Source organism: Peromyscus californicus, unplaced genomic scaffold (assembly GCF_007827085.1).
Source record: "Peromyscus californicus insignis strain IS unplaced genomic scaffold, ASM782708v3 Scaffold_3__1_contigs__length_106647218, whole genome shotgun sequence".
In the NCBI taxonomy this organism is placed as follows: domain Eukaryota; kingdom Metazoa; phylum Chordata; class Mammalia; order Rodentia; family Cricetidae; genus Peromyscus; species Peromyscus californicus.
The window spans coordinates 17,224,340-17,332,280 of NW_026294551.1; the positions used below are offsets into that span (position 1 = coordinate 17,224,340).

At 46.9% G+C, this 107,941-nt stretch overlaps 1 protein-coding gene across 2 annotated transcripts; it reads left to right on the forward strand.

Moving 5' to 3' along the window:
• The first annotated feature begins 1,261 nt into the window (after positions 1-1,261).
• Positions 1,262-107,565, forward strand: Marchf10 (membrane associated ring-CH-type finger 10). Of its 2 annotated transcripts, XM_052757881.1 has the most exons (12): positions 1,262-1,446; positions 10,886-10,962; positions 15,712-15,818; positions 32,117-32,233; positions 60,050-60,221; positions 72,039-72,191; positions 78,975-80,328; positions 84,675-84,844; positions 88,041-88,150; positions 97,322-97,435; positions 104,110-104,152; positions 107,397-107,565. In XM_052757881.1, the coding sequence occupies exons 3-12, from the start codon at positions 15,729-15,731 to the stop codon at positions 107,450-107,452; spliced, it is 2,379 nt and encodes a 792-aa protein (XP_052613841.1). In that variant the 5' UTR covers positions 1,262-1,446; positions 10,886-10,962; positions 15,712-15,728; the 3' UTR covers positions 107,453-107,565. The 2 variants fall into 2 exon arrangements, with proteins under 2 accessions (XP_052613841.1, XP_052613842.1); XM_052757882.1 differs by lacking the exons at positions 72,039-72,191; positions 78,975-80,328; positions 84,675-84,844; ... (2 more) ...; positions 104,110-104,152; positions 107,397-107,565 and adding an exon at positions 66,530-67,096 and having other exon boundaries at positions 1,263-1,446.
• Positions 107,566-107,941: the final 376 nt, after the last annotated feature.

A 107,941-nucleotide genomic window follows, 5' to 3' on the forward strand; every position in this document is an offset into this window, starting at 1 on the left:
ACGGAAAGTGAGGCCCAATACTCGAGGTTGTCCTTTGATCTCCACACACGAGCCATGGCACATGTGTCTTACACACACACACACACACACACACACACACACACACACACACACGACTATGCATTACATACACACACACACATACATCATGAAATAATAATGATAACAAAAAGACAGGAGGGCAAGCGTAAAAGACGCTTTATGTCAGGGATGAATGTCCATCTGTGTGTTTGGTCCCCACTCCATCCCTAGGAGAGTGGAGGGCATGCCACAGAGCCAAAGCTTCATGAAGCAAACCTTTCAGGATAGATGCTTGGAAAGAAGGCTACCCACCCCATTCCTCTACGCTGCCTGCTTTTTGCAGCTCTGGTCTTCCTCGCTTGCTCTGCACTTTGGCCTGAATAAAATGACATAGTATAGTTCAGTAAAACCCACGACGTACTTGGCGCTTGTGTTTCCTGCCTTCTTGAGAAGGGTCTCTTTTGTTTGCTTGTTTCAGCCTGAGTACTATTTGTATAGAAACAGATTTGGCAGTGGTGGTGGTGGCGCACGCCTTTAATCCCAGCACTCGGGAGGCAGAGCCAGGTGGATCTCTGTGAGTTCCAGGAAAGGCTCAAAGCTACACAGAGAAACCCTGTCTCGAAAAACCAAAAAAAAGAAAAGAAAAGAAACAGATTTGATGCTCATGTGATATTCTTTCTCCCCACCCCCCACCCCTCCAACCCCCCCACCCCCGCCACAGTTCTGGAGATTAAACCCAGGACCTTGCACACACTAGGCAAGCTCTCTACTGCTGATCTCCATCGATATTTCCCATGTGGGATCTTGATGCTCTCTCAGCTTCTGAAGGGAAGGCTGAGCCTTATGCAGTCAGGGATTGAGGATCAGTCCACAACTTGCACTCTTGGCTAAACATGTACGACCTAGGTTTATCCAAAGTCCAAACAAACCTGATACTCCTTCTGGACAGAAGTCAAATTCTTTCCTTTGGTAACCATTTTTCAGAAATGAAAAAAAAAAAACAATATATTCTCTTAGAGTTCACATAATCACATCTAATCTTACATCAGAGGCATTAATTGCCATAATGAAAGGTTCTAAATACTCCAAATCTTCCAAAATAGATAAAGCAATAAAAGCTTCTGAGAAGCATTTTGGTGCTGGGGGATCTAAACCCTCTAATGAATTTGTCCCCTCTTTGGAAAACAGTATGACAGGCCAGCTACGATTCCAAAGGAGGAAAACTCTAAGAGCCCTCCTAAAGGGCATGCTTTGTCAAGAAATTAATTGTAGGGAGTCTGCCAATCTCTAACAGAGTCTACTTTATTCCACAGAAGAATTGGATCTGGAACATCTGATCTTTGACAACCCAGCCGGCATTACTAAATTTCATATCGTTCATGGCTGGCTGCAAGCTTCAAACAAGATCCACCCTCAACAGTAGAGGTGAGGTCATAATAAAAGGGGTCTCTGAAATGCAGCCTAAAAATTAGCCACAAAGATAATGTTTTAAAGACATAATAAGCCTTTGAAGACATTCTTTGAAGTTGTGGGTGATGTACCTTTGGGTGTCCTCAGACTTCAAGGAGAATGAAATGTACACATTGTTATTTATTAAGCAGCGCACTATTATTTATTAAGTGGCGCTGTTTTCCATGTGAGAGAAACCACAAGGCACAACGAAGCCCACTATAAGAGTTTAGAAGGGGAGGGAATAGACAGGGTGTACATAGGCCTATGGAATGATCGTGCAGGAAGAGAGGAGGGGGAACGGGTGGAACCCACTTTTATAGGTTGCCCCGCACAAGCACACATGGGCTTATGTAGCTACGTCACACATATACATAGATTATGTGATCACGCTGCTAGCAAATTACATGATCACATAGCACACAGATTACACAGGATGGAAGGCCCTGGGATGACTAAGCATCTTGCCTGGCTACTGGACAGTGCACACGCGATCATGTAGCTGGGGGAGTGGCTAGGAATTCTAACGCATGTGAAATGTAATCAATGGTGGTAGGTTCCATGTGTTAAGCAGTAACTGCTTTTGAGAAACTTTGCCTTCATTGTTTCATTCATCCTCACAGCGTGCTGTTGAGAAGGCTCTGATTATTCTCCTTCTAACTTTGGGGATCTGGAGGTCTGAAAAGAGATAAGAAGCTGTTTGTTATCACATAGCAAATGCCACTGCTGGAATTTAACCTAAGTCTTCTTGAAGCCATACTATGCTGCTAATAGAATAAATGGAAGAGGAATGGCCCCATGAGGCTGAGCAAGAGGGAACCTAACTGAAGTATGATGTTGTAAAGTCTCCAGAAGCTCTGAGGGGGATCACCCAGATCAGTCACTGATGGAGATGTCCCTGGACTGAAGGAAGGTCATTCTTCAAGGTCTCCTTGAGCTGCTGGGTAAATCCCTTAAGAACACACAATTCCCTTAAACCTCTTTCAATATGCACCAAGCCTTCTGATCTTTAATTCAGTCTCCTGGGGGATGCCTTTCCACAGGAGAGTGCCTTGCATGCCTAACAAGGGTCAGCCTACCAGCTTTATACTGGGGGGGGGGGGGCAATAAGTTGAGAGTAAAATTACTGAGAATCAATTCCTAAAATGATTGATTCTGAGGTAACAAAAATGGATCCCTGGGAGTAGGGAGACAGACGGCTCTGTCAATAAAGGCTAGCTTCATGCTTGTGGAGATCTGAGTTCCGATCTCCAGACTCCATATTGAAAAGGAGAGCACAGTGGTCCATGCTTGTCATCCCAATGATGGTTGAGATGGGAGAGGACTGGCGAAGCCCCGGAGCTTGCTGACCAGCCAGCCTTGCCTACTTGGCAAAGTTCTAGGCCGGTAAGAGACGTGGTCTCAAATAAAAGGTGATGGCCCCTGAGGAATGACACCTCAAGTTATTTTCTGACATAATGCACACTATTGTATATATATTCACACATGTGTATGTGTGTGCACATGCATACACACACATCTGTAGAGAGCACACATGAGGTCTTTATGCCCACAGATAAGCACTAAGGAAAGCAGGAATGTTAAACATGAAGGCTTGTCTCTTCAACAGAAGGGGTGGATACCTGTTTTTCTACCCAGAGGCTGGGAGAAGATGTGGTTAATAGTCTGATGTCTTAGTTGGGGTTTCTGTTACTGTGAAGAGACACCATGACCATGGCAAGTCTTATAAAGGAAAACATTTAACTGGGGCTGGCTTACAGTTTCAGTGGTCTAGTCCATTATCTTCATGGTGGGAGACATAGTGTGCAGGCAGACGTGGTGCTGGAGAGGTAGCTGGGAATTCTACATCTTGACCCACAACAACAGGAAGTGGTCTGGGACACTGGCTTGAGCATATATGAAACCTCAAAACCCACCCCCACAGTGACACACTTCCTCCAGCAAGGCCATACCTACTGAAATAAAGCCACACCTCCTAAGAGTGCCACTCCCTATGAGCTTATGGAGGCCAATTACATTCAAACTACCACACTTGGTGACCTGTGCTCTCTGTAGGGCCAGGCCACACCTGAATCCTCCAGACTATTACGTTTATTCTAGGATCTTCCTCTTTTATTTTGAGCATTGCTTCTCAGTCAATAGAATCCACCCATCTTTAGGGGAGATGTCACATACACTTTGTAGCTTGGTGACCTCTGAGACCACATCTGATCTTCTCCTAGGCACTTAAGCCATATAGAACCAATCTTTATGGAAGAGGTCACATATACTCTGCAAAAGTGTTTTGATGTAGTCACACCTGAAGCTTTGTTGTGCACCTGGGATTGAGATCATTGTCACCAGGAAACCTTTTCCCCAAACCTGTAGTGTACTTAAGTGCCTAGGAAGTAAACTTCCCCATGTCAGACTCCAGAAGTTGGAACCAACACCGGCTACGAGGTCGTGTTGACCCTGACTTCCTTCTTGTCTCCCTCAGACCATTACTCTGCCGCTCTTGGAGTTAGCAGGGACCCCACGCACAAAAGTTTCCTCATCCTATAAAACCCAGAAGCAAATCCTGAGTCTTCAATGACCTACTAAGCACTCTACTCATATGTTTGTGTATGTGTGTGGTGTATGTATGTGTGTGTGCATGCATGTGTGAGTGCCGGTATACATGCTCACAAATGTCACGGTCTGAGGTGGATCCCTGCATCTTCCTTGGTCACTCTATCACCTTATATTTCGAGACAGGATGTTTCACTGAACCAGGAGTTCAGAGATTGGCTAGACTGGCCGGCCAGTGAGTTCTGGGGATCTACTTGTCCCCACACCGTACCCCCAGCCTCCCACCTTCCAATCATGCTAGGTTACAGATGCATGTGACCACACCTAGCTTTGCACACGAGGGCTCCGAACTCAGGCCTCACATTTGCACAGAAGGCAGTTTACCACCTGAGCCGTCTCTCCATCCAGCCTCCTCTACCCTCTGAATGACATTAATATGTCTACTCTCAATGGGCGACGTTAACAGATTGCCACAAAGGCACCCTGTCTAATGAAACATGGCTACAGGGCAAATGCAGAATATCACAACAGCCTACAACATACTTAGTCATTATCTAGTTCTAAAAACTATTTGGGGACTGGTAAGATGTTCAGCTGACAAAGCCACCAAACTTGATGACCAAAGTTGGATCCCTGGGACCCAAGTTGTCCTCCAACCCTCATACACGCACCATGGCACCTGCTCCCCACCACACACAAAATAAAAAAATGTAAAAAAAAATTTTTTTAATTAATTCTATGAATTCTCAAGGAATTCTAAAAGTCTAACATGCCCACAGCCCCTTCTTGGGAAAGCATCTCCCTAAAGACATTTTTCTTTGCTTAGGTTTGTAATTAATTATTTTTATTTATCTGTATCTGTGTTTATGTTTATGTTATGTTTATGGGTGCCCTTACAGGCAGATGGTGTCAGATCCCCAGAACTGGAGTTAGAGGGAGTTGTGAGCTGCCTGATGAGAGTATTGGGAAGTGATATGGAGTCCTCTGGAAGAGCGGCAAGTGCTCTTAACCATTGAGCCATCTCTCCGGGCCTCTGTCTGCTTATTTTTTGAGACAGGGTCTCATTATGTAGCCCAGGCTGGCCAGGAGTCTCACAAGCTTCCTGCTTCCACCTCCAGAGTGTGGGGATCACAAGGGTGGTGCACTGCCACACCCAGGCTAGAGGGCTTTTTTTGTTTTTTAACAAACAGGCATAGTTCCTGCCAGGCTTGAATGAAGGCAGCTCCAGCACAGTGACCTCAGCTGATGAGAACAGGAACTCATTAGTCATGGGAGGCTCAAGGCAGAATGACCCTGTCTAAGCTGCTGCGGGGGAGGCCACTTGGCGCAAGCTCTGTGGCCTGTAGGAGCTCCTGATTGTATGCTGACAAGGACCTAATTAGTCAGTAGTCTGTGTGTGTGTGTGTGTGTGTGTGTGTGTGTGTGTGTGTGTGTCTGTGTGTGTGTGTGTGTGTGTGTGTGTGTGTGTGTGTCTGTGTGTGTCTGTGTGAGGGTTGGCTATTTCAACACCATTGAGTACCTGGACCAGGTGTTCATGGGAACCCTGAGTCTTAGAAGAACCACACCCCTCCCAATAGTTTACATTTTGCTCTGAATTAAATACTTTTATCTTGTTTTTAAATCATCAAAGGACCTGAAACATTACACTTGAAGTTGCCCTTAGCAGAACTCTTAAAGAATTTCTTGGGGCTCATTTTCCAACACAAGTCATCTCAACCCAGGCCTATTTAAGCCTTTTTCTTCTTTACTCATCATTTACCAGGGACGTCATGTAAAAAAATAATGGAGAATAGGGTGCTTCCTTCAGCGGAAGTTGTTTTTTCTTCCCCGCTTTCATGTTTCCTTTGGTAGCTACCACTTTGCTGTTCAGTGCTGGGAATGACCCGCTTTGTGATGGACATGTCAAGGTTAAGTTTACTCACCAAACGCTGATGTCAGAATTGCTTTGTAGCTTTTTTATGAGCTGACCTTGGGCGCTGTCACTTTCTTTCAAGGGCATAGTGCTTTCTGATCATGGAACTGAACTTTCAAAAACCACAACAGAAGGGACCAGGCACGTGGGCGCCTGTAACCCCAGCTTTGGAGAGGCCGAGGTGGAATGATCATGAATTTAGAGTTAGCCTGAGCTTTGCGGTGATCTCAACACACCCCGGAAAAGCACAAAATAACAACATAGAGTACTCGAAATATAGAAAAGTTTCAGACTGAGATAAGTGACTTCTCTAAACCTTGTTATTGTAACATTTTAAAGTACTAATAATCTATGCTACTTTGTGTTATAGTAGTAAACTATGCCCTGGAAAACAAAACTACCAATTGATAACTTGTCTTCTCTCATTTAAACCCTACAACAGTCTTTTGAAGCACAAAGTACTTTTTTTCTATAACTCTTAAAACAGAAAATCAAAGATCCACATCTAATATGTGCCAATATGTTTTTTCTTGCTGGTGGGCAACATTAAGTTGTTGGGGATGGGCGTCTTGTTCTGAGCTCTGGTCTGTCCCTTGTCAGGTGTCCTTGGCTGTGTCGTTTCTCTTCAACGATCTCACTCAGTCTTGGTATCTTTCCCTGTTAATCAGTAATAATAGTTATCACTAATTACCTTACCATCTTTGAGGTAAGTCCTCAAGCTCCCTAACTATCATTTTATTGCTACAGATTCAACCCCCCACCCTGCCCCACCCCCCCCCACCCCCCCCCACCCCCCCCCCCACACACACACACGGTGAGAAGGTTTCACTAGTCTCAGGCCTCCATTTCCTCTAAGTACTGGCATTTCGGGCATGTGCCATCACACCCACTTTATGTGGTGCTAGGGATAAAACCCAGAACCTAGTACATGCCAGGCAAGCACTGAGCTACGTCTCTAGAAAGTGTCTCAAACTTGGCATCCTTAATCATATATATCCCTTTGAAAGGCCAAGACCACAGAGTAGTTCCATGCTACATCCTTAGAGTTAATGGTTTAGTAGAGAATATTTGATAGGCAGCTGAGAAGAAGAATAGAATGTGGTATTGCCAGATGGCTCAGCAGGTAAAGTACCTGCCACCACACCTGACAACCTGAGTTTGGTCACCGGGACCCACAGGGTAGGAGAGAACAGACTCCCGCAAACTGTCCTCTGACCTCCACGTGCACGTATTTTGTATGGCAAACCCAATAAAAATACAATGCAGTAAAAATATTTAAAAAAAAATAGAATATGGGTGGAAAAGGCAGAGTACTGAAGGTCAGATGAGAAAGAGCCCCAAACAAAGATTCCCCCAAAGCATATTTTGTCTAGATGCCGTGCTGCTCAAGATATCTCAGAAATTGGTGAAGATGAGTGGGATTCAGCGTGTAATAGAGCCCCACTGGCGAGGGATGACTCAAGGGCAAACAAACAAACAAACAAACAACAACAAAACCAAGAAAGCAAGTCCTGGGGAACAATAGGGACAGTCACAGTCGAGAGTCTGGGGCTCACTTCTCAGACTGTGAGGAGTCTCTGTGAGCATGTTGTTGGTGACTGAAGACATTTGGACCTATGCTGCTTATGTGCGGGGGAAGAGGTTGGGCGAGGGAGTGGCTGACGGGCTCAGAGTGTGGTTGCAAGGTACATACCTTAATCCAGCTCAGAGACCATGGAGGGTGGCGATAATAGAAAGCTAGGGTGCCATACTGCCAAGGAATAGCCACCTGAATGTGGGGGCTACATAGGAGACACCTGGACCCCCCCCCCCCCAGACATATGGAGACTCTGGGACACTGGTGAAAGTTCCAAGAATTTCTATTGTCTATCTTTTTTGCTCTTCTCCACCCAGGCTAAAACGCCTTTAAGTGACATCAGTCAGCAAGTTACTGAGTACTAAATATACCAAAAAAACAACAAAAACAAAACAAACAAACAAACAAAAAACCCGGAAGAGCCAAGGTTGTCTATCAGAATCTCACAGAGAAATAAACCCAGCCCAGGGACAATGAAGTGAGCCAAGGACCTGGTGAGCACTGGCCTAACCCTCCCAAGCACCTCCTTCGTGGAGAAGCCGGTAATGACCACTGCTAAGAGGTGGGCTTCAGGTCTCCCTTCTGAAGCGGATCGGTACCTCCCTTAACCGTAGGATTGGTACATTTTACTTGAAGATCCCTGTACAGCAACCATCTCAAGAAGGGCAGTATCTTTTCTTCTTTCCATGTACTGCCTTTAATATTTTATTCAACTGAATTTTTTTCCTCTCCCATTCTCTAATCTCCTTATAAGAAACAGCACTGCCTCTGGGCGTGAACACGGACAAAATCAGCGTGCCGCTTCCAAGACAGCCGCCATCACGGCTTTCCTTTCCCAACTGCATCCCTTCTCGTTCCCACGGCAACCAGCGGGGCCGCCCACGTGTGGACTCAGGACCCCCGGGGGCAGCAGTCCTGCCCCACCCCCACGATCCACGCTCGCGGCTAGCGGCCCAGGCTCCGCGCGAGGAAGGAGGCCCGGTTGCCAAGGGAACGGGAAGACGCCAGGTAGCCGCCCCCACCGTCTCCGCCCCGAGAAAGGCCGGCGGCAACGGCGGGCAGCTGCCTCCGGGAGGAGAAGGAAGAGGGGCCGCAAGAGGGAGGGAAGACGTGTGGCGTGGGGGAGGAAGAGGAGCCCAGGACCGGCCCCACGCACGATTGATGGGCGGCTCCTCTGCTGTGGGCCTGCCCACCCGCTCCACCCCGCGGCCCCTTTAGCCTCTGACAAGGGGGCAAAAAAGTGCTGATCCCCAAGGTAACGGAAGACGCCCCAGCCTTCCCAGAACTGAGGATCGACTTTCCCTTTTAAACTTAAAAGATTCTAGAGGGGAATCAGGCCTGGAGCTTGGTGGCCGCCCTTCTCTTCCTCTGGCTGACCCCAGCCAGCTCCAGTTAGTTTCTGCCTCAAAGGGAGAGATTGAAGGGTCTGGTCATGTTTTGCACATTGGCTGCCCCTCACACAGCTGTATACCTTCTCTGTTTATGCCATTGGTCTCCAAGTCCAGGAAACGGCTTTTGAGTGTGAAAAGATGGTATTATTAATGCTAGAACCCAATGGCTTGTCATATTTGGGTGCCCCTTCTCACTTTTCCAGTTACAGTCTCTCCTCTGGGCTTAATGGTCAGTATTTGTTAGTTAGCTCTCTCCGGCCCTCGACCTGCATTTCCCAAATTAAATTGGAAGAGTCAGTCCCCCCACCCAAGTCCTCAGCCTCTGAAGTATAAAATGGGCCTAGTCACTAAACTTATACTCAACACAAGTTTATAAAGTGAGATTTTTAAAAATCTCTATAAGTTTTTTTCCCCCACAAGCTAAAATGGAAACAAATCCTGTAATCCTTGTCATTACAAATTAATTCATTGTGGAAAGGGTTGAATTAAAGTTTTCTCAAATCCTTCTTCCAAGCACCCAATCTTGGGAAAGGAGGAATTTATAAACCTGATTGCCAGGCAGTAACACAGCTACTTAAAATTTTGTTTCAAATGAAGCGTCATTCTAAAGAGGTTAAATTTACATTTTGCTTATTTGCCAAAACCAAGACAGTATCGCTTTAGTGATATTTCACAGAGAGAGCAGAGCGAGAAAATGGTAAGATAGCTTAAGGCACTCCTTTCAGATCAGGGTTTTTTTTTTGGGGGGGGGTACAATTATAGACACAGAAAAGGAGACAGCATGTACACATGAATGTAATATGCATTTATATATACACATGTGTGATCTTTTTAGAGAATGGGAAGAAATGTATTCTGCCATCAAGTCCTGTTCTTCTTAGGGTACCTCACTCTGAATTCCCTGGAAATTTACCTCAAGAGGAATTCATGTCGTAGAGTTCTTAGAATATTCCTCATTGAAATTTCACAGATGTATAGAATTCTGAGGCCTGGCAGAACCCCTCACTTCCTCTCTTCCTCTCACACATCCCCTCATCCCTGGCCCTTTCCCTCTGCTTAACATGACTTCCTACACTGATTTCTAAAACACAAACTTGGGGCCAGTGCTTTCTCACCCAAGGCTTACAACAGAAGCATGCATGACCATGTGTGAATTTCAGACCGGGAAGCGGTTCAAAGGTGAGAACAGAAGACAGTACAGGTTGCTATTTTAGAATCATGCCTTGCCCACGTTTTATTATCCACCCCCACGAAGCACTCTGTCAACTGCCTATATCTGCTGGGGGCGGGGGGGGGGGGGGGGGGGGGGGGGAACAGCCTTGGCTTCAAATGGCCATCTGGTCGAGTAGGCTCACGAAATGGAACTCTGAGAATCAAGCATTAGCTCTTGTGGATTTATTTCCCGTACAGTTATTTCTATTTCTTGTTCATTCTGGTCAGCTCCTCAAACTTGCAGCACAGTCTAAAATTCAAGTTGATGTGGAGAATATTTCTCTAACCCGAGATAATTGACTGTCTCCTTGCTCTGTCTCTAATAGGACAGACACCAAGAAAGCAGATTGTTTCATCTCATAAGGTTTTGATATATTTAAATAAGAAAGTCCAGGTGGCACTTCAGTGCTTCAAATATTTATTTTACAGTGAAATGTAATGGAGAGCTTCTGGTGGGTGGGGAGAGTCTCTTGTGGGCACAGTCCTTTGTTGTGTAGACGATTATGAAGTCAGAGGTATCTAGCAAGTCTTACAGTGGTGTTGGTTCCTACCTCTTCAGGCCAGGTTATTTCAGGCCTCCTGACTAAGAACCTTCCTTAATTATATCACCCCAAAGCCATGCTAGATTCACTGGCTTTCTGTATTAACTTTGCACCTACAATGTTTCATCCCACTGGACTATGGGCTGTGCCCTTTTGCGGCCATTAACATAGTCTGGTTATGAATCCTGGTGTTCTCTGCCCGATTAATATTCAGCCAGGCTTCTCTTCCCAACAGGAGCAGCAGGGGTCCATCTTTCTGTTTTTAACCCCACCGTTTTCTGAAAAAGGGGGAACAGACGTCATTCTATGCAGGTACAAATTTATATGAAAAGTTACAAGTGGTATTTTTAAATATAGTCCATAAATGTCTGAAATGATCACACACACACACACAATCTTTATGCTGACTTGCCTCAGGTATTCGTTATAGTCATAGAAAACTAACACAGTTGCTGAGAAATACAGGAAGAAAAAACAGGTAATGAGGGTAAAGCCATATCCCTGCGGAAGTGCATGATGGGAAAGTGCTCACCCAACCATCCTGGGCCAAATGATAGCAAGTCCAAACTGTCCCGAAGCATTCAAGAGAACAAGGTGTGGTGTGTGAGGTGGGGGAAGGGCTCCATAGATCTGGATCAAGTTGGTCTTACAGGACACAGGTTGATGTGGAACTCGATTCTTATCACAGGGAGAATTATTGGGTAGTTTTAAGAGGGGAGAAGCATGATCCTATTTAGGTGTTTTACAAACTATAGAACTACATATTGTAGCTTCAGACCCTAACTCTCCAAAGACCCTCTGTCTATCTTGAGAGAAAACAGTCCCCCCAGGGACCAGGAAGCTCTCCATGCTGCTCAATGGTAGATGATAAACCTTGCAAGATTTAATAATTCCTAGACCAGACGCTGGGTCACCTTGAGTCAGGGACAAGCTGACTGTCGATATCTACACAAACTGATAGGCGGAGGAGAGAAGGAAAGCCACGGAGCGCACACACCTGAGGGTTGGGTTGGCGACTGTCCCCCTGCTCTTTGAGGAGTTGAGAGCACACTGTGGTCATTAAGAATGTATGCGGCAATCTATGAAAGAGCTTCGGTGACCGAGGAGCTGGAACCAACTGTAGGGGCTTCGATGATCTGCTGATGAAGTCTGGCAGTCTCAGTACGAACAGTGCCATTTGATAACTTTGTGAGCTATAATATTGTGGTCATAAATTAGACCACACCAACCAAAGCCTAATTTCTTGAAGTCAAGACACGTCTTTACCACCTGTTTACAACTAGTTAAAAGGAACTTCAGCCTTGTTGATGCAGCAACTGCCCTTGCTAGGGGTATTAACAGCCTCCTCTTGGAAAACGTCTCTTCAGCAGCTGTGGAACAGCACCCACTGGGCGTTCCTCCTGCCTCTGGGGTCCTTTCCTGAGCTCCTCTTCAACTGCCTCTTCCTTACATTTTATTTGTTGATGATTTTGTCCCACGTCCATTTTCTCTGTTCAGTACCCATTCTGCTTCAGCTTCAGTTGTTACCAGTATGCCAGCAGTGGCCAAATCTTTTCCTGTCCAGTCAGCTCAGAGCCTTGCATCTCTAGCTCCCGGCTTGACCTCTCCATTTGCAGTACTGTAGACACTGCAAACTTCGCATTCTTTTCTCACAAAGCTGCCCTTCCTGATTCCAGGCAGGCAAAGGGTTAGATGGGAGGTGTAATGGCTGGTTTTGTGTGTCAACTTGATACAAGCAGACAGGAAAGCGCCTCAGTTGAGGAAATGCCTCCATGAGACCCAGCTGTAAGAGCCATTGAGTGTTAAGAGCTCTATGGGATGTTCTGTGGGAGCTTGGAAGATAAGAATGTTGAGAGCAGTGCAGAGGATGGAGGCCTGGCTTGTGAAGTTTCAGAGGGAAGATAAAGACTCTGTGGGGGGCCATTTGTTACTAAGATTCTGTGGTTCTGGTTAGCTGGGACTGAAGAATCAGCTGTGATAAACAAGATACCAGAACTACCAAAGTGAAACTTTGCTTTACTGGGATACTTGATGCTGGTTGGCTAGAGCTAAGAAATCAGTGGTGATTAAGAAGAGACCAGCAGCCTGGTTATGGTGGCACATGCCTTTAATCCCAGCACTTGGGAGGTAGTGGATCTCTAAGTTCGAAGCCAGCCTAAAACAGAGAGAGAGAGAGAGAGAGAGAGAGAGAGAGAGAGAGAGAGAGAGAGAGAGAGAGAGAGAGAGAGACTAGCATGACTGGGAAAACTTCTGGAAAGTGTTTCCTGAGAGCACAGAGAAGCTGTATTCCAGAGGTGGTCAAGGTTGTACTTTGTGCTGGCAGCTGGACTTGGTAATGTGTAAGAGTCACCCAGGTGGTACTGGTTTTGAAGGTATGAAGGGAGAGCAGCTGAGGCTTGGCACTGAAGAGGCCAGGAGAGGCCATTGGTGAAGGTGCAGCCTCAGTTGAAGGCCCAGGACCGAAGGGGTCATGCAAAGAAGCTGAGGCTGGGCACCGTGAAGAGAGTCTAGGAGAGGCTATTGGTGAAAGCGCAGCCCGGTTGCTGCAGAAGACCCCAGCATTTCGGAGATGCCAGTGCCATGGGATGACCACCAGGAGCAGCAGCAGCAGTGGAGTGGAGCCGGCTGGAGCCCAGAAGACAGCTGTGTGTGCTGCAGAGGGCGGAGCTGGAGAAGTGACCCAAGCCCAAGTCTAGATCATGAGTAGAACCCAGACATTGGACGTTTGGGATTTTGGTTTGCTTTGAATTGTTTGTGACTGTGCCCTGATTTTTTTCCCTCTGAAGTAAAAGGGTTTTTTTGTTTGTTTGTTTTTTCGAGACAAGGTTTCTCTGTGTAGCTTTGCGACTTTCCTGGAACTCACTCTGTAGCCCAGGCTGGCCTCGAACTCATAGAGATCCGCCTGCCTCTGCCTCCCTAGAGCTGGGATTAAAGGCATGTGCCACCACCGCCCAGCTGAAGTAAAAGTATTTTATTGGAGCCCACAATCGAGAGACTTTGAATTTGGAAAGACTTTGGATTCTAACGAGATTGGTTATTTTAAAGGGACTGAAATTTAATGTATTTGAATTTTGTAAAAAGACTGTGAGACTTTTAAAGTTCTCTATGTTTCTAATGTAAGATCTTGGGGATGAATAAAAAAGGAAGGGTTGTAGCTTAATAGTGATGTGTTTGTGTGTCAAGTTGATAAGGGGTCAGTTGTACTGGCTGGTTTGTGTGTCAACACAAGCAGAGATCCAGCTGGAGGGCATTTTCTCAATTAGTGATCAATGGGGGAGGGCCCAGCCCATGGTGAGTGGTGCCATCCCTGGGCTGGTGGTCCTGGGCTCTATAAGAAAGCAGGCTGAGCAAGCCATGAGGAGCAAGCCAGTAAGCAGCACCCCTCCGTGGCCTCTGCAAGAGCTCCTGCTTCCAGGATCCTGCCTTGCTTGCGTTCCTGTCCTGACTTCCTTTGGTGAGGAACAGCAATGTGGAAGTGTGAACTGAATAAACCCTTTCCTCCCCAACTTGCTTTATGGCCACGGTGTCTTGTCAGACCAATAGAAACCTTAACTAAGGGAGGAGATAACTGAGAAAACCCTCAGTCATGTCTTAGCTGTGTGTCTCCGGATGGTCAGAATGCCTCCTTTTTCAGTAAACACTCTTGAGGCTGCAGCTTGGCTCTTTTTCTGGATCAGAAACTCTGGGGTCTGCCTTGCAGCATTTTGCTGTGAAGATGCAATGAGTTAATATAGGCGGATGCTCAGAGTGGCACCTGGCACTCCACAGGTTGGTCCATGGGAGCTCTGACCCTCCCCCACTCCCACTGTCCTCTTCTTCCTCCTCACACATTTGCTACCTCAGCCTTGTTACTACCTCATCTCATGTCCCAGCAGTGGTCACAACTCGATGTTTTACCCCACCCTATCCTTCATACTACAACTTCAGGAGCCTTTTAAATAAAACACAAATGTGCAGGGTTGGGAGACGGCTCAGTCAGTGAAACGTTGCTGGAGGAAGCATTAGGACTTGAATTCAGGACCAACCCTCTCCTCGCCATCCCCATCACCTGTCTAAAAACCTGGGCAAGCAGAGATGGGAGGATCCCTGAGACTTTCTGGTTAGTTATTCTTGTAAAATCAGTGAGCTCTAGGCTCAGTAAGAGATCCTGTCTGGACAAAATAAAATAGAGTGACTGAGGAGAAATGACAACTGATGTCAGACTCTGGCTTGCACGCACACATGCACACACGCACGCACGCACATGCACCATGCACCATTTATTCCCTGGGTTAGAACCTATCAGTAGGTCCATGTGACTTCTCATTATCACCTGCAGGGTCCCATATGAGCTGATCCCTGCCAGCCCCCCATCATTCTGGTGCTGGTCCCCACCATCTGCCCCAGATGCCCTGCCCTCACTCCGTTCCTCACTCTCCTTCGAGCCCTGAGGCACCTGCTGGCCTCTCCCAACTCTTGCCTGACTCGTGATTTATCAAACCCAGTATTGTGGGCTGACTCCTTCCAGTCAGACTCTGCTCTTCTGCAACACCATTCTTTCAAAGAGGCCACACCCGGCTCTGTACTGGCAGAGTCGAATTGTCTAGTGTTGGTTTTCCACCCTAGACTGTCGGCAACACAAAGGCGGGACCTTGTCTGCCTGACTGGCTGCTGTAGCAAGCAGCTGGCAGTGTCTGGGTTGGATTAGGGACAACGGTCACATAGGAGAATTTAAGCAACCCAGGACTTCAAAGTTTGGTCACTACAGATCTGTCAGGGTTCTTGTTTCCATCTCTGCCATGTGGTAGAGCTGCTACCCAGTCAGGTGTCTCTGTCAAGCCAACTCCCTGAGAGTAACCAGGGATCACTGAAGTCCTCCGATGAATGTGACAGTGTTATTTATGGGTGGGACAGAAAAGGCTATCAGGACTTGGACACAAATACAAAAATGGAACGTCTGTACCTTCCAAACAGTGGGGCAATAGATTAATAAAAGAATACATGCACTCATACTCAAAGAAATCCAAATATGGTGACTCACAAAAGCATTTGTCACAGTACGCTTATTTCTCTCTTCTGTAGATCGGAAACTAAGAACCATGTTGCATGAAGCAAGGGACAGGCAGAAGTTCGTCAATGATGTTCAGTATCTGCGGGACATGCAACATAAGGTGGACTCTGAATATCAGGTAATTGCGGCAAGCAAGCCTTGTCTTTGGGGGGGGTAACAGAATTTCAAGGCAGCATCGGTGTAAGCCCACCCCCAACCTGTCACTCACTAACTGACTACAAAAAGCCACTCATCTTTCTAGCCTGTAAAATGGTTAGTACCAACTTCGTAATACTGTGAAATGAGCATTTTATCCCAGTGGTGGGTCCCAGTTTTCGTGTTTTGCCTCATGCTATCCTCCATGCTACAATGTCAGGGGCCTTTTAAAAACCCAAATGTAGGGGCTGGGAGATGGCTCAGGCCGTGAAATGTTGCTGAATAAACATGAGGACTTGAGAACATATTTAGTGCAGGAGCTGGGGCTGGGGCTCAGTGGACAAGAGCATTTGTGGCATTAACATAAGGACCTGAGTTCAAAGCTCCTGCAACCACACTATAAGTTAAGCATGGCCATGTGCATCTATAACCCCAGTGCTCTTCAGGGCAGAGAAGGGATCACTGGGGTCTGCTAGCCACCAGCCTAGCTCCAGATTGAGAGACCCTGTCTCAAAGGAGTAAGGTAAAGAGTGGTACAGCAGGACACCCAACATCTTCCACTGGCCCCCACACATGTGTCTGTGCACACATACACCACACACACACACACACACACACACACACACACACACACACACACTCACATCCATGCATCCAACAAATATTTAATGCAGTGTTTGGCCCACAACCCTTGACAATAAGTGATATTAGAGTTCATATTTTGCTAACTGAGAAGCAAAAAGGCCTCAAGGGGTTAACTGACTTGCCCTACCATTTACAAAACAGCATGCCCTTGTGTTGTCCTGGGTGCCGGAAGAAAGGTGATGAGCACACCCTACCAGCAAACTTCTGGTCTCCGTGGCTACAGTGTTTGCATGCGAAAACAAAACTGATGGGGGGCCTGAAGGGTCATGATGCAATTACCTGGGGCTGGCAAGGGACGGACTTGCTGGACTCCTGTGGGATTCTTAGAGCATTTAGGAGATGTCACTCAGCTCCCCGCTGTGAGAAGCAGCCCTTACCAATCAAAGAGACACATCCTCAGCCTCCATGGAGCTTGGAAAGCAGTCCCTCCCTAAGGAAAACACAGCTCAGCTATCAGGTTTTTCTGCTCCTTAGCAATTTCAGATAGAACTGAGCCTTCTGGATCACCAAGGAAACCAGACCCGGCTCAGTAGCCTGACTTCACCTGAACAGTGGCACTCTGCTCTGGGGTTGGAAAGAATCGGCAGTTTCCACACCCAAGAGGACTACAAAAGGGGGGATTTCCAGAAATTGAGTTAAGAATGTCAACACACGGACGGGTTTCTCAGGGAATCATCCGTTTTTCACAAAGATGCCTCTACTACCTGACTGGCATGTAGAAATACTTGTTTAATACTGTGTCTACAATGAATGTATGAGGCAATTGTCTTGTTGTCACTGGTCCCAGGTGAAGAAAATCATACAACCATGTGTTCTGGATCCATTGCAGCTTTATTTTCTAAGATCACTTAGGCTTTCAACATTGCCAGTTGTGTTGGATTTAGTTTGCTTTGGTTTGGTCATTCAACCAATATTTAATCCATGCCGTGCCCACTTCGAACAAGGTCCTTTTCTTCCAGCATTCTTTTTGTTTGTTTGTTTAGTTTTTTTGTTTTTTTCGAGAGACAGTGTTTCTCTGTGTAGCTTTGTGCCTTTCCTGGAACTCACTCTGTAGCCCAGGCTGACCTTGAACTCACAGAGATCCACCTTTCTCTGCCTCCCAAGTGCTGGGATTAAAGGCGTGCGCCACCACTGCCCGGCCTCTTCCAGCATTCTTATTCTAGGTTTAGGAAATAGAAAATGTGCACACAGTGTAAGTTTTTTTAGTTACTTCTGCAGTGTGCTCTAGAATGTCCCCTCATAAGCCCCTGTGTTAGAGGCTTGGCTCCCTACTTGGCACTATGTGAAGAGGGAAACTTTAAGGGGCAGGACCTAAGGAAAGATCTTAGAGTTGTGGAGGTGTGCTGCGGAAGGGAGCCATGGGAATCCAGCCCCTTCCTCCCTTTCACTTCTTGGCCTCTCTGAGGTGAGTGGATGCTGCTGCCATGATGATAGCCCAAAGCAACAGGCCCATTTCATCATAGCATCTGTCATGATCAAACTTGCAAGGCTGGGAGCCAAAACAGACCTTGCCTGTCCTTAAGCTGACTTACCTCAGATATTCATTAGAGTCGTGGAAAACTGACTAAGACAGCTGCTGATAACTATATGAAAAGACAAAAACCAAACAAACAAACACAGCATCATACAGGGAGGGGGCTACGACCCTTGAGAACCAAAGGAAAGTGTCTAACACGAGGACATAGAAGAGCTCTGCAGAACCGGATCAGGCTGGCTCTTACAAGGAAAAGCCGGACACGTCATACATGTGAATCTCCCCACAGTGAGAAGTACTGGATAGTTTTGGAGGGGAGAGACATGATCTGGTTTAGCTTTTTTCCCTTCTTTTTTTAAATCACTTTGGCTTCTGTGAGGGGAAAGGGCTGGAAGGGGCAAGAGAAAAAGCAAAAGATTTTGCAAGTATGATTGACATTTAAGAAAGACGATGTGGTGAAATGGACCAAGTTCACAGGCATGGAGATGGCAGAAAGTGGTCCAGCCCGGGAGCTGGAAGCAGAGCAGGTGATGGATGGAGATGAGCATTGGCGGACGGACAAGAATAACTCCCCTCAGCGCATTTACTGTCCACCAGCCCTTCTGGTTATACTCTTGATTTAAAGCTTTCCACTCTTCACATCTGATGCCACACTTCCAATTTCCTTTCAAACAAAAACTCAAGCCAGCAGCAGGGGAGCCCTCTCAACCTCCTCCCTGTCATCCTAGGCTTCACAACCTTCCAGACCTCCAATCTCAGAGAGCAAAGTGACCACTGTCCTGCTAGGGACCAACTGAGACCTTGGCCCAGTCCAGCCTCTGCCATCCATGGGACTCTGCTGTCTATATTTTGATGTCCCTTTCTCTTTCTCTCTCTCTCTCTCTCTCTCTCTCTCTCTCTCTCTCTCTCTCTCTCTCTCTCTCTCTCTCTCTCATTTTATTTACTTGTGTATATTTTTTTATATATTGGCTTATCTGTTTATTGTTGTGCTGGAGAGAGGATCCAAGGCCTCCTGCACAAAAAGCAAGCCCTCTACCAACTGAGCTGTACCCTCAGCCCAACCTTCTGCCCTTACTGGCTTAGGCTACAAGTACACTGAAGTTCCCATCCAAAGAACCAAGGCACGAAGCCTTCCCCCTCCAGCAGCCTCCCTGGCTTCCTCCTGTCTGTCTCAGACATCTCCAGCCAGTCAGCTCATTTCTGTCTCCACTTCCTTCTCCGTGCATGTGTTTGTTTTTAAATCCACACTTCCTTCTCCTTAACCACTGCTGAGGTCAGCAGCCCAATGCTGTGAGTGACACCTCCCAGGCTTTGTTTCCTGGCGACTACTTCTCCTGCCCTCCCCTCTCTCCTGCCCTCCCCTCTCTCCTGTCATGGTCTCCTGACATACTGCCCCCTTCACATTAATCGCCATTTTTCTTTCCTACTTCCTCCTCTTCTCTCTGCCCTTCATTGCTGATGCCCCAGGGTCCCATCCTCAGCCTCCACCACACACACACACACACACACACACACACACACACACACACACACACACACACGCGCGCGCGCGCTTCTGATATACAAGGCCCTCATCACTTGTTGGCTCTTCCTGTTTTTAACCACTACTTCATACAAATGGCTCATAACCAGAGTCTCCCAGAACGCCAGAATCATGGGTGCACCTGCGTATTGGTTATTTTCACCTGGATGGCACTCGGGTATCACTAATCCAACATGTCCACAGATAGGCATCACGGGTAGGTCCCTCTCCCACCACCACTCCTCCGATCAAACCCTTCCCTGACTCCTCATCTCTCACCCACAAAGCTTTGGCTGTCAAACTCTGCCAGGCTCACCTAAGGGCACATGACCCTGTGCCAGCCTTTATCCTGTGGCCACCACCATGGTTCTAAATATCGTCATTTCTACCCGAGACTACCACAGTCTCCTTCAGTGTTTAGCTCGTCTCCTGTCGCTTTGCCATCTTTCTGACTTGTGTCTTATTCTAAACTTGACATCGGCCTGTGCCGCTGGACCACTTGAAGACCTTTAGTAGCTTCCCAGCAAAGTCAGGCTCCAGACCCCCGGGACCTAAGCAAGACTCACTTTAGCAGGAACTACTACTTAGCCCCGCTCCCACCCCTCTCCCCCCCCCTCGCCCCCCACCCCTGCTTTGCTTTTACTGTGTTCTCTCTATAAAGATAGTAAAGATCACAGTTTTAATTTAGAACTAAAAATCTCTGGACTCACATAGTATCCGGGTTCAGGTTTTGTTTGTTTTTAAGAAATTACTGAGTGGCAATTTATATGGCATGAAATTCAACCCATTTTAAGTATACTGTCAATGATTTGTGATAGATCTGCAGCCAGAACCAGCATCCAGCTTTCGGGGGGCATTTTCCTCACCCCAGCTTCTCAGCACCCTTTGAACACTGACATCTGTCATCTGTGTCGCTCCCTCTCCATAAGGCCACGGAGTGAGGAGCCTCCCTGTCTGTGCTGAGCCACACGCTGTGGATCCTGAAAGCCAGTGTTACTGTCTTGACCACCGGCCTGCCAGACATAGTCCAGCTAGCTTGTGACTATTCCTAGAACCAAATGCATCGTTGCTGACCATTTTCAAAACCACTTCTCAATGGGGGCTGCACGAAATAAAATACAGTTAGTTACCTTTAAGATAGAATGCTGTTGGTAGGTGAACGTAGACCCACAGTAACAACTTCGAAGGAAACAACAATGACTGTTTTAGTCAGGGTCTCACTCTGTAGCCATGGCTGGCCTGGAGCTCACTATGTAGAGTAGGCCAACCTCAAACTCACAGAGGTCCACCTACCTCTGTCTACTGAGTGCTGGGCTAAAGGTGTATGCCACCATGCCCAGCCCTGAAACTGTTTTTAAGTGATGTTATGTAATCTGTTCTTTGCCTTATTCCAGAAAGACTTTAAAGTTGTGGCCTAAAAATCACTTGCAGTTGGGCATGGAGGTATACCTCAATATCTTCAGCATTTGAGAAGCAGAGGAAGGAGGACCATGAGGTCAAGGCTTCCCTGGGCTGGGCAGAAGACTGTCTTAGAAAAGAATCAATTTCGTGGCTTGAGTCACTGTTCACTAAGTCTCATACAGCCAACGTGTATCTCGATCATTTACTGAGGGTAGTTGTGGTGGATATCCTAATGTGGTATGTCCAACCCGTCTCATGTGTCTGAGTATAGCTATGGATGCAGCCCGGCACAAATCCGTAAACCTATTTAAACATTATGAGATTGTTTCAATGATTTCGTTTTGTGACTGGACCGAGTGGTTCTTGCGTGTAAATTTTGCAGTGACAGCCTGTGACACTGTCAGAAGGTTGGAAGTGCCTGCTGCAGGTTTGGCCCATTCAGCCTGTGGGAATCCAGGCATTCTCTCTTGGGCAGCCATCTGCTCAGGGCACCTGGGATTTCCCACCGCAGGATACAGGAACAGTGTAAGACCTAATCACGACATGCAACTCCCAAATCATATACGCTCACCACACATTCCTTCCCACGCTCGACTTGCCTTTAATGAACTGGCTCAAATTGAAGCCCTCAGGGACCTCCTCATTTTTTTCTAGAGTTGGGTTATTCCTGCTCTGTCCTAAAATACACTGAAGGTTGGTATGCAGCAAATTAACAGTGCCTTCACAGGTCTGTGGGCTAGCTCTGAGAGGAGGTTAAACCCACCCTAGGTTGTTTTGCATCTACTCTTTTCAGTGGCTGGGTGGGGCTCTTGTAAGAAAAAAGAGGAAATAAACATCTATTTGGCATATTACATGCTATTTCAGAATCTGGTAACTAGTATATAATTATATTCTATCTTAGAATTTGGCTCTGTTCCTTCTAGAGTGTTCATATTTCTCTCTCTCTCTCTCTCTCTCTCTCTCTCTCTCTCTCTCTCTCTCTCTCTCTCTCTCTTTCCCCCCCCCCCCACCTCTTACTCTCCCTCCCCAAATGTATTTATGTAACCGGAGGCAGAATTTAGCCTTAGCCATTAATGCCCACTGGAAAGCTAGAAAGGAAGATTACACTTGGCATTTCAGGACAATTTTCTACTATCTCTCAAATGTGTTCAAATTGGCTTCATTTCATGTCACTTACTCATCTCAATTCTTTCAAGTGCAGATCAAACAACTAAACATGGCGATATAAATGTGTTGAAGGACATGATGGTGGCTTTTATACCAGGTAGCAGTGGGTGGGAGGGAGATACAGGTTGAGCAGCCCTAATCTGAAATCCCAAATCTCAAATCCTCAAAAGACTGTGAAGGGTTTTCAGCACCAGGATACTGCCACACCAGGAAAATGTCTCACGCACAAAAATATTTAAAACATTACATAACATACCCTCAAAGTAAGGGCTTACGGTACATAGATTTTGTGGTTAGACTTGGGACTCATCTGCCAGACATCTCCTTGTGTGATATATGCAAATATCTTAATATCTGAAAAAAAACCTCCAAATCCAAAACACATCTGATCCCAAAGCAATTCAGATAAGGGATTCTCAACTGCCACTCAACTCCTCTGCCTACAGGAGTCTGAGTCTTATTTATTAATTTATTTTGCAGTGCTGGGGATTGAACCTGGGTCCTTGCCCAGGACAGGCATACACAGAGCTGTATTCCCAGCCTCCTAATATATCTACACTGTCTTACTAAGTTACCCAGGCTGTGCTTGGACTCACTCTGTAGCTCCAAAAGGCCTTGGGATTACCAGCCTCCTGCCTCAGCCTCTCGGGTAGCTGAGATTACAGGCCAGTACCATGAGGCCCAGCTTTGAGGTACATGCTTCTCTAGTGTTCTCAGCCAGAGGGAAATATCATGTCGAATTTTTTTAAGTGAACTTTAATAATGTCACCAATGATCATTAAAACCCCCAGCTCTAAGTTATGCACGTTAGACCAGAGTAAGAACAGCAGGCAGGGCCAGCTCCTTCCTCTCAGTGCTGACAGGGTCAGAGCAACCGCAACCGGACAGGTGCCATTAGTAATTGAGATGTAAAGCTGGGGGGTGGGGATACTACTGTTCAGTCTGTAGAATGAAGGTCTAGTCTTCTAGCTTGCTTTCTATCACCTGATAAACACCATGGTCAGAAGCAACCAGGGAGGGACCGGTTTGTTTCAGTTTACATTTTATAGTCCATCATGGGAGAGCCAGGGCAGGAATGGAAACAGAGGCCATAGGAGAATGCTGCTTACTGGGTCACTTTCCATGGCTCACTCAGTCTACTTTTTTATACCATCCAGGACCACCTGCCCAGGGGTAGCACTGCCAGTGATGGGCAGAGCCCTCCCACAGCAACCATTAATCAAGGAAATACCCCACAGTCCTGCCCAGAAGCCAGTCTGATGGAGGCAATTCCTTCCTTGAGGTTCTCTCTTGACAGATGACTCTAGCTTGTGTCAAGTTGAAAAAAAAACAAAGAATTGGCCAACAACACAGCTAAGATGCATGGAGCCCTGGGCTCAGGCCCCAACACTGCATCAAACCAGATGTGGTAGCAGCACCTGTAATGTCAGCACTCAGGCAATAGAGGCAGAAGTTGTCAAGATCATTCTGGGTTACATAGCAAATTCAAAGCCAGCCTGGGCCACATGAGACCTTGTGTCAAAAACAAACAAACAAAAAGAGTAAATAAAATAGTAATGGCCACATTCATTTGTTGTGGGATGTTTCTACACTGTGTGACAATATATTGCTGTGATTATTGTAATAAAAAGCTGAATGGCCAATAGCTATGCGGAGATATAGGGTAGAGAGAGAACTCTGGGAGGAATCTAGGTGTGCGGCAGATGCCAGGAGACAGAGAGAGGAACCAGGAGGTGCAAGATGGAAGAGAGGTAATTCCACGTGATAAAATGTAGATTAATATAAATGGGTTAGTTTAAGTTATAAGAGCTAACAGGACAAGTCTAAGCTAAGGCTTAGCTTTCATAATTGATAAGTCTCCGTGTCATTATTGGGGAGCTGGTGGTACAAAGAAAGGCTTACTACATTCATTTTTTTTTTAAATTTGGGTTATTTTTATGGTAGTTGTTTTTACAGCAGAAGTGGAAGCTGATCGTATGACACATGGCTTCTTAGGTCATCAGGAGCCCAGACGATGACAGATAATAAAGACTCTCTGAGCCTAACTATGGGCTTGGACAGCTGTAATGTTAAAGACAAAGTGGGGTACAGTGTGCCCCAGAATGCCATAGCACAGGAGGCCCTCAGCTGCCTGCCTGCCTTCTGTGGGTTGAGAGACAAGACCTTTCCTTCAGGGTATGAGTGTGCCTCAGACCCACACAGGAGGACTCTTTCTTCTGTGACCAAGATCACAGTCACATGCTTTGGCAAGGGCTGAGTTTAGAAATAAGTACACCAGGAAGTGGGCTGGAAGACAAAAGCTCGCTGGTGGTGGTGGTGCTGATGGGAAGGGAACATGGAACCCTCCCCACAGGCCAGTCCCAGCTAGGATCCTGAGAGAATCCCTGCTCTCCTGGCAATCTCGTGACACCACGACATCTCTCTCTCTCTCTCTCTCTCTCTCTCTCTCTCTCTCTCTCTCTCTCTCTCTCTCTCTCTCTCTCTCTCACACACACACACACACACACACACACACACACACACACACACACACACACACACAGCTGAGGGAAGTGTAATCGATGGAGTCAGCCTGCCCAAGGTCTCTGCTAGGAAGTGGCAGAGCTGGGGTTGGGTTTGTTTACCGGGATTGAGTTACAGTGAGTCACAAAACCCACGCCACCCCCCACAGGCAGATTCTGTGACTTGCTCCCACAGTGGAAGCTTCTGCACAGAAGGCAGCCTGGCTGCATGTGCTGTCGTCAGAGGGCCAAGAGGTGGGGGAAGAGAAGAGAAGAAGAGAAGGAAGACATAGAAGTCACCTGACTTTAACTTCAAGACTGCCCTCTGATGGCCTGACCACACATCCGAGACACCAGACACACAGACATTTAATCCTGACAGGTGGGACACCAAGGGACTAATTGAGAAGTCCAGAAGGACGATCAATTATAAGTGGATTTCTCCTCTCCACCCAGGGATTCCACCTTCTCTGGCCAGCTGGTCACTTTAGGATCCCCACCATAGAACCATCACCATCAAGGAGCAGACAAACAAACAAGCCATTCACGTCCACAAATAGAAAGAAAACTCATCCTGGGGCGGGATGCCAGGTTTTTGCCTCTTCTAGGACTGGACTTCTGGTAGCTGCATTTCTGCGTTCCTTTACAGCAAAACTGTGACTCTGAGAGGATTGGTGTTTGATTTGCACAGAAAGATTGCTCAGCCGTCTCAGGCTGGAAATTATTAAGTATCTGCCCTGTCATGGTTTATCTTCCCTCCCAGTAATCTGAGAGAGAAAGGGAACCAGAGAGAAATTGTTTTCAACATTGTAAAAAAAAAAAAAAAAATCTATCCATCCTCTCCTTTTAGTAAAGAAATATTTAAAGCCGGGCTAGTGGTGGCACATGCCTTTCATCCCAGCACTCGGGAGGCAGAGGCAGGTGAATCTCCCCGAGTTTGAGGCCAGCTTGGTCTACAGAGTGAGTTCCAGGACAGCCAGGACTACACAGAGAAACCCTGTCTTGAAAAACAAAGTACAAAACAAAAAAAATCAGAAAGAAAGAAAAAGAAAAGAAATAGTTAACTCATAGTCATATGCATACTTGAAGAGAATTTCAAAAAAATAAAACCACCAGCCAACAAGAATTCTGTTCAGAATCTGCCTTGGTTCTGCCTGTGTTTGCTCACGCTGACTCCTCCACTTTCTGACCTAAATACAGGTTAGGGGAGGTCACCACTTAACCTGTGGCTTTAGGAAGCTGACTTCCTCACCTACAGTCCCCACAAGAGCAGGTGGTCTGATTTGAAGTCACTGTGGGAAAAGCGCACACAAACAGCTCAGGACAGGATTGGCTTAACTGGTGAAGTCTCTTGCTATCCAGTGTGGCAATCTGAGTTTGAGCCCTGGGACCCACACAGTGGAAGGAGAGCACTCACTTGTCCGAGTTGTCCTGTGACCTCTACATGTGTGTCATGGTACCTCCTGTGTATACATACATACATACATACATACATACACACATACACACACATACATACATACACACGCATACACACACACATATACATGCATACACACATACATACACACACATACATACATACACACATACATACATACACATACATACATACACACACATAAATACATACATATACATACACACATACACACATACACACACACATACACACACACATACACACACATACATACATACACATACATACACACATACACACATACACACACATATATATACATACACACATACATACATACATACACACATACATACATACATACACATACACACATACATACATACACACATACATACATACACACATACATACATACGCACATACATACATACACACATACACACACATATACATACATACATACATACACATACATATACACACATACATACATACATACATACATACATACATACATACATAAAATATTTTAATGTTTTTGGGGGCCTGGAGAGATGGCTCTGAGGTTAAGAGCACTGGCTGCTCTCCCAGAGGTCCTGAGTTCAATTCCCAGCACCCACATGTGGCTCACAACCATCTGTAGTGAGATCCAGTGCCCTCTTCTGGTGTGCAGGCATGCAGGCAGAACACTGCATACATAATAAATAAATCTTTTAAAAATATATTTTAATGTTTTTTTTTAAGCAGCTCATATTTACTCAAGTTTCCTGGCTTATTTTTTTGTTGAACTTATTTTTTGATAGGTACTCTCTTGTAGCCAGAAGTTTCTCCAGTCCCACCTGGCCCCTTGACCTGGACAAATCTCTCCCATCCGTGGTCCCACAGCCATATATAAAATAATCACTCAGAGGCTTAATATTAATTACAAACTGTATGGCCTATGGCTCAAGCTTCTTGCTAGCTAGCTCTTATAACTTAACCCATTTCTATTAATCTATAAGTTGCCACATGTTCTGTGACCTTACCTGTGTCCCATTGCATATTGCTCCTTGGATGGCATCTTTTCTGACTCTGCCCTTCTCCTCTCTGTATCTCTGCTTGGATTTCCCACCTGCCTCTAAGCTGCCTTGCCATAGGCCAAAGCAGCTTATTTATTAGCCAATGGGAGCAACACGTATATTCACAGTATACAGAAAGATACCCCACAGCACTTCCCCTTTTCTGTCTAATCAAAAAGGAAGGTTTTAACTTTAACATAGTAAAATTATATATAATAAAACAGTTATCAAACAAGAATTACAGTTACAATATCTAGTCTATTTGTATTTGGTAAAATTAAAACAAATATTTTATCATCTATCCTATTTTTGTGAGTCTAAACTTTCATATCTAATTTACCCTTTATCATGATGAAGAAAAAGCATAACTATCCAGTCTTCAATTCCATCAAAAACCCCAGAAGGATGTAGTATTACCTAAGTAAACTAAGGAAGTGCTTTGTAAGCAAGTTTCAGAATTCTAGAAATGACAGAGACATCTGGCTGCCTGGACAGTCATCCAAAGTTCCTCTGCAACATTGGGGCATCCATCTTCAGCCTACAGGTCTAGAGTCTCTGGCTGACTTTTTTGTGAAGCAAGAAATGTGAAGGATTGTCTTGCCTACTGGCGAAGTTCATCAGTCGCTTCTCCCTGTGTCCTGCAGAATGTCTGGCAATCTCCTCTGCGAAGCAGGAACCTGAAGGACCATCTCGCCTTGCAAAGTTCAGTGGTCACCTAATGGGTCCTGCATGTCTAATTTATACACCATCCTGTCGAGCAGTTGAGTCTAGGGAATTTTTTTTTTTCCCAGTGACTAACTTTTGCCACAAAGAAAGCAAACACCATAATCAGTTTCTTCGATGCCCATCATCCTCTTTGAAGTAATTGATGAAGTCTCTTGCTATCCAGTGTGGCAATCTGAGTTTGAGCCCTGGGACCCACACAGTGGAAGGAGAGAACTGACTTGTTTCTGTTGTCCTGTGACCTCCACATGTGTGTCATGGTACCTCCTGTGTATACATACATACATACATACATACATACATACATACATACACACACACATACACACACGTACATACATACATACACACACGTACATACATACATACATACACACATAAAATACTTTAGTGTTTTGGGGGGCCCTGGAGAGATGGCTTTGAGGTTAAGAGCACTGGCTGCTCTTCCACAGGTCCTGAGTTCAATTCCCAGCACCCACATGGTGGCTCACAACCATCTGTAATAAGATCTGGTGCCCTCTTCTGGCCTGCAGTCATACATGCTGTATACATAATAAATAAATCTTTTAAAAATATATTTTAATGTTTTTTTTAAAGCAGCTCATATTTACTCAAGTTTCCTGGCTTATTTTTATTGTTGTTGTTGTTGAACTTATTCTTGATAGGTACTGTCTAGTATTCTTTAGCTCTCTCTCTCTCTCTCTCTCTCTCTCTCTCTCTCTCTCTCTCTCTCTCGTGTGTGTGTGTGTGTGTGTGTGTGTGTGTGTGTGTGTGTGTACCTGCCTTCAGAGGTCAGAAGAGGTCATCATCCGGGAACTATTCCCATCCTCTGCAAGAGAAGCAGGTGCACTTAAGCCCTGAGCCATCTCTCCAGCCCCTTCTTTGGGTTTTCTTGCTTACATTATGCAACACAAGGATCCTGGCAGCACTTCCCTGTGTCCATTTCAATGATTTAATGTGACAGAGTTGTTCAAAATAAAAGATGGACCAGGGACAGCAGTAAAAACCAAAGCAATCATTCTGGAGTGTTCTCACTGTCCAAGCCTGGTGGGGTGAGACCATCTTCCTCTTAGAATCCGGGAGTCCACCTGCTATAGGTGACCCGCTGGTGAGCTGGGGTGGGGGTCACTCCACCTGCTATAGGTGACCCGCTGGTGAGCTGGGGTGAGGGGCACTTCATCTGCTACAGGTGACCAGCTGGTGAGCTGGGGTGGGGGTCACTCCACCTGCTATAGGTGACCCGCTGGTGAGCTGGGGTGGGGGTCACTCCACCTGCTGCAGGTGACCCGCTGGTGAGCTGGGGTGGGGGTCACTCCACCTGCTATAGGTGACCCGCTGGTGAGCTGGGGTGGGGGTCACTCCACCTGCTGCAGGTGACCCGCTGGTGAGCTGGGGTGAGGGGCACTCCATCTGCTACAGGTGACCAGCTGGTGAGTTAGGGTGGGGGGGCACTCTACCTGCAACTCATTTTCGAGGCTCAGTGTGACCAGCTTCCCAGGGGGTCCAGGCAGCTTTTTCCACTGCCAGGTCATTTCTATTCTTAACCTTGTAGCTCAACCTCCCAGGCTTTCCCTGAGGCAGGAAACTCTGAATCCTAGTGTTAAAAAAGGAAATGCTTGTTTTAATGGAAATGGAGGGGAAATGTGAAAGAGATCTCTTTTCTCAACCCAGTCCGGAAGTGGGGAAATGGCAGGTCTACTTTAGTAACAGCGATGCTCACCTTTACACCAGACTTCTTTAGTGAATACTTTGACCCTGATAGGTCACAGATGAGTGAGGGGCTATGAGTATAGAAATATAGAAATGTTCCAAGTGCATTTGCTGTTCGGGCGAGGGGAAGGTTAAAATATCAGTTGAAATCCCTGGTGTCCTTGGGTTGCTTCAGTCCTAGGGAAAGTGTTTGGCGCTGGATTTTATTTTAATTTTGCTAAGAAAAATGGTGATGGGGTGGGGGCTAGTTATTTTATTTTTATTACATTGCATTTAGGTACTGGTACTTTCTGAAGCAAAAATATGATTCAAGCCAGACTCAGCTCCGGCGAGTTTTCTCTCATCTGCAGAGTTTAAATTAAAATACACGTATACAAGACCTGCTCAGTGACCATACTAGTTGACATGGCAACATGGATGGGGGAAAGCCACAAGACTTCATCCCTAGATGAAGAGCTACAGACAATCAATGACCGCAAGGAAGGGAGTCCCATTTTCTCCACTGATGAATTCCCTGCTAGGTTATCCAGTCCCTAAACACAAACAGCACTAAATGTACTCAGTAGGATATACATAATACAAATACTATATATATAACTATAGAAGAAGAGGTCATTAACTTGAGAAGGGGTGGGAGGGACTTGGGAGGAAGTAGAATGAGGAGGAAGCAGGTATAAGTGATGCATATACAGTACTAAGTGTGAAGTTCTCAAAAATATTAAAAATATTTTTATATTTTATTAAATTATTTAAAATTATAAATATGAAGGGAATGGCAAAAGTAATACGGTAAATATGAGCAAATTACAACGCTATATACATGTATGAAAATGCCATGATGAAATCCATTATTTTGTATGCCAACTTTAAAACTGATAAAAGAAATGATAAATGCAGTTCAAGATGCTAGAAAATTCAAAAGGTGAGAAGTGGTTCTTACTCCTCAAATTCTTAGTGGCCAGCTGGGGAAATGAGCTGTAAAACAAAACCAATTACAGTGAACTAGGAAAATTGTACAATCCAAACTACATGTGTTAGCTGTGTGTTAATACATAGCAGTCCCCATCTTTACTCACAGGGATACCCCCCAAGACCACACACCCCTCCAATAGTTTTAAAGGTCAACTTGTCACAACCTAGAATCACCTGAGAAGGGACCTCAACTGAGGAAGTACCTAGATCAGATGGCAGGCACAGCTGTGGAGGACTGTCCTGATTATTAACTGAGGGAGGAAGAGCTGCACTAAATCTGGGTGGCACCTTTGCACGGGCTGGGCCCTGGGTGAGAGTGAGGGCAGGCTAAGTGGAAGCAGTCAGCAAGCAGGCGTACATGCATCTATTCTCCCTGCTTTTGATTGGCTGTGATCTAAGTGCTTGAGTTCCTGCCTGGACTTTCCCTTTCTAATGGACTGGAACCTGGAATTGTAAGCACAATTAAACCTTGCCTCTCCCATTAGGCACAGTAAAAGGTCAGCAATGCTGCCTAATTGTGAAAAGGGCAGGTCTGATGACACACTGCAATACATTTGCCAGCATCACCGCTCTGGTCCTTGAGGCCATCATTAAAAGCATGAGGACTGCTTCAGCCACAGTGTTTTGATATGCCACGGCAGAGCTGATAAATGGACAGCTATGAAGTGAGTAATGGGAGTGTGGTTTGAAGAGTGTGCATATGCTGGACAAAGAGATAAGTCATGTCCAGGCCAGGAAAGAGTGGGATGAAGTGAGATTTTATCACATTATTCAGAATGGTGCAAGATTCAAAACTTATGAATTATTTATTCTTGGAACCTTCCACTTGATGTTTGTGGACCAAAGATGACTATGGGTAACTGTTGAAACTGCAGCTGGAGACAGGCTACCGTCCACTGCTTCATTAGCTATTAATTCAGCCCAGAGAAGAGTGGGCAGACAGGGAAAGAGGAGATGTCACACGGCAGATCTTAGTGATCAGCAGGCTGAGCCAAGGAATCGCAGGGAGGTTATTCCGAGCAGAGGGAATAGCATGTGGCAGATGCATGAAGAGTCTTCTAGAACTAAGGAATGACCCAGGAGTCGGTCAACCCAAGAGGTGGTAAGAGGGGGTGCTACAGAGGGGAATAAGACTGGAAGAAGTTAATATGGCATTTGAGGTACAACCTTCCTAAAAAGGAACTATTCTAGGTGCTAGAGAGATGGATAGCTCGGCTGTCAGGAGCACTTGCCGCTCAGTCATGGGCATGAGAATTTGGCTTCTCCAACCACATAGGGTGGCTCACCAATGCCTGTGACCCCAGCTCCAAAGGATCTGGTGGGATCTTCTGGCCTCTGAGGGCACCTGTGCATACATGTGCACGTATGGATATGTACACAGAGACATAAACAAGATATTTTAAAAAGAAAGAAAAAAACTACTCTTCATAAAGTCCCATGGTGTGTTTATTGTTTGTATTTATTAAAGCAGTGATTGATGGTTTTGATCTGGCATTTTGGGCAAAGGGAGAAAAGAGTGATGCCTGGTCTTTGAACCTGGTGACAGATATTTCATGAACAGCTGGAGATAAATAACATTTTCCCTGTGCCTCTCACATTAGTATGAAGCCTGAATCTGCCTAAACTAGTCACAGACCCAAGAGAAAGAAGCCGTTTTCTCATCTCTGTTGTGTGTTCTCTAGGCTTGTTTGAAACGACAGGAATACAAAAAAGACCCAAGTGAGAAGACACAGGATCAGCTATGGGGGAAAGACACAAGTGACAGATCCCGGTTTTCAAGCGGGTCATCGTCCAAACAGGTATGGAGAATTTGTCTCTTGCTTCCACGTGTGTGTGTGTGTGTGTGTGTGTGTGTGTGTGTGTGTGTGTGTGTGTGTGTTCGTGCATACATACACGAATGTGTTAGAAAAAAAGCCAACTCCAAAAGGAATGTATTGGCGCTATCACTTGGTCAACTACTTGTTTCATAAACATGAGAACCTGAGTTCAGTTTCTAGAACCCACACTGAAAAAAAACAAAAAACAAAAAAGCCAAGTGTGGCGGTGTGCACTTGGGATCCCAGAGCTGGGAAGACAGAAAGAGGAGGATTCCTGGAGCTCGCTGGACAGACAGACTGCTAGAACTGGGAAAACCCCAAGCCAGTGGAAGACTGCATCTCAAAAGAAAAAGAAAGAGAAAACCTGGGTGTGTGATGCCCAAGGTACCACACACCTGCGATGTCTGGACAACTGGCCACCACATGCATGCACACACACGGACCCATACGGGCACAAAAAATGAATAAAACAGACGATGTCTGTTGCGAATCCTAAAGGGCAAGGCAAGAGAGACTTGAGCCAGGTGCTCCTGGCCTGAACACCACCCGTCACACCCAAGCCATGGCCTTCCTTGCTGGGCCTTACTCTTGTGCCCTGGTGGTGAAGGACCTGATATTCATGGTCTCTAAGACCTGCGTTGAGCCGGGCGGTGGTGGCGCACGCCTTTAATCCCAGCACTCGGGAGGCAGAGGCAGGCGGATCTCTGTGAGTTCGAGGCCAGCCTGGGCTACCAAGTGAGTTCCAGGAAAGGCGCAAAGCTACACAGAGAAACCCTGTCTCGAAAAACCAAAAAAAAAAAAAAAAAAAAAAAAAAAGACCTGCGTTGATGCTAGAGTTGGAGGCACTGGACCTCCTCAAATCCAGCAACCATGCTTGTGGCTTCTGAGCTAATCCTTGGTACTGTTGTCTCTGGTTTTCATTTCAATGCAGGAATAAAGTAAAATGCAATGATAACAACATCTACAGTAACTGGCAGTTGTTTAAATACTTTTGTGTAACTTGATAACAAATAGTTAAGAACAATATATGATAATGTTCACAATAGCCACTATCTGGGTGTTTATACCATTGCAAACACTGTACTCAGCTTTTTATATCTATTAACCCATTTAATTCTCACAGATACATATATGTCTATCTATCTATCATCTGTATATTGTTTTGTTTTTGAGACAGAGTCTGCTGTTTCTTAGCCTAGCCTCAAACTGGCTATGTATCCAAGGCTGGTCTTGAACTTCCAATCATCCTGCCTTTACCTCACAAATGCTAGGATTAGTATACATATTAAGTTATATAAACAGTACATGGTGGTACATGCCCATAATCCCAGCACTTAAGAGGCAAGAGGATCAGGGGTTTGAGGCCAGCCTAAGCTAACAACACCCCTATCCCACCCCAGTTTACTTTCTATTGGTTTGATAACACCATGGGAAGCAACCTGGGAAGGGAAAGGTTTACTTCATCTTACAGTCCAACATGAAGGGAAGTCAGGGCATGAACTAAAGCAGAGACTATGGAAGGATGCTGCTTACTAGCTTGGTCTCTACATAGTTCATTCAACTTGCTTTTTTTATACCATCCAGGACCACCTGCTCAGGGGTGGCACCATGCAAAATGGACTGGGCCCTCAAACATCAGCCATTAATCAAGAAAATATGTTCCCCCCACACACACACATACACACAGACTTGCCTACAGACCAGTTGAGGGAAGCATTTTCTCAATTGAAGTTCCCTCTTGACAGATGACTCTGGCTTCTATCAGGTTGAGAAAACACTAACCAGTATTCTCTATGAGCCCACAAGTGCGCGCGAACACACACACACACACACACACACACACACACACACACACACACACATACGCCTTGGCCACATTGCAGATGACAACTTGCTTCAAGTAGTCCTAAGGAGTCTTAGCTACAATTTCACAGGCACTTTGCAGTGGAATGTGCATTCCATCCCAGATGTGCTGACCCCAGAGCAGAGCTCTCTCTCCCTTCATGTTTCATGTTGAAGGTCTTCTCTATCTAAGAATTTCACTTGTTCTGTGTAAGAGCTAAAGACCACAGACTACATCTAACCCTGGCTGTTAGCAAGGCGAATTGATTTAAGGTGAGTAAAATGCCCCTTATGAATTCTTATTTAATATTTTATGCCTGAAACAGACTCCAGAGGAGCGACTGTCTTTCCTATCAGTAGTATGGATCTCTGAGACAGATCTTGGATGCCTGATATCAATCAAGCTCTTGATTTCTTCTTTAATCTACAACGTTCACACAGTGGTTATTTAATGTTCAAAGGACACCTTAAAAACATCAGTGATTGATGTTTATGGATGGAGCTGTTTCTCTGGGAGAGATATATACTCCCTATTAAGGGATATAAAAGCACACGATAAACTATCCCACCTAGACTTTGAAGGTGAAAGAGAACCATCTCACCACATCAGCAGCTGCCAGAACGCTTCGTCTGGGCCTCTTCCTGCTGGTCAAGGAGTAAATATAAGGCCTGCTGTGCTGACACCAAGGGAGTGAGGTAAATCCAAAAATTAAAGCTGGTTTGGCTGGAACAACTTATTTTGAGCACTAAGATAAATTCTGTCATTTTTACACTTTGAATAAAAAAATCTAGGACAAATAACAAAAATGAGATATAATTTTAAGTCAGATAGCAGCATGTAGCAATTCCTAGATTTCGATATCGGAACAAATGGACACCTGGTCCCGCTGTTTTCGTACAGAGGCTCACACACCAGGTCACAGCCATGCTTTCACAGCAGGAGTCACACACACCTCTGGGACACTCCAGACTTGTCTGATGCTCCTCTGTCAGCACTGCAGGACAAGCTGCTGTCACATTCCTATAGCTTTTTCTTCCCACTATAAAAATTGCCCTTTCAAGTCCTCAGACTACTTCCAAACAAGGACATGGCTGTCCATTTAAAAGTGATTGTGTGCAAAAGCTCCTGCGATCATAGATGACTTGGATCTGATTTTGTAACTCAATCTTATACTTACTTGTACCCAACACAAAGTAACAACAGACTGCATAAAATTGACCATTTCTATCAAAAGACAAGTCCGGAAGCCAGGCATGGTGGCACACACCTTTAATCCCCGCACTTGGGAGGCAGAGCCAGGCGGATCTCTGTGAGTTCGAGGCCAGCCTGGTCTACAGAGCGAGATCCAGGACAGGCATCAAAACTACACAGAGAAACCCTGTCTCGAAAAAAAAAAAAAAAAAAAAGACAAGTAGATCTTTGAGCTGGAGGCCTGCTTGGTCTACGGAGCAAGTTCAAGGCCAGCCAAGGGTCCCTGTGTCAAGGAAAAGGAGGAGGAGGAATAGGGGGAAAAGAAGATGATGGCAAGAACAGGGATTTTCATGTTGCATTGTGCCATCACGCCTATGAAACAGTACTTGCAAATCCACTTTAATTCTTCATATACCATACCAAAGGCCCGAGTCTTACTTGTGTAGTATCCTCAAGATCCCACCTTCTCACTGAGAAAAGAGACAGAATCTTAACTTTCCACAGTGGATTTCCACAGTGGTTTGCACCTCTGCTTTATCACTTGAGACGCTGGGGATGCTGGGATGTTTGATTCTGGACACAAAAGCAGAGGAAGAGCTTGATGAGACATGATAGTACTGAATGCATGGTATGTGTGTATGTGCGTGCATGTCCGCCCTGCTTGCACCCTGCTTGGCTCAGTACTTAAGCTTGGTACAAAAAAATAAAAAATAAATTTAAAAAAAAAGCCCAAGGTCCCTTAGGAGACTTAAAACAGATACAAGAAAAATCCAAACCCTGTATCGTGTGTCAGTTTGGATGTGCCCCTCCCAGGTTTGAGCTGTTCCTCAGATTTCTACAGCAGTCGAGTTGTTAACTCCTTGGCCTGCTCCACAGTATCTCCAATCCCTGAGGGAATGCATGACTTATTAAATAAACCTCCTTCTAAAGGGTACACAATGCCAGGGGATGCTGGACCTATTCTCCCAGAGACTCTAAGAAAGAAGAAAGTTGGCATCTCCCAAAGGAGAACCAGGCCAGACAGATCCAATTTCCAGAGCCCCGTGTATTAAATGTCATACCAGGTAAAACATCCTTGGTCAATCAGAAAAGGGCTGGAAAAAGATACAGACTCATGAGATACTGTAAACCAAACAGCCCCTCCCAGGGTGAGGGAGGTATGCCCCACCAATTCCTTCCCAGAGATTGCTGGGACCTAGAACTCTGGGTAATGTTTTACATCTGATTTGTGAAGGCAAGTTTATCCTCTGATGGAGTGGCTGGTATGAAAGTCAATTGCTGAATTCATGGAAAATTTTCCAATGTCCTGTCATCCTTTGAAGCATGCCATGACCAAATTTTGACAGTTGTATTGCAATTTTCATCACTTGTTCATTTCTTAACCCGGACTCCAATTGTCACAATTCTGATGAGCTTGGAACAAACCATCAAGTAATAGCTCCGGTGTCAAACTATCATTTCCAGACCCCTGCCTTGAGGTGGGCAGATCTCCTCCAAACACACAGTTAACCCTGTGACTGCTCCCTGGCACACCTCCTCTCTGTAACCAGAGGCTTTCCTAGGCCTGCAAAGGTTGTGTTTAAGTCCAAAATGAGGCAATCTCCATCAAGCCCTTTACTGAGATGTTCTTCACTATGGTACATCTAAGTTTGTGGCTTGCCATCTTAAAAAACATAACTGAAGACTGCTCTGACCCTTGTCACCTTGTGAGTTTAGGCAAAATGTTTCAGTGCTCCAAGGGAACACTTACTAGGTTATGCTTATCTTGCAAGATCATCGTGAGAATGAGGGAACTTGTTAAGTGATAAGCTGACATTATATCATGTCTATAAACTGCCTTGTTAGCCAATTTGACCACAAGTGATGCCCCAACAGGTATCAATGAAGAAACAGGTTCTGTGACTTCTTGAACATTTTCCTTTGCCTCTGCCCCATGCCAGGCCGCATTTCTAAAAGCCAACCTAATGTAGCCACGTATCATAAACCTTTCTAGAAGGTTGGAGGACAACATGGTGAACTGTTTCATCCAATTAGAATTTACCAGGGAAATGGACAGTAGCTCCACATGTCCATTTAGAAATTGGATAATTATAAAGCAGTGTCCATGGAAGAAGATAGTAGCATTTATCTTCCCTGGCCCATCACCACCGCTGGGATTGATAGGGGCACTGTCTTAGGGTTTCTATTGCTGTAAAGATACACCCTGACCACGGCAACTCTTATAAAGGAAAACATTTAATGGGGTAGCTCGCTTACGTTCAGAGGTTCAGTGCATTATCTTCATGGTGGGACATGGCAGTGTGCAAGCAGATGTGGTGCTGAAGAGGTAGCTGAGAGTCGTACATCTTGTGCAGGCAACAGAAAGTGAACTAAGACACTGGGTGGTATCTTGAGCATTGGAGAGCTCAAAGCCCCCCCCCCCCACAGTGACACACTTCCTCCAACAAAGCCCCACCTACTCTAACAAGGCCACACCTCCCAATAGTGTCATCCCCTATGAGCTTATGGGGGCCAATTGCATTCAAACTGCCACAGGCACCAAGATATTTTATCCTCTCTAACCTTAACAGACAATAGACATGACCTGATTTCCCCATAGAAGATGAGAGAAATAATTGACTGACTAGCCTAGGATGCGGGGAGGGGGCAGAGCAGAGGGAGGCAGCAAGCTTGTATGAAAAGACTCAACCTGAGCCTTCCTCGTGTTCTGGATCCTGGATCCTTGCTGGAAGGGACACTGTTCCAAAGGTACTAACCTCAAGGGCTGAAGACAAGCGGTCTCCGTGTATCCTACCCTAAGAAGGAAGATGGAGAGGCTGGAGAGACGGTTCCGCGCTTAAGTGCTCTTCCAGAGGACCAGAGTTTTGTTCCCAGCACCTGCATTGGGTGGCTTATAACCACCTGTAATTCCAACTCCCTGGTCACATGTACATTCATGGTATACACACACACACACACACACACACACACACACACACACACACACACACACATAAATAAATAAATAAACAAACAAATAAATAAAAATAAAGAGGATTCAGCTCAGCTTTTCAAGGGCATCTGTCACTTTGCTGATAGGAAGGAGGTTGTGAGCCTTCAACTCTTGGCAGCCGAGCAACTAAAGATTTAGACTGCAGGTTACAAAGACCCAAAATTACACTGGAAAATGGTGTAGGCAGTTTACCTGATACCAAGAAGCATCTGGCCATGGCCTGGGCCTGCTCACTGTGCTGTTTACTGCAGTGAGGTTACCCAAACCTCCCAGCAAGCAAAGCAAGCTTCCTAAGGAAGGCTGTTACCCAACATAAACACCGTAATCGTTTTTGTCCATGAGAATCCACACAGACTCAGGAGATTAAAAAACAAAGCCTCCTAAAGTAACCTGCAGTGTCTCAAAAAAAAAAAAAAAAAGTGTGTCGAGGCTGGCTCAGTGCCAGCTGGGCAAACATTCAGATCAGCACTCGGACCCCAGGCACCCAGTAAAAGCCAGGCATGATGACACAGGCCTGTGGGGAAGGTGGCTCTCCATCGCTCCCTAGCCAGCCAGTCTAGCTAATCGGTGATCTACAGACTGAGAGACCCTGTCTCCATATAGAAGGTGGATGGGCCCTGGCATGATGATACACACCTTTAATCCCAGCACTTAAGAAGCAGAGGCATGTGGATCTCTGTGAGTTCCAGGCCAGCCTGGTCTATAGAGGTGGTTCCAGCCCAGTGAGGGCTAGACAATGAGACATTATATTGAAATAAATAAATAAGATGGAAAACCAATTGAACATGATACCTAATGTGGGCCTCTGGTCTGCACACACACACACACACACACACACACACACACACACACAAAAACACACACACAGTGTCCCATCCCTGAATGAGGGTAGCAGAGATCCAAAACTATACTGAGCACTACAGCAGTGGTCATGGCACACACTTGTAATCTCAGCATTTAGGAGAGAATCAAGAGTTCAAGGTCCCCCTCAACTACATAGTGAGTTCAAGGCCAGTCTAGGCTACCTGAAACACTGACTAAAAAAAATTTAAAAAGTAGGGCCAGAGAGACGGCTCAGTGGGTAAAGGCACTTCCTGCGCATGCCTGGCAACCTGAGTTCTAGCCCTGGCATCTACATGCATAAAGGTGAAAGGAGAGAACAGACTCCACAACTGTCCCCCGACTTCCACATTTGGGGGACAGCATGTCCACCCACGCATATGTGCACACAATAATAAATAAAAATTTTACCTTTAATTTTACATGTATGAGAGCCTCCATGTATGCATGTACACTACATGTCTACATGTAACTAGAGTTACAAAGGGTTATAAGTTGCCATGTGGGTGCTGGGAACCGAACCTGGGTCCTCCTAACCACTGAGCCATCTCTTCAGCCTCTAAATTATATATAATTTTAAAAAATAAATTTCAAATTTACTTCCACATGCCTGCCCTGCAGCCACTCAGCAAATGGGAGGCACAGTGGACCATGGAAATAAATAGCATTTCCACTGTGACAGAGTTGTACAGAAGCAACTATTCCAGATGATGTTCAAGTCCAAAATAAGACTCCATGGACCGGGAGAGAGTTCTGTTTCCCAGAAGCTGGGCCCACATAAGCCACACTATGGAGGTGGCAGTCCAGGGAAGCTGGCATTTTTTTGCAGTGTGTATGTGAGGGGTGTTTGGGGGTGTGTGTGGTATGTGTGGTGTGGGGTGGGGTGTGTGTGTCCCGGGTACATTGCGTACCTCCTTCCCTCACCTGCTTATTTATCATCCTACCCTTCCTGTGAGACTCTCACTTCTCCCCTTTCAAAGGGCTCCTGGGTGGTGGTTCTCATTAATCTGTCAGTCAGCCTACTGACACCCTGAGCAGTCATGAAAGCAGCCCCAGCCTGGGATGTGACATCTGTGTTCCATGAGTCACACTTCTAATTTTCTCTGAGTTCTGCTTGTCCATTGTGGGGTTCCTCGAGGGCCAGGCCTTTCACCTTTCTTCCTCCTGGCCTCAGGCTAGTGTGCTGATGAGGCAGGACACACTCACACTCACACTCACACACACACACACACACACACACACACACACACACACACACACACACGGTGCTTTTAAATGCCCCGAAGGGCCCCACCCCAGGAGGCCGTGAGTCATCTCTCACACCTGGTGTGGTCTTTGTCTCAGCTGCCCTTTTAACTCAGGCTCAGATGCTGGCACCCTGGAAGCGCACCTGGGTAAGGAGTGGCTGTGCACACAGCTTCCGCAGCCGACCCCACCTCCCCCAAAGAGTGCCCCCTGGAGACGGAGTCTGCACCCCACAGTCTGACAAGCATGGATCTGTGGGAATTTTCCTCTGAGCTTGTTTACCAGAGTGCCCCCTGAGCCCCTGGGTCTCACGTGGCTGAATGCATCATCTCCCCTCAAGCTGGTTCCTCTTCCTGTGTTTTTATTTCTACATCGGCCAGAATTCCGGAAGTTGTGTTAGACTCTTCCTCCTCGGCTAGTCCCTCCTCCTTGCACTTCACAGTAGACCCTGAAGTCTTGTCTCTTCTGTAGACTCTGCCCACGGACTTTCCCTTGCTGGGCTCTGTCTTTCCTTCTGTCTGAATTATTGTAGTAATTGATTCCCCAGCCATTTCAGCTTTACCTCACCCTTCCCAGTCAGTCTAACAGGCTGCTGTAAGAGTCACCCTTCTGGAAGCAAATTGAATGGCAATCTTTTTTTTTTTTTTTAAAGATTTACTTATTTATTATGTATCCTGTTCTGCCTGCATGTATGCTTGCAGGCCAGAAGAGGGCACCAGATCTCATTACAGATGGTTGTGAGCCACCATGTGGGTGCTGGGAATTGAACTCAGGACCTGTGGAAGAGCAGCCAGTGCTCTTAACCTCTGAGTCATCTCTCCAGGCAGACAATCATTTATTTAAAATTCCTCTTTCATGTCCCCACTCCTTGGGGTCATCTAGGAAGGTGTTTACCGGCCTCACCTATAGACATCGCTGTATCAACTCTTTGGGGCGCCTGGTCTGGCACCTAGGTCTTTCTGGAGGTCCAGCGACTGCTCTTTCTCTTGTGAAGTCTCAGAACACCCTCTGGGTTCAGACTCACCATGGGGTAAGGCCTCCTTCCCTTAGACCACAGTTCTCAACTGAGACCCCTTGGGGAGTCCAATGACCCTTTCACAGGGGTTGCCTAAGACCATCAGAAAACACAGATAGTTACATTACAATTCATAACAGTAGCAAAATTACAGTTAGGACATAGCAATGAAAATAATTTTTTGGTTGGGGGCCAGCACAACATGAGGAGCTGTATTAAAGGGTCACAGCATTAGGAAGGTTGAAAACCACTGAGCTAGACAAAAAGAGAAGACACTGTTTATGGATGTATTTCCAGTGGCCATCATGCATTCAGTAGAAACCTAGGGCTCATTTCATGGCTAATGTGTTAGAAATAACTGTATACTAATGTCAGCCATGCAGCTAGAAGGGCCAGAATGTGGACCCTCAGTGCGCTTGGACAGGAGACTACCCTGTGCACTGGTTTGAAATTAGTGACAGAAGGGTGATGCTGCCCGTCTCCAATTCTTTTCCTGGCATACCACTTGCAAAGGACCAGGTAGCTTCATTACAAGGCTGGGTAAATCCCCTTTTCCACAGGTAGGCAGGCCAGCGTACAGACACAAGAATAGCAGCAGGCTACAGACCTCAGAGGATGGAGAAACCTCAGAACAGCCCCCAAGTGACTCCTCAGGGCTTGGACTGTGCAGCCAAGGGTAGCTAGCTCTTTGTGGCTGAACTGTGGTTATCTGGTCCTTCCAAGAAACCCACCAGGCTGAAGTGGATGGTCCTTCTGTGCTTAGGTTAGAGACTTGTCCCTTTCTGCATGCAAACCCGAGGGCTGGAGGTCTCCCTCAGCAGCCGTGTGGGAGGGAGTAGCAGTGACTGTACGTCAGGAATGCCGGCAGGGCATCCTTCATCCCTCACTGAGGCGTTTTGTTGGAGTTCCACCAGGTGATTTAAAAATAGGGCATGACATTAAAATGGGGCAACTGTCATGTTAAATTGGGATGCTTCCCCAAAGCCGCCCTGCCTCTCTCAGAAGATAAGCAAGTCAGCCTCGTCCTTTGGCAGGCGAGGGCCAGCTTGCGACCAACACCAATAGTGTTCTCAGCTCGGGGAAATTGTTGGTACCAAGAACTGGCGGCCTCTGACCCAAATAGTTCTCTGTGTTAATTGGACTTAGCAGCTCAGAAACTGAAGAGGAGATTATAATAAAATGTCTTTCTTTCCCCATTTGTAATGCTATGTATCTCACTGTACTTTGTTTTATTAAAATTACCTGCTTTTAAAAATGGTTCCAATTAATTCCTGCAACAACAACAAAAAAAAACTTATTAGAAACCAATTAAAATTAAGATATCAAAATCTTAAATTTTTTCAGTTGCAAGAGACTAGTATTCAGATGGTGCCTGCATTAAGTAGATTCTATAACACAGCATTTCATCCTAAAATAGCCTTTCATTTTGTCTTCATAATGTTTCACTCATTAAAAAAATTAAAATACAATTATTTGTCAATTAAAAATAAAACGAATTTAAATTTTAAAATAATAAGCTAAAATGCAGAAATTATAAAATCACGTCTGTGCAGCACAGTGTGTTTAGGTGCAGTACCAGGAGTGCAGGGAGATGAGTAAGCTGTGTTCCTCCTGCAAGTCGTCCACAGTGTGGTTAAGCTAAGGCATTCTATAGAAACCTGCAGTTCAAGACAGTCCTCTGTCTGACAGAAAAAAAAAATCCAGGGGCGTTGGCTGTGGTGGCACACACCTGTAATCCCCGGTGCTCAATAGGCAAGAGGAGGATCGTGAGTTCACGGTCAGCCTAAGCTACATAATGGGCCCACAAATGATTGAATGAATGAAACAAAGACAAGGAGAAAGGTTCACAGAGAGTGAGACTTTTAGATTTTAGGTCAGATCCTGCCGTGAGGTGGTGGAAGTAGAAGTGAGGAGCTAGCCATCAGGTTACAGGAAGTGTGTATCAGTCCCTCCCAAGAACTTCTTTCCCCCATTTTAGGAAGATGGCCTGTTACCTGACACTGCGCTTGCAGGACTGTCCTGCAGGGGGCGCTGTCTGTATCCCTTCTACACCACCCTCCCAGGACCAGGAAGAAGGAGGGCGCTCTCTTGGCCGCTGCTCCTAGAGCCTGGCTCCTGCAGTTCCTTGGCCTGTGCGCTTTGATTCCACCATCTTCTCCCCTTACACAACTGTTGGTTTCCTGATCACACTCCCTTATTCAGTGTGGCTCTAGCAGGCAGCTCATCCTCTACCTTCCCCCTCCTAATCTCCAGACACATTATCTAATGACTTCAGCATCCACTAAGATAGCCCAGCCACACCCTGGCTTCCCAGTTCCTAATGCATCTCAAGTGCCCTCCTCCTTTCCACTTACACACACACCACACCCATCCCAAGGGCACAGCCCGCATCTTATTGTCACCCCCAAAGGATTCCATCCTAAGTGACTACTGTTCTATAGGCCTCTCCCCGTTCTGCCCTTGGTCACTTCTGCTGTGGTATGCCCTCAACCGCCGGGGGGGCCCTGCTCAGATTCAGCCCCCCTCTCTCTGAACTGACATTTCCTTCCTCAGCAGCCCAGATTCTTTGTTAAGTCCTTTGTCTTTTCATCTTTCTCAAAACTGTCATGAAGTCCTGTCCATTCCTGGTCTCTGCGCCACTTCCGGGCCACTAATTACGGCTAAAGGAAATGTCACCCTCACTTTGCTCGGGGTCACAGCCAGCGACCTCCAGGCTTTTCTCAGAACTGCCCAGTTTTGCTATTTTTTACCCCCCCCCCCCCCCCCCCCCCCCCCCCGGTGTTCAGCCCATCTCCCTGTCTACCTCATTCCCACCCTCCTTCCAACATTCCCAACCTGTGCTTAGGATCCCCACGTCTCCCTTCCCAGAACCCTCAGTCCACCCCTGCCCTGCTTGCATCAGCCACCTCTGCACGAGGGCTTTCCCATCAGCATTTAATCATGATCTAAAAAGAGACCCCAGCCTCCCCTCCCCTGCACTCCTCTCCCCCTCCCCTCCCCTGCACTCCCCTCCACTCAGTTCTTCTCCTTCACACCCCAAGTTCCCAAGGGAATTATTTACACTACCTGACTCCACTTCCCCACCTCCCACTCACTCTTCAGCCCACTCCAATCTGGTTTCCACACACATCGGTCCCCAGAAATGCTCTTTGTCATGTGACTTCCACATCTCTCGGTGGAGCTGCCACACTGCCTCCCAGGCATCTACCAAGCCATCCTCCCCTGGCTCCCTCCCCATCTCTGGAGCCCTTAATCTTTCTCATCCTCTTCTACCTTATTCCTGAATCCTGGGGTTCCTCAGGGCATGGTTCCAGTCTCACTCTCTACCTGGGGTTGGGGGAGAAGGGGGTTCTTTTTAGCTTGTATTTGTGCCACAAACCTCTTGGGCCACAAGGTGGACTCCCTAGATCTCTTCTCTTAGAATTGCTTTCACACGCATAAAATAAGACATAGGCTTTCAAAGGAAACCACTTTTATCGAAATAGTCCTCAAAATATTTTTAGAAAATTGTGATTCAGTAATGTATGTGCTTCCTTATTAACACATTAAATAACAAGCCATGGGCAGAAAGGGTATTTTGAGACATCTGCAACAAATTTACTGAGATGTGAAAGTGTCTGTGATCGTCATTGGTGACAAAATTCACAGGTCCTGCTAATGCTGCTGAGGCCGGGGGCCTGCGGCCCTAGATGAACACAGCTTGGGTTTCGGGTGGAGAGGAGTGGAATTTTATTGTAAAGATGTCACTTGTCACTGTCCAAGTTTATGCGTCTCTCTGTGTGCTGCTCCAAGTTATCTCAGGAGCATCTGAACTGCCGAAATTGAGGAGTTCACTACCAGTGACTCCCAAACCTCCACCTCTAGCTCCAACCCCACTCTGGTCCCCAGATTTTACCCTCACTCTTTTCTCACTCCCTCTACTTGGACACACCTCATGCTGATCCCAGGCCCCAGGCTAAAGCCCCCAGCTCGACCCTTTAGTCTCCCTTCAGTGTCGAATCATCAGAACCCGACAGTGTCTCCACCTCCCTCGCCCTGTGTTCAGTTCATGTCGTCCCACACATCTTACCGCCCTACTATAATTTTGGTGGTGGTGGAGGTGGTTTGGTTTCTGTGACCCAAACTATCCTCAAACTCCTCATTCTCCTGCCTCAGCCTCCTGAGTGCTGGAATTACAGATGTGTGCCAGCGCACCCTGGACCCGATATCATTTTGATCCATCTGTCTAGCCGCCTCCAGGGCAAAGTTGCCTCAGTGGTCTCCTAACTCACCCTCCTCCTCTTGCCCCTGCCCCCAAATCCCATTTTCCATCCCTTAATAAAGGAGAGTGTTGTTGACAGGCGAAACAATCTGTATACCTGCTGAAGCCGTTTCTGTGGCTTTTAAAATGGGGACCAAACTTGGTCATGAAACTAACCTGGAGCTGTTTGCTGTTCTGGCCCTGGCCCACACTGGCCTCAGGCCCTCAGCCTTTATGGTTTCTCTCGTCTTGCCACACCGTCCACCGGCCCTCTTTTGGCCAACAACGCTAACATGCCTAAACAAGCCCTTTCTCTCTTAAGTTGCCCTTGTCGACAGGGTGTTTTACCACAGCAGCAGGAAAGAGAAGTAAGACACTCACTGTAGCATTCTCAACCGGTGGGTCATGACCCCTTTGAGGGTCGCAGGATCCTTTCACAGGGATTGCCTAGGCCATCAGAAAACATAGATATTTACATTTGTAACAGTAGCAAAATTACGGTTATGAAGTAGCAACAAAAAGAATTTTATGGTTGGGCGCCAGCACAACATGAGGAACTGTATGAAAGGATCACAGCATTAGGAAGGTTGGGAACCATGGCCTACGCCATCCCTCCACCGGCTGGTGCATCTTGCATGTTGGTATGCTCTGGTTAGCTCCGAGGTCGGAAAACTGCACACTTACACCCTTGAACACCTAGAGATGATTGCTTGAGTTGTGTATTTACTCAAGGTTTTTTTTTGTTGTTTTGTTTTTAGTTTTAGAGAGGTTAAAAACTATTTGCAGCCGGGCGGTGGTGGCTCACGCCTTTAATCCCAGCACTCGGGAGGCAGAGCCAGGCGGATCTCTGTGAGTTCGAGGCCAGCCTGGACTACCAAGTGAGTTCCAGGAAAGGCGCAAAGCTACACAGAGAAACCCTGTCTCGAAAAACCAAAAAAAAAAAAAAAAAAAACAAAAAACTATTTGCAGTGAATTCTACAATTTTTAGAGTGAGATTTGGTAAGTCCCGACAGATTCACAGATCTGTGTCACCCAGACCCCCCACTGAGTCTCTGCCACCCTGTGACATTCCCTCCGCTCCTTCCTAGACAGCCCCTGCCCCAAGGGCCACCCCTCTCTTGACATCAGAGAGCACCTGGCATGTTCCATCTTTTAAATCTATTTCTGGAGGTTTTTTTTTTTTTTAAGATTTATTTATTTATTATGTATACAGCATATATGACTGCAGGCCAGAAGAGGGCACCAGATCTCATTACAGGTGGTTGTGAGCCACCATGTGGGTGCTGGGAATTGAACTCAGGACCTCTGGAAGAGCAGTCAGTGCTCTTAACCTCTGAGCCATCTCTCCAGCCCTATTTCTGGAGTTTTGTTTTTGAAGTTTTTGAGAGAGGGTCTTACTGTGTAACTCTCAATCCTCCTGCCTCAGCCCTCCAAATACTGGGATTACAAATATGTACTCCACAACTGATAAACAACTGTTTTCTCTGAATTCCATCTTTTTGACCATCTCAGATCCTGTATTGAAACAGGTAGACAGTGGGCCTGCTCACTGAGATGGCTCCGTGGCCAAAGGCACTTGCTGAGTTGGATCCCTAGGACCCACGTGGTGGAAGGACAGAACCCAGTCCTGCAAGGTGTCCTCTGACCTCCACAAGAGGCCCATGGCACACCCCACCCCCACTCACATGCACACAAAATAAATAAGTAAAATGGAAAATAAAAACTAAAAAGGAAAATGGGTCAAGTGTATATTTGAAATAAATTAGATAAATGAACCTGTGTGATAATAGTAAAATTACATAAAAGTTACAGATTAAAATTAAAAACTTATCCCAAAGTGAAAAAGTTTTGTTGTTATTTTTAAAGATGGTTGTAAAAGTTACACAAAAAGTATAGTTTTCATATACATCTTTAAATATAAGTTGCTGCAATGTTTCTCCAGGATGATTTAGGAATAAAAAGAATTTTAAATCTTTGTGCTATTTTTAATCTAGTGAGATAAATTCCCACTTTCAGGAACTTAAGGACTTAACTAAAAAGCTACTCAAATGCTCGTCACAGCGCTGTTCCTCTTAGGAAAAGTTGGAAGCACTCAACACAGCCAACGAAAGAGTTATGACACGCATACACGGAGCAATAGATTCTAAAGACAAAGAACCAAGGAGAACCCGTAAGTTTTATCTTACAGATTTATTCTTAGAGTCAGATGTGTATCATAGTCTTGGAAATATGTCATGTTTATTGCAGCGGGAACCAAATGAATCAACATAGTAATATAATTAAAGAGCAAAGATTTTAAATAGACAAGATAGAAATATAAAAGAAAACCTATAGTGTTAATATTGCTATGAACTCATGATTTTTAAAAAACCTACACTTCTGATTGATTCCAAAGAAAGAACTAATAAACAATGTCACTCCAGCAGCCATGGATTACACATGGTCCTCCTTCATCTCCCGCCCCTTTCTTCTCTTTTATTCTTTACCTCTTTTGACACAGTCTCAGTACCTTGCCAAGGCTGGTTTTGAACTTCTGATCCTCGGCCTCAGCCTCCCAAGTGCGAGAACATCTATCACTTCCTAATAGCTCCTCAAGCCAGGTGCCATGGGTGGTGGTGGTGGGGGGAGGCCTGTGATTACAGCACTCGGCAGTCAAAGCAAGCGTTGGAGTTGTGGCCAGCCAGGACTAGGTGAAACCCTGTCTCAAAAACAGCAAAGACTTAAATAGTGTTCTCAGACAAAAGGGATTAGTGTTTCTTGAGAAACACCACAAAGGTGGGTAAGGTATGTTAGGTCTCAAACCCAAGACAAATGGCTGAGATGCCCTTAACATACCAAAGGCAACTCAGGCCATCAGGTTCTCCCAGCATCCCTCAGTCCCTACCTGATACAGAGTCCTCCAGTAACTGGCATACCCTGCCCCCTTACCTTAAACTCTCCAGCCCTGGACTCTCTGGGCTTTCCCTTGCCCCAGCTCTTCTGGAGCCTGTATAACTCAGCCATTTTGGCTACACCAGTCTCTTGGCCCAGGCCGCCCTCCTTGGTCAGCGGCTCCTCTCTTGCTCAGTCTGGCCATGTTCACTCTGGACTCTCCCAGATGTCTGTCTCTGTCCCTTTCTGTGTTCTTCATATCTACAATAAACCATCTCCTCCATGAGAACTAGGAGTAGTCATGTCCTTCCTTTTATTTCTTTTATTTTCATTCAAGATCTAAGAAGGACTATAGTGTTTTATTGTACTAGAAAGCAAAAGAACGTGTCAAAGGCTGTAAAAACACAGCTTCAGTGGGTTCTCACCATTTCAAATTTCACTTTTTCTATTCTGTGGTTGGGGGCGTGCCAGAGCACGCATGACGAGGTCAGAGGACAACTTTGGGGAGGTGGCTCTCTCCTTCTACCATGTGGGTCTCAGGGAATGAACTCAGTTCATCAGGTTTGGGGCCCTGACCCAAAGAGTCATCTGCTGGCCTCACTTCCCATTTTAGATACAAATTTAAGTGTCAAAATTTTGATAGAATTGAATGAGACATAGAGACCACATTGTAAGTAAGCAAATAGACAAGAGAAAAAGAAGGGTATGTGTGCACGTGCACATGTCTGCTCATGGAGGTAGGTGGAGGTCAGAGGTCATAGCAGCTAGCGCCCTTAACTGTTTCCCCACCTTATCTTTTGAGTCTTTCACTGAACCTGGAGTTCAAAGATTGGCTAGACTGGGTGGCCAGCACATTCCAGGGACCCCCCTAGTTCCAGCTCCCTAGCATGTGCCATGCCTGGCTTTTTATGGGGTGCTGGGGATCTGAACTCAGGTCCTCATGCTTGTTTTAACACTCATTTTGTTGACTAAGCCATCTGCTCAGCCCCAAGAGAGAACCTTGTGTGTGGGTGTAAATGGTGTGTGTGTGGGTGTGTATGGTGTGGGTGTGTGTGTAAATGGTGTGTGAGGTGTGTATGGTGTGGGGGGTGTGTGTGAATGGTGTGTGAGGTGTGTATGGTGTGGGGGGTGTGTGTGAATGGGTGTGTGAGGTGTGTATGGTGTGTGGGGGTGTGAATGGTGTGTATGGGTATGTATGGTGTGTATGGTGTATGTGGGGTGGGGTTGGGGTGTGAATAGTGTGTATGGGTGTGAATGGTGTATGTGGGTGTGTATGGTGTGGCGGGGGAGGCTGTGTGTTTGGATCCAGAAGTCAGTGTCAGCAATCTTCATCAGCCCTCCTCCATTATTTAGAGTCAAGGTTTCTCATTGTACCTGGAATCACTGACTGCCTGGGCTGCTTAGCCAGCAAATTCTGGGGAGCCACTTGTCTGCCCCCAGTTCTTGGGTTACACAGTACACTATCATGCATAGCTTTTTATGTGGTGCTCGGATTTCCATTCAACTTGAATTAGAATTCAAGTCTTCATATTTGCAAGCAAGCTTTTGGCCAACTGGTCCATCTCCCCAGTCCCCAGAAAATACTTTTTTTAAGAAAAAGAATGGTAACTAATAATTGGGGAAGAAAAGTAAAATTTTGAAGTCATTTTGCAACCTTAATATAAGTATAAATCTAGGCAGATCACATCAAAAGGGGCTAAAATCCTTGGAGAGATGCAGTTTAGGAAGAGGCTAGCCTATTCGACAAGTGTCAATGAATCATTCCATGGTCGACTGCCAACTACAAAGCAGCAAACCTGGGCCTTTCCCTTGGGGAGTTCCGATAGTCCAGCTCTTGCTGGACATCAAGCAGGGTTGGCCGTATGAGGACAACCTAACAATGTGAGTGCTGGTCTGGCATTCCAGAGAAGGACATCACATAACCTATAAATATTTATACCCCAAAAGATAGAGTTGGATTTGGTTATGAGGAAACATCCAGAAGATGCTCTATGAGGCAGCTGGCTATATCTCTTCAAAATGATCAAAACTGAAAAAGCACAAAAGGTCAGAAGAACACACTAAGGGACAAAGGGATATAACTTGCCATGAGCTTGGACCATCAGTCCCAACAAGTAGCTGGAAAGACAGCATGGGCACACGTAGATTTGAATATGCTCTTTATATTTGATAGTATTATTATTATGGAGCTATTTTTTTTAGGTCATAAGTAGTGTTGTGGCTTAGTTGAAAATGTGTTTTAACAGGAGTGCACTCTGAAGTGTTCATGGGTAAAGTGCCTTGAAGTCTGGCCAATTTGAAACTATCCAGAACAGGATATTGAATGTGAAGGAGACAGCCTAGTGGGTAAAAGCACTTGCACGAATGCCTGGAAAATCTGAGTTCGTTTCCTGGAACCTACAGTGGAAGGAGTGAAGCCATGTCACCAAGTTCTCTTCTGACCTCCACTACACCCACCACCCACCTCAACAATGATGGGGAGGGTGGTGAGGTGAGGGTGGAGGTGAAGGTAGTGATAGTGATGGTGATAATGATCGTGAGGGTGATGGTGACGGTGCTGGTGATGGGGAGGGCGATGGTGAGGGTGAGGGTGCTGGTGCTGGTGAGGGTGCTGGTGCTGGTGAGGGTGATGGTGATGGTGAGGGTGCTGGTGCTGGTGAAGGTGATGGTGGTGGTGATGGTGCTGGTGAGGGTGATGGTGATGGTGAGGGTGCTGGTGCTGGTGAAGGTGATGGTGGTGGTGATGGTGATGGTGAGGGTGCTGGTGATGGTGATGGTGGTGGTGATGGTGATGGTGAGGGTGCTGGTGATGGTGATGGTGGTGGTGAGGGTGATGGTGATGGTGATGGTGATGGTGAGGGTGAGGGTGGTGATGGGAAGAACACAGAGATAAACTAAGCAACTTGACACAAAAAATAATAGTTGTTAAGGAAAGTACAGCGGCACATGCCTTTAATCCCAGCACTCGGGAGGCAGAGGCAGGCGGATCTCTGTGAGTTCGAGGCCAGCCTGGGCTACAGAGTGAGTTCCAGGAAAGGCGCAAAACTATACAGAGAAACCCTGTCTCGAAAAACATGAAAAATAAGGTGTTATTTATAGTAAATCTCAGTGTTGTTCTCTACTCAGAAACGGCCCAATGGAACAGAGTCTATCACAGTGTGTAGATGTAACCAACGGTCTTATAAAATAAGAAACACAGAGCCAATTCAGAGAAGAAAGCCAAGAGGTCAGAGCTAAGAGCCTCACCCTTCCTGATTCAGGGATCCTCTCCAGCCAAGAGAGCTCTCCAAAAAGGACCTACTTTCTGTGTGTTTGTCTTTAAAGTCTTCCTGTTCTGCCTTGTCATTGGTTGTAAACCCAAACATGTGACTGCCTCGTCACTGCCTGAATGTACCGCCCTCCAGGTCCTTAAAGGTGTGCGCCACCGCCGCCATGCACTTGCTATGACTCTAATAGCTCTGACCCCCAGACAACTTTATTTATTAACATACAATTAAAATCACATTTCAGTACAAGTAAAATACCACCACAACAGTGACTCCAAAACTTCTGCTGTAAGAAGTATCTAGGGGTCAAGAGATGGCTCAACTGGCAAGGGCATTTACCACACAGACCTGATGACCTGAGTTTGACTCAGAGCCACACAAAGGCTGAAGGAGAAGACCAGTCTCACAAAGCTGTCCTCTAACTTCCCTATGGGCACTGTTGCACACACACATACACATACATATCCATCTTGCACACACATCTCACACATACACATACACACAAAAAAATAAAACTTTTACTATGTTAATCCTACCTATCCAATAGCATGGGAGATCCTTCCGTTTTCTGACATCTTCAATTTCTTTCTTTAGAGACCTAAAGTTCTTATCAAACAGGTCCTTCACTTGTTTAGTTAGTGTTATCCCAAGGTATTTTATATTATTTGTGGCTATTGTAAAGGGTGATGTTTCTCTGACTTCTTTCACATCCCTTTTATCATTTGTGTATAGGAGGGCTGCTGATTTTTTTTTAGTTGAACTTGTATCCTGTTTTCCTAACCTAAAGAAAGAAATACCTATGAAAAATAAAAATTTTAAAAGAAGTCTGGCCACATGTAATAACACAGGCCTTCAGTACCAGAACTCAGTAGGTAGAGTCAGGCATATCTATGTGAGTTCAAAGTCAGACTGCTCTGCACAGCCAATTCTAGGACATCCAGGACTACACAATAAGATCCTTTCTCAAAGGAAGGAAGGAAGGAAGGAAGGAAGGAAGGAAGGAAGGAAGGAAGGAAGGAAAGAAAGAAAGAAGAGGCAGGAAAAGAGAACAAAAGGAAAGGAAAAAAGGAAGGAAGGAAGGAAAAGAAAAGGAAGGAAAAAAGAAGAAACAGAGAAAGGAAAGAGAGAAAAAAGGAAAAAAGAAAAATAGGTATGTATAATGTAACAGGAAGTTTTCCTGTATCCCGCCCAGTCGCAGCCACTTGGACCCAAGTAAACACACAGAGGCTTACATCAATTACAAATTGGATGGCCTATGGCTCAAGCTTCTTGTTAGCTAGCTCTTACATCTTAAATTAACCCATTTTTATTAATCTATAAGTTGCCACGTGGCTGTGTCTTACCAGTATTTTTACATCTTGCTTCTCCTGGCGGTGCTGGCGTCTCCCTCCTCTACGCCTTTCTTCTCCTTGTCTCTCTCTTCAATTTCCTGCCTAGCTATAACCTGACTTTCCATAGGCCAAACAGCTTTATTTATCAATCAGTCAGAGCAACACATATTCACAGCATACAGAAAGACATCCCACAGCACTTCCCCTTTTCTGTCTAATCAAAAAGGAAGGTTTTAACTTTAACATAGTAAAATTACATATAATAGAACAGTTATCAAGAAAGAATTACAGTTACAATATCTAGTCTATTTGTATTTGACAAAATTAAAGAAAATATTCTATCTATCCTATATTTGTAAGTCTAAAGTTTCATATCTAATTTATCCTTTATCATGACTAAGGAAAACTTTAATTATAACTATGTAGTCTTTAACTACATCAAAGACCCCAGAACGATTATATTACCTAAGTAAACAGGAAATGCATTGTAAGCAACTTCCAAAATTCTGGAAATGACAGAGATATCTGGCTGCCTGGACAGTCATCCAAAGTTCCTCTGTAATGTTGGGGCGTCCATCTTCAGCCAATAGACCTAGAGTTTTTTTAGTCACTTCTCCCTGTGTTCTGCAGAATATTTGGCAGTCTCCTCTGTGAAGCAGGAACTTGAAGAACCAACCATCTTGTCTTGCAAAGTTCAGTGGTCACCTTCCTATGGGTCCTGCACGTCCATTTTATACAACATACTGTCAAGCAGTTGATGCAAGGGCACTCTTTTGCCCAGTGGCCAACTTTTGCCACAAAGAAAGCAAACTCCATAATGAGTTTCTGCAATGCCCATTATCTTCTCTGAAGTAAATTGGTGTTGCCAGGAGCAGACATGTATCAATGTCCACAAAGTAAAAGTTCTTAAAACATTTTAAATGCCATATTGTGTAGGTCTTTGAAGTATTTGAAGATTATCTACCTAATAATATATTATTTTATATATATAGTTTATATATATAGTATCTATATATAGAAATATATCTATGTTTATCTAGAAAACTAATATAACTACAAGTTTGATTATCATAGATGATTAACTATTAATCTGTATTTCTTAATGATACATTACAATTTTAAATGAGTTGTATAAACAATATCTTAAACAAGAGTAAAAATATACATACAGTATAACAAAATTAACTTTAAATTTGTATTAATAAACTAAAATCCATAGCAAATAAAATATTTTAAGCAAGTTGTTGTTCTTTAAAAGTAGATTCAGCTGGGCGGCAGTGGCACACGCCTTTAATCCCAGCACTCGGGAGGCAGAGCCAGGCGGATCTCTGTGAGTTCGAGGCCAGCCTGGGCTACCAAGTGAGTCCCAGGAAAGGCGCAAAGCTACACAGAGAAACCCTGTCTCGAAAAACCAAAAGAAAAAAAAAATATACATATTGGTTTAACTCAGCCTTTATAATCAAATGTCTCCAGTTAAAAATCCCAAAGACAATAATGCGGTATCCAGATTCTTTGTGTAATTTCCATCCTTATGTAGCTTAACCTTTATATTACTCTTATTGTCTCTTTAAAGACTTTTATGTTTTAAAATTATTTATTTTTTTATATAACTGTCTATATTCATTTTTCTCTCTCTTCCAAGCCTACGTTTATTTTTAGGCTGTAAACCATTTAAAGCTTTATTCCATTTGAATCTGCCTTATTGTGAATCTATAATCCTTCTCTGACCAGAAAGGAAAAAAGAAAATACAGCCTGCTGGCAATTTCCATAGCTCTCCATTCTCAGCTTCCCCTGAGCCTGTGGAACAGTGGGATGGATAGTAATCTCAAAGCAAATCTTGAAATTTCACTCACCTCCTCCTCCAGCAACCGACCAAGAGTGGCCAAATGTCATGAAGACTTGAATCCTTAAGGACATTGTTGTTCTTGGATCAGAGCCTCGGATGGGATCTTCCAGCCTGGTGGCATGAGCATCAGAAAGCAGGCCACAGGCAGCAAAGCACTGTCCTCAGATCCCAGGGGTAGGGATGAGGCTGTGATGGCCATGCATGCGACAGCCCGGCTGACTCCTCAAAGCACCTTGGGGCGGACCCAGAGATCGATGTCTCCTCATACTGATCCTCACCTTACCCAGCACCACTGGCAGCCATCTTTTTAAGTGAGGGACAAATGAATTGAAGGAACAGTTTGATTTGAGTACGTGATACCCAAACCCAAAGAAATCTTCAGAAGACCATCAGTCCACCACATTCCTTATTATTGTTCCATTTTTAAAAATTTCAAGTAATGACCTCAAAATGTCCTGAATGCACAGAAAAGACTTACTGGTCTTAAGCTTTTTTTCTGCACAAGATAAAGTTTAGCCTGCCTTATATGGTAACAGCATCCAGCATAGAACACACTTTATATTTCCTTGTACGCAGCTGTTTACATCCCATCCATAAATCTGCTTATACAAAGCAACCCTTAAATTCCCAGACATGGCTTTTATGCATGAGGCACAATTTGATGTAGACCTGGGGACAAGCACTCTGAAGACACTCATCTGTGCGCACAGTCTCCTGGCCAACCTTCCTGTGTTGTCCCTGTTGACTGTCAAGGTTCGTTGCCTTGACCGCAGCTTCTCTTAATCTTCTGAGACTAAATTTATTCCCAACATAATGGACACACAGTCTCTCTCTCTCTCTGGCACCAGCCTGTCAGCCCTCCTTGCCTCTTCCCTCCTCCCCACAGAAAGTCCTGCCCCGTCTCTACTGTGTCAGAAGATCCACTTAGCTCAGCACATGGCAAAATCTGCCTTGGTGTGCATCCATCAGCCCTCAGCCCTGCACTCCAGGGAGGGATGAGGGGTGGACAAGTGGAAACCAGTTTCCTGGGTCTTGGAAAAGAACCATCAGTCAAGAGTTGGAAATAACGTCAAGGCTTTTCTGTCCCTGGCTATTTGAGTCTATGTGTCTTCTGGTCACCTCTCTTGTTGTAACATTATTTCTTATCCAATAATGCTCGCTCTGGGTTTTCAGTCCCTCTTACGTTCTGGGGGAAATGCCTTCCAATTCTTCTCCCATCCTGGTGTCTCCACCTTCCAGAAGCTCTGACTCGTAGCCTTCAAAATATTGCCAAGTTTGGACTAGTGGTGTAGCTCAGTGGTAGAGCTTCCTGGACAGACACAGAGAGAGGCTCTGGGTTCAATTCCCAGCATGAGGAAGGGAGGGAGGGAGAGAGGAAAGGGAGAGAGAAAAGGGAGGAAGGAGGGAAAGATTTAAAAACAAACTGTTACGTTACTAGGTTGCTGCCCATTGCCTGGCACTAACCTTCCCTAACTAACCAAGTCCCGCTGAGAGCCTTTCTCTGGACCAGTGGTTCTCAACCTTCCTGACGCTGAGACCCCTTAATACAGTTCCTCATGTCATGGTGACCCCCAACCATAACATTGTTTTCATTGCTACTTCATAGCTGTAATTTTGCTGTTGCTATGAATCATGTTAAAAATATCTGATGTGCAGAATATCTAATGTGTGACCCCAGGGGGTGGCGACCCACAGGGTTAGAACCTCTGCTCTGGAGTTTAGAGAGTGCTGGTGCAGTCTTCTACAATCTGCTTTATTACGTTTGATGCCAGAAGAGCCAACTGCGGAGTCCTTGGAAAACCTTAAATCCACAATCAACAATACTTCCGAAAAAAGGAAATCTTGTCAATAAATTCGAGTTAGCACAGCTTTATTAGGACACCTATCAAGTTCCCTACATTAAAGTTCACTCACATAGGCTGGGTTTTTTGTTTGTTTGTTGTTTAGCCTTTTCAGTGTTTGGGCTTTGACTTTGAAAGACGGAGCTGTTTTTCTACTTCCAGAGGAGTACAGCAGTGAGCTGTTGCCTCCACCATCATGTGACATTTCAACTTAGGAACATATGGAGAAGGAATGGAAACTGTAAATTTCAAAATTATAACAGGAAAAGACAGTTCTGAACTCCACTTGACATTAAAAAAATCATTAGTGTTAATTCGATAATCTCCAGCTATTGCTAAGTATTTACCGTTAGAACTTTGCTAGCTGGAAAAAAAATTAGACCGTATTTTCTTAGGATTTCCTGAGTTGGGGCTGGATAGGTGGCTGAGAGGTTAAGAACTCTGGCTGCTTTTCCAGAGGTCCTGAGTTCAATTCTCAGCACCCACATGGTGGCTCACAACCATCTATAATGAGATCTGGTGCCTCTTCTGGCATGCAGGCATACATGTAGATAGAATACTATACATAATAAATAAATTGATTAATTATAAAAAAAAAAAAAAGAGACTGCGTGAGTCTCAGGTGGCTAGCATGACTATAATACATTCTGTGGTCTGTGGAAGACACCAAAGTGTGCATAGGGACTGACTGCCCTCTCTGTCCACACGTCCTGGATTGTGTATTCGTCCAATCATCGGGACTTTCAGCTTTGGTCTCGCCGTGGTAGCAAATGTCCAGTAGTTAGCTGCTAATCTTGAAAGTGGCAGAGAGTGAGTGACAAAGCATGAAAGCTGAACAGGACACTGTGATATGTGAAGGCAGCGTCATCCTATGTTGTGTATGCATGTCTTAACTCTCTTGATCATCAGGAAACACCAAATGTAGGTACTGTTGTTCACAGAGGAGGAAACCCAAGGGACGGGAAAATAATAATAACCAGCGAATGATAAGCTTACCCAGCGCCACATGGCTACCAGCCATAAGACCCAGATCCACTGCCCAGAAGCCCGAGAGTTCTAAATGCCACACCTTAAGTGCCAGAACGAGTCCCCACAGCCTCTCGAACCCTCTCGCCCACATGACGGCCAGCGGGTTTCATGAGAGGAGCCAGGTGAGAAGGGCTAAGGGTCTGAAGGGCCATTAGCAAAGACCAAAAAATCAAAACATAAAATAAATTCCAATGCTGAAGTGACAAGTTTGAGATTGCTCGATGAGGCAAGAGGCAAAGGCCTGTCGGCACACCCACCCATGAGCACCGCAGGCCTTTGGTATTGTACCTTCTATTTCCAATCAGTAAAAAACTAGGGGCCAGTTTCTAAACTCTCAAGAACGATGCCCTGGCAGTAAAGGTGATGAGGCCAGGAACCAGAGAAGGATGGACTCGGCACCAGGGGCACAGTCCTGCTTGACAGGTTAACTGGCCAAACTTCATCTCAGCTCTTCAGTGCTACTAAAGAATGGAAGCGTAGTGAATGGGTGGATGAACAGGCAGAACAGCCACCCAACAGAGAGTCCTTCACCATATCCTCCCAAGCCCCCACTGCCTGGGGCAAGCAAGGAGTTCCATGGGGGGGGCGGGGGGGGGGGGGGGGCGGGAACAGATCCAGGAGTCTTAGCTGGAGCCACTGTTGCTTCGCTGCGGGCTAAAATACAAGGCCTGGTGTGAGTGGACTTCTCAGCTCACAGGCAGTTTGGGGAAGAAAATCTGTCCAGGCTCGCTGCTGCTCTTTTGGGAATCCAAATCCATGACTCTGGCTTCCGTCACCCAATCATAATGACAGTCTCCAACATCAGAATTAAAATTTGCCAAACACCCACTTTGCTGAGAATAGAGAGCTCATCTCATGCTCAGAAATGACCTCATGATTCATCTTTGACATTTCGGAATCATTTTCAGAGATTCCTATTAAGTCACAGAATTGGAAGTGGAGAGGGAGAACAGCAGCCTCATTATGGCCTCTCCTCTGTCCCTTTATCTGAGGGTGGTCCGTTTTCCGAAAATGGATGGAGAAGCAATAATTATTTGTTTGAAAGCTGTATCCAAAACCTAAATTTAAAAATAAGATTTGTCCTCGTGGAAAATAATGATCTGTCCACCTGTGGATATATAGACTTCTGCCCCGGAGACTGACACGTGGAGATTTTGTTTTTAGAGTTCCATTTGTCTTCCGTTGCACCCAATAATTCAAAGCTCTTCAGCGTATTTTCCTGAGTCAGGAGCCGGTGAAATGAAAATGCCACACTGTCAGCAAGGGCGATGAGCAAGATCAATACGATTGCAACAGCTGGGGCGGGGGTGGTGGTGCCAGGGATGTTAATTTGGCATTGCATTCCTGTGAAGGATCACATTTTCAGAGAAGCTTCTAGTGCTGGACTAAGGTACAATGCAGGAGAACCTCCCGAGACCCAAAGATGGGAAAAACCCTTAGGCTTTTGCTTGTCACAGAAGGGATGGCCTCGCAAAGCATGCTAGTGACTGGACCTGCAGCCGCAAGGCTGTACTTAAATCACCCTTGGAGGCCAGGGTCTTGACTGTCATTTATATTGTTTGCATCGTTTCTTTGATGGGGATAAGTGTGGCAAAGTGTAAAACTGTTGAATGCTTGGATAATTTTTATTGCGTCTGTACTCCTGGGTTGAGATGCTTTGACACTATAGGAATTGTGACCTGTCTTTGTGTGGATTTATGCTAATTTGTTTTTAGAAGAGACAGGAGGGGACTTCTTAGGAGATTCATCTGCCTTGTGCAATAATTTGGAATATTGAAACCGAGGTCTGACTTAATCAGTCCACGCTGCACGACTAAATTTCCTTTTCATTGTGAAGTACATGAAGAAGCATAAGGAACATTTTCCTTCACCTGTCCTCAAAACAGTTCAACTCTCAAACAGCATACAATTTAAAAGCACAGTTGTGAAAGCACCTCTTTTCACACATAGCTTTTAGCATGAGCTATTTATTGGTCATCAAATTACTTAAGGGTCAAAAACATATTCTTGTCATAATATGCCCCAATAACAGACTCAGAAACACAGTCTCTTCAGTGTGTTGGTGGTATGTTGAAGCTGGTCCACCCGATCCATCAAAATTTCCCTAACCACAGCTAGAGCTGAGTGACAAACACAAGATGCGTCTGAGCTGCTGCTCGAGGGCTCACCGCATCCACTTCCCCTGTTTCTGTGCTTAGCAGAGGTCAGCCCAGCCTCTGAGACTCACACATCTTCCATTTTCCGCAGAGTTCCAGTGAGGAGGATTCTTTAAGTGAACCGAGATCATCTACCAAACTACCTACAGCTAAGTGTGAGCCCAGACTTCCAGCCATTGACCAAGCTTCAGTCAAGCAGAAACACAAAAGTACCATGACTCCAAGGAAGCCAGAGAAAGTGGGCCCCAGCAAACCCTCCCCAGGTGAGTGGCTTCCTTAGTAAAACTCACATCTGACATCCTAGTCTTAATGGTCACAACAAGCTAGTGAGATTGACTAATCCTGGGGCTTACCAGGTAGCCAGTTTAGGTCTTGGAAGGCCAATGACTCTGTACAAATGGCAAAATTAATTTCGCAGTAAATATGCTCCCTTACCCTTAGGCCCAATTCTCTACTTCCTGTCCCACTCCTTACAAACGCTCCTTTTCTTCTTTGTCACAGTTCTGGGGTTGGGGGTTGAAGGCGTTTGGCCCCAGGTATCAAGTTTTATGACTAAGCTAAGAGGAGCTTTCAAAAGCATCTTAGTGACATAATTTACAGCAGAGAGTGAGGGTAATAAAGTCCTCCAGTCCCCGGGATGTCCTCTCAGGGAAAGGGAACTTGATAAATCCCGCTTTTGTGTGATTTGGTAAATAACTCACTCTCAGGCAGCCTTTGAAGCTAAGACTGTCGTCTTCTTGGAGCAGGAGAGACTCATAGTATCCACCAAGAAGCTGAAATCAATGGAAAGTTTAGAATGCCTCAGGCTCGTCCCGTCCCATCAAAGCCAACATCTGTGGGACAAAATTGTGTCCGCTGGGAACCACACACACGTTGGGATAACTAGGCGGGAAGGTCTGCCTCCTGGGAAAGGAGCCAAAGTAACTGCTGAAGAATTCGTAAATAGCAAAAACCATGTGATTCATTAAAACCCCCAATCACAGTTCCTTCCTAATCCTAAATAGCTGCTGTCATGCAACCACCCGTCTGGTTAAGTCGGAATGCATTTGTGGAAAATGGCACCTTTCACTCAGATTAACCACCCACACTTTCTTGCTTTAATGAAGTCAAGATCAAATTGACTTTCTAAAGTATTGGCCTCTTGGGCAAAGCGCCAACTTCTGCTCCTTATTTCATAATGGTGACGGGGCGGTGTGTGTGGAGGGGGTGTCCAAGTTAATTTCTCGTTTGAAAGACTTCTAGTAGGAATTAGGCTTTAAGTCAACTATCTGAAGGCCAGGATAGAAGAGGTGAGGTCACTCTGCAAACACTGATTGAATTGAGGTTGGGTTTTGACCGTTGTGCTCCGAGGGGACCCTCAAATCGTGCAGCTCCACTCATTCAGTGTAACAGTTAGCCTTCTCGCGGAAGCCTGGGAGCGGGTGCCTTTGTCATCTCTGGAGAGGAGTCATTAAAATGAACCTTTGAGGTCCACTCCGTGATTTGGTTTGTCTGATTAATAATGCAGATGCTTTTCAGACTGAGCAAGCTCCACGTGGAACTCACAACAGGGAATTATTTCACGTTCCATTCTATAAAACATCAAACTTGAAGAATTATCAGGCTAAAGAGCACCAGGGTTTAGGCCAGAGATCCATGTTGGCAGAGGGATGGCTTTGTTACCAGACAGGAGATGTGACGTGTGGCAACACACAACACACATTTTCCAGCCGCTGTCTTTTTCATCCTGTTGTGTTCCAGGCAGCACTCGAGACCCACAGAGCTAGGAGCTGATGGGGCTGGCCGCCCAGCCAGCACAGCAGTCTTGGAGGTTAATGTCGGTGCTGTGGAGGCTGGGTGAGAGGGTACAGCAGCTGAGTGTAGTCCCAGTGACGCAGTGTTTGCCTACCATGCATGAGGCCCCAGGGTAAAAGGGAGGGACAGGAAAGGAGAAAGCAGCTAAGACCAGCAGCGAGCACACCTGTAACCTCAGCACTCAGGAGGCTGAAGTTGGAGGGTCGGGAGTTCGAGGCCAGCCTGGGTTACATAGTAAGATCTTGTCTCAAGAAGAAGAGGAGGAGGAGGAGGAGGAAGAAAAGGTTAGATTAAAAACCGTATCACTGGTGGGGTAGGAATCACTGGTTTAATGAGTGTTGACTCTTCCGACTCCTAATTAGCGTAGCAAAGTGAAAGCTTGAAGGTTTAAGCTGAGTCTGTTGAGGAAAAATTGGGAGCTGGGGCTGGGGACAGCGCACAGTTTAATTCAGATAAATTCCTGCTATGACAGAAAAGAGGATTTGGTTTCTGGATTATCTGGACGTTGATCTAATTCACTAGCTGAATCCAGTTTCCTGCTTCACATTTCTAAAGAATTCAGAGGTGAGCCAAAACTGACATTATGCCACTAAAACTAATTTCCACGTCAGACTTAAGCAAGACAGAAGCTCGGGGCACAGTGAAACCCCTTGGTGACATCTGCCTCCCAGGTTAGCCTTCCTCAATACAGTGTTATGCCAGGCTTTCCCAGATGAAACTGTGGCTTGAGAACTGGGCTTGCTCTCCCCTGGCTCTGTGTGCTGACCGCCTGCATCCTAGAGTCTCACTGTGTGCGAGCCGCTGCTGGAAACCCCGGCATGGCTACTGACAGCCTCGGCCCGCTCCGTACCAATAGAGTTCTCCTCACAATCTGGCCAAAGGAGGTCACAGTTCCTGCGTTCCACACAGCTCTTTGGAGACAAGCTGATTCCGGTGCTCCTTTTCAGCCCCCTCGGGAATGTGGGTGGCAGCTGCAGCTTCTGGGACAGTACTTTGGGGACCAAGTGCTTGGACTCTCTCCTGGGCCCCCATTTCTGATTCACTATTTATCTTTTGGCAAGGAACTTCTTGGTTCCTCAGCCTTGTCACCTGTAAAATGGGGGACCAGGGACAAAAATAGCATCTGTCTGCTGGATAAAAATGTAAAGACTCAGTGATAAGCATGTGCTTAGCTGTCAAGCAGGGCAGACCACTCAGTAGGCTGTGGCATTGTATTATCTAGCACAGGAGAGTCTGCAGGAAGGAGCAGACTCCAAACCTTCATTTTCTGGTGTTTGCCCTCTCCCTGCACACATTTCTTTCCTTCACAAAAATTAGAGGTGTGTGTTCAAAACACTCTGACGGGTCTGGAGAGGGGGCTCAGTGGTTAAAAGCACGTGTTACTCTTGCAGAGGACCTGGGTTTGAAAGCCAGCACGTCCACTGGGGTGGACACACAACCACCCATAACTCTAATTCCAGGAGCACCAATGCCTTCTTCTGGCCTCTCTAGGCACCAGGCATGCGCATGGTGCACATACACATAAAAATAGATAAGTCTAAAAGAAAAACTTAATCGCTCATACACACTTTTACTACATTCTGAGCTTCCACAGCAAAAACACCAGTAGGAAAAGCTAATCTAATCAGACATTGTTCCCCAAGCCAGAGATATTCATTATCTCACACAAGACATGGCAAGTTTAGGCAGTGTGTCAAGACACAGCTGGGTCTGACAAGCAATGGCGTCACCAGTTCTTCTTCAAGGTGAACCCAGGTGTAGGGTGGGAAGAAAGCTTGGCAGGGTTGCGGAACAGTTCAGAATTCTGTGAGACAGTGCAATCAGCGGACCCAGGAAGTACGGGGCGGGGTGCGGGCTCCATGGGGACACTGTGGGGCTCCCAAGACCTGTTTGCTCCCAAGACCTCTCCCAGCCCCAGCCTGGCTTGGAAAGGAGTTGTGTCTCCGTCCCAGGACGTAGAAAGGCATCCAGAGGTCACCGTGAGGAGGGGGTTATGGCGCCTGCGGTCCTGCAGCGCTTTCTGCCGCAGGGCCAGGCCTCAGGCAGCCACCGAGCTGTCTCCTGCTCGGCTTTCACCTGGCGCTTCGGCAGAGCCTCCTCCAGTTAGGTTAGGTTCCAGGAAAACGGATCTGGATGCAGTCCTGGGAGCCTGCTTCCAAAATCTTGCCCTTTACAACAAAGCCAAGTGTTCGGAAATGCTCCTCGCTTATTACTAAGTCCGATGTGTAGTCATTACCAGACTCGGATTGGTAGGAGGAGCGAGACTCTGGTGGCCTTATCATGGCTTATCTCAAAGGCCTGTTCTTGTAAAACTCAGCGAAAGCAGTGAATTCAGGTTTTAAAAGATAAAAGTCTGAAATAGCTGTGGTTGCTTTTGGATTAGGAAATGTTTATTTAAAGAGCAGTGTGGAAGAGGAATCGCAGGGCAAATCCTAAATCTTCATCATTTGCCTTGCAAGTAAATGCTGTTGAAGATTTTCTCAGAAAGGCCACGGTTAATGGGTTTCTCAGCAAGTCCAGCTGACGCCTGACGACTTTCCAAGCTGTCTGTCCAAGCCAGAAAAAAATAAAAACAATATTAAATGAATCCTCCTGGCTTTATAGAGAGCATCATAATTTTCAGCCCATTATTGCTGATTATATGACGTCATGGCTCAGAATGCCAGCTCTGCTTTAGACCCCTACAGTTATTAAGCTGACAACCTCCCTGAACTCAGCATCCTCATCCGGAAGATGGAGTTGCAATCTTGCCAACTTTACCAAGTAGAGAGGAGGGTTCAGTCCCTGGGTGTTAGCTACACCTCAGGGAAGCGTTGGACAGCTAGGTGGAAAGGCCAGGAAGCCTCTGGCTGTCCAGGTCTAATCCTACTGTTAGTAGGACCCCCAAGGACCTTAGGGAGCAAGGGGTGATTGAAACCGCCAGAGCAGGAGTGAAGGGGGACCTCTCAATGAAGACGGCTACACAGGGAGAGAGAAAAGTGAGAGAATTGTACACTGCCCCAGTAGACATTTAGGAGTGGACAGCGTGTCCTTGAATCCTCTTAGCAGGACACTCTAGACCCTCCACTGTAGCTGATGTCATCTGTCAGATGGGTACAGTTTTCATCATTTTAGACTCAGAACTGATCTTAGCTGCAGCATTTCACCAAGTTGTCTGGGGAGGTACTTCACTGGGGTCCCGACTGTTAGCTTCACATCATTATAATGAGATACCTGAGGTAGCTGACTTATAACATATTTACTTGTGGGGCTGGTGAGTTGGCTCAGTAGGATAAGAGCACCTGCCACCAAGCCCGATGACCCGGGTTCAATCCCAAGGACCCACATGGTAGAAGAAGAGAACTGATTCCTCCAAGTTGTACACACACACACACACACACACACACACACACACACACACACACTCTCTCTCTCTCTCTCTCTCTCTCTCTCTCTCTCTCTCTCTCTCTCTCATACAGACTCACAGTAAACAGATTTTTTTTAAGTTTATAAAATTCATTTTTGGCTCATTGTTTTAGAGGTTCCAGCCTAAGATTCTATGGACCCGCTTTGGGGCCTTCAGTGAAGTCATACATCACAGTAGGACTAGCTGTCAGGACAGAACTGCCACCTCGTGGTCAAGAGGAAGGGACCAGGGTCCCAGCACCTCCCTTTGAGAACATACTTTCAATGACCTAAGGACCTCTCAAAGACTCTGCCTCCCATCCTAAGCCCTAAACTATTAACACAAAGACCTTTAGGGGGCTCCAATGCAAACCCTAGCAGCATTCGAATCTGGAGGCGGGGGAAGCAGGGGGTCGTACTGTCCTGAGCAATGTACACAGAGTCGTCTCAGGGCAGGGGTTTAGGCATCCCTCCCCCAGGCCTGCTTACCAAATGCTAAAACTTACAGGTTCTGACTCCATGGATTTGGATGAGCTGGGACTTTATATTCCTAAGACAGTTGGATGCAGTGTTCACAGGGCCGGTCTAGGGAGGAGCAAGGCTGTAGAGAGCAGGAACCGCCTGCCTCCTACTGTAGATGAGGAAACAAGTTCAAAGAATACGAGCCACTGACTCAAGGTGACCTAGCTGGCTGGTGGCAGGCATGAGGGAATGCTGACTCCATCAGGCACGAACACTCTGCCTCCAGGGAGGTTGGCAGCAGAGTGTAAGGTTAACCATCAAGTTGTTAATTCCACTTGAACACCTCTCTGGTCCACCTGCCTCCCCTCCATGCTCTTGGTCTTCCTCTGTCCCTGCGAGCCCACCAGGATCTATTTCTTCCTCCTTTCCCTCCCTTACCCTCTGCAGCAGAAAGGCCAGGTTAGGGCACGACCGCAGCCTCCTACCAGGGGGGCAGCTGGAGAACTGGGGGAGAGAACTTGCTGGAAGGGAGACCCTGCAGACCACCATCTGTTGCTGCCAGAACAGCTCGTTAGACTGGCTGTGGGAGATAAGAACACTGCCGAAGCTTCCACATGGCTGCCTTAGGCTGTTCTGAGGAGCTCGCCTGGGAGGCACTTCCCTACATCTGCCGGGGCCACATGAAACTGTTGCCCAGAAAATGGTTTGAAGGCTGTGACACTTGGAGTTGCTCACCTTTGTGTGACTCAAACCTGAGCAAGATGCCTCCTGGGCAGGAGCCAGGTCCACTACCCCTAGGACACCCAGACACATCACTCCTACCCCAAAAGAACCCCTTTTACTTTTTGGAGTTTTTATTCATTCACAGACTTTTTGAAATGCCCTTTCCCCATGAGTGCTGCTTCCTGATTGCTCTTTTTCTTTTGTGCAGGTGACAGCAGCGAGCACCCCCTGTTCTGTGTTGAATATTCCCCTTACTGCTCAGTCTTTGCTTTCTCCCCCGTCCTGCCGCCCAACACCAATTACTGCTGCCTCCTCCTGCCGCTAATTCCACCTGCCTCCCAAGGGGCCCAGGGCCTTCCCCCCTCCCTTCCTCCTGTCATCTTTCCTCCCAGCCCTCCGTCAGCCCCATCAAGCCCCTTGGCCGGGTCTCCAGCATCCCTTTGCTATTTCCCTATCTCCCAACCGACTCCATCCGAGACCCCTGTGCTGTGCCTACCTGGCCCCAGAAGGCCCAGTAAAATTTACCTCGTGTGGTAAGTCACCCCGGCAAGGCACACGGCACAGAAGAGTCAGGGAGAGGGGAACAGCACAAAGCAGATGAACAGGAGCAGGGCCAGAGCAACACCAGGCGGTGTGGTGTACAGGGAAGCAGGAAGACGAGACAGCGCTGACTCTTTCCTTGAGATGAGCGTCTACTAGCGATACAGGAGTGAATGACCAATAAAATCCCATCATCTCTGCAGATGGCCTCTCATTTCTGAACTCCTGTGTCGGACACTCTTGGGGACATCACCATCACACACCCAGCAGGTTCTTCTGGGTCTGACGATACCCTTGGCCAAGGCTACCCCAAGAGGGTGACACCAGGCCGGTGGTTCTGAAGGCACACACTCTGAAAAACCCAGCCAGGACCGTGCTGAGGAGGACAAATTAAAGGGCGCAGTTGGTATTTACAGTTCCCTTTCCTGCCTACTTATTAGGCCTTGCATTTCCTAAAAATCAAAAAATCCCACCTCCTGAGTTCCAAAATAAAACATATTTATGGTACATAATTAGGCTTTAATTAAGATCTCCTCTGGGTATGTGAGACAACATGCACTTCTAGCACATTCAAATAGGCAAATAGACGCGACCTATTATTTATGCTGTATAGAAAGCTGCCTATTAAACCCAGGCAGTGTTGGCTCTTGCAGCAAAGCTGTAATTCTTCCCATGATCCAAAGGGAAAAAGCAGCTTTCCCAAGAGGCATCTTGGGGTGGAATCTTGGCCCCTCTCGGGCACCAGGGATAGCAGTCAAGGTGGTAGCGCCGAGAGAGGTTCAGGGATGTGTTTTCCTGTCTGCATTTTCTACGTGCCCGTCAAGCGCTGTGTTTGTGTGTGGTAGGTGACATGAGGAACTAGGCAGTTACAATGTGCATGGACTTGACATTGACAGTTGAGTGGACTTGGTTCTCAGTTGTCAGGGTCTTGTATAACTATGAGACTTCTACTTTTTTAAACCTTTCCTGTTCGAATTATGAACTGTTACCAATGACAGTTCCCTGGCAGTATCAAAAGAACAGAGGCAGATGCCTTTTATCAAAACAGCTGTTTGGTTTCTGGGCTCCTGGGTACTCAGATATTGGAAGAAGGCATGAACTATATGCTGTCCAGAACAAACTACGTGCTCCCCTAAATCCACTGGCAGATAAGATATGGAGTTTCCTGGAAAACAAACTCTCCTCTGTGCCGTCAGGTGAAGGGCCCATCTCCCAGTAGAGCTATGGCTTAGATTTCCTTCATAATTAATATATGCACCATACCATGGTAAGGTCCCATCATAGAAAGGGCCCAGAAGTCTGTTCACGTAGATGAAAGGCTTAAGAACCTGGTCTATATGGCATCTGGAACCTCTCTCTCTCTCATTTTTTTTTTGTTTTTTTTTTGTTTTTTTGTTTTTTCGAGACAGGGTTTCTCTGAGTAGTTTTGGTGCCTGTCCTGGAACTTGCTCTGTAGACCAGGCTGGCCTCGAACTCTCAGTAATCTGCCTGGCTCTGCCTCCCGAGGGCTGGGATTAAAGACATGCGCCACTGCCCAACACATCTGGAACTCTTAAATCTGTGTACATAAACTGTGTCAGTGAGGTCACCTCTTTGGCGACTGTAAGTGTGTGTGGCAGAGAAAACATCTCCTGTGGGTTTGCTTTCTTCTGGATCTCCAGGGCACTACAAAGCAGAGGTCCGGGTGCAGCCATATTAGATCGTAGCCATGAAGGTCATGACCGAGAGATGTCTTACTCATTCTTGCGAACCCTCAAATTATCATATAGTTGAGACGCAGAGGTATTTGTTGAACAAATTATAATAAAAGGAGTTGCTATTTGCCTTTTGGATTTTTATTTTTTAAAAGAGGGCTTGTGAGAAAGAATCACCAAGAGGTATGCGGAAGCAAGAGCTGCTGAATCAGTTATTCACCTGTGAAAGCTCCGTAACAATGCGTTTTAGCGTTCTTGCGGAAATGACTTACAATTTGCCACTACTAGTGGTACTGTATGCTTTATGAATGAAGCATCTGCCAGTTCTAATAGCTAGTAGACACCAGATACTAAATCGGCCCATGTATGTATATTACTGCTAAATGTTACAGTAATCTAACAAGATAAGAATAACCTCATTTTACAGCTGCAGAAAATGAGGTTCAAATTGCCAGAGGGGGTGGGTGGGTTCCAGCTTTACTAACAATGGTGGGTTTTCCCCCAATAGACCTGATGAAACCATCTCTAGATGTTCAGTGTGTGTGTGTGTGTGTGTGTGTGTGTGTGTGTGTGTGTGTGTGTGTGTGAGAGAGAGAGAGAGAGAGAGAGAGAGAGAGAGAGAGAGAGAGAGAGTGTTTACTCAAACCACGTGTGTGCAGGTATCCACAAAGGTTGGAAGAGAGAGTCGATCCCCTGGAACTGGATGTGAGGTTCCTTGGCGCGGCCGGGAGGGGGAATGTGCTGGGAGTCAGACCTGGGTCCTCTGCAAGAGCAGCCGGTACCCTTAACCACTGAGCCGTCTCTCCAGCCCCAGATGCTCAGCTTCATTACTTTAGTTTGCTGAGGATTTGAGGAAAAATAGTAACAGTTTGGGAAATCATTTAAGCGACCTGATGCCTTGAATGAAGAAAGCAGCTTTCTGAACATCAAAAGTAACTTTTAGATCAAATGAATGTTCCAATTTAAAAATTAATTCTGGTTTTAAAAGTTCCCCATAGTTTGGGCTGAGTCATCTTCTTAAGCCTTGCCAATCATTCTAGGCAATTATCATTCGTCTCGGACAGTAGTGTGCAACACGCAGAATGGCTAAGAGACCGGCTTCCTTAAGGAATTTACAGTCTACTGAAAGAGAAAAAAAATAAATAAGGAAGGTTGCAGAATTTAAATATTAGAGATGATTAAAGACCAGGACGTAAGGGCTTTGGAGTCAAAGCAGTAGACATAAAACCAAAGCAGTAGACATAAAACCAGACCTTGAAGGATCTTGGGGCTGGTGTTGGCTTCGGTGGGAAGGCCCTGCGGAAGGAAGCTCTCTCCCCACATCGACGTGGGTGGAACCAGAGTGGGTGTCAGGGCTGTGTGACCTTCTACCTCCTGGGATTCAGCAGAGGGGCTGACCCTTCTGCCAACAATCAGAATGAAATCTGTCCAGGACCTTTGGACCAAGTCCTTAGACTTGGCCTGAGCCCTGGGCTGTCCCTTCTTTCAGTTCTGTCTCTCCCTCGGTGTGTAAGAATACCTACCGCCAGTATCTGGTCCGGTGGAGATGGCTCAGTGGGTAAACACTCGCCATTGGAGCCTGACAATTTGAGTTCGATACCCAGAACCCACGTAAAGATGGAAGGAGAGGAGGGCGCTAATGGTGTGGAGTTGTCCTCTGACCTCCACATGCCCACTATACACATATGTCTCACACACACACACACACACCACACACACACACACACACACACACACACACACACACACACACACACACACACACACACACACACACACACACACACGTGTGATAATACAAACTTTTTTAAAAAGTACAACTTCTACCTCTTAGCTGGGAGGTGGTCTCTGAAGGCTGAGAAGAGGGACGAGGCCTCTGGTGACTGAGGATCCTCTGGCTTCAACCAACACCGCTCTGGGTGCTAAGAAACTCTCCACAAAGCACCAGATGCTCCCTCCTGCCATCCTTCCCCCCCTACTCCCCCTCTTAGAGAAATCATGTCTCGGCACACCCCCCCCACCCTTCAAGGGACACATTCTCATTTCTAGAGAACTTCTTCTCTCCTCCTCTGGCTACAGGCACGGCATCTATTTGCCCTGAGCTGACATGTGCCGCCATCAGCTCTTACCTTCCAATGAGTTCCCCAAGGGGGCACGGTCCCTCTGTCTTGAAACCCAGAACCCACAGCCTTCTTCTCCTTGGGGCCAGTCAGAAATAAGTTGGCCTACTCACTGGATTAAACTAGGCTTTACAGGATGCCAAGGAGGATGTTCATGCCTTCCTGCGTCTTGGTGGAAACTATTGGCACAACCACAGACTATACTCAGGAACGTAAATCCACTTTGCTTCACATGCCAAGAAAGCCTGGGCTCTTCCACGCCAGGCAGGGGTTCATCCCAGCCTCACCCCTATCCTGTGAAGTGTCTGAATTTTCAAAAAGGGGACGAGCCAGGACAGTTCTCTTGGGGGGTGTAGCATAGAGGTTGGTTTAACTGCATAGATGTTGATTTAGCGGCCGCGGGTACCCAAGAACTTGTAGAGATGCTTGGAAAATAAGAAACTCTCCCCGCATCCACGTGCTCTGATGTCGAGTACATGTGAAGAAACTCAACACTACTCATGCCCATTAGAAGCCTGTTCCAAACGAGAATTATGAGAAAGTGTTCACTGGGAACTTGGTCACGGTGGTCAGTGTCTTCCACGGAGGTGGGTAGGCATGCACAAGGAAAAAGGTAGACATTCCCAAGTGCTTGGGACCTTCTTACAGGCCATGTTTGATGCTAATGTACAACCAGTGGATAGAGATGCCCAGGTACAAAGTCTGTTATTATTCAAAACCCTGGTGAGTACTGGGGGAGCATAGCATGGTGTCCCCTGTCTCAGGTACAACTTTTTTAATAGCATCATCACTTATGGATATGGAGATATAACTTCATAGTAAGCGGGGAGAGGAGCCAGAGAGATGGCTGTTTTCAGAGCACTTGATCTCCCAGAGGACACAAGTTCTGTTCCCAGCTCCACATCAAATGGCTCACAACCACCTATCACATCAGTTCCAGGGCATCTGACACCTTATTCTGGCCTCCATGGGTGCCACAAAGACACATACTCATACACATGAGTCTTTTTTTTATGGTGAAAGATCCCTTGCACCCCCATCCCCACCCCCCACCCCCACTGCAGGAAGCAAGGTGCTTATGAAGCCTTACAAAGTAGTCATACTATTTCCATATTATGGGTAGGAAAACTGAGGCTTGGAGAGATGTGCCCAAGCTTTCATGGCCACAAAGGGGTCAAACTAGATTTCAAGCCCTTCTCCTCTCTGACCTCTTGGCTCACTGCTTTTAATTCCCTCCCCCCACTCCCCCACATGTACACCACCTTCTACCTTCTTTAATGATACGTTTTTATACAGAAAGTATTTTCCTATTAAATATATATATATAGATATATAGTTATTGAAAAGCTTTTGCACCTTTCAGTGTCACAGGCACCAAAGATTTTATCAAGGAAGAGGAGACCCAACCTGGGGAGATTGACAGTCAGTCCGGAAATGCACAGCTGCAGAGCATCTGGGGAGAGAAGCAGGCAGAAACTACAGCTGTCGGCAAAGGCCCCGGCACCCCTGGGCGTAGGTAAGGACTGTGGCTGCCATCTCGGTCCTTGGGGAGGACTGACGTGCGCTAGTGCTTTGTGGATTACTGTGACTTTTATCCATCTTTGCCTTTATGTGATGGGGAGTTACCTGTAAATGAAACCCTTGAAAGGTTCAAAAAGTAAACTATTTAATAACAGGTTTATTTTCTCCAAGAGAGGCCGGTGGAAAAAGGAATGGGTGGAGGTGATCTTTTATTTCTCTCTCCCATTACGCCATGAGAATGACTACATGGTTTTGTATGGACTTGGGCCTGGGGGGGAGGGGCACAGACCCAGCCTGCAGTTCTGGGGAGGTCCCACCTGGCTATAGTGCCCACACATCCATCAGGAGAGGACTGATGTCCATGGGTGGCAGACTGATCACCTCCCTCGGGGAGCTTTTCCTCTGTGATCCAGAGCAACCACACCAGCAAGATCTTTTAATGTGTAAGAAATAGTTTCAAAATGAAAGTCAGCTTCATTTCAAAGCAGTAGCTTAGTGGAGCCTTCCTCTCCGAGTTTCAGGCCTGAGCTGGCATCAAAGGCCCACACCGTGCAGTCAGCTGACCCTGCCACCCTCTCCTGTAGCGGTGCCAGCCTTCCGTGAGAGAAGCCATGGGCATCACGCCTTGTTATTGACCAAATACAGCAGCCTTCCTATCTAAATGAGATGCGTGTAAACATGGTGATGAACACTTACAGAAGAACCAGGGGTGCTGGGACGACTTGGTGCTGAGGGTGGCCAGAGTACAGATGAGCCTGGAATGATGACACATCCTCAGGGGCCCAGTGACAGAGGGCCTCCAGGAGGGAAGGGCAGAAGCCTCAGAGCAGACTGCCCGTCTAAAACTCTAATTCCCTCCGTCTCCTAACAGTGGGGTCCGGGTGGTCACACAGCCCCTCCAGACTCCAGCTCTCTCGTCTTAAAATAAGGGTGAAGAAGCCTTCCTTACTGCTTTGTCACAATGACAAGTGACATAAAAGAGACAAGTGTGGGACACACAGCAGGCCCGGTGTGCAAAATGATCACGCGCTCTACCTGCCCTCTCCCCAATGGCCATTGTCCATGTCAATGAGCTTTAAGATACGATTTGAACCACGAGGTTCTCTGCGCATGGAGCATAGAGTTTATGTAAGCCTCCATCCATACCCAGGGTGTGTCTTCCTTTATGTGGGGGTCCACAGGGGACTTGTTCCAGCTTTCTATTATAGTGAAGCCTTTCTCTTCCTCACTGTTATATTATACCCCAATTACACTGTCCCCTTAGTTCCTTTTCTCCCATTCTTATATAACTGGAATGTGAGCCAGTGACTTGAACCACTGGGGAGAGGTTTGGGACAAGTGTGACCAAGGCAATAAACAGAAACTCTGAGAAATCAAGTTTTTTTTTTAAAAAAAAAAATTCCCATGTGAACACATAGTGGAAAGGGGGAGGGGCATAACAGACAGTTTCCCATGAGTCCACTAATAAACACATTTTAAGTGCAGCCTCAATAAACGGAAATTCACCTGTGAGTTAAACTGAGCCTAGCAAATTGACTAAGGTTCTAGAATAATAGCTGATACTGGCAGGGAAGTAATTCTAAGCCTTCCTGGGCTCCGTTGTGCCAGATGCTGGTGACACAGATGGCTGGTGACCCTGCTATGACAGAGATGCTTTCTTGTCCTATCTGCAGGGCAGTGTGGTGCAAACTGTCTGCAAAGGAATTTGACAACATGTGTCAAAAGCCTCTGGAAGGTTCATCACTCCCAGCCTGGCAATTCCACTCTCATCAATCTATTCTAATAAAAAGAAGACATGTTGTCCAAGATTAGTGAGCAAGGCTGTTCACCACAGTGTGACCTGTGCTACAAAGCCTCAAAATGAGAAAAGAAAATGTATGCGTGTGTGTGTGTGTGTGTGTGTGTGTGTGTGTGTGTGTGTGTGTGATACATGGTAAAGTGCTTGTTTTGCAAACATGACAATCTGAGTTCTATCCCTCAGAACCCACATAAAATTCTGTGTGGAGTGGTGTCTGTGTGTGATCTCAGCGCTGGGGAGGGGGAAGGGTGGGCCAGCAGAAACAGGCAGGTCCCTGGAGCTTGCTGCCCACCTAGTCTAGCTGAATCAGTGAGATCCCAGTTACTATTCTTTTGCAGTGTTGAAACCCCATGACCAAGACAACTTATAAAAGAAAGCATTTAGGGGCTGAAGAGAAGGCCCAGTGGATAAAAGAGAGCATTTACTCAGGGGCTTGCCTACGGTTTCAGAGGGTGAGCCCATGACCATCACGGTAGGGAGCATGGCAGCAGGCAGCTAGGCATGGCTCTGGAGCAGTAGCTGAGAACATACATCTGATCCACAAGCACTCAGCAGAAAGAGAGTGGGCCTGCAGTCAGCCACCCACAGTGACACACCTCTCCAACAAGGCCACACCTCCTAATCCTTCCTAAACAGTCCACCAACCGGGAACAAAACGTTCAAATATGCAAGCCTATGGAGGCCGTTCTCATTCAAACCACCACAGACACTGTTTTTAATAAATAAAGTTGAGAGCCAATTGAAAAAGATACCCAATATAGACTTCTGGCCTCTACACACACATGCACACTCATGCACATGTGCACACACACACACACACACACACACACACACACACAAAGATATATCTATCTATCTATCTAGATAGATAGAAATATGCATATATTGCCACATATCTATATATACATATATGTCCATATATACATATATGTCCATATACATATACATATATATACTAACACACACTCACACACCCAGCATATGCATATATACAAGGCAAGAAAAAGAAAGTTGAAGACATTATGACATATTCATACTGCAATTATGATAGTATTCTTGAAAACTAACAAGAAAATATTTAAGGAAAGAAAGAATATATACTTGATATACAGCAATGAACAACCTTTGCTTTTTTTTACAATGCCTCCAGATAAGGGTTACAAGTTCATGTCTTCAGGAAGCTGGTGGGTATGGGAAGAGAAATAGAAAATGAGTTTTGAGGCCTGTGGTAAACCACAAACACCACGTTTCCACCTCCAGTACTTTACTCAACATCCAAACTCTGAGCCACAGAGCTGTTGCAGGGTGAAGATAACCCGGGGGGTTGACTTTGCAGCTCATGCCTGAAGAGTCCAGCACCTGAGTGACGTCCAGCTGGGCTTTTGGTTATGGGAGCCTTGGACCATTTCATCTTCTCTAGTTCCTGAGTTTTCCTCCAATAGTTATGGATCATATTTCTAACCAAAGGTGGGTGGGTGGGTGGGGGGGAGATATATTGTTAGAATTCAGGACAGCACTGGTGAGGATCACAAGAAAGTTCAAGACCAAAGGCATAGTTCCGGGCCAGACAAACACTTCTTCCAGTTTCACTTCAATGAGCCTAGACCTCCTGGAGGCAGCAGGCACTCAGTCCGCAGCTGGAGCCAAAGCAGGGCCTCAGAGAAGCACCCAGCAGCTACGAGGCAGGCAGGGGCTATGAATAGCACATCCCTGGCATACCGATTGAGTATTCCCAGCCCACAGCTACTGAAGTCTGCTCCAGTTTTGATACACACACACACACACACACACAAAAGGGGTTCAAATAGCATAAATATAGAATTGCACAGACTGACACCTTTAGGGAAAACGCACACATGCACACACACATACACACTCATGCACATGCACACACATGCTTCCGTGCAGCTCTGGTTGAATTTCCAAGATGAAGGAGATTGTGGTGACAAGGAGGAGTGGTCCGAGGAAGCCTCGGGACCTTCAACACGGCACAGAGCTGAGACTTCTGCCCCAGGGACCCGTGTCACACCATGACAGCTTCGGCGAAATGATCTCAGGGTTCCTGTGAGGTTCCAGCCGCCCAGCTGACTCTCTCATCTCCCCCATCGGAAGGCTGAGCTAAATCGGCTCTTTGCTCCAGGGCAGCTCCTTGCCATCTTACAGATGGGTGTGTTCAGAGAGAGGAGGAGGCTCAGGGCCACAGCACTGTTGGCCAATTTTGGGGGTCCTTCTCAAATTCAAACTATGAAATGATCAATTAAGATGCTATACTTTGACTTTGCATCTCTTTTCTTCCTTAAAAAATGGGGTGTGGAGGTGTCCGTTAGAAAGTGTTTGACTTGCAATTATGTGACCTTAGTTCAACCCCAAGAACACGTTGGGGGGTAAGGTGTGGTGGCACATACTTTCAATCCCAGGGCTGGGGAAGCAGAGACAGGCGGATCCCTGGAGCTCGATGACCACCTAACCTCCTTGGTGAACTACAGGCCAAATGAGAGACTCTGCCTCTAATTAATTAATTAATTAATTAATTAATTAAGAAAAAGAAAAAAATATGTAGACAGCACCTAACTTTTCCTCTGGCCTCCATACACACACACACACACCACACACACACACACACACACACACACACGCTCGCCCGCCAGGATGCAGTTGGCTGTATCTAGATGACATTAGTTCCCCAAACATGGACCAGCCCAGTGCCCAACAGATTGGGCATCCAAGCTCTATTTCTGTTCAGACATAGCCAAATGCTCAAAGCATCCTTGAATTGTTGACACATCTCTTGCCGGGGTTTATAAACCCCACGAGAGGCCCAGTAGGACAGTTTAACTGATTTCTGGAAGGGCTGATGAGTAAAGATTCGCACTGTGTCACTGAGTGTCCCACGCAGCTAACAATAAAAGAAGCTTACAGAGTATTAGGACATGAGAGAGGCGAGCTGCGGCTCCCCTGCGAGGCACCTCAATTAAAGGCAGTATTGACTTGGCCTCAGCTGGACCGGCTGCTCAGCGGATTTGCATTTCCCCCAGCAGAGTTGTTATCAAGAACCTGGGGACCTGGTGGCATCCTGTCCACTCAACAGGCGAACTAAGCGATAAGGACAGTAGAGCTTCATCAGATCTGCAGAAGAGCAGGGACGGACACAGAGGGGGTTAGCCATGTCAGTAGGGAGCGAGAAGAAGTGGAATCACAAAAGCACTTTCAATTTTTTACCCACATGGGGTGAAAAGCCCTAAACCACATGTGTGCATCCCATTAGATCCCATTGGTCCTCATTTTTTTGTGAGGAAATTGCAAAACCCAGGGAAGGTTTTCAGGGAATTGCCCAGGGTAGTGGTAAGGAACACAAGCCCTAGCAGACCTTGGGCTCGAATGCTCACTACCTACAGCACTTCTAGGAATATGACCTTGGGCAAGTCATGTGACCTTTCCCCTCACCTTGGTACCCTCTGTCGGAACATGATGTGAATGCAATATCTACCTCATAGGACTGCAAAGCTTCCCTGAGTGGATTAGCTGGTATGGTTTGACTAGTAAGCATACTTGGTAAAAAGTGCTTATTATTTGTACAAAGAGAGGTTTGTTTTTTAATAGGTGTGTTTGTCTGTATGCAGGGGCACGTAGAGGATGGTGTGTGTGTATGTGTGTGTGTGTATGGAGGCCAGAGGACAATGTAGGTTGCCATTGTCAGGAACATCACCCAACTCCCTTGAGACACAGGGTCTCTCAACGGCCTGGAGCTCACCAGTTAGGCTAGGCTGGCTTGCCAGTGAGTCCCAGGGATCCTCCCGACTGTCCTGCCCCTCCCCACCCAGGGCTGAGATTACAGTTGTGCCACCAACAACAACCATTTATTTGACTTGAGTTCTTGTGGTCCAACTCAGGTCTCATGCTTGTGAGGCAAATACTCCGCAGACCCAGCCACCTTCTCAGCCCCACAAAGTTAAGTTTGAATAAGTTATCTCACTGATAAAAACTGACTTGCTGGACATCTCCTCACAGCTTGGAATAAGGAAGCAGGGATTCTGTGCCAGCCAGATGTTATAGAGGCCAGTGGCAAAGAAGAGATAATAATTTCTTGGGAGATTTATAACTTTTATTTACACTAAATGGTGAACTTAATCACAATCATTGTGTACCCAGACATTAGCTTTGAGAGCCGTCTTCCCTGTTTACCAAAATGAAACTATACTTTCCTTGAGTTTTTATTTAAAAAGTTGTGTGTGAAGTAGGGATGTCATAAATACATGTGGGATCGACTTGGATGAGAAAGGACCAGTGGGTTTTATGTAAATCACTCCCACACTGCTATTTTTCCTTTTCAACAAATACAGAGAAGGTTAGCTCCCCTGTGCTGAGCTGGCCTGGAGCTGGACCAGTCTCACTGAGATCCTGTAGAAAGAATCTGCGGCTTCATGGTTGCCCCCTTCTCCTGAACCACATTCTGAGCGTCACAGATATAAACCCACACACATGCGAACTCACAGGTGTGAGCGCCACAGATGTGAACCCACACACATTGCGAACTCACAAGTGTGAGTGCCACAGATGTGAACCCACACACATGCGAACTCACAGGTGTGAGCGCCACAGATGTGAACCCACTCACATGCGAACTCACAGGTGTGAGCGCCACACATGTGAACCCACACACATGCGAACTCACAGGTGTGAGCGCCACAGATGTGAACCCACTCACATGCGAACTCACAGGTGTGAGCGCCACAGATGTGAACCCACACACATGCGAACTCACAGGTGTGAGCGCTGCAGGGTGAGCCTCAGAAAGGAGAACGCAGAGGCAGTAAAGAGAAATCCACCCTGAGGTTTTCCTCGCAGGCTTCTGGCATTCCTGCCCTCGGGTTGCACAGATCTTCTTCTCTCTCCAGGGCTTTATCTGTTGTTACTGCCTTTGCCAGAGAGGGGCTTTTTCCCGTGGGTACTTTTAACAGAATTTGTCTCTTCTCAACACAGATCCAATTGTCCAACAAAAAAGTCTGATGTGTGCAAACGAGACTAAGCTGAAGAGGCCAGCTCGAGAGAGAAACTTGGCCTCCTCCGCAGAGCTCATGAGAACAGCTGGGAAGCCCCTCGAGAGACAGAAAAAGGGAGACCCAAGTGTTCGTCCCCAGAACGAACCCCACGCTGCCCTCTCACAGACCTTCCAGCCAATGAATGGTTCTCAAGTGCTGAGTGAGCCCCTGGGGGCCCCACTCCTCCCCACCACCGTGGTAGGACCAAGAAGGGCACCGTTTCGGTACCACGACGAAGATTTTTACTCCGCCTTGTCATTAAGCAATGAACAAGAAAACTATGACACGGAAGAGGAAACCCGCATGGAAGAGGAACTTCTGCTGGTTGGGATGCGTTCTCCTCCCAGCCATAAGAGAAGCCGATTTCTTGGGACATCCACCACTGAAAACAGAAATGTTGAGGAAAATGCTGAAAATCTCCGAGGAAATTTTTTAAGATGGAATGAGTTCAATCCTGGATCTCCAAGAAAAGGCAGTACCACAGAGCCAGCAGCCAAGCAGTCTTCTGCCGAGCAAAGGGTGCCGCAAGACACCAGGCTATGTGGGGAGCTGGCTAAAGAGGACCCCAGTGGAGACCAAGAAGAGGAGAAGACTGCTCTTTCAGGGGATGCCAAATCTAATGATGTCATCCGAGACAGTGCTGAAGGTGAATCCAGTGACTGTCCTATGGGAGACAGGCCCACGGTTTACCATTATGAGAGAGACTGGCAAAGTTACTTAAGTGGGTCTCGGAATTCGTTCGACAGCTTATTTTCTGGGAGACCCACAGCTCCAAGATCGTCCATGAATGCATCTTATAACACCCATGGGTCCCCGCTGCATTCTGCTCTGATAGATGATGTCCCCACAGGCTTGTCCATGTCATCGATTCTAGTCCCCAGTTCAGATATGGAGGAAAGCCTGAGGTTCAATGCGCGCCGGCCACTCTCGCCAATCAGAAATAGGAATCCATTGGCCACTACTGAAAACCACAGTGATGACATCCCGGGAGCGGAGGAGATGACTTCAACAAGCCAAGCTCAGGGGCCTCCATTATTGGCAGAAGATCTATCAAATCCTCAAAGCAGCGTGACCTTGGGAAATTCTCCCAGCTCTTCTACAAGAAGACATTTACAAGGCCATTTCTATATGCCTGGGTCCCTGCAAGAAAACACACCTTTTACTTTCTTTGCACTGTCTGATTTTCCAAATCCAAATGATCATGAGACCAGCGTTAGAGTCTCTGATGTCATGGATGAGAAGGGGGCCACAGAAATAAAGGCAGACCCCGAGAAACTCAGGAAATTGCAAGAAAGGTAAGGACTTGTTATAGCCACACACTTCTTCCCTATTCCACTCCCAGCCTCCCCTCACTAACTCTGAGCTGAGATAACCATTGCTTTCATTAGAGAAATGTGGGAATCTTAAATCTCAGGCATGTTCTTCCTTGACATGCCAATGAGACTGCTCGTTTTGAGAAAATCGTCCCTTTCATTACCCTTAAAAGATATGTATGTACAAAGAGGAGTTTGGCAATCCACTCAGTTTTATCCATATATCCCCAAAGTGTCTTTTTCCTTAAATACTGTAAGAAGGGCACCTAAAGCCGGGTGGTGGTGGTGGTGCACGCCTTTGATCCCAGCACTCTGGAGGCAGAGGCAGGAAGATCTATGTGAGTTCGAGGCCAGCCTGGTCTACATAGGGAGTTCCAGGACAGGCTCCAAAGCTACACAGAGAAACTCTGTCCCGAAAAAACAAGAGAAAAAATGAGCGAGGTCTGGCCACATGGCCCTGTAGGTAAAGGTGACAGACAGTCTTAGGAGCTGAGTTCGTCCCCAGGACCCCCACAGTGGAAAGAGAGAACTGACTCTCCTAAGTTGCTCTCTGACCTCCATATTCCCATTGTCAAACACACACACACACACACACACACACACACAGAGAGAGAGAGAGAGAGAGAGAGAGAGAGGGGAGAGAGAGGAGAGAGGAGAGAGGCACACATGAACCCACACACGCACAGAGTAAATGTTTTTTAAAACGAAAAAATAAGGGGAAAAAATAGAAAGGCCGATTTCCAGGGACACAGGGACACCTGGTAACACAGGCTCTCCCCTCTTCTCCCAGCAATTAGCTAGGATCTTTTTTTTTTTTCCTGAAAAGGTTGCTAACTCCCCAGAGAAGGAACCATCAGCTCTTGAAGTTCACAGCTCTCCCTCTTGAGACTCACTGCAAATCCAACCAACAGTTCTAGGATTTAAACCTTCCAAGCCAAAAGACCGTTCCCAGTTACCATAGTTACCCCAGTTCTCCAAAGGGTGGGGCTGGAGCAACCACTGCCTCCATTTTAAGTGTGCGTGGCTCTCTCTCTCTCTCTCTCTCTCTCTCTCTCTCTCTCTCTCTCTCATGCATGAGAGAGAAAAACAAGATCCCTTTTTGAATTGCCCTTTTCTTTGATCTTTCCCTTCTCCTGAGGTGAGTTTGGGATATTTCACAGCTATGAAACTGGATACTTTTTAAAGCCTTCATTAAACAGTCAGAAATCTGCCATCTCTTTTTATGATAGGTGTTTACTGTGCCCAAATCTTGGCTTAAGGATCTGGAAATTGATTCTTAGAACATGAACCTTCTTTGTACATGTTAGTATGGCTCCTCCGGGCCATTAATTACCCTATTGATGTCCATTTGGAAGCAGGAAATTTTCACCACAATGAGTTAAAAATGGAAAGGGGGGAAATAAAACAGACTATATACAGTCCTCTTCAGAAAAAAGAGCTTGCTTTTCTTTGTTTCATACGTGTGTGCACGCATGCCTCTGTGTGTGTGTGCACATATGTGTGTACACGCACATGTATGTGCCTGCCTGTGTGTGAGTGACCATGTAGAGGCCCGCACTTGACATCAGGCGTCTTCAGTCACACTCCACTTTACTTGTTGAGGCAGATTATCTCACTAACTCAGAGCCCTCCAGTTCCTGCTGGTCTAGCTCGCCACAACTTTCCTGCTGGGTTTACAGGCAGCTCCACACCTACCCTGCTACATGAGAGCTTCCTAGTTGTCCATGTCTTTTCTTCTCATAGTTAAACAAGCTACAAGAAGACAATCCATGGTTAAGACCAAGAGTCCTCACACCCACCCATCTCCACCAACCCCGAAATGTAGCTTCAGTTATACTTGTCAGATGTCTGGACTCCAACCATCCTAACATAATGTCTTTGGATTCAAAATAGTTTCTTTTAAAATGCAAGCGCTTCTAGACATGGGCCTTTGCATTAAACAGCTATCATCCACGGGGTCTTTGTTTTTTCAGTGCTCTCTTTTTCCGTATATAACAAATCTTAATATTTATCTTTTCAAAAATGTCTAATTTAGGAAATGTTTGTAAATGAAGATTTGTTTATTTATTTATTTTGAGATAGCATCTGACCATGCAGCTCTGGCTGTCCTGGAACTCACTCTGTAGACCAGGCTGACCTCAAACTCATAAGATATCTGCTTGCCTCTGCCTCCCAAATGCTGGGCATTTGTGGAGGCTCCCCCCACCCCCGCCCCGACAGTAAGTAGTTGTCCTTCTGGTGTAGATTGGCAAAGATTGTCCCTGCTGGTCACACAGCCACCTGGGTCACGCATCCTGTGCTCTCCAGATACTGAGCGAACCCATCTGTGTGGAGGGTCTCTGCTGTTAGTCTAGTCTGTCTTTCCCTGACCTGGTGTCGTCACACTCTGAGGTCTGCGGCACTCGGAGGCTGTGATAAAGGACAGTCAGTGTACAGCCTCCCTCCCTCCCCAGGTTCTTCAGAGAGTCCTGACTACACACTTCAGGGTCTGCTGGCTGGGGCTCTTTCATGGAAATTACACTGGACCTATGTGCTAAGGCTGACAGCTTTGAAACTCGGACTCTTGGTTTGCATGGCATCTCTCTCCCCTGTGTCCTGATGCACTGCTATCATTTTCTCTACAAAAGCCCTTCGATTCATCTCTAGTTCTTTCATTTGCTGTTGTTTGCTATTGAAATGATATTTTCAATTCTAACTCTTTGTGTCTCATGTATAGAAATGCAATTGAGTATAATTTTTATTTTCTCTGTGTTTCGTTAAACTCTCTTTTTGTGTACAGTACTTTGTAGATTGTTTTGGTTTTCTGTGTAGAAAACAATTTTGACAGGGACTAACATTTTCATTCCTCTCCTTTCAAACCCTATATTTTTAATGCTGTTTTAAATCTTACAGTATTGTATCAATTTTTAAAGGATGACTGGTTCTATATTAAATGTTTATTGCCTTCTGATGAGTCTCCTTTCAGAGCATAACCTCACTTGCTTTGCCTGTAATAGCATCTAGAAACACACACCTGCTCATCAAAGGGAACACACCTGCCTCAGGTTCATAGTGTGCATTATAACATCATTTCAAGAAAGTTCTAGGTGCCAGGGAGACAGCTCAGTTGGTACAGTGCTTGCTGTGGTCTTATGAGGGTCTGAGGTTGGGTGCCCAGCCTCCACGGAAAAATCCAGGCTGAGACAGGAGAATCCTTGGGACTTGCTGGCCAGCCAGACTTGCCAATCAGCGTGCTCCAGGTTCAGTGAGAGACCCTGGCTGAAAAATTAAGGTGGGGCAGCACAGCGTGGTGGCACACGCATCTAATCCCAGCACTCAGGAGGTCGACTCAGGCCAGTCTCTGTGAGTTTAAGACCCAGCTGGTTTATGTAGCAAGTTCCAGGCCAGCCAAGCTGCACAGTGAGACCCTATCTGGGGGTTGGGGAGAGCAATAGAGGAGAACACTCAGCATCAACCACTGGCCCCCACATGCACATATGTACACACACATGGGCACATACACACATACACACACGCACACATAATCAAACCTTGGGATATCATCCCCTACAGCTCCTGCATTTTCTGCCACACAAAGACCACTCAAGTGTTCGTAATTATTTTCTTCTAGTATTTTTATTTTCTTAGTTTATACAGCATAGAGCAACAGTTCTCTGTGGGTCACAACCCTTTTGGGGTCACATATCAGATATTTATATTAAGATTCATAACAGTGGCAAAATTACAGTTATGAAGTAGCAAAGAAATAATTTTATGTTTGGGGATTTACCACAACATGAGGAACTGTATTAAAGGGTCATAGCATTAGGGAGATTGAGAGGTTGACATAGAGATTAATGATATGGGCTTTTTTTTTTTTTTTTTTTCAGTTCTAGTTTGCGTTTCTGAACATAGCTCAAAAGCTTCCGAGGCCAGTTTTGAACCCAGGAGCTCTGACTATGACTCCTGTGAGTTTACCAGCTTACACAGATAGCTTCCTCAGGGTGATTAAGGCAGAGAGAAGGGCTCTCTCAGCCTAATCCCTCACCCCCACCGCCACCATTTTGGACTGATGGGAATTAAAACCATGACCTCCCTCCTGCATGCCAGACACACACTTGACCACTGAGTTGCATCTTGATACTCACTCCCATGGAGCTCACACTTATAGTGACTGCATCAATGATCAATAACTCCATCTGGAGAGTCCTCACAGAGTCAGGAGCCCAGGCAGACAAGGCATGGGGGGATTGTTCCTTCCTCCTCCTCCCATGAATACGTTGGGAAATGGTATTTATAGAAACAACGAATGTGGGGACTCTGGTCACGAGGCCTTGTTTTCTGTTTAGTCTCCTGGAGGAGGACTCGGATGAGGAGGAGGGAGACTTGTGTCGAATCTGTCTGATAGCCGGGGGTTCCCCAACCAACCCCCTCCTGGAGCCTTGCGGTTGTGTGGGCAGCCTGAAGTTCGTTCACCAAGAGTGCCTGAAAAAGTGGCTGAAAGTGAAAATAACATCAGGTAGGTGGAGAAGGAAGAGAGGCTAGCGTGCTGCGGCGGCATGTAATTAATCTGAGATGCCACAGTGTGGGCCTGGGAGCCTCGTCAGCAGCCCACTGTCAGGGAAGTGTGGCCATGCTCGGGATTCTTGCTTCCAAATGCTGTGATGGGAGGGTAAATGGATGTGGTGTGTGTGTGTGTGTGTGTGTGTGTGTGTGTGTGTGTGTGTTTAAATCTGAGACAATCTTGGAAACAAATTCTCCTCCCCCTTGAGGCTTGGACAAGATGATAAGCTCATCTCCTAGGAGGAAAGGAGATGACGTGGGTTGCCAGTAACCCCTCAGCAAACATATGGTAGCCCTGTCCAGTTAATAGCACCAAAAGGTCCATCATGAGAGACTCCCCACAAATACATATAGAAGTCTACTTCATTTGCAGGGTGGGGGTGGGGTGGGGGCTATCACTTAAGAACCCAGTGGGGGCTAGGGAGATGACTCGGTGGTTAAGAGCACTTGTTACTCTTGCAGAGAACCAAAGTTCAGTTCCTAACCCACATCGGGCAGCTCTGGGGAATGTGATACCCCCTTCTGGCCTCTGTAGGTACTCACACACGTGTGTGCGTACCCATGCTCATAAATAAAAATCTTTTTTACAAAGAGCTCAAGCAAAGCTGCCTGCTTGCCAGAGGGGTAAGTAGCGCGTCACTCTGATTTTCTAGATTACATTAAAGGGCTTCGAATGCGGCGGCTTTGTCAGACTGATCTCATAGCTGGGCGTGAAGCCCCCTCTCAGTTCTCCCAGGAAGTGACAACCTAAATACAGACACATGGGAGGTTGGCTACAATGTTCTTGGCAGAGAGTAAAGCATGCCTTTCATAATGAGGGAGGAGCTAGACTATCTAGGCTGGGGGAGGTTAACTGAAAGGGACTCTGTCATAGCGGTCAAGTAGAAAATGGCCACTGTGTCTTTCAGCCCACCCTCCCTGGAACTGGTACTCCTCAGCCAGATCCTGTTTCTCTTTTCTTCTTATCGGTCTCAGGCCAGGTAGCAGATCTAGAGCTTTACCCTGCCCCCACGGGCTGTAGCCCTGTGCCCTCACCATAGCATGTCATCAGGGTAATCATATTAACTGACTCTCTATCTCTCCATGGGTGCATCTTTCCTCCCACAAGAAATACAGAATCAGTCCCCAAATGCATAAATCCATATCCACAAGCAAAGAACTCAATCCAAATTGGGGAGGAGTACACTGATTGCTAACGACTCTTCCATAGCCCTGCCTACTCCTTCCCTGGGGAGATGCAAACAGTGTCTACCTCTTCGTAAGTCCCCAATGACAAAGTATGATTCCACCAAAGTTTAACCTGGAGAACCAGTGAGTTTATTGGGCCTAGTCACAGAGCATGAAGGAGTTATTGGCAGGATCGTGGGGGACCCCAAAGCAGCTGCCCTGGAAAGTCTCCACCCATAGCCACATAAATGGAACCCCTCTTCAATTTCCCTCCCCCAACCTGGATACTCTAGGGCCTCTCTAGCCCCTCAAGCCACATGCAGTTAGGGCATAACTGCATACAAATGGCTGGGAGGCATGCCTGGAAACTCAGTGAGGGCCCAGTGACTCTCCTTGTCAACAGACCATAGGCCCTGGCTGTTGTGGCCTCTCAGCAAGCAGGCACAGCTAATCTGCTGCCCATGTGGCTGTGTCCCTTAGAGGATCAAATTCTACAACAGCCATGCAAAGGCTTTCTCTTACTAGAAATTCAAGCCAATTAAACATTTAGCACAGGCCAAAAAGAAAGGAAAAAGAAACAAGTTAAACACGATGCTATTTTGGGAGCTTGAATATGTTCAGCAGGATTAGAATGGAAGATACATGTCCAGTCACCAATCATTGCTGATGATGGAGAGAGAGAGAGGGGGAGAAAAGAAGGGAGGGAGGGAGGGAGGGAGGGAGGGAGGGAGGGGATGGAAGCAAACAACTGCAGAAAGGGGAAATGAACTGTTCACCCTGCCTTTAACAGTCTCTGTGATTCAGTATTTCTTCATATCCACAATAGAAAGCGAGACCTGGGGTGTGAGGCTGCAAAGTTCTGGTCATTAACTAGGTGCAGGTAACCGATATGTCTCCTAGTAAGAAACATTAGCTAGATGCTGCAGCTATAGTGTGTGAATGTGTGTGTGTGTGTGTGTGTGTGTGTGTGTGTGTGTGTGTGTGTGTGTGTGCAGCACTTTTATTTCCACAGAACAGCCATGGTTCTGCAGCTCCTGCTTTTGCCTTGGGGAAGCAGGACAAACTGGGCACAAGCAGAGCAAACACGGGTCACGTTTTCACACGGACAGCAGGGCAGGGAGCCTTCTATTCCTTTCCCCAAATGCGCCGAACCCAGACACTGCCATGCCTGGACTCCACACCCGAGCCTCACCCCCTTTCCTCGGGTGGGAGCAAAGGGAGATCTGGTAGCCAAAGCCATTGGCTGAGGATAGCATCTTCTGTGGATTTGGTACTGATTTATTTATTGCAGAACTGTTAGGTCTGCAAGGGATGGGGGAGACCATAGGTCCAACAGTCGCTCCTCCTGCAAAGGTCTGTGTTAGAGAGAGACTTCTTTCCGGGTAGCAATTCCAATTTTATGACCCATTATGTTTACATATTTAGATAGAAACAAGACCTGTTATTTGAAAGCCATGGAGATTTCACCTGCCTGAAGCTCAAATAATAAATGACCACAAAGGGAAAAAGATGTTCAGAGCTCAGATTCAAGGTCATTTTCTCCAGAAGATGACTGACTAGGAAAATCACTGAAGCTTGGAATTCATAACACACACAAGTTCAGTCTCAAAATATCTCCTGTCCAAAGTACCAGCACAGACTCAGAGTTGTATATAACAAAAGTAGCAGGGTGGGGGTGGGGTGGGGGGAGATAGTTGGAGAGATGGCTCAGTGGTAAGAGCACTTGGCTACTTTTCCAGAGGTCCTGAGTTCAATTCCCAGCAACCACATGGTAGCTCACAACCATCTGTAATAGGATCTGATTCTCTCTCCTGGGATGCATGAAGACAGAGCACTCATATATACAAAATACATGATTTTAAAAATGTGTGTGTGTGTGTGTGTGTGTGTGTGTGTGTGTGTGTGTGTGTGTGTGTGTGTGTGTAGAGAGAGAGAGAAATTCTGAACTATACTTTCTTACATATGATTCTTACTCTTGATTCCAGGAGCAGATCTAGGTACTGTGAAGACCTGTGAGATGTGTAAACAAGGCCTGCTGGTCGACCTGGATGACTTCAACATGACCGAATTCTACCACAAGCACCATCAATCCCGGGTAAGACATATCACTGCCACCTTCTTCCTGGTCTAGAGTAGGCAGGGGGCCTAGAGAAGACGGCTCGGTGGTTAAGAGCACTTGCTGCTCTTCAAGAGGATCTGGGTTTGATTCCCAGCACCCACATAATGGTTCACAACTATCTATAACTCCGGTTCCAGGGGACCCAATGTTCCTTCCCTTCTGGCATGTGTGGGCACTAGGCACATACATGTGTACATGCATAATACACTCATACACATAAATTAAATTAAATAAACCAGTCTTTAATAAATAAAAAACGTAGGTTAGAGGTTCGAGCAGAAAGCAACTTAAGCTCCTTTGGTCCAAGGATTTAAAAAGCCCAAGTGTGACCTGGGTTTGAGCCTTATTTGGCTCACTTCTTTGAGAAGGTATGTCACTAAATTGGAAAACTGAGAAGTCTCAGCCATCCTGGTTGACATCCACCTGCTATTGGGGACAAAATGGGGAGGCTGGAGTAGCCGACTGAACCTATGGAAACAGAAAGAAAAAAAAATCTGGGCAAACCCCATGTCCAAATTTGCTGAAATAATTTAATAACAACAACAGAAAATAAACTCAAGGTCTTGAGGGAAATGGTCCCCAACTTAAATATCAAGTATTCTGGGTAATGAGGACCTGCTAATAAGCATGAAGCAAACGCTTACTGTGTGCTTTATAACACCCGTGGAACTGGGGGATGGGATAAGTGGAGAAGACTCTCCTGGGGTATTTGGATTACATTGCTGAGAATGTGAAAAAGTTAATTAACCTCGGGTGGAAGGTGATTTATGCCCAAGGCAAAGTTAATCACTTAATTCTCAGGCAAACAATCTCCTATTTAGAACTACACTCTCCAATGGAGAAGCCACAAGCCACTTGTGACTAATGAGAAGGTGGCTAGTTCTAATCAATACATGTTGTATATGGTAAATACCCACTAAATCAAATACTTGATACCAAAAAAAGGAAAATAGCACCTTTTTTATATTAAATTTATACTTCCTATCCTGGTTAGTTTTATGTCAACTTGACCCACGCTAGAATCATCTGAAAGGAGGGAACCTATATTGAGGAAACGCCTCCATAAGATCCAGCTGTAAGACATTTTCTTAATTAGTGATTAACAGGGGAGGGCCCAGTCCATGGTGGGTGGTGCCATCCCTAGGCTGGTGGGCCTGGGTTCTATAAGAAAGCAGGCTGAGCAAGCCATGAGGAGCAACCCAGTAAACAGCACCCCTCCATGGCCTCTGCCTTGGCTCCTGCCTCCAGGTTCCTGTCCTGCTTGAGCTCCTGTTCTGACTTCCTTCAGTAATGAACAGCAAAACGAATGTGTAAGCCAAATAAACCCTTGCTTTTTAATCATGGTGTTTCATCACAGCAATAGAAACTTCCTTCATCTACTTGTCAATACTATAACAAAATGTGTGAGACTGGGCAACTTTATTAAGAAAACAGGCTTAGAGCTACAAGGGCAGTGGATGTCCATGCTGAGCACACACAAACACACACAGAGAAAGCTTATTGTGTAGATCATGTTCTTAGATTCAAGGGCCTATTATCTGGTGATGGTCTGCTTGCTGGCAGATTCCTGAAGCAGGACATGGCATCACATGAAAAGGGACAGGTAGCATGTGTGTGTGCATGTGTTCGTGCGTGTATGCTATGTGTGTGTGTGTGTGTGTGTGTGTGTGTGTGTGTGTGTGTTCTGATCTCACTCCTTTTTATAAGTCCACAAGGATGCAATCATGGGTCTTCATCTTGATATCCTTAGTTGAGCCTCTTCCCTCCCAAAGACCCTCTTTAAACAATAGGGTTAGATTAGCTTTCCAGCTTTTTTGTGGATTTTTAAGTTAGTGTTTTTACTTAGCATAAAAAAACAATTGGCGGCTGGAGAGATGGCTCAGTGGTTAAGAGCACTGGCTGCTCTTGAAGAGAACCCAGGTTCGATTCCCAGCCCCAAATGGCAGCCCACAACCTTTTGTAACTCCAGTTCCAAGGGATCTGACCTCCTCTTCCGGCCTCTGCAGAGTCCAGGCACACATGTGGTGCACAGACATACATGTAGGCACACACTCATACACACAAAATAAAAAATTTTCAAAAAGAAAACAATGGGGTTTATTATGACATTTTCATACATGTATACGTTTTTTTGGCCATATTCACACATACCATTGTAGGAGTCACAGAGGTCTTTGTGCTTGTGATGGGCACTAGGGGAGCCTGGAAGGTTGGCACACAAGGTTGTTCCTTCAAGGGAAGGAAGGCAATGCCTGTCATCCACCCAGAAGGCTGGGTCCAACATGTTTTCTAGCCTGGTGACCTTTATACTATCCGAGTGACTAGAGACTTTTTCTGCACCAGACCCTCCTCAGACCCCTGTGGGAAGCTTGTTTTTCTCAGTCTTTGGAGCCTGTCTTTATGGACTTTACAAAGAGTTTCCATGTAGTCACAGCTGATCCATATTTAGCTTACTTTGTTCCTCAAGGAGATTCATGAATGCTTTGAGGCATGCAGGATTGAGTTAATCATCACCAGAAAATGTTTCACCAAATTGTGCTGTGCTTAAATATGCCTACAAAATGAACCACTAGGGGTCAGACTCCAGAAGTTACAAACAATACCGGCTACTGAGTTGTCTTGAACCGAGACCTCCCGAGGCAAGTTGCTCCGCTGGCTGTGAAGGTAGCAGAGACTCCTGCATTCCCTGACCTGTCCCCTCCCCAGATAAGGTCTCCACCTTCAGACTTCACAGTGAGTATGTGAGCCAGCTTCCATCCCTACAAGGAAGCTTTGTTTTGGCTCCTGGCTCCAGAGGTTGTGGTCTAAGGTTGAGTGAGTTACTTCTGGCCTCTGGTGAAAGTGTGCTGCAGAAGTGTGGGAGAGCGAACTGATCACCTTTGGAGCCAAGAAGCAGCGGGAGAAAGAAGGCGCTAGTACTCAGCATTTTCCTTCAAGAGCATGCACACTCAGAGTGGCCTAAAGACCTCCCTAGGTCCCACTGCCTGAAGGTTTCACTTCCCAACAGTGTGGCCCCTGGGGACCAAAGCTCTAACACATGTGCCACAACAGCAGAGGAGCCCTTGGGGTAGCTCTGCTCTTCCAAAGGACCCAGGCTCGGTCCCCAGCACCCTTGTCTGCAATGCTGGCTCCAATTCAGACTCACTCTTCAGGCTACCATGGGCACGTCATGTATGTAGTATACATAGATACATGTAGGCAAAACATTCATACACATGAATCTGTCTTTAAAAAATTAAAAAGCAGCTGGGCAGTGGTGGCGCATGCCTTTAATCCCAGCACTTGTGAGGCAGAGCCAGGCAGATCTCTGTGAATTCGAGGCCAGCCTGGGCTACAGAGTAAGATCCAGGACAGGCACCAAAACTGCACAGAGAAACCCTGTCTCGAAAAACAAACAAACAAACAAACAAACAAACAAAAAATTAAAAAGCAGAGGCTGAACCAGGTAGTGGTGGTGCGCCTTTAATCCCAGCACTCAGGAGGCAGAGGCAGGCGGATCTCTGTGAGTTCGAGGCCAGCCTGGTCTACAGAGCGAGATCCAGGATAGGAACCAAAACTACACAGAGAAACTCTACCTCGAAAAACCAAAAAAAAAAAAAAAAAAAAAAAAAAAAAAAAGCAGAGGTTGGAAAGATGGCTCAGTGGTTAAGAGCACTGACTGTTCTTCTAGAGGACCTGGGTTCAATTCTTCAATTCCCATGGTGGCAGTTTAGCACTGTCTATAACTGAAGTTCCAGGGGATCTGACACCCTCACACAGACATATATGCAGGTAAAATACCAGTGTACATTTGGTGGTTTGAAAGAAAATGGCCCCAAAGGGAGTGGCACTATTAGGAGGTGTGGTCTTGTTGGAGTAGGTATGGTCTTATTGGAGGAAGTGTGTCATTGTGGAGGTGGGCTCTGAGATCTCAATATGCTCAAGCCATGCCCAGTGTCTCAGACCACTTCCTGTTGCCTATGAGTCAAGATGTAAGGACTCTCAGCTCCAGCACCATGTCTGCCTGCATGCCGCCATGTCCCACCATGATGATAATGGACTGAACCTCTGAAACTGTAAGCCCCCCATTAAATGTTTTCCTTTATCAGAGTTGTTGTGGCCATGATGTCTCTTCACAGCAATAGAAACCCTAACTAAAACACACATAAAATAAAAATAAATCATTTTGTAAAATTTAAAAAGCAAAGATAAGCCTTATATCAACACCTCAGAAAACACGTGAGAGGACTGTAGTTAGAGTTTTCCTGCCTGGCCCACAGTCAGGACAAATCTCTCTCACCCGCCAGTCCCACAGCTGCTCAGACGCGACCAAGTAAACACACAGAGACTTGTATTACTTATAAACTGTATGGCCGTGGCAAGCTTCTTGCTAACTGTTCTTATATCTTAAATGAACCTATTTCTATTAATCTATAAGTTGCCATGTGGCTCGTGACTTACTGGTATCTTAACATCTTCTCATGGCGGCAGCTGGCGGCATCTCTCCTGCCTCAGCCTTCTACTTCCCAGAATTTTCCTCTTTCCTTGTCCTGCCTACACTTCCTGCCTGGCTACTGGCCAATCAGCACTTTATTTATCAATCAATCATCCACAGCAGAATGGAATGAAGTGCTTAAGAAGCCAGCTAGCCTAGAAATCTACACCCTGTAAAATTCTTCTTCATAACTGGAAGCAAAATGTAGACTTTCTTAAAGAATTAATGCCAAAACCAAAACCAAACAAACAAAAAACCAACATCCCCCAGAGCCAGTGAGACGTCTCACTGAGTAAAGGTGCTGGCAATCTCACAAGCCTGGCAATCTGAGTTCAGTCCCCAGGACCCGCGTAGGGAAGGAGAGAACTGACTTCCAAAAGTTGTCTCTGCTATCCTCCTGTGCACCGTGGTGCACATTCTCCCATACATACTCTAATGAGTAAATAAATGAATAAATAAATGTCATGTTGATAATTTTGGGTTACAGCCCCCCAGGCTGCTTCATGCCCTTTCAGCGGAAACGAGATTTGCGCGTGTGGATGCCGCATCCCGTGAGGCCTCAGTGTTTAGCATGCTATGCCATCTAGGTTTGTGTAAGTACACTCTGATGGTCACACAACGAAATTGCCTAGCAACGCATTTCCCAGAATGTGTCCCCTGTGCTTAAGCAACATAGAGCAGTAATTATACACTGAAATAATGTTTTAGATATACTGGGTTAATAAAATACCTTGTTCATATTAATTTCACTGATTTTTTAAAACTTCCACATGACGTTATAATTTTTCAAATTACATGTGGTTTGTGTGCCTTGATTTGTATTGTAATGCATGGTTCTGATCTAGAAGCAGTCAATAATATTCGTTATTATAAAATAAACAGTCAATAAAAATTTGTTATATGAATTGTCCCAGCATTAGCTTTATAACTTAAAGCTGCCCTCTCTTCTAACATGATCCAAAAGAAAATTAAGAAACACGATTGCAAAACACTTAATTTTCAAACTATAAAGTCATTGTTAACCCAAATGTCTCCCTTAGAGGGGACTCAGTTTGATTCTTATGTTGTTAGCTTATATCCAGACCTTTTTCTACAAACATTTTGACAGCTACGCGGCAGGTTTGAAACCAGCCTGGGCTACACAGACTCTGTCCCACATAAACAACAACAACGAAATCATGCAAAAATCCCCCACGGCTTACCACCCAAGATGACAGCTTGTAACCTTCAGCTGCAAGACTTACTTCCGTTTCAAATGCTGATTCCCAGGCCTAGAATGGAGACAGGTGTCACTTGTTTTCAATTGTGGGAAAATATCCATAATATAAAACATAATATAAAAGGTTACATCTGGAGCTTTTATTGAGCACCTACTGTATGCCCCACAGTGTCCTGGGATATATGAGAGTACCCAAGACCAACACCACTGCCTTCTAATGAGGGTCATAAGTGAGCAGTGGTATAGCACAGGAGGGTCAGAACAAAGGCCATGGAAAAGCCCAAGTTTGATTCTTGGTTCACCTGTTCATATGTTTACCCAGCACACACCATGCCCCAGGCACTGGGCCAGACACCAGGAGTCCAGGTGCAAAAAAAAAGGGTTGTCCACAGACCTCAGGCACAGTGTTGGTAAAAATCTCACTTTCATTTCTTGCCTCCTGCAGGATATTATTTGTTTTGCAAAATATCAAGGCCACCTGTGTTAGCTCAATTTACATAATGCCTGCAGGAAACAGGCAGAAGGGAGGTTACCTGTCTCCTTTTATGAATTGGAGTCACCCTGGCAGTGCACAGTTAAAATGTTTCCCTAAAGTCACCGTGTCGGATGGCCCTGGGCTGCCCATCCCACCAGCAGCACTTCCAGAACCGCGCCCGTGGTCTCCCAGGGATTCGCCACTGCCGTGTTTGCTCTGGCACACAGGAGGGTCTCGGTGGCCTCTGGCAGGCATTTCTCTGTAGCTCAGGCATGACGTTGCTTCATCTCAGCCAAGGACAGATGTCCTTGGGCACATGCAAGCTCCTAATCACCTTAAGACCCAGGGGCTGCTTCTCTGGAGCACACTGAAGGGCTGCATGAAACACCAGGGGGGCACCAGCTTCTGCTGTGTGTTATCTAGATGCCGACACTTGGCATCAGAGCGAGTCTCTGGACCACAAGGACGGTTAAGCAAAGGAAGGGCAGGCTGGCTGGCCATCTAGTAAAGGTGCTTGTCTCTCAAGCTGAGCTACCTCAGGTCCACCTCTGGACTCACTCAAAGGTGCGAAGAGAGAACTGACTCCACAGAGCTTTTCTCTGAACTCCATATGTGTGCCATGACATACACACGCATGAACACACAGACGCATCATGTACACACGTGCATACACATGTGTACAATAATTAGTTCATTTTAAAGAACCCAAAAGATAGGAGCTGGGGAGGGAAGGGCAATGACCAGTAGGCAAAGAAGCTCTCAGAGCTCCTGTCCACAGTGTCCCATGTCCTCTCTTGCTAGTGCCCCCCCCCGCCACCCCCACCACCCCCACTCCCCTGCCACCCCCACCCCCACAGCCCCAGGCCTGTCAGGCCCGTAACAAAGGGAACTCCACATGGGAGTCGGAGTGAGATGTCATTGGGTCAAGAATGGCACCAGTAAATAACTCTTCAAAATGTAGTTCCCTGGAACCCTGTGAACAAAGCGTTGCAGTGGACCGAAGGGCAGGCTCCCCATCACCTGCCAACACGCCTCCCTGATTGGTCAGAGCGCCTGTGTCAGCAGCTCATTGTGCAAAGGCTGTTTATGTCTCGCATGGCAGGTTCCCTCCCACGGAACAGAGAAGAGGCATGATCTACTAGAAGTGACTTTTCAGATTATCTGCCGAACACATTAGTGGGTCTTTTCCCATCTGCATGCCTCCAGGCCTCATTGAGCCATAAAAAGTAGGTGATTTTTCTGAATGCTTTGACAAGCCCAGTCGCTCCCAGCCATTTTCTAGCTAGCGGGTTGCTTTGCCATTTCTTGCCAGAGAGTCTGCTCTGAAAGCCCCTCCACCCCTGGCAAAGAGAGAAAACCCTCTAGCAGAGAGAGGGGTACGGCGGTTTGGCTGGAGTGGAGGAACACACAGCGGGAAGGCTTCCTGGAGGAGGCAGCTCTGGAGATGGTACTGAAAGGAGGCAGTAGGCATCGACTTGTGAGGATTGTGGATAGGGGATGGAAGAAGATTATAAAACAGAAAATATGAGGGGGGAAAGATGCCTGTTTGGGGTTGAGGTCAGAAGAGTGTGCGGATGCCTGTTTTGGGTTGAGGTCAGAAGAGTGTGCGCGCGAGGGCACACACACATACACACACACACTCAAAGGCTAAAAATAGGAGTGTAAGTGCTTTGGAGAGTGAGTTTCAGTCTTGAAAGACAGGACAGTACAGAGGCCTTGCACAGTGACCTTGAGGTCACTTGTCTCACCAAGAACCGGAGATGGCCTAATAACAAGGAAGGGCATGGAGATCCCTGCTCAGCCTCTGAGCGGGCCTTTCCTGGAGGCCACCGGGTCCTTGGAGACTTGAGTTCTGTGCCAACTTCCTGAGCTGCCCTTGATCAGCCAGGAACAGGGGGATGGCCAGGGAGCGCATCTGCAGCTGCAGGAAGAAGATGAGCTGCCCCAGGTGGCCTCCCTGTCACGCTGATGCTTTGTTAACCTGGGCACTGTCAACAGTTCTGACCCTTTCCAAGGATGCTATAAAGGGTCCTGACCCCTGCGAGGATTTTAGTCCCCAGGGGCTGGGTGGCTCCCTGAGCACAGGCTGACCCATCTGGAACACCACCACCCATGGGATTTGGTGGGAGGACAGATGGGTGTCCCCCTCCTCCCCTTACTAGTGCTCCTGGAAGGGATGACTCAGGAAGGGCTGTGTAGCGCAATCAAGGAACTAAAGACTCGGTGAGCTATAAAAGATAAATAATAAATACGAAAAGGACATAAAGTTGAGAAAGGGGTTTGGAAGGAGGAGAGTCAGGGGTGGACACGAGCAAAATATATTGTATACATACATGTATGAAATACTCAAAGAATAAGCACATTTTTTAAAGAGGCAAAACAAACACTTGCCAACATACTCTAGCCAGGAGAGAATTTTACCCACTGCATGCCCTGCTCTCTCTCTCTCTCTCTCTCTCTCTCTCTCTCTCTCCTCTCTCTCTCACACACACACACACACACACACACACACACACACACACCCTGGAACATTCTGTCATTAACACCCTCCCACCACCTACCATCAAAATCATCTCTCTCCAGTGTCCACTCAGCCAGCCTCCTGCCCCCGGCAGACCTCCGCTGTAGGTGTCTGTGGCTCTCTCCCTGACATGGGGTGATCGGGTCCCTCCAGCAAGCTCTGAGGCATTCTGCCCTGTGCACCCCACAGCACTGGTTTCAGTGAATCCTCTCAAATGTCTGTGGGATGGGAGTTAGCCTGGACAATGGAACTTTCTCAGAGCCTCCTCCCCTCTGTAGCAGAGAACTGCAGGAAGGTGGCTGAGCTCCGTCGCCCCAGGCCGCCTCCTGCTCTGTCTCATGGTCCCCAGGCAGGCCTTTTTCTGGACGTGGGCTCTTTCCCCTTTCTCCCTGCCATGCTGTGGCTGAGCCTGTGAGTTTTTTGTGGATGAACTTCCGGGTTTTCTCTCCCGCATGCAGGTACAGAGTAGGCTGATGAACTCCGGCTTGTATCTGGTACTGCTACTTCACCTGTATGAGCAGAGGTTTGCAGAACTCATGACACTCAACTACAGGCGGGCTTCCAGAGAGAGGGTAAGTCCAGCTCCAGGAGGAGCCAGCGGCACAGCCCAGAACACCACGTGATGCTGTTTCTTAGACCTGCAGTCTCCTGAAGGCCTCCGTCACTTGACAAGGTCCAGGACTGTCACTGTTAGGTCCTAGATTTAGTAGCTGCTGAGTGTATGTGCAGTGACCTCTGGCTGAAGGCAGGTATAATCACATAATTGCTTACTGTCAGATTCAAATAGTAATTAAGTGGTCGTCAGTGGCCATGTAAGTGAAGGAGTCTCTAGGGAGACCTGCTCTGCAAAACAGAGGTGTGCAAGAATGCTCTTGTTAAGTGTATGCTCTGTGAGGGTGTGTGCTCTGCTCAAGCAAAGAGAATCTGTGCAAAAGCAGGCCATTCCACACCTGAGAGCTAGTGAGCGGCCATACTCCAAGATGTTAGCTCTGACAGCTGTGTTTTGGATCCCAGAGTACAATGTGTGTGTGTGTGTGTGTGTGTGTGTGTGTGTGTGTGTGTGTGTGTGTTTCTTGAAGGATGCCACAGGTACAGTATGCCTCTATGTATGTGTGTGTCCCTGAAGGCTGCCATAGGTACAGTAGGCCTCTGTGTGAGTGTGTGTGTGTGTGTGTGTGTGTGTGTGTGTGTGTGTGTGTGTGTCTCAGGCTGCCAGGAAGTAAAGGTGTTGATAGTGGCCCCGTTTGGCAAATGACCATGTATGTACCGGAATGGCTGTTCTTTAATAAGGAAGTGTGGCCAGCAAGAATAACACGGGATGAAGGGAGAAGCCTGGCCCTGCCACTTAGCAAAGTCAACAATGGGTGGACCTCTGACGTCTCAGCACCTTGAGCCCTCGGGAACTTCCACTTCATCAAATGGCTTCCTATGGCCACCTGAGACAAGAACTCTGGGAGGAAAGGGAAGGTGCCCAGTCGTGCCAGGGGCTGATTGCACTGTTGGGACTTCCAGGACACCCCTGGAGACCTTGCTCTTGACCTCTGCTCCTGTTGGGGCGTGACAGGAGAGTAAGTCAGTGTGGCAGTGGACAAGCCACTGGTGGTGCTAGAGGCAACTTCGGTGATCTGTCACCCGAGCTCTGAATCCCTCTTTCTCTTGGCTTCCTTCTTTCTCCTCTTCCTCTCTCTTCTCGGCTCTCCTCTCCCTCAGTGATGGCAGACTTCTTCCAGCACCATTGCTGCCTGGATGCTGGGGTGCAGTCCTCGCCGACACTCTCCACACCACCACTTCTATTAAAAGCACTGGATTCAGGGCCAGATGTGATGGTTCAAGCCCTTCGACCCCACACTCGGGAGGCAGAGGCAGGCGGATCTCTGAGTTTGAGGTCATCCTGGTCTATGTAGTAAAGCCCTATTTCAAAAACAAAACAGTGCTGGGCGGCGGTGACACATGCCTTTAATCCCAGCACTCGGGAGGCAGAGCCAGGAGGATCTCTGTGAGTTCGAGGCCAGCCTGGTCTATATCTCGAGATCCAGGACAGGCACCAAAACTACACAGAGAAACCCTGTCTCGAAAAACAAAAACAAAACAAAACAAAATAATCAAAAACAAAACAGCAAAAACTCACGCTGGATTTGGAGGCTGGGGATGCAGCTCAGCTGGCAGAGCGCTTGTCTACCGTGTATGAAGCAATGAGGTTGGTCCCCAACATCACACAAGCCAGGACTGATGACACCTGCCAGCATTTGGGAGACAGGCAGGAGGATCAGAAGTTCAAGGTCATCCCCAGCTACAAAGCAAATTCAAGGCTGGCCTAGGGTGTGAGGCCCTGTCTCAAAAAGAGAAAATGCTGAATTCAAACCACTGGTCACAGGAATTGTAGACCCATTTCTACTTTTTTTTCTGGTTAAATTATTCCCTCATATCCTGAGTGTTCAATGAAGACAACAGGCTGGGTTTCTGTCAATCTATCTCCTGAAGAATTTCACCCTCTCTGTGGCCCAGGCCTGCCCTTCCTTAACCTCCCCATGGTTTTAATGGTGACATAAATTCTTCATAGAAATACTTTACAAAAAAAAAAAAAAAAGGATAAGTACCGGAAGCAGAAAACGGTCCTTTGTTAATATTTCTGTAACTTCATTTTCATGATCCTGCATCTTTTAATGAACTTTTTATTACGCATTGAACTTCAAAGCATCGGGGTTGATGTGGGTTACAGATGGCCCTGGAGTCAGCCATCAGACATAGCATCAACCAGGGGGGCTACAAAGCAAGTATGAGAAGACAGTCCAGTCCCATGAACGAAAACCAAGGCCTACAGTCTTGCCTCTCAGGAGACTCCTGGCAAGTCTGTTCTGGAAAAGGAGTAGCAGAGCGGACGGGATAGAAAGGGACAAGCCTCCCGCTTCTCTCACCGTCAGCTCACGTGTAACTTGGGAAACCCCGACGCACACCTCACCCGCTCCAAGCACAAAGCTGTAACTGGTTATAAATGGCCAGTGAAGAGGCTTCCACATGGGCAGGAGAGATGACTCAGTGGTTAAGAGTTTATGCTGCTCTTGCTCCGTTCCCAACACCCACATCAGGGGGCTCACAACAGCCTGTAACGCCAGCATCTAGGAGACCCACGCCCCCTTCTGGCCTTCATAGGCACTGCACTCACATGCACATCCCCACACCCAGACATGCATATGTACATAATTCAGAAGTTTTTGGGTTTTTTTTTCTTCTAAATCTTTAAAAAAAGAAACATCTACACGAAAGCTGGAGGCCAGTGGAAAGCGTCAAATCCACCTCCTCCCGACTTTGTCTCAGGATTGCCAGAACCTGAGAGTAGCATTTGTCGAAAGAGATGCACTGACTTGGAAGAGAAACCTCTCTCCTTTGCTAGAAGCATGGGAGAAGCCCTTCACATCAGGCTTCTTGTTTGTGTCTCACGAAGAGACCTTGTGATAAATGCTCTCAGTGGTGGTGACGGTCATTTCCTCATTCCAATGTGCACCTGGAGCTGAGGTGGTTGGTGGGTTGCTTTCTTGTCATTGTGATAAAATATCTAAAAACAAACAAACAAACAAACAAACAAAAAACTGAAGAAGGACTTGCTTGGGCTCACAGTTTGAGGGGGACATACATCATTATAGCAAAGAAAGTGTGACAGTGAGACCAGCTTGTGTGTGTTGGCAGGATCATGAGGAAGCCCACTCATATCTCAGCAGACCAGAGAGCATGGGGATGAATACTGCCTTTCTCTTTCGACTTTTTTAAAAAATAGACCAGAACTTTCTATATATCCCCCAGCTGGCCTGGAACTCAACATGTAGACCACCCAGGCTGGCTTTTGACCTCACAGATCTGTCTGTCTCGCCCTCTCCAAGTTCTGGGAGTAAAGGTCTGTGTCACGGCACCTGGCTTCCCCTTTTCTTCTTCTTTATTTAGTCCTGGACAACAGCGCATGGGATGGCACCACCCATATTCCGGGTGGGTCTTCCTCCTTTACTTATCCTCTCTGGAAAGCCCTCACAGACACACCCACGGTGTGCACTTCTTAATGCAGTCAAGCTGACCTTGGAAGTTACCTTTCACAGATGGGACTCAATCAAAGAAAGTGACTGTATGACTTGATGTGATACCATGATGTCCCCTTTCTCTGAGGAACTTACAGTTAAGTTGAGAGACAGGATTCACATATTTATAAAACAAAAATAACAACAACAACAACAACAACAATAATAATATAACTGGAAAACAGCATTGGAGTAGGAGGAGAACCCACAGGTCCAGGGAGCACACAGAGGCTGTAAAATAAATACCACATCTTCCCTCGTTGGGACTTGCTGGGTTTCCAGTGGTCCCAGCAATGGACAGTCTCCTCATTGAGACTGTCCTGTGCTGTTTGAAGATAAAACAGGGCCTTCTGGACCTGCTCCCCTTAGACACAGGGTGAATCATGTTTGACCTTAGACCAAGCACTGGGCACTATGGACTCAGTGACACTGAGTGCCAAATAAAATGGTGGTATGCGTGTATGCGTGGGGGCAGGGGCGGGGTGGGGGGACGACTGTGGTTATACTTTATTAACTTGGGCATGGAACTGCAGTTCTCCAGTGCCTGGAAAATGTCTGGTACATAATCAATGCTCAGTCAGACTTCAATGTCCAAGGAATTCCTGAATCAGAATCTCTTTCTTTCGGGTAGCAAGTCTTGAGTGTCGTTTTAGAGAAAGGGACAGTACAAATTTGTAGAGAATTCAAGGTATACTCATTTATCCTGCACACCTACTATGTGCTGGGTTTTAAATCATATCCTGGGGATGCAGAGATGATGAAGACAAATGCTGCCCATATTTGGCTCAGCATCTACCGAGAGAACATGTAGGGCTGGAGCGATGGCTCAGCCATTAAGATGGAGGACCACTCTTGCAGAGGACTAAGTTTGGTTCCCAGCATCCACTTTGGGTGGCTCACGGTCACCTGTAACTTCAGCTCCAGAGAACCTGACACCCTCTTCTAGTTTCCAAGGGCACCTTCATTCATGTGCACATACACATGCACACACACAGTATTAAAAAGTAAAACAAGTCTTTAAATACATTAATTGAGGACACATGTGTGACCAAGGGGATCCCAAACCCGTTGGTGTGGTGATAGAAAACTGAGCTGGAGGAAGAGCAGAATGGAGGGATGAAATGAGGGGCTCTCATCTCCTCCTTCTACACACTTCTCCAGGGCAGAGCTCCAGCCAGGCTCTCCAGAGATGCTGTGAGGAGGCCTAGCCTTCGATCCAGCAGGGAGTTTGCCCTTTGCCCTCAGTCCTTGCTACCTTGACAATGTTGCTGTCGTTGTGGCTTTTGTCAGCTGATCAGCCAAGGAGACGATGCTTGGACTGAATCTTGAAGAGTGTGACAGATGGACTGGGGTAGGGTAGGTGGGGAAGTGTATTCCACACCGAAGAAGACATAGCGGCCTGGAGATGTGTAAAACTCCACATGCTCAGACTGTCAAGAAGGTTCCCGGCAGGGACTGGCAGGAAGTGAAGCTGAGGTGTAGTCAGGGCGCTGGGCTGGAAGGTTGGGGTGTGGCTCTGGAGGCTACCGGACGGTTTCCAGCCTGGATTGACAAACAAGAACATTCTGGTATTTGTGTGGGTAAGTGCAGTAGACTTACCTAGAGGGTAAGGAGGAAGAGACCAGCTGGATGGCTGTTACAGTGGCATAAAGAGATAAGGGCCCAGCATGGAGTATGGATGACAAATACCCCCCCCCCACTGCCGTGTGCGTGTGTGTGTGTGTGTGTGTGTGTGTGTGTGTGTGTGTGTGTGTCCCTGTGTGCACATGCGTGAGTGTATTCAGGACCAGTTGAAGGAAGCACTGATGTTATTCTATGAAGCTGCCCAGCAGCAAGCTGGCCCTTCCTTTCCTAGCATCAGGTGCTTATGATGGGAGCATCTCCAGGGACCACTGGCTGATGCTGCCTTGCTCACCCTCTAGTCTGATGGGGCAGTCTGGCCTAGATGGAGAAGTTAAATGGACTTTCCCTTTTCACATATTTCCCTTTTATACCCACGTGGGATGCTCCATCATCTGGGGTCAGCTCCCCCAGAACCCCCTTCATGACCTGCCTCCTGGTCTGACTCTTGTCTCTGATTATTGGTATCTTCAGGAGAGAATGCCCTTCTTCGTCCTCTGCCCCCGGTGTGTTGTTAATAGTCACAATGCCAGGCTAGTGGCAGAAGTCAGGGAGTACAGTGGCCGGCTTAGGAGGCAGGTAGGGTACCACATGTCCATCCCTTCCTCAGTGGACCATCCCCATTTACACTATTTCTACAAAACCAGAAGCTCTTGCCTCAAGGGGCCAAATCTACCCAAAACGTGGGAAGCCCAGGTTTGACCTTTTGACATCTGCTCAGCAGGACAGGATTCCTAGTGATGTGCAAGGGGTCATAGACATCAGGATCTGGCACAGAATGTCGAGGCAGCACCAGTGAGGTTGCCTCAGTGGCCCTCGCTGTGGTGTGTGGCAGCAGAGGTTAGCACAGTCCTGATGTATAATTCACAGGTAACCAGGACCTGCTACTCTAAACGAAATATCATCCCTCCTTTGACCCCCCCCCCCTTTGGCACAGAAAAGAGCCTGTAGACAAGTGCCGCCTCCACCCAGGCCAGGGGGTTGTCCTCTAACAGTGTCCAGCACCCCTTGTTCTGTTCCCAGCCTGATACAAAGTCCCTATTCTCCCCGGGGGAAATAGCACCAGACCCAATACAACAGGGCCCACATCCTTGCAGCTTGGCACAGTGGGCTCCCATGGAGTACACAGCGTTTCCTATTGTGGCATAAAATGCCATAAAATCAGAACAAAGAGAGCCCAGGGCCTGGATGGGTCGGCAGCTTCCTGCCAGGCAGAGAATACAAGCGATTGTTTAAAAGTCCGTGGTGAGGCAAGTGGCCAGTTAGTTAGCAGAGCCTTCCTCCCCACAGCCTGCAAATTGTGCCGGGACCATCAGAAAGGGATTCTGCTATTCAGATCAATTGCTAAAAGGAAGCAAGTCTGTTCACACTGCCGAATATAGAAGCCCAGAAACAGCAAGGTGACCCGGGTTATCACGGCGCTGTCCTTGGGACAAGCTGAGCTCCACCAGTGCAGAATACCAGCCCTGATCCTGAGCACCTTGGTGAGACACACGAGTTATACAGCTGTTCACAACTGCATTGTAAAAACAATTCATGTCTCGTTGTCTCCTCTCTCATAGTTGTCAAGAAATCACCCACAACCCAGACCGGAAGAAAATGAAAGTAGGTTTGGGGGTCCATCCTGTCTTGCCTTCTTTAAGGGTGTTTGCTAAGTCATTTCTGCTCCGGTGTTGAACCTAATACTGTGGAAGGAAGTCATGACCACCACCCAGAGGCAAAAATAACCCCACAAAGCTTGGGAAACTCTAGCCTTCACTAACAATCAATCAGGAAGGCTGGAGGTGGAGCAGATAAGAATTTTAATTCATCCTGAAACCAAGGAAAAGGGTCGGCTAGGAGGAAGAGAGTGTTTCCTCCCTAGCATCCTCTGGCATCCAGCACTTGATGAGGTCTTGTTGTTTTGTTTTGTTTTTGTTTTTGTTTCCTGCCAGGATCCTGTCTGGGATTTTCCTTCTCAGATCCTAGAAGCAGGCTGGTTAGCCATTACCAGAGAGAACGTTCCTTTGACAAGCAAGCATTCTGATTGTGTTTTGATGCCATTGAGTATCATCAAGTGGCCCGACTGGATTTAGAGGCTGAACAAAGCTAACAGGTCTCCAGCCTCCTTCAGACAGGTTCCTTATTGCACAGAAATTCTCCCTGGAGAAAATGAGCCTAATTAAAGCAGAGGGCTCAGAGGCCGGCCTTAAGACTCTATCCACAGAAAGAATAAGCGTCGCAGGGAAATAGAGGGATGTGACAAGTGGGTCTCTCTGGGTTCTTGGAGGAGAAATTTTACAGCAGCCTGCCTTGTCCTGAAAGCTTAGGAGAGTGATTCCCACGCTGGCATCACGGATCTCGAGAACTTACCCTAAACACAGATTCCTGGGCCCTCCCACAGTCTCCACTCCAGCGATGGGGTGGGGCTCTGGAATGTGTCTTTCACGCACAGCCCACAGACAGGATTGATGCAGCTCATTGCGGGGATGTTTTGTGGGCCCCTTCCCCGCCCTCCACAAATAAATACCTGACCAGAAGAGACATTGCACCAGTCCAGAGCTCCCCAGGGTGGGGCCCCGACTGCAACCCTAGAGAAGCAAGCTTTCTATTCAGGGCACGCAGTCCTAGGGAGCCAGGCTCACGGTGCTCAGAGATGGGAAAGGCCCTTTCTTCTCGATACAAAAGGAGCTTCTGGAGCCCCAATCCCCGCGCGATTGTGGGGTCCAAGCCAGCCTGCCCGACGGCCTGGCGCCCCCTGGAGCGAAGCCCCAGGACCGCTCGTGCAGTCGTCCCCAGACCCCGGCTTGCTGCCTGGGTGCAGCAGGGAAGGCGGCGGTGCGGTGTCTAAAAGACCTTTGTGTCTCCGCCCGCACGCACCGCCTCCCGGGGACCGCACCTCGGCCAGGCGTCCGCGCACGGGTTGTCAGCGAGGCCTCGGCGAGGGCCTCATGCTCTTACAGGGACGTGACAGGCGGCGGGCTTTGGTCCCCAGCTGGGAGACCTGCAGAGGGTCCTGTTGCCCGGGGCCCCGCCCCGCCTCGGAGGCGCCCGCAGCGTTACCCGGTTCGGAACCTGCGAGGCCGGGCGCGTCCGAGAGGGTTCGGCTGGGCAGGGGCGCCCCCTAGTGCCCCTTGTGACCGCTGTGTCCTGTAGGCGGAGAGGGCTCCCCCAGACCCAGAGTCGGTGCACTGCATCAGGACCCGAAGGGCTGCCTTGGTTTCTGAGCCTGCGTTACAGTTGGCTGCTCTCCCTAAGGAATGTTTAGAAAGGAATATCGACAGGCATGGTGGCCCATGCAGACTGCTGCAAGTTCCAGGCCAGCCTGCATTGTATAGTGAGGTCCAGGGCGTTTGTCCTAACCACCACCAACCAAAATAAGTCGCAACCGACTTATTTTGCTCCTCCCATGCAGATGGTCCCTCTGATTGTCTACCACTCATTTGCTATCTCAGTTGGGAGCTGGCCCATCTCCAGAATCGACCGTTCGCAGGCCATAGGGCAACCGGTTCTTTCCTGGAAATACAGACCAGGTTCCATCTACCTGCCCCTAGTCCTGTACACTCCCGAGCTACTAGTAGGGAAGGGAGAGTCAGTCCAGGCTGTGCAGAGCCCAGAACAAAGGGACCAACACACTGTCCTCAATGAATGAGCACTGGCAGCCCTTAGCCTGTCTCTGTGCCAAAGCCACTATCAAGACAAAAGTCAAGCATCAGAAGCAGAGCCGGAGGAGGCCAGGCCTCCCTCTTGGCCACACTTTTCTTCTTTGGCCCCCACAGCCTGGCATGACTCACCTGGTTGGCAGCATTTGGTTAATATGGCCTGCCAGCACTGAGTCACAGCTGTGACCTGCCACCCCAGTCCAGTCCAGGTAAACACAGCGAGCGGGAAAGGACAAAACATCAGGGTACAAAGGGTGCCACGAAAGGTGCCAGCTGCCTTGTGGCCCTGGGGTGCCCGCGCCAGCCTTCTTACTGGGTTCCTTTCCCTGAACCTAAGACCCCACCAGTAACACTGAGGTGAGGGCATCTCAGGCGGATCCTTTGATGTGTGAGCCAACCTGTTACAGGGCTCCTGACCCAGTGTCTCTGGCAGCTGCTTCCCAGCTGGCACAAATGGCCATGACCATAGCCAAGACGGAGGCCGGAACGAGAGCGCGTCACCTGCTGATATGCGTATAGGTGATGAGCCAACTCCCAGCGTGGGAGAGGGAGCTGGGACACCCACGGTAGCTGGGGCACCCACGGAGACTAGAAGCAGTGATAAGAGGGTTGGGGTATGAATGTCAAGGCGTCATTTGCTCCTGTTCCTTGACTTCTTCAACCGTGGTAGTGTTTCTGCGTAGTCTGGGAACGCTTTCTCGAACCAAGACAAAAGGAAGGACCCAGAAGAAGAGTTTCCCCAAGAATGAGGGAACCCCTCTCCTGTTCCATTTGCTGTACTTGGACCTTTCAGCCACCCCCCCCCAATGCCACCTGCCCTCGCCCCCTCCACACCCTCAATCACGTTAGGCAGTAGAGTTCACTTGGGAACCTCATCCTAAGAGAAGGCAAAGGTTCTACCAGCTATTCAGTCTACAAACTTTATCACCAGACTGGCGGGCAGAGACAGCTGAAATAGATTAATAGAGCAGCCCGCTGTCCAGCTGCCCCTGACCCCGCTGGAGCTCCAGTGCAGGCAGCCTGGAGATTCCTCAGCCCCAGATTAAAGTGTTCCCCCATCCTGCTCCATATTCCATTTCTGTGTGTGTGTGGGGGGGGGGGGGGGGCTGGCCACTGGGGCCAGGGTGGGAGAAAGAAGGGCAGTGGTACCCTGCCCCGTGTGGCAGATCCTGAAGCCCTGGAGCCTGAGAGATGGTCTTGCTTTCTAGGTTCCGAGTCGGGAGATGGTAATGAAAGCAGTGTTTACCCAGGCCGGGTCATCTAGCGAGGGAGCTGGTCGTGGAGTGCGGCAGAGACCTCTCCACCCAGAAGCCCTTTCTGCGCCCCCACCCCTGTGCCTCCCTTCTTCTCTCCTCTTTACTGAACCTGAAGCCAGTGTGTTCACAGTTACCTTTCTCACCTGGGCCACTCCGTTCAAGTGTCTCGCTTGATCATCCTCGGGCAGCCACAGGGACCAGCCTCGCTCGTCCCAGCCAACACAGGCCAAAGAGCTGAGTCCCGAGTGGGCTTCCCTGATGCTGCCCCTCAGCCCAGCAGCCCAAGTGGACCCAGCGACTCTGGCACCCCAGCAGCCTAGGCTCCCGCTGCTGAGGGCCCCTCTTCAGGCCTCAGCCCACCCTGAGTGGAGTGGATCCGTGCATTCAGTAAACTGACTCTATTCTCCCATTTATTTTGTATTTATTTCCCTCCCAGGCTGACAGTCTTGAGCTGCAACCCGCCTCCCATGTCGTTTCTGCTTGCTGCCCACCACCAG

Bases quoted from the DNA above. Each gene is read 5' to 3' on its own strand.
- Marchf10 (XM_052757881.1), top strand. From the start codon at position 15,729: ATGTTGCATGAAGCAAGGGACAGGCAGAAGTTCGTCAATGATGTTCAG. The intron at 88,151-97,321 runs GTAAGACATATC...TCCCGCATGCAG, and splicing joins ACAAGCACCATCAATCCCGG to GTACAGAGTAGGCTGATGAA. The intron at 97,436-104,109 runs GTAAGTCCAGCT...CCTCTCTCATAG, and splicing joins GGCGGGCTTCCAGAGAGAGG to TTGTCAAGAAATCACCCACA.